Source organism: Saccoglossus kowalevskii, chromosome 3 (genome assembly GCF_978046115.1).
Source record: "Saccoglossus kowalevskii chromosome 3, keSacKowa6.1, whole genome shotgun sequence".
NCBI lineage: Eukaryota > Metazoa > Hemichordata > Enteropneusta > Harrimaniidae > Saccoglossus > Saccoglossus kowalevskii.
In genome coordinates, this window is record NC_140643.1 from 37,989,156 (window position 1) to 38,133,334 (window position 144,179).

The following is a 144,179-nucleotide window of genomic DNA, read 5'->3' on the forward strand; positions in this document are numbered from 1 at the left end:
CCAAGAGGCCAGTGAAATACGAATAGGGTTTTCAGTCATTATGCAGGATGTCGTGGACGTGGTTGATGGAGATATTGTTAAAGTGTATGCCACGGTAGAATACAACGACCAAGTGTGGAACGGCAACATACCGTTCACGTTTGTAGCAGAAAACTGGGTAAGAATAGACAATGTTTTGGTACATCAAAAACATAAAATGTTTTAATTGTTTCCGGGCTAATATAATATCATTAGTCATACTTCGTCTCTGTGTAGTGATGATATTAATGAATATTATTAAAATAAAACTATAAAACATATTATTGAAACATTGGATTCCATTTTTAGTGATATTTAGACAGGGAGATGTTTATTGTGGTTATATCTTGACTATATTCATTCGTCGCACTATACGCATTCTTTATAAAATAATTTGCATCGTGAGAACAAATTGATTTATTCAAATCTGATTTATGACGTCATATTTTAAATAATCGTTACTTTTGTCTGAACAGCTAAGCCAAGATCCCGTCTTGACCGTAGATGGCGCTACAGAGATAAACATGCTCTCCTCAGGGGTGTTTAACTTCAGCTTGGAATTAATGGACCCATCGAATGATATTCAAATTAAAGTGGTGACGCCATTCGATGTAACGTCGGCTTTTTCTGTCTGTACAGTTTTTGTTCGAGACAAAGGTGAGAGTCAACAAATATTTCTGAACTTTCGTTTGGTGTACCTGTCGTATCGACAGTGATAAATTTATAATATCAGTAATATTGCAATGGGCAATAATTTAAATATATACATGTATATCTTTGACAATTACCACAAAGAAAATGCGTCTCCATTTTTAGTCAATGAATATTATTCCTGCTATTACATAGGATCCAGTTTTACTTGTTTACCGGACGAGTTGCCGCAACTTATGCTCTCGAAGGAAGATGGTGCCGACACAAACGCCATGGCAACCTTAGATTATGGACGCATAGTAAACACAGGTACAAACATAATAAATCACATCTTTACTGACGTGTTTTACTACTGAACACCAGTTTAAAAAATATTCACTAATTTCATTTACAGAGTTAAACATTCATCCCCTCGGGAATTGCCTTGATTTAATTTTTCCGAATTTTTAACCACATAGTCTAAGATATAGAGACTGTGTTGTCGTCATGGTGTATACCACAGTACCCAATATCGCAACTGTTTATGTAACAGACACGACAAGAATTGACTACATTTTTAACACCAAAAATAGTACTTTTCTGTATTATGCCGTTTTTCTACTTTAGTTGGTAGTGAAACTCTTTATATGGCAGATGCAATGGGAAGGGATTATTTAAATGTAGTTTGTATTATTTCTGTCACCAGGGTCTCGTATCGATGGCACGACATCAGAAGACAATGTCATCACAGGTGAATTCGTTGTATTATTAACGAATAACACAGAAATCATAGAAGAAGAAAAATATTGGTTGGGAATTTCTTTACTCGTCGATGACGCAGAAATATACTCATCGCAGTTGGCAGTCACGGCCAAACCTTTGGCGCCTCCGGGAATGGTAAACGAATGACGTCATATAAATCGATCAATTACATTATGTAGATCATGCAGACAAATAATATGATATTAATGATAATGTGAACCCCCTTCTTGTTTACAACAGACGGAAGACCCTGTTATTGTGTTCTACGCCATAGATTACAATGATGTACTGATTGGTGGGTCAGTAGGATTCGTCATAAATATAACACTGGAAGAAAGGATAACAACAGCATTGGTAGTAGACATGTCTATGCCGTATAATAAGAACGCCGCTGTCTTCTCTATATGCAGTGCTAAAGTTGTCCACGTTGGTTTCAATATGCCGTGCGTTGGCGAGGCTATACTGGATTACTATCGCGAGGTAGTATTGCGTTTTTACGTTATCTCTAATTGTAAATAAGACACACTTACAGCTCACAGGATGTCCCTTCCGGGTTGATGCAATATCATTTCTGAATGGTCGACATTAAAACATTAAACTTTCAAACGTGTATCTATGTATCTTTGCATGATATATAGCTTTTTACATATAAATTAAATTATACATGTTTGTCCTATTTCACACATATATTTCAATTAAATTATGCTTGTAAATGATGTTCGAATCATGGGACAGCTTTACATTCGTGAGGTAGTGTTTGTTGGTTCAAATATTGTTTTTTTTTATATTGTACACAATCCTTTCGATTAGAACGAACTATAATTGAGTAACAATGTTTCATACTAGTATATACTGGTGTACATTTATTATAGGATGGGATTCATACTGACTACGTCCAGTTCAACTTTGGTCACATCACTAATACCGGACAACGTCACACTGATGACGACAACACTATAATGATCCACGTGACCGCTCAACTGATGGACGAGCACCCGGATGTAACATTGAACAGTACGTTCCTAGTCACATCCGGGGTCCGTTATGAAATGGCTGATAATGACGTTCTTTGGGTGGCACAGATTCCGGTACTTGTGACAGATCAGGCGCATGTTTATTCTCCTGACAAGGTACCTTGATACATTACACTTGGAAACATGAATCGTGCTATTATTATATTGTTATATATATATTTCAAGCCGTAACCAATGGCGACGAACCATGGACGGGTAACGCCGTATACAATACCTTATTTGAACTTACAAAGAAGTATTGCAAGAAGCCACAGACCACTAATTTCCATAGGCGACATATAGTGCTAGCTTTGGTCAAAAATCAAAATAAACCACAATTGGATACATCCATGTAAGAATAGAAGACTTTGGGGGGGAAACACAATCTTATGCATTATACTGGAACTAGAAACATAACGAAAACCCTAAAATAGTGGTCTTGTTCAAGAAACATTAAAAACAGTTTTAAAATAGAAATTTTATGCACATTAACCACTGACCGCTCTCACAACACACATTGAATTTCCTTAAACGAGGCTTTATAAAACCTGCTTAGTTTTGCGCATTACATTTTAATAATTGCGTCTCTAAATTACAGATGCCGTCGTTCGAAGTCAGGAATCGCGCCAATGACGACTACATCTACATGAACTCGGCTGCCTCATTTGACTTCGAAATGTTCATTCCACCTGGAACGACTTTCAAAAATATACATGCAAAAATATCGACCACTGTACTGTCTGGGAAGGCCGTGATGGGCATATGCCGGGTTGATAGGGTATTTCTTGGAGATAATTTTGCGTGCTCTGAGCTTAATGACTTCTCCATCATGTACGCGTCGTCAGAAAATGATGATATCATCGACCTGGTTACCATTTCCATAGAAACCTTTAGCAACCCAGAGTACGATGGTGATACAACCACAGGGGATAACATAGTTAGATTCGAGGTCCATGTAGTTATGGAAGAACACGTTAAAATAGAAGATGGTATGCCACTATGGATTGAGTTCAGTGTGGATATAAATGGGAATGCATTCTGGTCCAATCAAGTCTCTCTTATAGCGAATTTCAGCTTACCCGATTTCGATTCAGTAAGTATAAATGTAGCTTCTAATTAGAGAATATGGTACAGTAACAAAATAAAACATAACACTGGTGGAACTAGATATACATCAACGTCTTTCAATGAAGTTTTTCTCGTTATTAGACAAATTACATTATTTTACAATTTTTAGATGTTTTCCAACAACATTGCCATCAGGAACTAATTGGATATTTCCATTAGTTTATGTTTAAAAATTGTTTTCTTCTAACTTCTGAATAACACACCGTTTTGATTAACCATTACTCAACTCCCCTTAGGTCGAGTCCAAACCTCAGTACGATTTTTACCGAGAACCTGGTCGCACTCGGTCATTGAAGGTTGGCGAGGCGGCTCTCTATTATGTTGCAATTGGTACACCTGAACAGTCAGTTTCCAGTTACGAACTAGACGTCATGGTACCAAATAATACGTTGTCTGTTTGTCAAGCTCGTCTGGTGGAGGCTGGAAAAAACCTTCCTTGTTTAGATATCACTAAACGTGCCATCTACCTAGCTGATGAGAGCGACCCTTCACAGATTGACGAAGCTGTATTAGATCTAGGACCAATTCGAAATACAGGTAATATATAATTTTATGTGACCAGGTTAATGGTCTAGTAATCACCTATCTCATCTAAAGAGTATATCAACTTATCTGGCTGATGAGAGCGATTATAAAAGTGTTTGTACTATTATGAGTGTGTAGTGTAACATTATGGAGTGTAGACAAGTTAGAGTCATGGTATGTTTCAATGTGAAGCCTCTGTACCCCGATATCCATATACCAAATGCATTGGCAATATGACGTTTTTGTGTATTTATTAGGTAGCACAGTAGCCTCTAATGCCAGTGATAGCATCATACTAACCCAGGTTATTGTTCAGTTGCGTCAAGCTGCCATTCCTTCTGATGACGCTCTGCTACCCGCAGATCAACACTTCTCGGTTGGGGTGTCAACTAGTAGCCAGAGTTATTGGACGTCTGAAGATTATATTACAGTCGATGTAGACCCAGTATCACATAACTTTGTAAGACACTAATATATTTCTATGTTGCGTTCCAGACTTCATGTGCATGAAGGCATTATAAATTAGGCGGCATGTGTTATATGAACCTTGTGATAAACGCATTTATTTTTCCAACGATATTAGTCACACGTCGTCTAGTTTACTTATTTTTTGACCATTCGAGTTTAGGTAAGGCTATTCGTAGAGTGGATATGATATATTCGTATCTGTATTTGTAGGATGTGCTCCCGGACCTCATATTAGCAAAGTTGACAGAGGAATCCAGAGTCACTGCGGGAGGCGCCGCTGTGTTCTACGTCGACATTTACGTACCACCTGGTACAACTGGTGAATATACAATTGAGTTTCATGGTGACGTTGACGACCCTCATAGTACGCAGATATGTGATGTCCAGGTGGTGTCAGCAGGTTGGAACTTGCCCTGCGTGAATGGAAGTCATGTACAAACTCGTTTTGTCTCCTCCTTCGACGATGGTCATTTCGACGTTGCTGGTATTGAACCGTTTTCAATTACAAATGTTGCAGTAGGTGGCTCACTATTGGACGACGATAATAAGGTATATTTCTTGTTTATGTAAAAGATGTGTAAATTGTTTGTTAGTTTATATATCTCGAAGCCATTCCATAGTCAACCCACACATTAGCTCTACTATTTACCATGATAACACACCCTGAAGAAACAGCCCATAATTTTTCTTCCAAATCGACCGTAAGAATATTGCATCTTAGATTCCGGTATAATTCGGTTAAAGTATTTGTATCTGTCATGGATTTGATTTATTTGATTATTTCTACATATAATCCGAATTCATATTTTTCTGTCAATTATGTGCTTTCATCGTCAAGCTGAGAGTTCAAGTGGTAGTTCAGATAACAATAGACTTGGAACTTCATGATGTGAATGATACAACCACAGACGACAAAGAACTATCGGTTGGAGCTAGTGTATCTCTAAACAGTGACACTAACACATGGTTGTTACAAACACCGTTCACTGTATCCCAACATCTTATAGCAGATGAGGCAAGTCATCAACGTTCATACCATTTAATCGATGCAATTATAATTATATACTAATTAAACCAACAGCACCACAGTCTAAATGTTGATTCTTCTGTTTAGACCAGTGCAGAACCTCTCTTTACGCTGACACCACCATACGATGGCAACATCACCATGTCTGTAGGTTCAGAAGAAACATTCCTGGTGAACATCAGTATGCCACCAATGTCGACTGGCATGGTTATGAACATCAGTCTGCCATACGTCAATGATGAGGCTCGATTGACAATCACACGTACATCACTAGTTCACATCGGTAAAAATTTCGCTTGCAGTCAGTTTTGGGAATGGGAGCCTGTCTATACGTCAGACACTGGTACAACTCAGAACACTACAGCAAGCTATGATTTTGGTGTAATTTTCAATCACGGTAAGTGTTAAGCACATTTTGTACCACATGTGACAGTTGTATACATTTTACATGCATTTTTATTTTCATTCATAAAATCTGTGATCTGTAACATCATTCGTTTTAGCGAGTGATATTTGTTTTGAAAACATGTGCATACAATATCATCCATATAGTCTCGTCTTTATTTTTATCAAGACATATTATTAATGAAATGTATTGGGCATAAGTGTATCAGATTAGAAATACAAGTAACGATAATGTTAGCTAGTTGAAAACAAATCGTGGTGTTTTACGACCTTTTCCACATCAATACATTTATTTTTGTCAGGCATTTCCCATTATTACCAATTCAAAGAATACAACCAAGAGGATGACGAGCTTCACGTTGAATTAACCGTACAACTGACAGATCACATCGACAATGTCAACCAATCTATTGTTCCGATTGAAGTGACATTCAGTTACAGTCTCGGACGATACGTGACCCTTCATCGTGATATTCAGGTCGTCGTGTTTGGCGACGAACGCCCAGATCTAACATTCAACATCACGCTGGATTCAACTGAACCGGAGGAATTACAACAAGGGTAAGTACTTGTACTTGATATTTCAGCTTGGTTTGATTTTTGTCGCTTTATAGAATAACCTACAACAGATCATGTTATATATATATATATTTCTGATTTCTAATAAATAAAAAGTAAACAAATTATTTTTTTCCTGTATGTTGTCATCACTAACATTATTTATACTACTCTCTTTATTCGTACTCTTTCGCGCAGGGATACAATTGACGGTACAGTACACTTGATGCACTCATCTATCTCATCAGCGCATGCGCATAGTGTCCGGGTGAATTTAATGATTCCTAATTTTTTAACATTTGACGATATATTGGTACTAGAAGGACATTCACCAATCATAACCACGGGAACGTATGGTGTTCAATTCCACGTAAGCGTTTGATTGTCTTATAAAAATACTATTCAAGTTAAACTCAACGGTATATATGTAACGGAATAGCAATTGCTAATTACTGGTATTCTTATTTTGATGATATCAAATACATCGTACTCAATCTGCAAACCTACGCTTGATACAATCGTTGGATGATCATTCATAGCTTTCAGGACTTTTACGTAATTTTGTACAGAATTGACGCTATGAAAACTCGTCATACATTTGTCACCATCTTTTCGTTTTTCAAATTAAACTTCAAAGTCCGGACGATACTGGAAATAGTTTTTGAAGTGTGGAAGCCGAAAAATCAAGACACGAAAATATGTTTATGCAAACAAAAAGTTTCAAAAATTTGATTGTGGAAAATAACAATACATTAATATTTCATACAATCCATGTTATTTTTATAGATTGAACAAATGTTCTTCACGGATATCATATGCTTCCGATTCAATCTGACTATCGATCCATTGCGTACAATAGAGATTGGTTCTGATCTCATCAAGGCCACCATACCCGCGGACGTGATTTATTACCAACGGGATAACATAAACGAAAGTGGTACTGTCGTATTGGGAGATAATTACCATTCCCACATCGAAGTGCTCGATATCAGTTTTATCGTAGCTGGTAGGTTATGCTGTAGTTTAAGCATGTTTACTTTATAATATAGATTACGATTCAGAATACAGATGGGTAATATTTACTTTGCTAGCAGATTTTGGGGATATTTAATACATTCATTGACAAAGTTTTAGTGACACTATTGTATAACGTCTTACATGAATAATTATTTCATTTTAAGTTATCTATATTAGTATATAATTAATACTGTTCATTTTTTGTAGAGTGTATTGAAGCCATTGATACATCTATATTCGATCCATGTCAGTTTACTGCCAGTTCATTCTCTGTCTCCCACTTACCTTCGGAGTCTGCCATCAACAGTGGGCTTGGTTGGGGGCCAGCTGTCCGGGATATGGCTCCCTACAAAGGAAATGAATACATACAAGTAAGTCCCATGTTGTTGTTGTTGGCAGTGCCTTGTAATCCGCACACATTTTATGAGCAACATGAAGACAACCACGTACAATATTATTATATCTCCCTTTTAAATGTTAATTTAGTTGCATGTACTACAAACCCAGGCATACAGAGTGAGTTGGGAAATTTATACCGTATAAGTAGGACGGAGACTTGGATATTGCTGTAAAGGTGTAAGCAATTGATGATGGTCGAAATAACATCATTTGTCGTATAGTCTGGTACAATATTGGCTTTGAAGACAAATTCAAAGCGCGATGTATGTAGCAAAGGTAGCTGATTATGTAGTCTCATTAGGTTATGCTGGATATGATGATACCTTGTTTAAAATATATCCTCAAAAACCCGAAATATAGGTTGTCAAGCAGAAATGTTATTACACTGATAATATAATCTTCAATGTGGGAAAGTTTCTATCATTCAGGTTCTTATTATTAAAGTGAGTAGCATCGTATCAAACCACTAAGTATTTTTTACTATAACTTTGTGAAGAGTGTCTTGTGGAATAACATTCAGACAAGGCCAACAGAATGAATGAATATCAGGTGTACAGAATCTCCATAATGTGTTTATTTATTTTTTTCTTCGTCTGGTCTTTTCACAGTTGTCCTTTGGGGACAAATATCGCATTACCGGGGTAACCATCCAATACGGCGCTGAAGATGCGTACTATGTAACGAAGCATATACTGAAACATAGCAATGAAGGCGTGGTATGGACAGATTACCAAGAAAATGGTGTGGTGTTGGTAAGTAACGTAATTTGCAGGGGGGATTCGCACACAAGGCGGCCGTCCGATCGAGATGGAACGTTTCGAGGTTCATTGTCCATCGTTTCAAAGACCATCGTCAAAGCAACAACGTCCCTTTTACGAAAAAATAAAATCATGTCAACGATTTCTTCGCATAATAATCAAACAAAACTTAGAAACATGACGTGGATTTACACAGGCCCTAAAATGTTATCCATTGCATTGCAAAATAATTCAACCAACAACTAGTTTGGCGCTAAAAGTTATTTGCAGGAGGGTGATCTACGCCTGATTTTATTGCGTTCAAACTTGTCCCATTTCAAACTGCCCATGAAAACACACAGTGATTTCTCGAAATGTATATTAATTAGATAATTTTGCACTGGTGAAAGTCATTGAAAACATCATGCGCCATTTAAATACTAGTCTAAGAGTGAAATGTCATCGTTCATCAGAACGATAAAATCAGTCAATTTAGAATTACAATGTTGGTTATCAGAAAGCATTTTGGCACACTATTACTGAAAAGACGAGTTTTTCATTGCTCATGAATATTAATTCATGTAAATGACAAGATTATTTGAACCAATTGTGTCCTGTCCATGGTAGTTTGTCAATTTATTGGTTGCATTCACAAGTTACCGAACAGTTACCGTACTGCTTTCATCCTTGGGTACAGACTGCTAAATATTAGGATTTTATTTGTAGGAATTCGTTAATATATACAATGATTCATCCGATGTACCTTTTGTTGAGCATATTTTGAATGACCCAATCGAGTGTCGGTATATCAGGATATCACCAACCGAGTACATGCCGATGGCAAATCATATTTATGAATATCCGCTTATGAGATTTCAATTACACGGATGCCGTAAAACCAATGACGACACATATATGGGTAAGACATGTAATCAATTTCAATATCTTGTTCCATCATTAATCGATAACTAAAAAATTCAAATGAAAAATACATGTTTTTGTTTACTTCAATCATATTATTATAGTTATTAAGATCAATTAGTCAATTAAGATACTACATACAACTCAACAATAATAATTATCTATTTTTTCAGACGTATGTCAGACTACAAAACCACTACCAGGTAAGATCGACATGTATAGACCATTTGGAACAGAAAATGATAAACACGAATGTAATAAACTGAACAATCACTGTAATACGGTTAATCACAAATATAAAGTACGTCAACCACATACAGGATAACACCAAAAAATAATAATACAAATTGTCGTATTCCAAAATAGCACAGTATACGTTTAAAAATATAATAAATTATTTCTCACTCACATTAACAAAAATAGCAATATGGTCTCTTCATTAAAGAAAACCAGATTTCATAATCAAATAAATAGACTTATTACCAATAATACTTAATAAGTAAATTTGTTAATTTGGCGGACTTAGGGAAACTACTTTTACTTACGATTTTCCGTGGATTGTTTTTTTCTTGGGTGTATATTCATAAGATTCCTTAGTTGGTCACCGATTAGTGTATCGAACTAGTTCAAAATAAATGTAGCATATGTAGTCTTTCTTTTGATGTAAATTAATTGCACTCTGCAGCGCAAGCTGGATTAAGATGTAATGAAACAATACTCTCAGTTCATTTTGTAGGAACACGACTCTTGATTTCCATTTTTTCGCTATTCCAGTACAATGTATTTTTAAATAATGTCCTATATACCTTTTCGTAACTCTTGTTCTCATACTCAATTTATCGAAATTCTTTTACCTTTGACTTTATTTAGTGTGTTACCTTACATTAATTGCATAATTTATCAAGCCTAAACTCAAACGAAATTCGCGATACAGTGAAATTTCTCATAAATATAAATGTATGTATAAAGGAAAACCAATCGTGTCATGCCACTCCCCCTGGTAATGTATAAATGTATTGATTGCATTGCATACAGTCGTAAAACGTTGTGGAGGCCAAGGTCATATGGTAATGTGTAAAAAAAAAAAACATTATAAAGTATTTAATAAATACAATATGTTGAAATACAATATACAGTATATTCCACATCTTCATTTACAGATCTTGATCAATATGAACGTGGTTTCATTGTGGATCCGGTAGATGGCGCTGTGTTTGTCTGCATATTAGAATATATAGAGTAAGTATTTTCGCATTAAATTGATTGAACAGCTTTTGTGAATTATGTTAGTGAATGAGTTCTATTTCATGGTCGTCAAATTTGCCTACAACTTAACAGGTTAGATTTCTTATTCCGGTTTAAATATACTAAGTATGGACGTTGCATGCAAAACGTATACATTAAATATGTAGTCCCAGTTGTAGAAAAGTATAGTCACTGCTTAATTCTTATGTTGTGTTATTTCCAGTGGACCAATTAGATGTTCTTGTTCACGTGACAGAGGCGACACATGGCATGGTGAGTAGAAATAATTGAACACACACATTCAATATATTGATTTGATATAAAGTCGTTGGAAAAATACTACTTTTCAAGCGAATGAATGTTAAAATCAGCATTTAGTCAGTTTTGTAACTAATCGGTTGTTAGTTATGAACACATGTACCCAGGTATATACTATATTGGTGGAACTGAACTATTTAAAACTGAACTCAGACAAGACATAACTGTGTAACCCTTTTTCTTTCAATCAAAACTAGTAAAACCTACCATCCACGCATATAGGATAACCCACTATTCAATCAATATTCTTGTGAAATCCCGGGGCTCATGTATATAAATATAAATACATTACCGTATTCATATATACACGCTATTTCACCCCCAGAAACAGATTCTGGCCACAGAAAAGACCAGAAACAACAGAAGAGTTAGTCCATTAATTATTTTGATTGATAATTATCTCTCAGATCAATTTAAAGTAGCTCCGTCTTGTCCTAAATATTGCAGCCCTTCATATTATTAGGTTCAGCAAATATGTTCACGCCACGAAAGTATTGCACAAGCTACACGGATCGCCTGTTCATAAATACATTGAACTATTTTGGCAATATGTAAACCAACATGTATATTTCCAGCTCTGAATTTTCAAGTTCTTCTGGCTACCGTGCTACCTTTCCGTACCTACCTTATGATCTGTCATACTAATACTATACAGTGATTTTACTGATTAATTGTTCTGAAATTTGGGATTTAAGTTTGTTGGATGCTATTGAAAATTACCGCCAAGTTGCTCTAGAGAATCAGTGGTTTGTGAATCTGGTAAATTTCTGGCTAAAACTTATGAACTGTTAAGAACTGTTGTATTCTCACGGTTTTGGATACGTATGGTTTGTACAAAAACTCGTGGAGTAATATTTGCAACAAACCTAAATTGTGTATGTAGAAATATTATAAAAGCGTGTTGCAGTTGGAAAACATCTATTAATAAATTATCATCCCAAATTGATTCAAGCTATGGCATGTTTCCCTTGTTAATGTTTGCCACTAAAAGTGGGAAGACATCAAAGCATTGTCAGTGTCGCTAGATACTATAAAGAATGCAATGGTACAATACCAGTGCGCAAGACGAATACTTCTTTGCCCCGCCTATCGGGATTTGCGAGTACATTACTTACCACGTCAATATGTCAACCACCCAAATACCGATTAATGTATATTTATAATGCGCATGACAGATGCTAGTGTGCTAAAATGTACTTATAAGGCGTTACAGAAAAGAAAACTCAGTTTGTAATTTTAACTTTTAAATCTCTATTTTATTATATTCGCTTATTTGTATATTCAAATTGTATTATTTTTCTGTTGTATACTGTTTTGTATCACGAATGATGTTGAAGATACTGAAACTCGTCTTTATTCATAATTGTGAACTTTTTATATCATTGTTTTTATCATTCTACTTGTATTTTTTTGTAATAAATGTGACGTGTCTGTGAGAATGTAGTGGATATATGGCTCTATATGTATACACACCTATTAGTAATTTTATGTATTATAATATTTCCATCTCATGTATACCATCAATATTCAGATATTGACAATAACGTTGCCAACGTGATAGCCACAATACCATCCACCCGTGAATTGTACGGTATTGCACAGAACAAGAGAGCTGTGATGAGAAGCGATGACCTAGGATTAACCTGGAATACGGTCGTATTTGATAATTACCTAGAATATGAAACAGATGCCTTTATAGAAGTTGTAAAGGCTCGTAGTGTACCATTTGATTTCATCGAGGATGAACCTCATCCGTCTAGTGTATTGGAAGATGTATCAGGCGATGAATATTATCAATGGGGAGGTGAGTTTATCTGTGTGACAATCCGTCTCCGCCACGGTAAAAATTATTTTAATCACTTTTCCGAGTTGCACGAACTCAAACGGCATTGCATTCGTGCAATAGAGGGCGGCGTATGTATCGCTAAACAGATGAATATGTCAAACCAGGTATCGATTGTGAATAACAATACAAGTACAGGCACCATTTGAAATATATACCACTTAAAATTTTACCTGCAAATAAGTGAGAAATTGAACTAAAATTATTTTATATCGAAATGGCGAATCACCAAGGTTAGTCAAAATACCAGAGTCTCGATTTAGACCATATACATTATTTACGAAATTTTGCTATGCCTTTCTCGACCATCACCGGAGAGATGTTATGACATTATTGAATATTCAGATTTGCGTTAAACATCTGTTTCACTGTAATATACCATTTCATTTCAGCTGCCAAGCGGGGTATTTTTAAGAGACTGGGTCAAGTAGACACACAGGCCGCTGTCAACGACACTTCTTCGTTGACTTTTGGCTCTTGGATATTAGTTGGTGAATGGACCTATCCATCTTCGTGATTGTGTTTTATGGAAACGTTATTGTTGATATATGGAAACAAATCGAACTGTAATTGTTGGTAATATGTAATAGTATTTGCAATTTACAATCAATTGTATGGAATATATTGATGTCATTTAGCGAGATAATGTGGATATTTTTTATTATTCTACATTGCGATTCAGCCGTCCGTTAAACCCCATGTGGGCGCATTCAAATATAATTACGTCACTGAAAGGAACCCTTCACATAGGCACGAATCTCGTAAAATATGTTTCGCTGGACTTACGAGATAATATATATCAAACATAGCGACTACAAATAAAAAAAGATACGTCGACCGATATGTCACCGTACTGCCCTCGTTCTTACTTTGATGTATTCTCGTAATGAATTTGTAATTTGTATCATGTTGAGTTCAGCTTGAATAATTGTATAGTTAATATTAATTAAAATTATAACAAAGACAACTAGTTATTGTGTTCAAAGTACTTTTGATTGTAAATTGATTTCCAAGAACACTAAAATCTGCATATTGTTTATATATATTTTAAGATTGAATCTGACCTTAACATATGTGTAACTCAATATATATTCCCAGACGTATAATTTATTTCAATTTGAATAAATTAATTTATTATCAGCGTGCAACGGAGTTCATACCCAACATACATTGTGACACGTATTATAATGTATTAATATCATAGTATTTGTTTTCTGAACAAGGTTTATATTACTTGTGATTTGTGTTTGTGACGACAGTGGGCAACGATAATTGCCTGTATATAATTATTTCCACGTGTATAAATAAAAACGGTGTACATTTCACTTGTTAGAGTTGGTACACGTCTTTTTGTTCTAGAAAATGTGAACGGGATGGATGATCTTAGGCTATTTGTGTATTCCATTTTGACCTAGTTGTAACATGTAGCACATATAATTTGTTAAACAAATAATTAACACAGAATTTAAAAAAAAAACGTAAATATAGAGAATTGTTTATTTGGGGCATTGTATCGTGCTTATATGACAGCTTCTCTTTGGTGTATTTATAATATGTATAACTGTCTTACAATCAATTTAGTGCAAGACACAAAAATGATTTTGAACACGTGGTAATTTAACAATTATAGATATATTTCAATAGTATAACGGAAACAAGTCAATAATAGCTTAATGCATGGAGTGGAGGTCGGTATAATTCGATCCACAAATGATAAAATCAATACCTGTTTGAATCAAATAAACTATCGGCGTAATTGTTGCCACCGTATAATAGCATGTCACGTGATGTTTGTCCACTTGGATGACAAACTGACAAGAATATGTGCATTTGATATGACCATGGCAGCACAGAGAAACTACCTGTTATTGCTTATTGCTATTTGCCATTCTTATAATTCCGGTAAGTTTGTTAATATTGCAATTGTAGTATAATATAATACTAGTAAATAATGTCATGCGGTGGCGGGCTCTTGCCAGTTTTTCCTACTTATCTTAAACTAATGTCTTTAGATTCATTTTGCTACCGCCTAGTTGAAACATGTATCAATTGGGAGAAGGTCGTAATAGTTGGAATTATTTCATCTTTATTCTCCGCATCATTACAGCAGCGTTTCACTTTCCCAGCCTATGGATGTACATTTCGCCGCCCACGTGCTATTGCAGCGTGCGTAAAGTATATTCCGAGTTTAGAATGACATTTTCGATTCATTTAAAGGACTTGCCTCATCATGTGGGAGAATTTTTTTTCAAGGATGAGCACGTGTTTGATGTGGATTATAACTTACTAATTAGATCGACTTCATGACTGTATGCTTTGTGGTACATAAATCTGCCTACTGCTGATTTTATGTAATGTTATGAGTGTCAGTTACCCAGCAGTTTATTCAACGGACAACGCCACAGCCTTCTTCTCTTGTTTATTCTTACCGTACTTTATTCCAGTCATCGCTGTAAGCCAGGTACCAATTTGTCAGAAATACGTCAAAGCAGATGAGCGTACATTTTCAAAATGTTTGTAAGTATTCTCCAAACCTCATTCAACAAACTTATAATAAATAGAAGCTACTAATTAGTCCATCGATATGCTGATTAGCGATTTATATACACACTGTGTAATTCAGTAACAACATTAGAAATTATATTACAGTTTACAGTTATAAATAATGGAACGGTTGGATGAATTTATTGATATAGATTTATTGGATGTGATAAGCTAGTTCACATTGTCCTGTTTTCTTTTTGATTACTCGTTCTGAAAATGAAATATACATATAAAGTATTTTAATTATTGAACAGTGAACATAAACATGTATATGAACAACAGTAAAACACTTCGTGGTTTTGAGTTGTTAACGTGTGTAGTGATAAGAAATAATAAATAGTGCTAATAACACGGCACAATTATGTTCCGTATTTGATGAGTCGAACAAGGAATCGGATTTCACAGAAGAACTCTGGGAAATTGCACCACCGACCGTTCGATGTATGATAAATTTAAACACCCAACACAAAATAAATATAGTATATGTATCAAGTTACGTTGCATTTTATTTGTTTACATCAACTACAAATTAAGACTATTCATTTAATATGAATTAATTACATTTACTTTATTCGCAGATTGGAGGAGTACAATTGTTTCTATGGTTACTGTAACAGCAAAGACGAATGCGTCTGCAATGCATGCTGGGACAGTACTAATTGTACTCAACCAGGTACATTATACGTTGAACTATTTGTGTACATTTTGAATGATAAATCTATACCTTTCACTTAGTATTAGCAAAAATCAATTATTGCAGTAGATAGAATATGTTAAAAAGCATTAAATGACGATATCGATATTCTCTATCAAAGGGTGTCGATTTTCAATTTCCACATAAAATGGGTAAACACCTAACACAGCAAGCAATACTTCTACAGTCAGTAATTAGAGCCTTCGATATCGAAACTCGTAATCAATTAATTATAGATATCAGTATCCGCGCAAAATCTTCGTATGTTTCTAGACAAACAGCTTATCTACAAATGCTTTCAAATAGTCCCTATATAATATTTACATTATTGTAATTGTTCATTTACTGTTTTGTATATAGGCAACTCAAAAATGATTTTCAATTTGTAGATGCGAATTACACCAATGATTGAAATGAAATATGACAGATTAAGTTAAATATTAACTAACTGACAAAAGAATTGTATATAATAAGAAGCGTACCCAGTGGTACATTTACAGAATAAGATGCAAAAGCAAAACTTATAGAATGTTTTTACAGCTGCTGTTATTAAAACAGAGTTCATAGAATCGTTATACGAAGTAGAAATTATGCAGAATCATTATCATTCTACACCATTCCTGGTTGCTGACGTCACGAACTACGAACCTGCAGACAACTGTAAACAAGATGTGAAGATCCTGATAACAGACGAGACATTTGGAAGTCTGTTCGATCTAGATTCAACATCTGGCGCGATCAGCGTTAAAGATGGTTCTCTGTTGAACGCTGGTCAAGTTTACTTATCTCAGGTAATCGCTGTCTATGACGACGAAGAATTGGGGTTACGACATGTTCTTGATACATCCGATGTTAAAGTGAGTGTCGTGGCCGTAGAAGATAGCGATTCTCACCTTAACTATAAGCGAAGCAAAAGAGTAAGTTGAAAATCGAGTTTCATTTCCGTTTTCAATTAACGTAATTTGCACATTTTTGTATTATAGATTACAAAAATCAACGCAAAAACACAAACCTTGCAAAGGCAAGGCTATATAAACATTCATTACACAGAGAATATTAATAATAAATATAATATTATACGTGTGGTTCACTCCTGTACACGCACAAGTGTGAATAAATGATTACTTCTAAATTATGCAAGCCGGTCAACGCAAATTCACCTTCATTATGCAATACATTCGACACAAATTTGGCATTTGAGACATGGCATTCCGTTTTTAACAATATTTGTGATTCGCATGCCCTTTTTGTGTCGAGACATGTGACAAAATTAAGGCAACAAGAATCCGTGACACCTGGCGGCCATTCATTTTCTCGTGTGTGTATCAAATAAACAAGATGGAATTATGGCAAAACGTCAGGTTTCATCTTTGAAATTTACACTTAGACTATGAAAAATATCCATATTTAATGCTTCAAGTAATAAAGTCACATCGGTTTTTTTCCATTTTAAATTACCCCTACATCTGCCCTACATACTGTGGCCATTCATTATTTTATTCTCATTATCACAGTTAAACTTTCAAAATACGAGCTTAATGTATCAAATTGGAGTGAGGGCGTACTACGACAAATTGAAAATTGGAAGATTGGAGTCAAATTTCATTATTCCATCTGGGTCTTGTCCTATTTTCAAGATAAACAAAAAAAAAACCTTCGAGATTTGATACAAGTTAGCATTGCCATAACCGGCCCTTTGACATAGAAACATTCTCGGCGGGGGAACCGGACAGAGACCCAAGCCAGCTGAAAACTGAAAAAGTCTAATTGAATAAACGAATGATTTGGAGTCATCTTCATTGGGTGAACAGTTAGTAGAATGTCATTTAAGCCACACCTCTAATATTACGGCGTTTTCTATTGGCTGGAAGTTGAAATATGTCGACATGATTTGCACTGACACGGGACGAAACAGCGCATAGAACAATACGAAGCTCGCTCGTAATAGTCACGGTGGTTGGGGTTGGTGCATGCAGTATGCCGGCTAATATCAAGGTGCAGGAAGAAATACTGGAATTAGAACTACCGGTTAGAGCAGGTAGACTCAACGTTTTAATGAATGACCGGTTTCAAGAACGAAGCATGTGTCTGTCTGTATGTATTGGCAATAAACTGACAAGGTGACACGCCCTCTACTCCAATATGTTGTTGAAATGCTGTTGGTTGATCCCTAGCCCCACAATGTTTTGACTGCCGCCGGATATTTCGGTCCCTTTGCGTATACGTCGAAACTAGGTCGGGTCCTACCAATACACATTGAATATAGAAATTTTGATTTCAATATATCAATTTTCAATTTAGAATTGTGCGCTATACACTCGACAATGTTGAATTCATCACATATTGTGATATGTTCATATGGATTTTGTATTTCAATTCGACAGATGCGCATTTGAAAATCTGGGTAAAATTCAATTTCCGTTGTCGTTTTCAATATTGAGAAATGATTTTTTGGCATAATCATATTTACTTTATTTGCCATGTATTTTATATATTGAATGGTCGCCAGGTGTCACGGATTGACAAGGTTAGCTAAAACGGACATTATTCTTACAATTAAGGAAAGAGATAATCTTCGAAGATTGGCACATAGATTGTACTTAACCAATTTCTATAAAAGACAGACCAAACGAGAACTATTATAATGTGGTTCCTCACATTAATATCGCTAATAAATTGTCGTTATCAGCTTTTGGTGGTCGGGAATTCGGAATTGTAATGTACAATTAGATATATGATATACCATGGATGTAGTTCATATTGGCTACAATTGGGTTCTAAATAGTTTTCTCGATGAAAATAATGTGCATAATTTTTATGGATTTATTTTAGGCTGTTGAACAAATAGTGTTTGCAGAAAACGTATCCTTTGCGTTAGAAAGGATTGGGGAGGTGCCTGGAGAGATAGCAGATTTGAATATCGGCACAGCGGTGTCTCTGCGTCTTACTATTACGCTGCCATTGCAAGAAACCGATATAAGTGTAGAACTTTACACAACAGATGGAAACATAACTGCTGTTATTATTTGTACACCGCACATCGCGTTCGTGGGTGGCAATGTTATCATAGAAGGCGACGAACAACCGGTTATAGACTCCAGTACCGGGAACCCGTTACAGGTAAAGTTGGTTGTATGTATGTACTTGCAGTGAGGTAAATCTACATATACCATACACACAATTCATTCTACGAAAGATTCTACCATTTATTTATTTTGTTGTAGCCTGATACAGCTACCTTTCATCTTGAAAGAGTCACCAACACCGGAATTGATACAGTCAATATTAACTCAAGCCAAATCATAATTGAGTTTACGGCATTATTGGTGGACGATGCTAATGTGGAAGAAGGGGGCACTTATCGGATCAGCGCAGGAGCTGTTTATCACAACGAAACTAATATATGGGTTGGACAGGTTATTTTTACTACACACATGTCAACTATTTGGTTGGTAAGTAGAATAGTGAGCTCAATCTGTCATATTACCCACAAAACATTACTGTCCAACATCATTCCTGGTTTGAATGATAAAGGGAAACCGAGACTCGATCGTGCAAACTACAGCGTTACGAACGTCATGTGCGATTCACAGGTCATTCGTGTGATGGAAAGTGTTGAAAACAGTGTGTTTAATAGTCGAAAACACAAATAGCGAAATTAACCATCAGTTAATACCTCAGATGAACATTGGTACGACATTTGCACAGCTGTATTCGCCTATATCTACGCTTTCAGATGATGTATTTATGTTGATATAATCGCATGTTTGGTAACTTTCATAAAATGTCTGAATCATTGACTGATTTTCTTTTGTCAATACCTTAATTAGAGGAAATGTTACTAATAAATGCCTTTGTTTACCCGTAATAATTAACATTAAGTATTTAATAAGTGTTATTTATTGTAATTATTATTTTTTGTTTAGCCATATGAAGATGTTTCGTTTACCTTGGATATATTCGATGACACCTATTCTGCTGTATCTCTCGGTGGCTTTGTGAAGTATACATACACCATCCAAGTACCTGTCGGCACGTCGATTCCCTGTAACGTCTCGTTCTCTTCAAATCCCGATCTTGATGCAGGTCACGTGTCTGTGTGTGTGGTATATGTGGCATCAGTCGGCAGCAATTTACCATGCGTTGATGTTGCCAAGCAACCAGATATCGAGGAAGAGTAAGTATCTGATTTGCAGAATCGCGCGTGCTTAGTAGTAAATTGCATCAAATTGTCCCAGTTATATATATGATCGTTATTAGTTCATAGTTCGAATTGTCAAATAAGGTGAACCACAATTGTCGTTATTCGCAAACGAGTTTTGAATCGTGATTGCTCGAACCTATAATATTAAAGTGTAGTTTGCATTGATGATGAGTCCGGTGCGTAAACAATTGTTTGGGTGGTGTTGTTGTATTTGTGGATACGTAACTACAACGGTATTTCTACTTCAAATTAGATATATTTATCTCCACAACATAGCGTTCAGTTTCGTTGCATGTGTTCGTGTGTGTGTATTATTTGTACATTAAACGAAATGAAACTGCAAATATGATTTTATTGTAAGAAGTAATACATAAAGTTACTGATTTCTTATATACGGGAACGTAACATTTGTAGGAACAATGTTCAATTATGTCATTGTTAAGTCAAATCATGTTTATATGATTTGGTACTATATAACTACGTGTGTCATGACAATTGGCACACATAGTTCCCATGTGATTCACAAGACCTCGCTATGTTTTGGGATCGGAGGTCAAGGTATAACGTATGTGTTTTATGTGCAATAGCTAAAACTCACGTTTCCTGTACGACTGTGATGACCTGGTTGCAACTTTTAATGAAAAGTCAAAGTGATATTATAATAATAACCATAAAGCCCTCAGGCTGGTACATATATTCCTCTTACAGTCCCAATACTTATTTACTTATGAAGATCAAATTAAATAGTTAAATTCTTAGAAATGTAATGCTCTATATGGAGAAAGAATTATATGTTTGATTCAAAGTAACGACCACAGCACCAAATCGCCCACTCTGCCAGCAGGCATCCCCCAAATGAGAATCCTAATATAATAACCGAGCTTAATCCACACTCATGCATAGATTTACTGTTCAGATGTTAAGATGAAATGAAGAAAATCACAGTAAATAAGCAAGACCAATAACCATTACCTTTAAACGTGATCCACAAGTTCCTTATAAGATTTCAACACTTATATTACATATATACTGTTACCTTGACTAAGGTCAAGGTTGGAGTATATATGTGTATAAGAGCGAAAAGTGTCTGATATGAATATTGAAGGAATCTAGTTTCCTGACTGATTTTACAAATACAGCCGATATACAATAGTTGTTACATGTTTACTTTAATGCAGAGGACCGAATGGTATGATAAATAAAGTAGTGATGGATATGGGTTATATCTATAATGTTGGGATTAGAAATGAATCGTACAATACGTCACAGAATACGGTAAGTAATGCATCAGTAATTCTACGTTTGCTATATATGATTTAATATGTGCTGTATAATCGTTAGAAACACAAATCCACAGAATCAACACAATTTTGTTTTATATATATATTTGTTTCTTTAGCTTGTGTTTGATGTAATAGCTAAACTCTCTGCAAATGCTGACTTGACGATCGGGGACAATGTGCCGTTGATTTTGGTTGAAGTTAGGGGGTACGATGGAGAACAGCCCCCTGTCTTTAGCACGGCGTATATATCAAGTATAATCGCTTTGCCATTATCGCAAGATAGTACAGATACCGTTGGAGAGGTCGATCCAAATAACACAGTAAGTTGTTTGTTTATTTGTTTGTTTGTTATTGAAAGACTGTGGTTGTTTTATTGCATGACAAGACGTATTTCTTTCAGAAATATTACACAGACCTATATAGCTGTTCATTGGACGTGAATGCGCATGTTAGAGTTAAAATCCGGGTATTTAGTAGTGAAACCAAGGCAACCGATGCACGTGATACGTACACGGATCGCCACTGTCACATTTTTCTACGCCAGTCCTCGTCGTCTCATCTCCACTTTTAGCGGTTTTGATTTTGATTGGTAGGGAAGATTTCACACTGTCACAATGGAGATTAATATACTATGATGTCTGGTATCCCAAAATATACTACTGGCTTGTAGTTTGAAAACATTCATGCGAACAAATTCACACACCACATGAACAAAATCACATACACATGAATGTGTTGTTTGTTTGTTTTTAGTATTTTTTGTTTGTGCCAGGCGATTGCTCGGGTATTTTAATGTCACTGTTGTCTCTCCTGACCTTTTTTTTGTATGTGCAAATTGCAAGTGCTGACACATAGTGCATTTTGCCACAGAAGTAATTTGCATGTTTGGGACTACATGACAGGGTTGTGTGGCCATCTCTCTATCAAATGGCAATGGGCTATCCTGGCGCCAACCAGGTTCGGTCGAACACAAGCACCAGCAGACCTTAACCATGGTTCCCCCAAATTCACATTCGTGAGTGAATGAATCTCGGCCAGTGGAAAAGCCCTTCTCATTGAGCCTGTGCACACTCACCCAGGGTAGGGGTCGAACCTTTTGATGTCCAGCCTAAGGTAGGATTTGAACTTGGGTCTACCGGCCATGAGTATGATGCCACAACCAGTGGCTGGTGTTTTTTAGTAATAATCAAAACCTAACTACATTTTTAGACCTGGAGAGCGGAAGCCAGGAGTTATAGAAGGTCATATTTCGAACAGGTTTTTTTTTCTGCCGTGGAAAAATCTCAACTTGTATTTATTCACAGTTAAATGACATTGAAAAGCCTTATCAACGTCATTATGACGTATGTCTAATCGAATTGCATTTTTTTATTCTCCAGGCCGTTTTCATTCTATATAGTGTTGAGTCGACGACGTACACACGCCCAGGTGACAGAATGAACTTCCTGATAAACATAACGTTGCCGGAAGGCGTGGCTTCACTGTTCGTTAAAGTATTTCTACCATTCAACGATACAGCAAACTTGGCGATCACAAATTTCCAGATAATTCATGTCGGAGATAATATCGGTTGTTTTGATTCTATGTTGGAACCTCGTTTTATATCAACGGATAATAGTTCTCAGTATGATCAAGCCTCGATGGACTTCGGGATTATAGTTAATACAGGTACGATTACACTTTCAAGAAGGTAAGGTTATATGTTGTTTCGACATTTTCAAAACTTGTGAATAAATGAACTTGAGGTCTGAGTTCACGAACTAAGAGAAACGAGTTGTTGTCGTATTATTTAGCGTATGCAGTAATTTAATTATACCTATGAACATCTTTTAAACACGTGCTTGTATAAAAACATATCTAAGTTCAATGTCGACGTGTACTGATAGCACAATAAACCTCCTTCAAATGTGAAATCACAATTTAGCATACAAATTAACACCACCTGAGAACACCTTACAAGTGTATCATTAATGATGACAATTACTGTTGATGGCGCTGTTGATGTATATCTACAATATTAACACCATTTTTACAATGTACAACACAACGTTTCAACTTTTTAAATGCCAACACGCTGAAATTGATTTGATATATGACTAAGCACTTATACAACATTCACATCACATTTTTTTTATTCTTTCGACTCATTCAGTAAAAACCACATCTCTCAGTTTGGCTTTAAAATGAGCACAAATCCTTAAGAACATAATCCTTGGGGATTTGTTTTATCTCTTTTGATGCAAAGTTCTCATTACAATCTAGATATGTTCGAATTCATCAAAAACAGGTTAATGCAAATGACTCAAAATAAGAAAACACTGTTCACAAGAGAACTGATAGTCATGTGATCACACTGGACCTCCAACTTGTGGTAACGGCAAAATCATTTAAAACACCGTAGTCGTATACTTATATTATAATTATTTTGGCAGAGAGAAACAATGTCATGTTGATGAAAACATTCAGTATGTGATTACATATGCCAGCCTTCCATAGCAAATGAGCACTTCATAGAAAAACTGAAAATAAGGAAAGAAAATTGGTTATTTAACTTAGATATGTTAAATTGCTATTGTTCTCAAATATATCGCCTATAGTTATCACAATTGCATATGAACAGAATAACTTTTTTCGTTTATTGTTCTCAACTGTAAGTAGTTGACAATAAAAGCTATATATCACTTCATAATGTGCAGGGCATACACGCAGTAAAGGTGTATGGAAAGAAGATGACGATATGATCATTATAGACTTTGAAGTTCTGCTAACGGATGCTGCTGAGAACGAGGATGGATCGGCTCATTGGGTTAGCTGTGGCGCCAGTTATGCTAATCAGCTTTGGATTGGCCAACAAGAGATTGTCGTGTCGCGCGACAACTCAGAACGACCATATTTAGATTTTAATGTAACATCACAAGATGGACTATATAATCTCAATCAAGGGTACGTGTTTAACGATAACATTCTGCACTAAACTCTAAACTGTTTGAAATTGACAGTATCTAACACTTTCATACTGCTTGCCATTAGAAATAGCTAAAAATAAATCACCATAATTACTGTATTTAGTCTTTTTATTATGAACATTACCATTATTTCAATTTCCAGGGATACTGTCTCTTATAATATCAGCCTTTTTCACACACTGGAATCAACTGCAGAAGCATATAACGTCACAGTTTCTGTATTTCTACCACCTTATATTTCCTACCACCAAGGGATATGGTATGACGGCATTGAATCACTGATAATCACATACCAACCTAATGGCTTACAGTTGAAGGTATAACAAGCATGTATGCTGTGTGTATGTGCGGGTAAATCAATGGTACAATCAAAGATGATGTAACTGTGCCTGGATGGGCAGCATTCAACTGGGCCACTACTCAATGAATTAAAGAGCATAATTAGTTGTCATTTAATTTGTTTATTTCTATTTCCCATACATGCATAACATGTATTTGGGCAATACACAACCTTTTTGATGTTTTCTTTTAGTTGGCAAGACTATTTTTCACTGACACTGTACATTTTGGATTTGTCGTCATACTGGATCCAGACAATATGCTTGACACACTCGGTGAGTACATTGCCACCACTCCAGTAGAGCAGTTATATTATATGAAGCACAGAGTTGGGAACGTCAATACAGCTGGCTCGGTATTTTATGATCCTGGCTTGAAGAGTGTTACCTACGCTTTCAATGTCACAGGGCATCACAATGTATCAGGTAAATAAAGCATTGTATGTTCTTGTAAAATGAATGATAAATTTGAGTACATGTTTATTAATGTCCTGATTGTGAATGCATACAAATACTGTGGTTTCCATTGCAGATAATAACACATGTAAAATGGCGCTGGGGATGGAAGATGGATCCATTCTTGACTGTCAAATAACAGCATCCTTTGCACCTGATGAATATGCACCAGCACACTATGCCAGACTGAACAATGCAGATGGAGGTAATAGCATAATTTCTGAAATATCTAATTAAATTGATATGAATTAATATATATTCCAGTGTTCAAGAAACTCTCCAGTTTGATAAGGATGCTCATCGTAATGCTTATTCTACAGTTGAGAAAAAACACTGAGCAGAAATAATCATATACCTAATAATACTACCTAATAATTGTCCTTGCAAATTAAGACCAAGACTTAATAAGTCTAATTATATTCTTTTCGGTTTATTTATTGCACTTGCAACACTAGGAATGGGTACTTGCTTTTTATTGATTATTCAATTATGAAATTTATGAAATTCATTATTATGAAAATTATTCAAGGGATCAGCATAATCCATGTTTATGAAGGGAACATATTTTGTATGTGACTTTTAAAATTCTCGACCCTCTCTCTCTCTCTCCACTGTCATTTATTTCATTGATTTGTCACATTTACTAGAGAATTATTAGTAAATACTTTCTCTTTCAAAGCATGGAAATCACAAGCACGGGATGGAGATCAATATCGTTACCTGAAAATTGATCTGGAAGACATCTTTCAAATCACAGAAATTGCTACCCAAGGAGGATCTGGCATTGGTTTCAATAATGAATTTTACTCAGGTGAAATATCAAGTTTTAAACTGTTTTACAGTACAGACGATAATTTATACACCTCTGCCAAACCACTGGATGGATTATCCTCGATAGTAAGTGTATTGATCAAATCCCAATATATTTTACAAACTGTTCATATCGCGGACTGACTGTCAATTTGTTATGTAATATCAGTTTTGATATATATAAAACATCACACCTCATTTTGAATATTGTATATGTGGTAATTCTTAGACTAGTGTGAAGTATTCTTTTATATCTGCTGCTAAATCGCCTCTTTATACGATACAACTTGACATGTCTAATCTAAATCTTATTAATCTTATTAATACATAACGATGCAAACAAAGTAGTTGTTCTCCTGTACAATCCCTGAATGATTAACAGAAAACTGGTCCTGTAAACATATCCCAGGTTTTCAAATTTGGTAATAATAAAACTATTGAAGAACTTAGAATGCAACTAATCATGTCAGATTTGATAGTATGTCAACTAGTGTGTATTTCCTATCACTTTCTTTCTATTCTAGTTTTATCACGACTATGGTACAAGTGTTGATTCCATCACATATAATAAACTACTGGAGCCGATAACGGCCAGATATGTCGTGGTATCCATAATCAGTTTTGAATCTACATCGAGCACCTTACAGGCATATACCTCACTCCGTATTGAACTATATGGTTGTCCTGATAATACATCACAATATTTTGGTAGGTGTACACAAATTGTATATACCACACTTCATATCATATCATATCATATCATATCATATCATATCATATCATATCATATCATATCATATCATATCTTATCATATCATATCATATCATATCATATCATGTCATGTCATGTCATGTCATGCATGTCATATCATATATCATATCATATCATATCATATCATATCATATCATATCATATCATATCATATCATATCATATCATATCATCACAAAATATATTTTGGATATGAAACACAGTTTGTTTTGATTTGATCATTGATTAAGGCGCATTCAGATTGGCGATGTTTGATATAAAACATGAACAAATATAATTGCTAAGTACAAATTCGGTCATATTAAAATAAGTATTTTACACTATTTGGAATTGAATGTATATTATTTTATGTGATAAGAAGCAGATGTTATTCAAATAGTGTTTGTTTTAGTTAAGTGATGGGTAGGCTGGGTGATGCGTTACTGTGAAGTGGCTATTGTAGATATATGACGTATTGTTTTATGGAGAGTGTTGATGTGGTGGTGTAAGACTTAATGGACTCACTAGAATCAACTAAGAATTCTAACTTTGGGAGGGAATAACGATTATGGAAATGTGTACACACTAAACTATTAGACCAGTTGTACCGACATACCATGAATAGTGCACTTAGTTTTTAGAAGAACACGTAACAGAACGATGTATTTTGTAAACTTGTGCACTGCCACGGGAATATATGTGGCCTTTGCTTTACATTAAACATGACCAAATAAACTTTATTAAAAGTCTTCTTTCTGTCATAGTATGTACTGAATATTGTAGATTCAGTGATGATGGGGAGTGTGATGATGGGGGCGATGGACACATCACCTCTATATGCAACTTCGGCACCGACTGTACAGATTGTGGACTAAGAATGCTAACAGGTACTTGCTATTAACAGGCACTTCTCTGTACCCGTGTGTTTGTAGAATGTATAATATTTTGATATAGTCATCCCATTACAAATGGCAGGTGAACCCAGGCTTATGCGGTGCAATAGATCTATAGAATGGAAATGTAATTTACAACGAATGAGCCTATGCTGTTCCATGTTCTGTTTACCTAGTTTCCGAATGAGTCCTTGCAGCCATTGCGAATATCCCAGTCACCTAGAATAAAAACAAGATATAGTACACTGTCATCATCCACAAGCAGATATATGCGGCATATTTCCTATATCCTTAGATTATGTTGTTTTGTATTATATGAATAATGAGACGGGATAATTTATTCAGTGTTCGATTGAGACTATAGTTTTGATACTTATATGTATATGTTGACTAAAATTCGAAAGCATACGAGTACAACAATTTTACAATGTAGATTATATGACAACAATATTATAATATATTTGTTTAGAATTTTGTTCTGAAAAATGTAAATACAGCAACGACGGAGAGTGCGATGATGGAGGCCAGGACTACGTAACCAGTTTGTGCGTTCATGGCACAGATTGCCTAGACTGTGGATCAAGAAAACCAACCGGTATGACAAGTCACTGTTACATATGCATTCGTCCCTACTAAGACCTGGGTGAATGATAAATATGTAATTGCGGATAAATAAAATAGTTTGCATATGTATTACATAATGTGTTGAATTCGTGCAATGTGTTATAACTGTTATTATGTATGTATGATGTTTTCATTTTATCACAAATAAATAGTGTCAGTTAGATTGCACTGATATTAAGAATGCTACCAGGTATTTGGTTTATACGGTCATTCCTTGTACCTGTGACTGAAAGCGAATGAATGTAGAATGTACAATTTGTTGATACTTGTCAACTCAAAGGACAAAAAAGGCCGGTGACGACAAAATATCGCGTGGGATTAGATAAACATGGGAATATTTGATGAAGTAAGGGTATCTATCTCAACGCCGTGTTATCCAATGAACTATAAAACAGAAATTCAAGTTCAAAATCAAATCATTCGATTTTACCGGCAAACGTACTGTTCGCACTGATGCGATATATAGTAGACATACTGAATATTTGTAATTTGCAAAGTATATGATTATTTGTAATTTGAAAAATATATGGTTATTTGCAAAATAATGAGTATCTGCTACCTGTTATATTACCTGTTCACCAACGAGATTACAAATTTGCTATTTAGTTTGCAGTGATATCCTAGACACATGGAATACAAAAACGTTCTCATTTGGCCATATTATTGGGATTACATTTAATTGCAACAACCAGTATTAAAATGTTCTCAATGTTTCAGTCACAGTTCCTTACCATAACATTTAATTGGATGAATACAAATTCTACAGACAGTGTTTCATTTTATTTTATTACCACCGTATTAACAAACAGATTGTGGTATTCATACATCCACCTATATGCGTAATCGTCAACGTAATTTGAAGAATCGAAATCGACAGTTCGCAGTACTGAAATATCATTTCATATCATGAAGTTAAAAATCAGAAAATGTATGAGCGGCGATGCTGAGGACTTTTTGGTCGGTCTAATTACATAAACTTGTTTTTGTTTGGTTTTTGCTTTTTCGTCAGACACCAGCTGTGAGGATTCAATAGTAACAACCAGTCCAGAAGAGTATGATAGAGGGTTTGTTCTGGATGTAGATAACCGTACCCTGTATGTGTGTGATATTTCACGATATTATCAATTCGGGGACTTGTTACAAGGCACTGAAGACACATATAGAAAAATAATCAGGTACGATTCTTGACAATTATTATAGAGAGTGAAATTACAATAAATATTATTATTCACTTAGAAATTAGAAACAATGTATTATAAAAATCAAACTCCTGCTTTTAACAACTGTGATAGCAAGAGTTCTTGCTGTGAGTCAGTGGTGTTGATTTCATCGACAAGTCTACTATTTATACTTACAATGTTACAATACTGATAACTTACCGGAACAATCTAATTGACTGTCCGTTGTTGGAAAGGAGACATCTCCTGAGAATGGATGTAATCAATAACTTTTTAGTTGTTCTACTCACAGAAAAACCGGAATTTTTCAGAATATTTCCCAGAATATAATCTATTGGTCCCTGCCTCGCAGCCCCTTGAATTTTTGATGAATATAATCCGTTATCATGTTTATTTACAAAAAAGCCCGGCAAAACATGGGTCACAGTTTTTATAACTGAATACTTTTATTATATGATGTAGAGCAAAGCAATGGGAATGTTATTCTAGTATTGATGGGTCATCATGGAAAAGTAAGTCTTTCATAATATTTATATTATATATCCCCCCAAAAGTGTATGTTACAACTCATCATTTTCTAAAAATAGAATAGAACTGATACCTACCATGTGTACTCGATTGAAATTACATACGCTGATGTAAATCACTTTAGTGCGAGTTGTTGAACTTAAAATCCCACACTATTTGTTTGAAGGAGAACGTTTTTTCTGGGATATGAATGTGTATATTTATTTTATATTGTCGGGAGCTGTGGACCCCAAGTCATGTTCCTCTCCTCGGCATACGAACATACAAGTATCATTTTCACAATAAGCGGCAATACCCTTATTGGTAGCATTTTTCATATACCCAGCTTCATGTGACGGTCACCTGTTGCCTGTAAAATGTCAACCCTGGGTAGAAGCATATACGTACAAATCGGATACGATACCTAAGTATTTATGTATTATCTGGGAGTAAATATAACAATAATTCAAATAATACTGTGTTCAATATTAAAAACTATTTTCTTTCATTCAATATGATTTTTCAAATTAATTTCCTTTAGAGTTGAATGGGATGGTTCGAAATATACTAGGCTACCATAGAGAAACCCACTGCATATATGGGCTTTCCAATGAGAATGCTGATAGAATGCACTATATATCTAGTGAAGATGGCGGAGAAACATGGAGCCAGATATCCTCCTATGAATGGGAGATTATACAGACGGATTATTCTAACTTTGTGTCAGCAATAGAGGTGCCATACATCTCCACGAGTGGTTTTAATAAAGTTGATTCTGACATAATCCCTGATTTATTCCTATTAGATCGATGGGGAGGTGAGTATTAATTTTACTATGCAATGTTCGTATATTATCCTTGATTAGTTGCTTCAAGAAAATATTTGTTACTAGTATATTTCGTCATACGACATTTTTCGGTAATTTTACAATGAACCAATTTAATTGTGTTCATTACTAAGTGAGGTGTTGTCAACTGTGTCAATTTTAAGAAACATTTGTACAAGTTTTGTAAAGTCAGGTAAATTCTCGAACTTTAATGTAAAATATTTCATTTAAAAATCCCCTAAAATGTTTGGATGTAACATATTCCAGAGATGTGTTTACACGATTAGAAAAGGATGTGTGCGTGTGATGGGAAACATTACAATACATTAAATTAAATTTACGGAATGAATATCATGTTTAATACACCACGTATGATTTATCTTCACAAAAAAACACAACTTATAACATTGGAATATTCAACACTGTATTATACAACTTATCTCAATTGGGCAGAGATCAGATAATGACCATTACTGTTTTTATAAACTCGAAATATTCGAATAAAATTATATGATGTTATTGTGATATATTGCAGGGATGTCTAAGGTTTCATATGTCAACGACTATATATAAAGGGGCTTCGATGGAGTAAACAACGCCATTTTAACAAGTCTATTATGTAAAACTTGTAAATTTCATGGCTGAAAGATGCAAATACATTATGATTCGAGCCTCTCCCCATTTTCCATTTGTATAGTTACATTAACAGTGGTGACGTAATAATTTTCATTGTTTTTGTTTTTTCAGCCTCATTTAGTGGCATGCATTTCAATGAAAGCAACACTTGGATGCAAATACTCGAGTGGAACAGTTTAAGCTGCGCCTAACCCACGACACCACATGTACGACTGTACTTTACTGAGATAGTTTATGATCCACGTTATCTTCTCATTCTACGTCACAACACCACATGCACGTGTGTCATGTCTTCTTTAGACTGGGATATTTTATGCTGCACTAGATTTAAGTTATTATCTTATTCTTTGTCACGTTACGTCATATTTAGACTAGGACAGTTTATTCTGCAACAGTTTTACGCAAACTTGTTATTCCACGTTTGAACACAGTTGCATGAGATGTACGTTATGTCATCTTTGGACTGGAATGGTTTTGCAGCAACTGATTAATATTATCATGTGACATTATTTAACGTCTCAGCATCACGTGCAGGAGTGTCACGTTATGTCGTCTTATTCAGCGTCTATTGCCAACATACGCACGATTGCCAAGTAGGAATTTATTGCTGACTTAAAATTATATCAACAATTTGATAATTTCAATTATGTGTGTTTTGTCTTTATTTTTAGATATTGTATCTATTAGCTCTATGTATTGTACGCATTTTCTTTGAATGCCTTGTTCTAATAATTGCTCATTTTTCATCGATACATTTATGACCTCATGGTGTGAAACGTGGATTGGCCATTGTAAAGTATATGGCTTGATCACTTCTTACAGCGATTCTGGTTTTTGACCAATCTAGACTTGATTGGTGTATTTTTTTTTTGACACGACCACGATGTATATAAATTCAATTTCATACTAAATGTAATGCACACATTTTTTTTTGTCAAATCCATATTCCGATTGCGTGAACAAATTAGTTTTGCCACGTTCGAAAGAAGCATGGTAAAATATTTCTTTGAATCATAGACGACTGTCAATATTGGTATTTAAACGTGACGTCATACTACTAAGAGTATTTTGTGTCACGGTTTACAAAAAAACGGAGGTCAGAAACGGATCAGTCCACATTTTCTATCACTGACTAAAATTACCAAGTGTTACACATTTTACAATATTCTGTCAGTAATCTCACTGTGATTTTGCATTGTAATATTATTCGAAATAGTTATAATGTATATAAATAAAGAAATGAGTAGATATTAAATGCGTATCACTACATATATTGTGTTGACTGCCCGCGCCCTATGAAATAGTGAATCCCAGATAGCATGGCGACCAATAAAACTTCGACGCAAGTCTACCAAATCAAACTACAAGTTTTTGCCAAAGTTTGCAATCCCGTTTACTAACTAGCTGTTCGAAAAAGTCAAGAACTGCTGTAATTTGATTTATTTTGTCCATACTAATATGTTAAATTTTCGTATAAGAATGATACAGCTTGGTGTGTCTTTGGACGAGAAATGCAGACAATTGCCATGAACTAACGCTGGATCACTGCTTTGTATGTTTTGAAATGTTTGATGGATTTTGACTTAAACACGCAGTTGAATAACCTCCTTCCAAGGCGATGGAAACCAGCGAGTTGACGTAATACCTCGTAAATAAGGGGTATCTGTCGGCGTACCCCTGGTCAGGTGGCAGTGGCAGAACTCCTTCTGAACCCAATAAATGACATCATATTAAACTGCAAAACATCGTCGTCCAAATTAAAGAAATATATTATTTCCATTGGCAAATAGTAGTAGATAGAAGTAGTTGCATCCAAAAAGTTGGACATTACAAAACTAGACAACTGATACTTCACAGCGAGGTATGGAACAAGGTACAATGAGCTGAGAAATGTATACAACCATATAGAATTATTACTACAAAGAGGGGGGAAATTTGTTATAGTAAAATCAAAAGTCATCTCTCTTGTCATACAGTTTACTGGAAAGCGTCAAATTTGGTTCTGTGGTTTCTTTGAATTCAAGTTCAAATAGATAAAAAATATAATTATTGATGAAAGGATTATTATATTATTGTGAGAATTTCCAAATGTTTATAAGTTGTCTAGTATAGTTAAAAGTTTGTATAACTGAACCTGTTTAATTTTTCTTTTTTAGAGTAAACAATGGAAATGTTTTTTCTAGAACTAATATGTTGAGACTTCTGTACTTTTATCATGATTTAATATTTTTGTATTTGAAACAAGGATATTTCATTTCGATTTCGAAAGTTCCCTTTGTATTATGACTAGTATCTGAATATGGCATCAATTTTGGCTATTAATAATACCACGACATGTGGTCCCTAAGGTTGCCATGCCATATTTGGAAGGTTTCTTCACCATTGCTAGACACATGGAGCCGGCAACAGCAAGTGGTAGCGCTGTATACTGGCGAGCAGTGTTAAATTTGGTGACCAGTTTAGTACAATAGACAGAGTGGGTGTCGAGACTGAATATACATGATTCTGGTGTTTTATAATAAATGTTTTCTATTAATAATTGCACTTTAAAATAATATTCATAAGATATGTCTACATCATAACCTCATTGAAGTTATTAGAATATTGTGTATGCAGTGTGCATGCTTCAGGCCCTTTTTCCGGATTCCACAACATAGCGAGGTCAACTGAAGTTTACATTCAGCACCATCAACGAGGTTTGTCAATAAAATCTCATTGATGGTGCTGAACGTTGTGTTTATAGATGAAGCCAACACATAAGTGAAGCTACAAAATGTATACAACAGCTAACAAGCCACACCAACCCAGTGACAGCTGAGGATTTGTACACATGCACTCCCACCATGCCATACACTGTAATATGCAATTACAATTCTGGTTTCCCCATAACTTTGAATAATAAGTTAGAAACAAATTTTGAAATTTATAGAAACAGTTGCTTTTGAAACATGGCCCAAAAGACCTGATCCGTTTGGCAAGGCAAGATGAATGGCATTAATCCAATATGGTACGTAGATTAGTAAAAAAAGTATGTTGAGTTTCTATTTTAAAAGTGCCTTTTAGTTCTATTTGAGTTGTCCAACATTCAGTAATTGACAAAACAACATTGACATTCGATGATTTAATAAATATATCTATATTAATAAATTCGAATAAAAATATCTATAATCAAATAATTTAGAAATCCAACATATACATGTATATCATACTGTGATGAGCACTTGTCATATTAAAAACACCCCTAGTTTGTTTTAATTTCTTAACTTGCTGAAACATGAGCATTTGTGTAAGTGAATTTTGGGTTGTAGAAAGTTTGATAACAGTAATGCTATTCTCCCATACCAGTGAAGTAATAAGACTCATATCCAGGATTGTTTAAATGGTTTCAAATCCAGAATCTTTTAAAATGATACATGTCATCGTGGCATGTCATGTTCAATATGGGCGTGTTATTATAAACATTATTTTTATACAAAACTTGACTTCATACTGTACAGCACAGTGCACAGTGCTAGTTACAACCAGGCATTTTCCTGATTGAGAAATGTGAGCTATCGGTCTCATAAACTAAATACAAGAGTACACATCATATAGTGGGTTAATACTCCATATCTTGCATGATGTCAATTGGTAGGATGATCACATACACAATACTGTAATGGAACTTCTTTATCCTGACAAACTTCAAACCTCTGATATAAGCTCACATGCTTCACCTGTTGACATGGAAATCAAAACAATATGTTCAGACCCAATTATAGCAAACAAACATTAACAGATACTGAAGAATATTTGCATTCTAGTTTATACCAATCTCTATGGTAGATGTTTAACACATTGTCTATTGAAATAAAAGTGCAATATATGTACCACACAGCTGACAGATTTTACAAATGGGAAAAAACAAAGATTCATCAGGATTCTGACGTAATAATTAATTCCCAATTAGTGCAGCCCACAGTGTTGCAGTAAAGAAGTGAATCCTTATGATTCCAAGTGCATCACAATACTAATTTGAACACACACTCAATCACCAGCATTAAAAAAGAAATGGCATTTAAACATAAATTTATTATACATATCCTTCAAGTTGTGCAAATTCACATTGTTAAATAATCTCAAGACCCCAAATAAGCTTTATGAATGCTGTTGGAGTACAATTTTAACAACTTGTTGAGGGAAATACTGTAAATAGTAACATTTTGGCAGATACCAGTGTTCACAATTTCGTGATAAAGTGAAGACAAAACTGCACAAAAGTCACTGTGATTTGTAATCTTAAATATCCCTGAAAGAAGAGTCTGATATGTCCTGCCTGGACACTGGTCATAATTGGCATTTTTACACAGATTCCTATGTGAGATTATTTTTCCTATCTCAAAATTTTGCTTGCTGACATGGGATGAAAAATGTTAAACAAAAAAAAGTTATCTCCCACAATGCATTGCATATATGTGCAAAAATGTACAATTTAAATTAAGGTAGCATTACCTTAAATTTACCATGAACATACCTGTTTTATGTCAAACAAATCATCCACCACAGCCTGCCATGTGGTGAGCTTCTCTATAGTTTGAAAAGTAATTTGATATAACGTGGTCCATTCAGAATTTGATGAAGGATTCTCATTCATGAATATATGATTTATCTTTCTGAGATGCAGATCCAAGCATGAACTAATATTCTTCTTTTTTAGCTACAAATTATTCAGGAGTAAAAACAGTTAATTGACAAAAATAACATTCACAGATTATACATATTATTGATATATGTAGGTTTATATTGAGTATAATTTGGAAATTCAATATTTAACCTACATGTATACAAGTAAGTGGGTGCCACCTTTCAATGTTGCATGTGAGCCTGAGAGTAGCAATATTTAGTTAAACATACTCGTTCAAAGAATGACTGAAACGATAGTAAGTGGGTCTAATCTTTTAGTGTTGCAGGATAATATGTGAGCATGCACCTTTAACATATTGCAGTATAATATTTAGTGGTGCTCACATTTTAGTGTTGCATATTATGTGAGATTATCCCTTTTGTGTTCAGTGTTGCAGTATATTATGAGCCCACAGTTTAGCCTTACTTTTTAGTGTGTGGTGTTGCAGTATATTATCTGCAAAGCCTCCCTTTTTGTTTAGTGTAGCAGTATACTGTTACATGAGCCTTACCATTTTGTGTTCAGCATTGCAGTATATTACACTAGTCTCACAATTTTAGTGTTACAGTTGTATTGTAGTTTATTACAATAGCTCACCATTTTGTTGTTTTCTACCACACAAGTTCTACCTTTTAGTGTTGTGTTGCAGTAAATTGTATATTATCTGAGCCTCTCCCCTATGTGTTCATTGTTGCAGTATATTTACATGAGCTTACCTTTTTGTGTTTTAGTGTGTATATTATGTTCAGTTGTACAGTGGGCTTAGTCTTTTCCACGAAACGAAATGAAACCCTAACCCTAACCCGCATTTTTTTCATTGGCCTAATAATATCTGACAAAATTTTACACTGTGAAACACGAAATGAATAGTGCCATCAGTGTTCAACAATTCCAAAATGGCTGTCGCGCCATGTCAGCACAAATGAATCGAGCTGCAAAGTAGGCAGAAAAAAGGTGGAAACTAAATATTCGTGACAAATTTATTTCTGTCATGTTTCGTTTCGTTTCGTGGAAATGACTAAGTCTTACAGTATGCTATGACATGAGTCTCACCTGTTTGTGCTTAGCATTCACAAAATCCAATGCTAACTGAGCCATCCTAGTGTGTTTTTCTTGCCATTCAAAATCGCTCATTTTCTTAAAAAAATCAGAAAAAGTTAGCAAGTCTCCTGTGCACTGATGAAAGCAAAGATTGAAAGAAGACATCACAGAGATGACGAAAACATCTAAATAAGACAACAAAAAAGATAATTTGTGATATAGGCTGAAACTAAGGTCAATAACTTTTTCATTATTCCCAAAGGAAACAAGGTAGAAAGTGAGGTGCAAACTTTCTGGGTTGAAATTAAAATTAAACTTTGGTTAAGAAATGCATTTCAAAGTGTCCATCATCTTGTCTACAACAATTATTCTGATTGTCTTAGATGTTATGACATCAGAGGCCAGTAATGTCACAGGCAAGAAATATGATTGAAAACATTGATATTTATTGACAGTGAAAGTTCAGGGTTAACAAATAATTATTGAAAATATTAAAATATGCATATGAGCCTAAAATAGATTGAAATGCTGTACATATAAACAAAATCAAATGTTTTATCAAAGATTAATAATAACATGAACTCCAAATAAATGAAATATGCAAATAAAGTTATTAACTACAAACATTATATCAGATAGCATAGGCCATCTCACAAAGTTATTTTTTTTTTAACAGAAATATGGCCGTGTGAAAATGAGGATTCTGTAAACAATTTTAATTTTGCAGAATACAAATACTTGTGGGTCAAAAAAAGTATATGAAAATCAGATTTGCAAAAAGCACTATCAATAATTTGAAAAATTAACTGTGCATGTATGTAAAGCATATTTTCCTGATGATTGGTGATAGTAATAAGATAAACAAATTAATTATGCAAATGAGCTCATTAAGTATGCTGTTTGTTCACAATTATTGTAGTACATATATGCAAACTTACCTTCATTGTCCCACAAACACAACTCCAAGATGGAAGGCCAGCTTCCTCACATGTACGGTTTCTGTGACAAGAACACAAGACGCAATGAGTCAACTAGAAGTTTTTAGTATGTCTGATTAATTGCATTTATTGTATACTGAGTCATTAAAATATAACTTTTTTTTATCATCAACATACCAGTATCATTTAAGTGTATGTGCTACTCACTGAACACATACAGCAAAGTAAATGTATGTGATTTATTCTCTACTGGTTGTATAATCTCACACTCACTCATGTCATGTATATTGTAAATAGCCCTCTACTTTCTCTTAATTTTAATGTGTCTATTTCGTATAATAGGACTATGAAAATATTTTCCGATTTGATTTATGTTGTAAAGATGGTACCATATAGAATAATAATTTCACCTTGGAATAATATCAGTGAGTATGTTGATTGCTTGTGGAGCAACAGAGCCACTAACAGCTAGCGGGTACTGAATCAGCGACTTCATAGTCTTATGTAAATCAGATTGCACCTGTGGTATTAAAAAAAGAAATTATTGCTAATATTCAACAAAATATATTTACTAATATATGGTTGTATACATGGAGGAAAAATGCTTGTTTGAGTACATACTTGCTGACACAGTACTGTGAAAGCAGTTTAAAGAATTTTTTTTTATATATAACATAATGAGCATGTTTAGTCCCAGCCAAGCATGTTTAGTCCCAGCCAAGCATGTTCTCAGATGCCTGTACATAACATGTAAGTTACAGCTGAGATTGTATGGTTATGGAGAGGGTGACATATACCGGTATCTGGTTTTCTCATCCTATACAGGCACAGAACACTTACTGCAACTGTAAGTTTATATATTGAATTTCTAAATAATGTTGAAAGAAATTTCTACAGAATTTTATATCAAGAAATATAATGAATTAAACCAAAATCTGTAATTTATTTGTGGAATTGACAATTCAAATTTAAAAATCTCTATACAATTTTACTAGAAAAAAATAGTATCACAAACAATTTATTGATAAAACCAAATACCGTAGAAAATTTATAAAGATACACACGAACATACTACTAACAGGAAATTTATTTTAGTTTAATAAAAAAATAAAAACCAACTTGCACTCAGAGAAGAAATAGTTTAACTGACATGAACTTACAATATATCTCTCTTGATTAACAATAAGTACATCTACCATAGAAGGATTTTCATCTAGCAACTTATTTGGTAAAATAATTGAAAGAAACGGTAGTTGAGTCTCGTAATAACCACCAATATGCGATGGAAATGACTGGTACATTTTACCATGGTCACCTAAGATAAACTGAAAAAGAATAGATGAAATATACATTGCTAATACCTTTGAACACAAAACCCATTTTTGCTACATAAGTTAATTTTGAACCAAATCATTTCCATTGCTTAGGAAATTCATAAAAAATTTATAACAAAACATATTTTTACATACTACCGGTATGTGTTTTATTCTGTGAATGTGACAACAATAAACTTTGATGTTCAAATGAAGCAACATTTGATTAGTATCCTCCAAATTTGTAAACCTTGATTTCTCATAACACTATAATGCATTTACATGTGAATGTATGAGGTAAGCATGTATAGAAAATAGTGAGGTCATACCACTGTGAGGTTGTTATTTTCTGATAACACACTTCTAAGAAATTCTGCCAACTCTCTGTCAACTTGATTGATAGATTCATCTTCTGCTCTGAAAAACAGATTAACATATATCATGTAAGCATATATTAATCTATTCAGAATTATTAAAATTGCTGAAATGCTATTCAGCAGAGACTTATCAGAATTTAACATGGACTACAGCCATTTTCCGGTACGTACATGTGGCATTGGTATGTACATTTCTTTCTATGGCAGCTGATTTAGCAGAGACTAAACTGTGGTCAGATTCTAAGTCCATGAGTCCATTTAATAGGAACTACAACCTGTAACCAGCATTCAAATCTATGATAACCCATTATATCTGCGACCAGCATTCATGTCTATGGCAGTCAGGGAAGCCTATTTCTAACAGTTTACCTTATTTATACATACCTGTGGCCAGCATTCATGTCTATGGCAGTCAGGGAAGCCTATTTCTAACAGTTTACCTTATTTATACATACCTGTGGCCAGCATTCAAATCTATGGCAGCCCATTTAGCAGGGTGATCCTGTTGCAGAAACTCTTTAGTGAAATTTAATAAATAATCATGTAACATACCATTGCCATCACACAGACCACTCCATGTATTTACATCAATCTGATAAAATATTAAATGAAGAATCATCACTCAACTTAATAATTGTTAATACATGTATATGTAAAAAAAAAAACACAAAACCAATTATTTCACAGCTCAAATAAGAAGCCAATAAACATTTAGGATTAAATTCAATGAAAACCGAAGTTTAATCCATACTAGGGATAAATGTTGTAGTTATATATACTTCCACTGCCATTCTAGACACATAGTTTGTTGGGACACGTCTGATAGCCAGAAATGAAATAGACAAGAGAACTAGAATTATTAATTAATAGATTATTAGACCTAAAACATACCTGAGTGTTTTCTTTTTTTAACCAGCCATGTTGTGCATGAGGTAAAGTTGGTGGACGGTAATGACAATCCTATAACAGAAGATACAAGCACTTTAATAATGAAAACAAATAAATACAGAACTAGAATCTGCACAGAAAAATCTATCTGTACAAGTATATAATTATACAGAGACCTAAAAATAGCATATAGCGCCCCCTGGTGGCAAATAATGACAATTTATGAAATCATATAGAAACGTCCAACTAATCCAAATGTATCGTATATTACATACATTAACTTAACACATGCATCCACAAATGATATCATCAGTAAGGACTAATTAAGGACAGGCCGGTGCTTCCAGGATCAACTAGATTTATGGTTGATGGTTTATGATCTCTCATCCAATCATAGTCATGCATTTACAGTAGGAATGTCTCAAATTACTTTTTTGTGACAGCTTAAAAGGCAACACAATAATGCACATCTATATGCATCACAAACACTGTGGTTTAGAGCTCATTGAATCCCTTTCCCACCAAACACTGTTGCAGTCTCGAGCCCATTGAACCCTTTTCCCACCAAACACTGTTGTATCCTGGAGCCCATTGAACCCTTTCCCCACCAAACACTGTTGCAGTCTGGAGCCCATTGAATCCCTTTCCCACCAAACACTGTTGCAGTCTCGAGCCCATTGAACCCTTTTCCCACCAAACACTGTTGTATCCTGGAGCCCATTGAACCCTTTCCCCACCAAACACTGTTGCAGTCTGGAGCCGATTGAACCCTTTTCCCACCAAACACTGTTGCAGTCTCGAGCCCATTGAACCCTTTTCCCACCAAACACTGTTGTATCCTGGAGCCCATTGAACCCTTTCCCCACCAAACACTGTTGCAATCTGGAGCCGATTGAACCCATTTCCCACCAAACACTGTTGCAGTCTCGAGCCCATTGAACCCATTTCCAACCCAACACTGTTGCAGTCTGGAGCCCATTGAATCCCTTTCCCACAAAACACTGTTGCAGTCTGGAGCCCATTGAATCCTTTTCCCACCAAACACTGTTGCAGTCAAGAGCCCATTGAATCCCTTACCCACCAAACATTGTTGCAGTCTGGAGCCCATTGACTCCCTTTCCCACCAAACACTGTTGCAGTCTGGAGCCCATTGAATCCTTTTCCCACCAAACACTGTTGCAGTCTGGAGCCCATTGAACCCTTTGCCCACCAAACACTGTTGCAGTCTGGAGCCCATTAAACCCATTTCCAACCAAACACTATTGCAGTCTGGAGCCCATTGAATCCCTTTCCCACCAAACACTGTTGCAGTCTGGAGCCCATTGAATCCTTTTCCCACCAAACACTGATGCAATCTGGAGCCCATTGAACCCTTTTCCCACCAAACACTGTTGCAGTCTGGAGCACATTGAACCCTTTGCCCACCAAACATGGTTGCAGTCTGGAGCCCATTAAACCCATTTCCAACCAAACACTATTGCAGTCTGGAGCCCATTGAATCCCTTTCCCACCAAACACTGTTGCAGTCTGGAGCCCATTGAATCCTTTTCCCACCAAACACTGATGCAATCTGGAGCCCATTGAACCCTTTTCCCACCAAACACTGTTGCAGTCTGGAGCACATTGAACCCTTTGCCCACCAAACACTGTTGCATTCTGGAGCCCATTGAATCCCTTTCCCACCAAACACTGTTGCAGTCTGGAGCCCATTGATTCCTTTTCCCACCAAACACTGTTGCAATCTGGAGCCCATTGAACCCTTTTCCCACCAAACACTGTTGCAGTCTGGAGCACATTGAATCCCTTTCCCACCAAACACTATTGCAGTCTGGAGCCCATTGAATCCCTTTCCCACCAAACACTGTTGCATTCTGGAGCCCATTGAATCCCTTTCCCACCAAACACTGTTGCAGTCTGGAGCCCATTGATTCCTTTTCCCACCAAACACTGTTGCAATCTGGAGCCCATTGAACCCTTTTCCCACCAAACACTGTTGCAGTCTGGAGCACATTGAATCCCTTTCCCACCAAACACTATTGCAGTCTGGAGCCCATTGAATCCCTTTCCCACCAAACACTGTTGCAGTCTGGAGCCCATTGAATCCTTTTACCACCAAACATTGTTGCATTCTGGAGCCGATTGAACCCTTTGCCCACCAAACACGGTTGCAGTCTGGAGCCCACTGAATCCCTTTCCCACCAAACACCGTTGCAGTCTGAAGCCCATTGAATCCCTTTCCTACCAAACACTGTTGAAGTCTGGAGCCCATTGAACCCTTTGCCCACCAAACACTGTTGCAGTCTGGAGTCTTTTGGACCAAATAGCAATTACTTTTCATTGTTCTCAGTACTGAGAAAAGTTGACTTTGATGATGAAAGAATTAAAACTGACACCTGAATAGATAGCAGTATGCATTTATGCAGATGACTGAATTAACAGCCTTTTGGACGCATACATGCAAAGACAAATGGACGTACACACACATGAATAAGTCCCTGTTTTCAAACAGCGTCAGAACAGAAACTAATAAGTACCATTCCCAAAACTGTCATTCAGCAACTGAGCTTGTACCAACCTTGCACGGAGTCCTAGTACCCATCATCCCACTACTATTATCAATTCCATAAAATGTTAAATAACCATGGTAACCAGCATACTGCCATAGCCACTCTTTAATATCTTTAGCAAATCTGTAATTTTAATGCAACATTGCGAGTCAGTCGATTAGTAACAATACTTTCTGTGTTTTAAAATAAGTACCAAATGTATATGATACATGTGATGTACTGTGAATAAAAAAATTTATATTAAAAAGGGAATTCAAATCAAAGTTCAGAAAAAAATATTCATCAAAATTACTAGTAATTCAAAATTCAAAATAAATAAATAAATAAATAAATAAATAAATAAATAAATAAATAAATAAATAAATCAATCAATCAATCAATCAATCAATCAATCAATCAATCAATCAATTAATTAATTAATTAATTAATTAATTAATGTGATTGTAAATCTGTGGTTGCGTTGTCTTATAGAATGTATGTACCAATATTCCTTGAATTAAGGCAATTAGTTCTCGAGATATTAATTTAAAACTTTGTACAATATCACAGCTAGAGCATAGAAGTTTCAATGAAATGTCAATTAGTACATATTAATGGAAAAGCCGAAAATTTATTTAATTATTATGCAAATAAGGAAATCATTAATCATGCATTATAACCCAAAACCGATCAGGTCTGTACATTGTCCTAGAGCGCCTATGTACCAAGTTTCATTGAAATCTGACCAGCAGTTCTTGAAATATTGGTGGAAAAAGTCATACATATATACATACAGACATACAGACCGAATAACTACAAAAACTCCCTTTGTGTGCCTTGCACACTGGAGTAAAAAATTAATGAATTAAAACACCATTTTACAAAAAATTAACAAAGCTGCTTTTTTACTTACAGTTTAAAATTCTATTCCAGCAAAAAATTAATGTTGTCTTGACACTAGAGGGCAGTATCTTAAACTCACTATTATACCCCACTTTTTTCTTTATTAATTAGACAATGATTTTTCTTTTGAAACATTTTTTTTGTCATAAAGAACTTGAAATTCTCACAAAATGTAAGAGGTAACCCACTACACAGGAAACTTTTACTAAAGTGATGAGGGAGATAAAAGCAGAATTTATCCATAAAAATGTCTCTATTAAAGAGATGATAAACTTAACAACTGTTAACCCTGTTCACAAAACAAGTCTACATAAATTTTTCCGTCATTTTTTTAAATATTGACCCAGATCTGTAGTCAACAGAAAATTTTGTTCATTTGGTCTAAATACTATCAAAGAAAAAGAAGAAAAATTAACTAATATATAAATGTGCAAAAGGTTTAAATCTAAATCTTTTCTTTTTTGGTTTTATAGAATGTTACAAGCGCAACTATATGTAAACCTTTTTTCTGTCCTGTCACATTTATTTTACCTCAAAAATAATCTTATTTTTTAATCAAGTCATTACAAAGAATGCAAGTGCAAAAATAGTTATAAGAAAGAAAGAAAATAGTTATAAGAAAGAAAATAGTTATAAGAAAGCTCTAAGACATAAGGTACTAACATGAGTAAAATAATTCAATTACTATGTCTTACATTGACATCTTCACTTTATCTTCATCCACGTTGTCATAGTGTTCACCAGAAAAGAGCGGAGTCAGGTTTAATATGGTGGAACCAGATATAGCATTTAGTCGATTGAACAGAAATGCTTGATGTGAATTTTTGGAATTACTGGTACCTAAAGAAACAGACATATTAGAGGCAATGTTTACCAAGATGACACATTATTTATCATTTTCAAGAAGTTGAAAAGAGCATTTTTTTACCAAAATGATAATGAAAGGTTTTGTCACAAAAGCAGTCAGGCTAGATGTTTTCAATAAGAAGTCCGAAAAATCAAACTTTTTGTCATGAAATTAACAAATCAGAGTGAGAACCCCCCAAGGTACATTTGTATAAAACCCATATAGCTGATGGCTTTTAACCTTTTCATCACATCAGAATTTTGAGACAAAAATAGCTAAATTTTGAGTAAAAACTGCAAATTGATTCAAATTCTGTCTGTTGGCTCCAATAATAGGGCTTATTTCCAGAAATATTGAAGAATATGAAAAAAAAGTGAAGAAAAATTTGGGCGTGGTGGTGAAAAGGTTAAGGAAAAGTTAAAAATGTAAATTTTTCTAAATTCATCATTTTAATATTGATTTTCAATTTAGTTAAGCCATTGGGCTCTATATTTTAAAATTATCAAAAGTTATTTTTAAAACTGTCAGTCATAAGATTATTTTATGACGGTAATTTTAATTCTTATTATTTATAGTGAATACTTTTGTCACATGATATTTTTTGCTAAATGGTCAGCGTTAATTTAGCTTTTTAAATTTTAGTGAATATTTTGTGATATTTTTCTATGTGAAAAAAATACCTGTTGCCGAAAGAAAATTTCTATGATCAAAATAGTTTTATGATTCAGTATACAACAAATATGATTTGGGGTTCATATGCACTTCTACTGGAGGTGTTCTTCTACTGAATGAATACAATATACAAGATGAAGATGTTTTTTTGTGAGACAAGCATGTGTGGCAAGAGTTGTCAAGTCTGATTTTGTCTTGACTTTACCGTAACAATACGTTCTATTTCTCATTCTAGTACTAGCTTCTCAATTCAGACTTGTACTTTTTGATATTTTAAATAAAAGTTTTACATCTCATTATAACAAGTCCACTTTGAATGGAGTTGCATCTGCTAGTTATTGAGCCATCAGTTCAAATTTACAATTATATTTTTTTTTGAATGAATGAAACAGAAGTAGTATTGTGTTGCTGACTCAGCAACAATACAACATGGCCTTTTGATATTTTGCAGAAATGCAATAGTATCAACTGATATTGAAAAGAATACAATTTACAAAATAAATGTATTAAATACATTTTATTAATTAGTGTTTTACTGCGTATTTTTATGTATGAACAAGCTGAGATGTTTTCTGTTCAAAGGTTTGCGCTCTAATAGTCAATTGACAGACAAACTCTAACAACTTGCTTTTTCTGAAAGCTATCGTCTCTCTTAAATTGCCTTAAACTTTGTGAGAAAGTGATAAAAAGTCAATAATATCAATTTTACATATACACACATGCATTCAATGATTTTATTTCTCTTCTAACATAAACTAAGTAGAGTTTTACTTCAGACTGTTTTTATGAGAGTACATTGTTGGATAACCTAGCCTCAAATAAACAGTGGATTTGATAATGATATCCAATCCCACACATCTACACTACATAACATTAAACTTGAGAAGACCTTGACAATGATAGAGTAAAATAAATAACAGCAGTGAAAAGTCAAATGTATATTATTGTTTGTAGTCTCCGAACTTGAATGTGTCTCCTTAACCTTTGCTTTATGTATAAATCATAGAAGTAAATGTCACAATAAACCACTACCAGATGCATGAAATACCACAAAACACATCTACAACAGTTGTTCCTTTCATTCCTAGCATACTATTTGATTTCATGGTCATGAAAATAACTATCAGTCATTAGCTTAAAAAGCATAGGGCAATTTAAAGAAAACACACCAACAAATCTGGCAATTCCCACAGGGAGGAGATCCATTTCCAGTAATGTACATCACAAATAAACTTGATCAATTCTCTCAGCAAAAAAACACAATCACTAGAAACCCCGGGAAGAAAAACGATTGTAGATACACATCTTCAATACTCCAAGGCATGTAACAGGATGACTTGCATCTATATATTTCCGTTTATATCAATAGGCTAATATCTAAGCAGTTAAATAGTACTAACCTATAAGTGGGTCACGATACAGCTGTTTCAAAAGTTTCATTGTCAGAGGTAACCCACATTTCCTGTGAGCATGTGCTCTTGATAAGGAATCCAATGTTACCACAAGGATTGACTGTGGCTTCCAGTCAGGCTCTTGTTTCTTGATCTTTAAAAACTTGGACAACTGCTTTTGGTTGAGTTTTTTATCGGCTAAGAACTGTGTATGGTAATTATGCATATCTTGATTCCTAAAAGAGGATTATAATTTATAATTTTTATTCTGTATGAAAACAATAGATTTTGAATTTCACCCTGATACACTGGAACATCATTTAGTTTATTTACAAATAAACTAGTAAATATTGATTGTCAAATATATTCTAATGAATATAGTCATAGACTATAAAGAAATTCTCTCAAACATCATATTCCCAAAAGAAACCAGTAATTCATTATTTAATGAAAAGTAGTGATAAAAATACAATTAATCTATTACGCAATTTTATTCACAATTCTTTCATTTTAAGAAATGATCATTCTCTTGATTTGTAATACTGACTTTCTCTCTTTGACTATTAGATTCATTTTATATAGATATTGCTATTAACTGATAGTAAATATTATTTCTAAGGATGCAATAATGATATTATTATTATCATCATTATTAGACAGATTCATTTTCAAATAAATTAGACAGAAAGTAAGTAAGGAAATTGATTCTGATGCTCACTGGACATCAGCAATTTGCTGGTATTGTTTTTTTAATGTCCTAAATGTTTTCAATCATCTCGGACAAAGGGCCTAAGTGTATCTTGTTTAATTTACTGTTTTACAACCAAAAATATGGCAAATTATTTTAAATGTCCCATGACGCTTGTTGCCATTTTGAGACATTAGAATCTCATAGACCATAAATTTATTCACATAGTACAACTATACACATACATCACATGATTGTTTTCCTCCAATGTCCCGGTAAGGATAAGGCAGAATAATTAATATTTCAAGACTAATATTAGTAGGATAAAGATTATACTCGCATATAGTTGGAAATTATTTTGAATGAACTACACAATTTTTAATTAACCCTTTGAGAGTAACAAAATAAAATATGCTACAAATGTCCCCGAAAGATCAAAAACATTATTATAAAAAATTTTGAAAAAATAGGCAAAATGTTGCAGCAAAGTGTTGGCTGGAAACAATATGGGGCTTAGAGAGTTAACATTACATCTGAACTTTGTTCATATACCCTGGAGTATTTGTTGAAAACTAAGTCTTCTGAGTCATTGCCAGCTAGCAGCTGTTTGGCTTCACTTCCAAATATAAAAGGCCTATTCATTTTATTTTTGAGGGTCAGAAGTTCAAAATCTTACTAAGTGTTCAAAGCTCTAACTGGATTCAACTTTGGCAAAATCTATGATGCACAAACCATTCCAACTAAGGCTATGCAGTTTTTATTTTATTGCAGAAAAAAACAACTTTGTCCCCATTATTAATAAATAATTAAAAATTTGTTTAATATATACATGTAAGTTAGGAAATTCATAAAACAAAATTTATAAACTATGCCTTTAATATTTATTATTATTATTTGTATCATTGTTATTATTATTATAAAAACACATACATACAAATACCGCTGTTCATGTATATGAATTCAAAAAAAGGTAGTGTATGAAATTTTATGAGGGTGGTTATACTTCATTCAATTCGGCACAACAAGATGATGCCATATTATTTTTGAAATAGTATATCCCATTATCAAGTTAGGGCACTAATTTGGAAACCTTTGATAACTAGGTCATATATTTGTGTAGTGTAGAATTAAAATTTTAAGAAAAATTTTTTTATTTTAAAACTTTGTTACTGTACATTGAATTGCCATAATGCCACAATAATCGATTCACATGCCAAATAAGGAATAAAGTTAAATCCTGTGGCAAAATTTGCAAATTTGAACAACAAAGATGATGTTGATGAGAGTCTGGGTTATCTGACACAAACATTTAAAGAAAAAAATCTTGAGAGAAAATAATAAAACAAAATTGTGAGTGGAAGAACATGAAAAATGTTTAATACAGCATCTCTTCAGAGCCAGGCTGGGCACATAAACCCATATACCGGTAGATACTGTACTATTCAAGACAGCATCTCTTCAGAGCCATGCAAGGCACATAAACCCATATACCGGTAGATACTGTGCTATTCAATACAGGGACTCTTCAGAGCCAGGCTGGGCACATAAACCCATATACCGGTAGATACTGTGCTATTCAATACAGCATCTCTTCAGAGCCAGGCTGGGCACATAAACTCATATACCGGTAGATACTGTGCTATACAATACAGCATCTCTTCAGAGCCAGGCTGGGCACATAAACCCATATACCGGTAGATACTATGCTATTCAATACACGGACTCTTCAGAGCCATGCAGGGCACATAAACCCATATACCGGTAGATACTGTGCTATTCAATACAGCATCTTTTCAGAGCCAGGCTGGGCACATAAACTCATATACCGGTAGATACTGTGCTATTCAATACAGCATCTCTTCAGAGCCAGGCTGGGCACATAAACCCATATACCGGTAGATACTGTGCTATTCAATACAGCATCTCTTCAGAGCCAGGCTGGGCACATAAACTCATATACCGGTAGATACTATGCTATTCAATACAGCATCTCTTCAGAGCCAGGCTGGGCACATAAACCCATATACCGGTAGATACTGTGCTATTCAATACAGCATCTCTTCAGAGCCAGGCTGGGCACATAAACCCATATACCGGTAGATACTGTGCTATTCAATACAGCATCTCTTCAGAGCCAGGCTGGGCACATAAACCCATATACCGGTAGATACTGTGCTATTCAACACAGGGACTCTTCAGAGCCAGGCTGGGCACATAAACCCATATATCGGTAGATACTGTGCTATTCAATACAGCATCTCTTCAGAGCCAGGCTGGGCACATAAACCCATATACCGGTAGATACTATGCTATTCAATACAGGGACTCTTCAGAGCCATGCAGGGCACATAAACCCATATACCGGTAGATACTATGCTATTCAATACAGCATCTCTTCAGAGCCATGCAGGGCACATAAACCCATATACCGGTAGATACTGTGCTATTCAATACAGGGACTCTTCAGAGCCAGGCTGGGCACATAAACCCATATACCGGTAGATACTGTGCTATTCAATACAGCATCTTTTCAGAGCCAGGCTGGGCACATAAACTCATATACTGGTAGATACTGTGCTATTCAATACAGCATCTTTTCAGAGCCAGGCTGGGCACATAAACCCATATACCGGTAGATACTGTGCTATTCAATACAGCTTCTCTTCAGAGCCAGGCTGGGCACATAAACCCATATACCGGTAGATACTATGCTATTCAATACAGCTTCTCTTCAGAGCCAGGCTGGGCACATAAACCCATATACCGGTAGATACTATGCTATTCAATACAGCATCTTTTCAGAGCCAGGCTGGGCACATAAACCCATATACCGGTAGATACTGTGCTATTCAATACAGGGACTCTTCAGAGCCATGCAGGGCACATAAACCCATATACCGGTAGATACTGTGCTATTCAATACAGGGACTCTTCAGAGCCAGGCTGGGCACATAAACCCATATACCGGTAGATACTGTGCTATTCAATACAGCATCTCTTCAGAGCCAGGCTGGGCACATAAACCCATATACCGGTAGATACTATGCTATTCAATACAGCATCTTTTCAGAGCCAGGCTGGGCACATAAACCCATATACCGATAGATACTGTGCTATTCAACACAGGGACTCTTCAGAGCCAGGCTGGGCACATAAACCCATATACCGGTAGATACTGTACTATTCAATACAGCTTCTCTTCAGAGCCAGGCTGCGCACATAAACCCATATACCGGTAGATACTATGCTATTCAATACAGCTTCTCTTCAGAGCCAGGCTGGGCACATAAACCCATATACCGGTAGATACTATGCTATTCAATACAGCATCTCTTCAGAGCCAGGCTGGGCACATAAACCCATATACCGGTAGATACTGTGCTATTCAATACAGCATCTCTTCAGAGCCAGGCTGGGCACATAAACCCATATACCGGTAGATACTGTGCTATTCAATACAGCTTCTCTTCAGAGCCAGGCTGGGCACATAAACCCATATACCGGTAGATACTGTGCTATTCAATACAGCATCTCTTCAGAGCCAGGCTAGGCATATCATTCATAGTACTAATTTGATGGTGTAAGAGGCTCTATATTTGATATCAACGTAACCTGATATCCGTCCCAATTACAGCACACACTCACACTGATGTGTTTCTGCAGACTGTATACACAGGCATTCTCTCTGGTTTGTTATTTTGCTGAGGCTGCTCAGATTTTTATAAGGACACTGGATTGCACATGACAGTTTTGAGAGGATATTTATAATGTATATTGTGAGTTTAACTACATTCACAAACAATTCAAGTTCAAATTTAAAGTCATTCATATTTCAAATAATGATTGAAATATAGCAAGTAACACATTTTTTGTACGTCAGAATTTTAAGAAAATGAAATTAATTTTTAATGAAAAATAAAAATGAAAGCACATTTATAGATCATTGACCGAATAAAATGCATGTTTGCAATGATTCTGGAAAAAAAAGATGGACCAGATTTTGTTGTTATCAACACTTAATACTGTAAATGCATTAATTATTCACTGGTTTTTAATTTCACTATTTTCGCTAATAAGTAAAATCCGTTAAATTAAATCTATGAGAACATGTAAAATAACAAAAGAACTTGTTCTTTCCTTGACAAATTCTTGAAATTAAAAACACAGTGAATCAATCTGTTTAAAATAAGATCCATTAATAACAAAAGTAATAAAAAATAAAATAAAAATAAATGTACATGTATAGCCAAAATAATTAAAGCCCGTACACTACATCAGATTTTAATCAGATTGACAGTGAATATGCTCAAAACATCAAAATAGTGAAATTAAATGTCAATGAAAATAAATGGTTTTACAGTACCATGAGGATATGCTGGTAACAGTTCACATTCAGTTTCCAATGTCTGACAGTTATTTTAAAGATGACTGAGTTGGAAATACATGTAGTCTAATAGTTCATGATTTGGTTAACCTTTTAAAATCCTACTATTTTTCACACCAACATTTTGTAGAATTTTCCACATTAATTTAGAATCAAATACACATAAATTCCCATCAGCTTTATGTCTTGATCATTTTGTTTTTGAAAATGTAAGGACAAAAATAAGTTTTGTAAAAAGTGAAAATTTTTTAATACTTTAGTGTTCAAAGTACTAAATTTAATATACAGAATGAATATGAAAATTCTAATCCAATTTGCCATTATCAAATATTTGGTATTATTTCATTTATCTGTTGTTGGTAAGAATGTATTTATTCTAAATTTTTCAATGGTAAGAACATAATCTACTGGTGAGAATTTATTTAATATTAATATTAATTAATATGATTTTTGATTGGCAACAACCCATCTTGCAAGCTGCTAATGAAGTGGATCCTACTGAAACAGATACATGCTTTACAGACAGAGATTATGGTATGAGATCTGTAAGTATGTGACACTATAAGGCCTTTATGTTGATTATTTATGCAAGAAATGTTGGTGTATTTACTCAGCAGATGGACACATGTCTCCCAGGTTAGAATGCACTTAACAGTCAGATGATACATAGCACAATAATTAAACAGTTTGCTGTTTAGTAACTTATAATGTAACTGTATCCAGGCAAACATAGTTTAACAATTTTACAAAAGTCATCCTTGACACGTGTTGGGAGGTTTTGAAACTGCTCTAATATTCATCTCATTCAGATGTCACTCATGGACAATATTTAAATCATGTCCTGACTGTTTCAAGGAACCCATGACTGCCCACACACACTATAATTAAGGCCTCACCCTATTTTTCACAACATATTAAAGATCCAGACATAGATTCAGTAACACTATCAATTATAAAATTATGAGAATTTTGATGAAGACATGTACAAAATTGTACAAGAGTTGATACAAACCCCTAAATATGAAAATTTGTCTAATTTTATTTATGTTTTCTGACTTTATATTTGTGTTCAAATGGAAAATAAGTACATGTATATTTATTTGCTTCAAAATTAATATAATGTGAATGTTACAAATATGTGTATAAAGAGTATATATAACTACTACAGAATTAACTTAACATTTGTTATTAAAGTGAACCATTTTTTTTTTTCATTTTAATCTCTCTAAATTTTATAATGAATTTTTTTAAACTCAATAAAATTAAATATTAAGGGAACGTGTAAATGGCAAAAGTCTAATTACCCGTGAAAGCTGTGTTACTATGAAATATACAAGGGACTTGTGACCTTTGTAGACACCCTCTTGCAACACCGATGGTGATTGTCACCAGTCTGAGTTTAGTACGTGATGCAATGATTGACAGGTTCATTAATATTCCACTAATCAGCGTTAACTCATCAAAATTGGAATTAATTCGTCTCAATAGAAAGTCAAAACTGAAATTTCTTATATTCAGTGAGATTTTTTCATGATGGATTGCAAGACAGCTCTGCAGGTGCACTGAAGATACTAGGTTATATATCACTTTGAGAATATCGCAACAAGAGGACGTTGATGCGTTGAGTGTTGGTCTATCAAATGACTGCCTGTACTAAATTTCCTGACATGCATGCGTCTTCTGGTCAGCTTCTACGATTATACGATTTTTGGTATTTTTGACCCACATGCAAATGCATTCTTGTATTCTCGGTGATACAACAGATGTTGAACGTGTTTTTTGTTGCCGTGCTAGCGATCGTTTGCCTACGATTCACGGCCATGGAAGAATGTATCCTGCTCCCTCAATCAAATCCTGTGACGTCATTGAAATGCTCATTAATATTAATAGCAAGGGAACCCTTGTAAGGGTCACAAGTCTATTGTTTATTTCGTGGTAACCCTGCTTTCATCATTTATACACTCTCATATTTTATTTTATTAAAAAAAAATACCAACAAAATAAACAAGAGACTGTATGCAAGTCTAATGAGAAGTCTGTAGAGCAGACATACAGACAGTATAAAATCACAGGCTCCAATATATACATTTAACTGACAGGCCATAACTAATTGTACTGGTTTCACGTTATAATAACATAACTTAGAGGTAAAAATAAAGCCGTAATGAATACATACCTGTTATCTTTGCATACAATATCAGCATATGTTGATTTCATCGGAATGGTCGCAGGTCCCTGTATATACTGCCATTTGGGCACATCAACATACTGACCATTAGACAGTGGATATTCAGATTCCGTTCTTTCTTTGAAGTTAACACGAAACACACCGGGACAAGACACGTAGATTGTACTACAAACAAAGTAATAATGAGAAAGAATTGTAAACACAACATGACAAAATATAATAAAGTGTTTATAACTGCAATGGTTCTTGTACTTACACATACATGTAGTCACTACTGTTTTCTGTAAACCCACTGTATTTATGCTAATTATGTATTTATGCTAATTATAAACCGATGATACTTGTATTCATATGTAGACAGTAAACCCACATTGTATTAGTACAAATAACGATACAAAACTTGTCAAAATGTACTTTAATCATGGCCACATATCACATTTCATGAAATATCACTTTTTGCTATAACCCAATGTGAAATTATTTACGAGGCGACAATAAAGTTATTATTATTATTATTATTATTATCATCCACCTTATACTGTATTTGCTCTATTAGAGGCACATCTCTGATAGAAGTACATGTAAATAATCACTTGCATTAATTGTATACTGGATCATTTAAATATTACTTTATTTGGCAATTTACACTACCCCACTCCTAAATCTTGTTATCATGTTTTATAACAATATAGAACCTGTTATTATTGTTGCATTCACATCATGTCTTCATTGCATCAAGGCCATACATGTTTTGTATTCGTGAAGTGCTTTTATCAATACACAATGTTAAAATGCACAATGAAAACATACGTGATACAAGCATAATAGTAAAGCTATGTATGAGCAACAAGTTGGTCACAAACACTGCACTGTACACAATTAGAACCATGGTTCAATTCATACAATTTCACTGAAGGCGATCCCATGAACCAATGCACGATCTTGTTAATATTCACTATTCCACTATTTGATTGGGTACATCAAGAAGGTGGATCCATCTATCAGCCACAACAACTCAAATCAAACACGACATAGCTTAATTATAATAATTAAGATATACATGCAATTACGCATTTGTTTTCCCATGAACCGCATTACAACAAGTGAATTAGTGTTCTATTTACCATGAAAAAGCATTTGAGTATGCGATGTTGTGTTTATCAACAGTGAATAATGTTCCAGTGAGAACTGTGGTGAGGTGACAGCCAAATTAATGATTCTTGGCTGGCAAAGATGATTGAAAACCAATCTGTAAGGGGCTAACATATAAGTAAACAAACTAGGACAATGACCCGCAAATAATAAGTGTTCTCAGCAGAAATTAAATATGTGGGGCAGAATACATGTAGTTTTGTCAGTTTAAAAGATCAGTCAGTACCCATCCATAGTGTCTTCACAATGCTTGTTCATGAATATTTTTTTTTGTAAAATGACTTATTTAATGTCAATAGGGTTATTACAGTTCAGTTTGGGCGTAACTTTACTTCTATAAAGCTGAATACATACCAGCTGGCGTTGCTTTTCATAGAAACTTATAATATTTAAAATGAACACATTTATCATTTTGTCAACAATAATTCAACTTATTCTTTGTAGTATTTACTTAATATGAAAACATATTTAGGCAGATTATTTAATTTAGATATAAGGCGGTTTTGAATATAAAGCTAACTTATAAGCCAGCATAAAACTATGGCAAATATGTTATACGGACCAGACTGGATATTGAATTTTCATTATACATAGATCTGTAAGTTAATGTCTTCCATTACATTTTTGTGAGACATTTTGTCTTATGAGAGTAAAAAACAATATTGGACAAAATATAAACCACAAGACAGAAGTCTCATGTCTGGTAAGAATATTTATAATCTATAGAAAAGTTGTACCTCAGTAACCAGCAGAAATAAGTAAACGCAAGGTCTCTGTGGATCGAGGACTTCAACAAACATCTGCTTTTATGCTTGTTTCCAAGCTGTAATTCTTACATCATATAGAATAGTTTTGTTTTTATAGATGGGTCTATTATTTACAGCGAGTCATAATTTCTTGACACAATCTTTCACAACTTAAGTTGTTTTAAACGCAAGTCACGATTCTCTCAGTTAAGTCATTTGTTGGCAGTAGACAAAGACTATAATACTTTGCACCTATTTCTACAAAGGAGGTCTCTATGTAGCTGGAGATCCTTGACAATAGTAAACCGCTTAGTCACGTTTGACTGCACATCAAATGATGGGGAGCACTATACCCACTTAAAATGGTATCCTACCACAGAACACCCATTACACCTAGTTGTACTTTCAGATATACCAGCAGGGAACAAGGAGTTCAATATGCAGACCCCCTAATTTAGTATTACACAATTATTTAATGTATATATACATATGATATGACAGTTGAATTTAATGTTGTATACAATTGTATTGTAGGGAATGAATTAGTATAATACTACAGTAAGTTGAAACTGTTTTTAGACAACAATTTACATTCAACAACTAAACTGCCGCCACATCACCCACCACCTCCACAGAAGTATTGGCACAAATATCACATATAAATTGCTAAAAATATAAAATATCTCATACCAGACCGGTATTTTTCATTAATTCAATTTTTTTTCAATGATCAAAATGAGAAAAATATTTTAAAATAATAAAAAAGAAAATGATGTTATGAAATATATAATCAAAGAAAGCTTAGAAAGAACTCCCATGTGCTGAGAGTATTGGAGACACATTAAATATAATTCGAAATTACTTAGCTGAAAACTAATTATGCAAATCAGAAAATTAATATGACCAGATTTGAGTGTAAAACTAATGAGGTCTGCGCAATGTAACAGAAAATCTATGTCTCCAAGTTTAATTGAAATGTGATTAGAACCAAAAAATTATGAATTATTATGCTTATTAGGGAATTAATATGAACAGATTTTTACCCAAAACTAATTAGGTTTGTACATTGTCCTAGAGCATCTTTATACTAAGTTTCATTGAAATGGAATAATTAGTACCGTGAAAACTCCAAAATTTCGACCCCTCTAAAAATTCGAACGCCTATTTATTTGCCGGTTTCTGTGTTTTATTTACCTACAAATTTTCGACTCCACTAAAAATTGCCGACTCATTCTTATTCGAAAATTGCGACCAGTTTTAGTTTTCCCCCAAACGAAAAAAAAAAAAACGATGTGAGCGTTCAAACGGGACCTTCCTCGAAGGCATGAATCCGGGTTTCTGATTGACTGAGAGATTTTTATTTTATTGGTAACGAAAATATATTCTAAATAAACGAAGTTTCAAATAAAAACGAACACAAAAATCTCGGCATGCTGCGTTTCTGAATTGTTGATTATTACTGTACTCAGTAGTGATTATAGTAATGTACACAAAATAAATTTGTTGAATGGTTATGAAATAGAAATAAAAGTCAACTTAGTTTCATCGTAAGCGAATGATTCCGGTCTCGTATAAACGTTTGATGCTGTAGGATATCCGCCATGTTCTCTTAGGTCAAATAGGTCAAATCGCTAATTAACCAATCAAAAAGCTGGATGATGCCAACGTGTTCAAATTACCATAGCTTATTTAAATATGTTAATGTTATTGAACGCAATGCGGAAGAAATTGGTGTTGTAGTACGATATTTTGGCTTGGATTTTGATGCGAAAACGGCATGATTTTTTTTAAATAAAAAAATTAGTTGTTTTTAAAAAATAAACTGGTCATCTGAAGAATAATTTAACATTGTTCACAGTGATAACAGCTCATTCTCGAAAGGAAGCTTACCCGCTCACGCTAGTCACGATAAAAATCATACACGTGTACTCTTGAATAGACAAACGTCAATGACTACAGTAAAACTTAGACTCTATTTTAGCCGGCAGGATTGATTGAAATGTCCGAAAAATGATGCCAAAATACACCTTAAAAGTCCCATTTTATTTTCTTAAATCCCATTTTATTTTTTAATCCAAGGGCGAATTTACGGCAGAATTTGGTCCCTCAAATAAGGGACACGTGAGCTTTGATTCTAACCGGATACATTGCACTGGGTCGGGGAGATAGTTTGCTAAACTTCCATGCATCTTTTGTCCAATGGGTACCTGTACTTCGAACATTCGCAAGTTTTTCTAGGTAGTGCGAGACAGCTTTGTCTTTTGACCTATTAGTTTTGTGCTGACCTCTTCTCCGCGTCTTGATGTTTTGTTTTGCTTGTCATAATACTCACTGATTGATGACTTTGTTTAGATTTTGAGTTACAACTCGGCCACGACCTTTGCTTTTACCGTGAAACATGAAGAAGTTTACGTCAATTGACGGACATTGCATTTTTTAAAAACTAATGAAGCACACTGTCTATCATCCCCATTTTTTCATTTGCTGATTTCTATTCTGAAAAATTCGACCGTCCGAAAATGCACCTTAATTTTGACTATAAACACACGTCACATATCGAACACCAATTATTTAAAACCGGTCAAAATTTTGGAGTTTTTACGGTACTTTAGATATCAGTGTGAAAGCTTAAAATTGGTTAATTATGCAAATTAGGTAATTAATATGTACAGATTTTAACCCACAATTATTCAGGTCTGTCTATTGTCCTACAGCATCCATGTACATTCATTGATATGTGATGTATAGTACCTGAGATATCAGTGTGAAAGTTGGTTAATTATGCAAATTAGGTGATTAATATGCACAAATATTTACCGGAAACTAATTGGGTCTGCATAATTCTAGATTCATTGAAATGTGATGATTAGTACTTTAGATATCAGTAGAAAAGCTGAAAATTAATTATGCAAATTAGGTAATTAATATGCACAATTATTTACCCTAAAACTAATCAGGTCTCTGCATAGTCCTAAAGGATCTATGTACCAAGTTTCATTGAAATGCGATGATTAGTACTTGAGATACCTGTGAAAAAAGCTGAAAATTAACTAATTATGCAAATTAGGTGATTAATATGCACAAATATTTATCGAAAACAATCAATCTCTGCATAGTCCTTAAGTATGTAAGTACCAAGTTTCATTGAAATGTAATGCTAACTACTTATATCAAATGCTGAAAATTAATTAATTATGCAAATTAGGTAATTAATATGTACTGATATTACCTTAAAAACTATCAGGTCTGTGCAGTGTCGTATGACATCTATGTACCAAGTTTCATTGAAATGTGATGATTAGTACTTGAGATATCAGTGGAAAAACCGAAAATTGACTAATCATTATGCAAATTAGGTAATTAGTATCCACAGATTATTACCAAAAACTAATCAAAACCTAGCATTAGTTCAGAGCATCTATGTACCAAGTGTCATCAAAATCCAATGAGTGGTTGTTTAGATATCAGTGGAACAGTCATGGAACCACTAAAAAATAGCTAATTATCATGCAAATTAGGTAATTAATATGCACGGATTTTTACCAAAAATTAATCAAATCTGCGCATATGTTCAGAGCATCTATGTACCAAGTTTCATCAAAATCCAATGAGTGGTTCTTTAGATATCAGTGGAACAGTCATAGAACAGCTAAAAATTAGCTAATTATCATGCAAATTAGGTAATTAACGAGCATGGATTTTTACCAAAACCTAATCAAATCTGCGCATTGGCCCAGAGCATCTATGCACCAAGTTTCATCAAAAACCGATGTATGGTTCTTGAGATAGCAGTGGAACAGTCGGACACACATACACACACACACACATACACACATACACACATACACACATACACACATACACACATACACACATACACACACACATACAGACACACTAACTGCAAAGACTCCCATTTTGTGCTTCGCACATGGGAGTCAAAAATGTTATACAGATCCACCCACGGCTACCTACAAAACAATCAGCCTGGTGTTTAAAGCTGTCTGAAATGTAATGCTTCAGCAAGTTTTAAAAAGAAATTGTTCACGGACAGCTGACCATATGCCCATACATGTGTGACAGCACTGTAGTTCAGGTAATTAAATCAAGCACTAAATAGTGACGGGACATACATGTATATAAGAAATGCAGTTTTAAATACAGACTATCAATTAAACTTTTATCACGTAAACCTCTTACTTAAAGTTGTAGAATATATCTGATTGAAAAACAAGATCTATCTTAACGATACACTATCTAATACCGGTATGTACTACGTTACATTGTTAAATCTAATCTCCAACAAGATTTACTTACATGCAAGGCTAATGGGACTGTTGCTTGGTTCAACTACAATCTCTCCTCCTTGAGGGCACCTTTGTGGATTTTATTAAGTAAGTGAAAATATAAAGCTGCATATTTGAAATTACCAAGCTTTCTTAAAAGCTTGTTGTCATGCAGCATGATGGCTTTTCTGACTCAGGCTTAATCTGATGTGAGATGTTAATGGGTCCATGCCAGACATGATACTTTAATGTGAATTTTTATCTTGGCCAGGAATTACTTTAAAAAATAATTTTTGTGTATGCAGACCATTCATAATTCTTTTCACAAATTCTAATTCACAAAAGAAGGACTGCAAAAAAAACAAGCTCTGCAACATGTATACAGCTAGATATTTAAAAATAGCATATTTTCATCAAAAATGACACTAAAATTAGAGAAAAATCTGTCTAAAGTCCACTAAAGGTTTCTACATATAAAGTAGCAATAGACCTAGCGATTTAAAAGACGAAGCCAAAAACAGCATAATTAAAGATTTTAAGATATCTTCACAAAATGAACAAATCTGAAAAAAGTCCACCCAAGGTGAACATATACAAGGAATATATACAAAGCATTAAATGGGTGACAAGAAAGCAATGTAATGCTGTCGACTTGTGGACAGTAGAGCTGAAAATTTTTGTTTTAAAAGTATCGTAATACATAATTATGTATTTGTGATTGTCGAAGTGGTTCCAGGTTTGGACATCGAGTATCGCCTAAGATTGAAATATTTATTATCCCAAATTGTTAACGTTTTTGACACTTTCTGGCAAAACTATTACTATTTTTGCTATTTTTTGTCAAATCTTACTACCACATATTTTGTGAAATTAGCGTAAGTGGACAGATACCTAGATATGCTGGTCTTCATAGCTAGGACTAGCATGTGAAGTATCCATGATCTGAAATTTTGCAAATACGGAAAATAATTGATATTTCACTGTTAATCAGAACAGAACCAATTCTGTAGGAACCGCTGCGCATTAAAACACTTGTGAGTTAACAAATGACACTCAAACACACACATCAAATGAGAAGCATTGAAATCTGAAAGTTCATCACATATATCCAGTGATTGGTGTAAATTCAAATATTTCACATACTAGTAATAGTCCCAAGACCCCACCCAGTACAACTATAGGAATGAAATCACAATGCGATTTTCATGTCTTTTACATATAAATATTGAATGCTATTTATCAGTAACCGACTGAATACATCTACAGTAATTTGATGTGTGTTAATACAAAAAATCAACTTAGCTAATAATATAATAATAATAATAATTTTTAATAATTACCAATTTTTGTACCAATGACATTAAGGTTCAGTGATTAATTCACAATCATGGTCATTTATAATGTCTAAAGTTGATAAGTTGGATGTTTAAACTTAATATATTTATTAATGCTTCAAGCCAAAATTTTCAAGGCAATATTTTGGTAGAACATTTTTTGGAGGGCTTAATTTTTTACTAAATGAATATATTCTATCATTCACAAGTCAACATTTTTGAAAAACTATTGAAATAATTATGTTGGTTTAAGTTTGTGAAAGTTGACATAAGTAGATTTTAGAGTTCAAGAGTTAATTCTGTTAAAAGCATTCCAACTGTTTTGATGTCATTTGATGATGTATTGATGTACCTAAGTGATATGTAATATGATCAGCTTCAATCAAACTAGTTGTACCATTGTCTTGTCTTAACATGTCAAGTATCATGATTTAGATAAAACTAGACAAATTGTAGTTTAGTTTTCCATGTAATGTAGAAATTCTGGTACCTACAACATGTAAGCTAACAGCAAACCAGTAAAAGGAAAAGGAGAAAAATCTGCAAATTGAATTTTGCTAATGTCAACTTTTGGAACCATCTACAAAAATTATTTTGTACAGTCTGATCCGCCCCACATAAAATATTAACTAAAACAATTAAAAAAATTATAAATCTTTTGATCAAATACTATAAGCAATATCTGAAACTGTCCAAAATTATGATGAAAATTAGTCAAAATTTTACAAAATGTAAATATATTCACGGAAATTTGGACAGAAAAAATACTCAAAGGGTTAACTTTTTGATCAGAAGATTTTAATTAATTAATTGCTTCAATCATTAATTACAGTAATTCCTTCATTTCAAAAGTAGCATTGATTTTTTGTGATTGTTCTAAAGCGCCACAGTATTTATATTTTTTATTTATTTCTTGCCCCCTCTGTCGGAATTCAAATGACCTACCCCTTAAATTACTTGGGTCTTAAAAGACAATGACCTTAAGCCCTGCAATGCTTGTGCTTGTCTATTTCAATGGAATAATTGGGATCATTGCAAAGAGATGCCAGGATGATGAAGTGGTGAGTTGAAATCAATCCCCTATACAAATCTTACAAGTCACTAACAATGTTATCAGAAACCCATATATCTTACCCATTACTCCTATCAAAGTGAGTGAAAGTCTCGCTTAGACTACAATTCCATTTAACATCACGAGTACATATACTGACGGGTGCATCGACGACTGGTAGAACACACTCTGAATCGCTGGGTGTTCCAATCACAGAGGTGAAAAGTGCACTTTCCATTTCTTTTAGACGTTTAAAACGATCTGTAACTGTTCCAATTCTTTTACTGACCTCCTTCAATACATGCCAAGTACCGTTATTTCCAGCCAGTAGCACTGTGGATAATAAACACAGAATTCTGTTTAGATTTCACAGGGCATACACAGTAAAGATCGAATAGCAACTGTAAATGCCAATTTTTCTGTTACTGATCATAAAAGTGAAACAATTAATTTATTAACACGTTCATGAACAAGGAGCATAACTCTATCCATATTTTTTTTCCATATTTTTTTAATCATCTGAGCATAAACTTATTCTGTTTTTTTTTTAACTATCAAAAGATTTTTTTGAATATTACATTTGTATTTGTAAAATAATATAACTGGTATCAGTTAAACACTGCTACTGATGTAAACATTAGGACAAACAACAACATTTGTGTTTCCCGGGAACAAACTAAAGAAAGACATTGTGTTGGAGTTTATTTTATTTTATTTTATTTTTTCTGGTGCTATAACATAATCATCATTCTAACAAAAGATATTAAAAATGGCCATTAAATTTGTTTCTTTCGGGGAAGGGGGTAATTTTCAAAAATAAAATGTTCATATTTTGAACAATTGAGTAGGTAACTCCCATATTATACAGATTTTTTCCTTGGTTTCGGAAACTTACATATAATATCAGATGCAAACTGGTAAAACAATACTTTGTATTTACAATCAAATTTGATGAAAGATTGTGAAAACTCTTTTAATTCCTTCAACAAGTCGTACTAAAAGCTTCTACATGTATTTTAGTTTACATATATAAACATATCACACAACAAGTGACAGTGAAACCATTCATGTTTGTATTTAATGGAGAAGACTACACAAACACCATAATGCTCCTAGATGAAAGAGCTCCACAAATTTAGGAGAATACAATGTAAGTTGTTGTTTTTTTATCAGTTTAAATTTGTTTAGATATATTCAACTTGTCATCAGAATTATGTAGAACATCATCTTTATTATCCAGCACAGAATTATGGGTAATGAATGACATCATACTGTTATGAAAAATTGAGGAAATGATTTCAGAGCATGGTCATTCTTAGAACCAAATTCTATGTTCGTAACTTGAACAATTCTGCATCTCCAAAGTAACCTTCACTTCAAAGTAATATAATTTGAGTAGTATAAGTATTACATTCAATACACTTCGGTGTAGATCGTTAAAGTCTTAATACAAAACTGGCTGTACCGGTACTCACTCATGTCTGTTAATGTCAACTCAAACGATTAATAAAGTTGCTAAATGCTTGAAACTGAATTTTAACAATTCGCATATTGTTATTAATATGTATTTTCCATAATTTGTTGACTTAATTTCTCATTGGCTATATGTCTTGCACATTTTTGTAAAAATATGGATTTATTTTGTGAAAGTTGAGACTTTGAATTTCAAAGGCATGTGTTCCATGTTTATATAAAATGACCAGTATAATATTTTTTAATCACAAAGGGATAATATCTAGTGTTAAGCATTTGAAAATATACTGGTATATAACAATATCACACATTATTTGAATTATTCTCACTGCACACAAGGGATGGTAGTTAATTTGTTAGTCAATAAAATATGTCATTTGTGTGGGGTAATGTGAACGCATTTAGTATTCACAGGTTTTTAATTCTACTATTTTCTTTGCTGATTAGTAAAATCTGCTTAATTAACACTATATGTAAACATGTAAAATCAAAAAAAGCTTACGAAGTGTTCCCATGTTCTGAAAGTATTTGAGGCATATTAAAAAATTAATTCTAAATTTAATACTAGCCCTTCAAACAAGAAGCTTGTCTGCTACATGAGATGCCCAACATGAAAACAATGTATTGAAGTTTATAATATTCACAGAAAGAAAATAAATTTGATTGTAGGACATTTGCTTTGCAGGCTAATTTATTCGGCAGCACCTATACCACAAGTTCAATTTAAATCTGAATTTTTTAGATATCGAAATTTTGCTAATAATAATTAGATAATCAATGAATATACATGGTATTCAACATTAAACTAATCACATCTGTGGATTACACCAGACCTATGTACTAAATTTCAATGAAATGTAATAATTATGCATATTGTGCAAATTATGAAATTAGTGTGCTTGAATTTCAATCCAAAACTAATCAGGACGTTAGCAATGTCCCCATGCACTTATAAGGCTTGAAATGAAATAACTGTTTTTTGAGATATAGGTGGAAAATTGGTTAATTACTATGCAAATTCTTATGAATATATTTAAACCCAAAACTAACTAGGTCATAGGTCATCCTATTGTCTCAGAGTATACTATGTACCAAGATTTATTGACATAAGAGGATTAGTATGAGATATTGATGAAAAAACAAAAATATTACTGATTATTATGTGAATCAGATAATTAGTATACACAGATTTTAACGTAAAAACTAATAAGGTCTGTACAATGTCATTCAAATGTGATTAGAACTTGAGATATCAATGGAAAAGCCGAAAAGTATGCAAATAATAATTATGCCTGGATTTAACCTAAAACTAATCAGGTCTGTGAATTGTCCTAGAACATCTATGTACTAAGTTTCATTGAAATGTAATGATTATATCAGTGGAAAAGCTTGAAATTGACTTAAATGTGTTTTCGCACACAGGAGTCAATAACAATAGATAGCTGAATAGAACCCAGAGAAATTGCTCAAAATCATCAAAACAGTGAAAATAAAGTGTTACAGCAGTGCAAAACAGTTTAATTTAGTTATAATCTTTGTATTTCCCCTAATTTAATTATAATTGGGACTTTTAGCTAAATAACGATTCTGCTAATCCTCGCACTGAGCCAAATTCACTAAAAAAACATAAAATGGCATGTAGTTGTTTTATATTGTTTAACAAGTAAAAAACGATTCTTATTTGAAAAACTGTTCCACACACAACGCCGCGGCAACGCAGACTCATGTCAACACAGTTGAATCCAAATCTACCAACTGTGTTCAGTATTTAAATCAGTTCAGTACGCATGTAAACAAAAATGGAAAAAAACTCTGATATGAATTTATTTTTGGAAAACAAAGATATTTTACCTGAATCTTGGAGCTTATCAAGGATGCCGTACTTATCATACTGACTGTCTACATGTGCAGACATATTCGACATCTCAACAAAACTTTCCCTGGTTCCGCTGAATAATTCGCCGTGGTTTTCCCATCTAACTACTTCTGCTGGATCCATGGCAACTTCTGTACTTCCAGATTCCGTGTTGTAAATTTTTACAAACAGTATAATCTGAAGCGACAACACGATCGAAATCAAGACGACAAAACTGCGACATCTTGCTTTGCGAATGAACATTATCGGACAAACCCCGGAACGACCTGAACGAAGAAAGTCAGTCAACACTCAGAGGTCAGGGGATGGTTTGGTTCTGTTGGTCTCTACAACAGTGGGGATCCAATTTAGAGAGCCAATTAAAACGCATTCGACCTTCGCGGCGCGATTCCATAACGGAATGAGAACTATATGTACTAGTATATCGATCACATAGTGTGACCAGAATGTTCACTTCCCCAAAAATACCAAGCAATGTTAACCGATAGAGGGCGACATCTGTGTTTATTGTGATGCCTGTTTACCGCTACACACAGGCAACTAAAAGTTGGAAATATCAATACCGGATAATATAATTTGTTTCATATTTTCACCGCTGTGTTATACACCACTCCAAAAATATACAAACCATAATATACAGTATATGTTTGTATCCTTGGATGTCTACTAAATGTGGTATTGAACAAAAACACTAAACAGCTTACTAGTACATCATCAAGATTATTAATTCTGAAAACTTCTTCTTTCCAAACATTTTCTACATTTACATTCTATGTTGAATAAAGGATATTGGATAATGGCCCACATATTTGATAAATCCTTGGTTGAATTGATCACGGGGACACAGTCAAATCCGGCGAACAAAGAACAAGAAAGAAGTGAACTTTATATCGAATAAAAAAATGTTACATTTACATAAATAAATTACTCTAGTCTGGTTGGTTGTCTGAGCTCTAGTGGCCGGCAGTGTACACCAAATGAAAATGACGGCCGGCAACCAAGAGGGATATGAACCACGGCAGCTATTTTTACAAGTATATGTAAATATATATTTTCATTGGAGCAAATAAACAAAGAATTATAAGCAGCTGAACTTCGAACTTGAAAAATATGTTACCGTCACTTGGAGATTGTAATACAGTATCATTCACATGACAATTGCAACAATCAAAATAAAATAAATGAAATGTGGGCGTAGTACATTTGCATAAAATTTGAATAAATAAATAAATAAATAAATAAATAAATAAATAAATAAATAAATAAATAAATAAATAAATAAATAAGGATGCTAAATGAGAATGACATATAGTATTAGTGATCTCAAAACGGTGAAATGTACACTTCTTTTCTTTTCTTTTTTTCTTTTGATTTTGACATAAAGCTCAATTTTGACTAAAATATACACCTTTCCATGCAGTCTACTGCTTAGTATGAAATTCGGCATATCATTTGTTTTTAAATGTCCCCCGAATGATCGCATGAAAAATCAAATTTGTGCAATAAGATTACTTTGAGCTGTGTAATCGTGTGTAATGAGCTGGCCGCTAATCCTGTTAACTTGAAACTCAGACTAGTAATACAACTAGTCTGAGCTTGAAACCATCTAACATTAGAAACCACAGTGATCTAATATCACACTGATCTTATATAACACACTCCTCATCTAGTGTGATATAGATTACAAAGTTGACATCGAATCTGTATCACATTAAGTTATGATGCATAACTTGATCGCCTTGGTTTAAATGAACTGTTTTGAGTTTGCTACTTACACTATTGATACACTCAGGCTCGATTTTCAATATACTGTATGAATTTACCAATGCGTGTCGGAACGGCCCACCTATTTTCACTTTAAAGTTAGAATATAGAGCATAGAAGATGGAAATTAGGTCATACTTTCAATATACTAAGTCAAGTTCCCACTTAAATAAATTCCAACCATTACATGGTATGAAATGAGGAGAAAATATAGTAGATGACGGTAAATTACAAAAATGTACCATCGTTACAAACAACGACATTCCACCTAAGCTTGACGTGAGACTGATTTCAAATTCCCGATCAGAACAAAATCGTACCAATGTTGAGCTAGTAGAAATCACAGCAACAACTTACAGTATAAATAAAACTGAGAAAGAAATAATACGTAACACGTACTGTATAACTGAAATAACATAAAATTTAAAGCGGTCATTTTGAAAAATATATTTGTCATGATAATTCATCGGTTGATGGTTGAAGTTAGGCATAAATTCCAATATATTATAAAAAACACCGGCTATTCTGTGACGTGAAACATCGTAAAACTTCTGCGTGTGAAAGTCCCGCGTATGCGCATGCTCAACGCCCTAAAATGACTTCCGGTTTGTTTGTTCTTTGAAATAATGAGTGAGAACATTGAAACTTGACTTCTTCTGACTTGTTCCCGCATTATTTTGACGAAGTATTTATACATATTGAGAGATATTAGTCCATTAAATCATCGTGGAGTCCACATAGTACGCATATCTGTACGAATGGTTGTTTTAAATTGCCTGGTTGTCGGTAAACCGCAGAAGGTAAGGTCAATTTACAATAACATTTACAGAATATTTTGATTTTTGTGGCGCTGCTGTTTCGGGACCGTCAACTGACTATTAACTGACCCCTTATCTCACCTTTTCTTCACCTTATTTTGTCAACGTGGCCATGTATACTAGTAAACCACGCGTATATTCACTGTAAGCTTGGTGTGTTTTTATTGACGTCCAATATCAACAAGTCTATTGGAGGAGGTCAAATCACTGTCACGTGAGCGGACAATCATAATTAGATCAATACTTATTTATCATGTAGTTATATCATGGTTTCTGTTTTCGATATTTTTTAATGCAGTAATGATACATAAAGTGTTCAAACTTCCTCTTAGCATTTTGTACTTAAATTGTACTTAATTTTGTAAAAAAAAAAAAAAAAACACATACAAAACATAATTAGATAGATATAAGCATTATTAACTGTGTAGTAGGTAATTTTACTTAAACCAGAGGTACATTACTTGGGGTTTGCAATGCGCATAGTACTGTATGGTGACATCATGTCAAGATCCCATTCAAGTCTCATCTCGTAGATAGCGAGACTGATGCTACGACCTTTGTAAAAATCAATAAAACATTTATTGCCATATTCATAGTGAAAAAATGTAATACATCGAAAATGTACAGAAAATATAGTTATCGTATTCCGTCATATCGTGAGCAGCTATTTTGATCCACCTGGGCATCTCAGTATTCTAGTTACCTCGGGCATGCGCATTCGCATTTTTCTGAGTTGGAACGCATACGCAAGAGCAAGATTGAAACGGGATCTTGGTATCATGTCATCGTAGTTGCAAACCCCAAGTAATGTACCTCTGCTTAAACTTAATAAAATTTTAATTTAGTGTTTAAACAATCGACCTGATGGTCGAAATAACTACGCCGTTCTACAAGAACATTGTGGTAGCCAAGTCGTACCAACGCAAACCCGTAAGGCAGAATGTGGTTAACACAAAAAAAAAAGTAATTTGGTTCTGGCTGTTGTGAAATGTGAAATTAATCTATCAGATTTGTTCATTTCCTGCCGATATCATCAATTCTCTATTTTTGGAAAATATTTTTGTAATTTTTGGTAAAAAATAATATTTTCAAATTTTCGTTGAACACTAACAACTTGATTGTTTTGACATTTGAGGTGTACATTATTTTTGGGAATAATTTGTTTTTCGACTTGGCTACCACAATGTTCTTGTAGGACAGTATCGTAGTCATCATTGATTTAAAATTATTTTTTGTGATATTATCTATGTTAATACATGAGACATGTTTAGAGAAATTACACAATTTAAATAACAGTTTTGAAAGAAAGCTCAAATTTTATGTTATGTTACACTAAGAGTTTGTACTGTACACATAAACATAACAATGGTTTACTCTTCACAAGACTGTCTCCCAAAAATTTATTTATGCTTCAAAGCTATTCATCTATGTAACAGTGTGCTCTGGTATATAGCTTTTTGCCACCCACCTCTAGCAGTCACTAAATAAATTAATTTTAAGGGGTCACACAAAATGACTCATATTTGCATGTTTACACAATTATTTTTTCAGACATGTTGACTAGTTGTCAAAGATTGATGTATCGCCGGCTAGTGTTTTATATTTCACTTGGTAGCGTTTATATGACTGTGGTAATTTCACAAGGTAAGCAAGTAGTTTATATTTCACCTCTTGGGGTTTATGAATTACAAGAATGAGTGAAACAGCTGCAAAAAAAAAAAGCAAATCACTTTCCACCCACATTCCTCCCACTCACTGTCAGTTATTGTTCTTCCAGTCACCGTTTCATTTGGCAATGATTATATTTTCTTTATACGTGTAGCTCTTTAAGGTTGTTCAAGCTGACTATATGTCATGTTTGTGATACTTTTATTATTATTGACTCGTACCATTAGGATAGATACCAAAAGTTAAAAAAATAAGGAATAATTTGAACATCAGTCAAAGCATGTCAGAGATATGTCAGAGATATGGCTTTAGAATCGCATTCATTAATACAAAATGGCCACCAATCATCCATTTTGAATCTGATCTTAAAAACAAAATGATGTGCATCAGCGACCCATAATGTCCAATGTATTTACCAAGTTTGAACAAAATCAATCTATAAATGAGCGAGATCCAGTTCCGGAATTCCAGAAATGCTTGATTTTTAATAATTTTTTTAGCACAAAAATGGCCACTATTCGGTTATTTTGAATCGAACCATCAAACCAATATATCTGATATCTATGAGATGATGTATAGTGTATAAATAATATTAAAAATTTGGACCATAGCCACTAGAACCACATTCATTTAAATGAAATCTTAACTTAAAAACAAAATGATGTTCATCAAGGTCCCATAATGTCCAATGTATGTACTGAGTTTGAACAAAATCCATCTGTAAACAACCGAGAAATGATTTTGATGATTTTTCATTACAAAAATGGCCGCCATTCAGCCATCTTGAATCAGATCATTAAACAAATTGATGTGCATATGTATATTCTTATTTATGATGTATGTGTGAAGTTTGAATGTAGTCAGTCTAGACATGTCATGCACGCATGGATGCATAGAGGTCAATCCATAAATCTCTGTTTTTGGATTGCATGATGCATCTGAAGAGGGACTAATAAAATCTTATATGTAACCAAACATAAAGTATACTTGTCTATAGTTATAGTCATCTAACCCCCCCCCCCGACATGTTATTTATTCATCCTTCCTTGAAACATCGCCAGTTTACTGTATGTAATGACATTTTCATTCGCTTAAACAACCCTTTTATTCATTTCCTGTTGAAACAGTGTATAAAACATTGCTGTTGTGTTTCAATTGACACAGAGACTTTTGTACAGGACATAAACACTGTTATTGATTGTTGTTGTTTTTATGGTGCATTGAATCATAAATAGAACATGGTACATATAATGTTGCTGGTTTTAAGACCTATACAATTCTCGGTTATTTTTAACACAGCAACAGTGTCAAAATATGGTTTGCAATGTGTCAGTTGCCTAGAGGAAGTCCCCATGCAATCACAGTATTTTCATATTAGTTGCTTCAGAGTCTTCTATTACTGTGTGTTTTAAACTATATTCACATTGTTTAGTAATGTATACTACTGCGTAGTTCCTGTGTAACATACCAGACCATTGTAACATTTTATTTTATTGAAAAACATTTTTATTTGCCATTTTAAATGCAGACTTTTATTATCCCTTGTTTCGCGAACCCGCTGAATGAACAGGAGCTGAAAGTGAAATAAAGATAAAATTTTATTTCAGCGTAATTTCTCGCGCCCACCGACTTGTGAGTGCAAAAAATTGCTAAAAAAATTATTTTTATCTTCATTTTTTTTTCGTCCGCCGCCTGACAGTGAATCTTGGGTATTGGCCTCTCTGCATGCTGGTTGACACTACTAGGCGAGCATGGCGGCGGCGTGGTTTGTGGAATCCCTCATTATGCTGAAAATTGTGCCACAATTGGCGACAATACAATTTTATTTCATTCTTTGAGAATCACACAAATCTAATGAAAAAAAAGATTTAATTTTATTTTTTTTCAAAAGAATTTACTTATAAAAACTTGAGAAACAAGGAATAAAAAAAGTCTGGCCTAATCAAATTGGAGGAATTGTAATGTGAATATTATTCACTAAGTTATTAGAATAATTTTTCGTATTTCTGAGCCCAAAATTCATATAGAATATAGGTAACCCTAAAAAGCAAATTTGTTATCGCGAAATGTTGATTTCATTTCATTTGAATTCAAAATGCTTAAATTTAAAAGAAAATTTTTTTCTCAGATTGGCAAATTCCACTAAGAAAAAAATTTACTTGTACATGTAGTTACCAGTTTTTGGTTGTGCAGTGCCTGGTTACACAGTGTATGTCTATATATAGTACCAGGTTACATTAGTGTAGTACCAGCTGAGTACCTGTTTGATTCCAAAGTAGTACAAATTCACTACGTTCACTTACCCACCATAGACTCCGGTCAGTCAAAATGACTATTTTGAACTGTAGGCATTAATCAGCGTTTCTGCCGGTGACGGAGAGATAGAATCTAGGTCAGGGGAAGCCCCATGACCTCAAGATTCTTTTACCCCTTACGTCACGAACCCACGTGACCGAGGCCACATGGCAACGCCATAGGTAGCCGTCCATCACTCTTCACCTCGTCGGGGAATGATTCTGAGCGGCTCTGCCTGGCTTTGTTGCTTTTTCCTGTCCGGGTTTCTAGCGTGGGTCGTCGCCGCAGCCACGGCATCCGACATTCTAGCTGGTAGGATAAGTTTTTCTTGTCTTTTTACCCTCGTGTCGTTTTCCCCTTTGTGTGTTATGCTTTTCCACAACAAAGAAATCAAACCCGGCGCCTCTACGTAGTCACATGTTGATTTCATGGCGGCACCTTTTACACCTATAATTCTTTTCCCTCATGCATGTCGTCTTTTATTTTTAATGTATTTAGAAATGGACAGATGCACTGGCAACGCCAGAGGCTCATCGCCGGTATTGTCTCCTCAGTTTTTTAGGCGGATTTGTACTCAGTGTACGCAGGTATTGCAGGAATGGAACCCGCATTCAAAGTGTTATCGTTGTTTCACGTGCGCTCGGGGTTCGGGTGTCTGCCCAGAGAATTTGTGTAATCACTGGGGTTCGGAAGCCTGGGAATCGTTCCAGCAGCATGTCAAAATAGCCGAGACTGACTGTGTCGCTCATTCGCGAAAAGGTCGCGCGGCAAGTGCTACCGGCATGGGTATGAGTGAGTTGTGCGTTGTCATGAATGACAAGTCCTCGCGCTCGGTTACCAGTTCTCATACCGGGATACCAAGCAAAGGGCCCGATAGTGGGGGTGCCGATTTTTGTCGGCCTCCCCCCGCTGATCGGAGGGCATCTACAGTCTGTTTTCAGGCAGTGGGTTTCCCAACTTTACCGGCAACAGCGAGGCTGTGCCCCTGGAGGTCTTTCCTCCTATGGGGCCCGCGCTGGGTGCTGTTGTGGACCCATCCTCGCACCGTTCCGGTTATGCTGCTGAAATGAGGGCATTGGTCGAAGGACTGTCAGGGCAAATTGCGTCCTTGACAGGCTGAGTAGATCACCTGCAGGCGGAGCGAGCTGTCTCCACTGCGGCCTCTCAGCCGGCAAGTAGGAAGAAACACAGAAAGCACCGTTTGCATTCTAAACAGTCTCTTCCAGGGAACCCCGCGTTCCCAGCCATGACAGCACCCCCACCCCCACCCCCGCTGATTCGGGGGAGGCCGAGGCTCAGGCTAGTGGCAACAGGTCTCCTCGTGAACCTCAGACACGTAACACCAACAGGGACGTTGGTAGCCAGGACTCCGTTTTTGGGGCAGGGCGTTCGGGTCAGAACATACTGGTTAATTTACCCTCAAGTCCAAGTTCCGCTGTGGGTTTCGACTCCCTTCTCGCCTACCCACAGGCGTTCCCAGAGGGAACCGACCCTGTCATGAGATGCACTCTTGAACATGCTCTCGCCCACATATTTAGGCTGAGGGATTGCAGTTCACTCGCGTCGGACACAGTGGGTACCTCGGGCGGCCCCTCAGAGTCCACATTGCGTAATGACTCAGTGAGCCACGCCGTTAGGGTGATGCGGAATATTATCAGTCCAGGTGACGCTATGTATATTCCCCCACCCTCGATCCTTAAGCAGCCGTTTACGATCGCTTCTACGCTGATGGGATCACAGGCGCCGGGATCCAGATCGACCCCATCTGCACGTCTCTCCTGGTCCAGCCGAGCGCTGAGCGTGGGGGACGGTGCGCAGACTGTGTTTAGGGGCGGTCGTTGGTCAGCCGTGGAGGAGGTAACGCTGAAAGCCCCGGGCTGGGGGATGGCCGCGTTCCATGGTCATTCTCATCGACCCATTCTGAGACTATCCAACATGCCCTGAGAGCGAAGTTGCGACCAATCAATTTCCTTGAATTTGTGGACGCCACACTGGAGCGCATTCTTGTGCGTGCCCAGGACTCTGAGACCTCAGATGCAGAACGCACTCGCCTCCTAGAGCAGGCGACACAGTTAATGGTAGGCCACCGTACGGCTATGTGCGATATCCTCCAGTGTCATACGGCTCTCTTGGCCTGGGCTACTACTGTGCAGCGAGACGCGGTTTTAGACGCGTGTGTTTTCGTCGGCGAACTGAGTCAGGGGGTACGCCACTGCCTCAGTTACGCAGACTGGAGATCCTCCACCCTCTTTAATGGGGAGATAGCGGGGGCAGTCGCAGAGCTTCAGGGTGTAACAAACCAAATGGTCCAAGTCGAATCCGCTAGCCAGTTGGCCGCTGCCAAGGGTAAACGGAGGGCGCCCCAAGCACAGAAAGCACAACGCCCTAGGACTAGCTCCGCTAAACAGAGTCAGCCAGGAGGCAAGCGCTCGTACCCATCCGTGGGAGGGAAGGGTAACGGCGCGCCCCCAGGAAAGAGAGGACCAGGTGGTGGCTTCTCCTCCTCCTCGGGTGGTCATCATCCCCGGCAGCGGGGTAAGCATGTTTGACGCTTACCTCGGGGGGGGGGGGAGATGGGCCTGCGTTCGGCAAGAGATCAGGCTACAGCTTAGTAACCCCAGAGATCTACGGTGAGGCTCACCTCACGGTAGAGGAGACCCCCCCCCTCTTGCAACCGCCGAACCCATGGCCACAGATCCCTGTCGCACGCCGATTCCGCCGGTGCATTCCGGCTTGGAGGCAGCGGGTAACCGATCCCTGGACGCTCCAGGTGGTCGCACGCGGTTACAGAATACCACTGACATCTCCTCCGCCCCTGTCAGTGTCCCTCCCCCCGTTGGGGGCACTGCCAGGGGACCCCCGCAAGAAGGAAGCAATCAGACAGGAAGTAGACAGTTTGCTAAGAAAGGGCGCCATACACAGAATAGTTCAGCTGGCACTAAGTCCAGGCTTCTACTCAAATGTATTCGTAGTACCAAAATCTACAGGCGGCTGGTGTCCGGTTCTGGACCTAAGCAGACTAAACCAGTATGTGCTTATCGATCGGTTCCGCATGGAGACACCATCCAGTGTCCTACTCTCCATCCACCGACTCGACTGGCTAGCCTCTTTAGACTTGTGCGACGCTTACCTGCACATACCGATGCACCCAGCGAGTTGCCCTCTCCTTCGATTCGCTTATCTGGGCCAAGTATTCGAATTTTGGGTGCTTCCCTTCGGGTTATCCACAGCGCCCTACGTATTCACCAGAGTGATGAATCAGGTAGTGCTGCTGCTCTACCAAATGTCAGTACACATCAATCCGTACCTAGACGACTGGTTGATACACAACCCAGACAAGGGGTTTTTAGCCAGACATGTAAGGCTTACACAGGATTTACTTCACCAGTTGGGCTTTTTAGTAAATCACAAAAAGTCCCATCCCGACCCGACGCAACAGTTGGTGTTTCTGGGCATGGAGTTCGACACCGAAGTAAGCCTGGTTCGCTCATCTCAAGCGCGTTGCCTAGCGCTAAGCAATCTAGCAGAATGCCTAGTCAGCGTACCTTCAGTGTCTCTCCGAGAACTAATGCGGCTCATCAGAATGATGACCTCTGTTCGAAGGGTAGTTCCCCAGGCCGCACTACGCAGCCGCCCGGTCCAACGCTTGTTATTGGAATACCGAGCTCACCTACGGGAACTAAACAGACGGGTATCGATCCCGGACCAAGTAAAGGAAACCCTGTCCTGGTGGTCGTCACTGACCAACCTCAGACAGGGGGTCCCCTTGAACCCACTCGTCACAACCATGACTCTGGTAACAGACGCCTCCCTCCAAGGTTGGGGAGCGCATCTATTGGACAAACAAGCCCAAGGAATATGGCCCCCGCAATGGGTTTGGGACCACCATATCAACTGGCTCGAGCTGAAAGCAGTGCACCTAGCACTTTCACACTTTCGACCTGAAGTTCGAGACCACAGTGTCCTGCTCCGCACAGACAACACAGCGGTGGTCTCCTACATCAACAAGGAGGGGGGGACACGTTCCCCATCGCTGTCGGTCCTAGCAGAGCAAATTCTCCTTTGGTGCCTGGAATACAATGTGGAGCTAACCGCACGCCACCTTCCAGGGGTGAGAAACGATCTGGCAGACGCCCTTTTGAGGCGCCGCCGGAGTGGCTGATCCCCCAGTGGGTAGCCTCCAGGCTGTTTCGACTGTGGGACGGTCCAAAGATAGACCTGTTCGCCGCACCCCAGAACGCCAAGCTCCCGACGTACGTAACACTCCTGCCGACACCAGGAGCATGGGCCGTGGATGCCTTATCGATCCCCTGGTCCCACATGGATGCGTACGCCTTTCCTCCCTTCCCGCTAATCCACCGGGTACTGGAGAAACTTCGACAAGAGCCCACCTGCATATTAACTCTGGTGGCGCCCAATTGGCCGACCAAGGCCTGGTTTCCGCTACTGCTGGAAATGATAGTAGAAACACCGGTAGTACTGCCGGACATACCGGACTTGCTGTCCCAGCCGGATGGCACACTCGCGCAGACGAAAGGTCTATCTAAGCGGGCTGCCAACGTCCTGGCCAGCACGAACAGGGATTCCACCAACGCTGCCTACGACTCGAAGTGGCAAGCATACACCGGTTGGTGTAGTGGAAGGGAGATTGATCCATGCCATCCAGCAGACTTCTTTGTGCACTTGTTTGACGAAGTGGGTCTGTCCTACGCAGCAATCGTTGGCTACAGGTCAGCCTTGTCCCCTGCCATAGAAAACTCTTTGGGGTCAAGTTTAGCCGATTGTCCCATTATTAGGAGACTGTTTACTGCTTTCCATAATCAGAGGCCCAGAGCCCGTTCAAGGGAACCGCCTGATTGGGACCTGTTGGTTGTTTTATCAGCCCTAAGCAGACCTCCCTTTGAGCCCCTCATTTCAGCACCACTCAAGTTTTTGACGTGGAAAACAGTCTTCCTACTGGCCCTCGCCTCAGGTAGGCGCCGGTCAGAGCTAGGTGCACTGTCCTTTGCGGACGGTTGTGCCGCCTTTATGGACGATCAAGTTGTACTAAAGACACGTATCGGGTTTCTCGCCAAGAACCAAATCCCAGGACCCGATCCTCAACCGATCGTCATCCCCCGGCTGTCCAATATGGTTGGTCCGGAGGATCAGGAGGAATTACTTCTCTGCCCGGTCCGAGTGCTGAGTTGCTACGAGAACCGTACCAGGTTTTCCAGACAGGGAACCAAACACATGATTTTGTGTTACGGCCCTGGCAAACAAGATAAGCCGGCTTCCCCGACTTCCATCTCCAGGTGGATTACTGCGACTGTACTGGAGGTCTATAGAACACTATCCTCCTCAACACAGACCTTGCAGAGACACCAAGTACGAGCACATGAGGTCCGTGCGATTGCTAACTTACTAGCGCTAGCGTCAGGCGCCCCCCTCGAACACATTTTGAGGGCAGGCTTCTGGAGAACACAGAACGTCTTCATCAACTACTACCTAAGAGACACCCAATCTATTGAGCAGGGTCTCTTCAGGTTAGGCCCCGTCGTAACGGGTCAGGCTTTTTTTGCTGACCCAGCCCGTACGACTGCAGGGGCCCCTGCGCATAGGCGATAAGTCAGTCTCGGCATTCTTGTGGGCAGATTGTCTGTACCACTAGCACTCCCTGGCAGCTCCCAGGTTTCGCTTCTTTCGACCTACGCCCTCATGCGAACTGTTTCGGTCCTACTTCAAACTTACCACCCCGAATTCGGCTTGGGTCTAGTTTTCTCGGGCGCACCGAACCCTGTCACCACAGCTGTGAGCAGCATTGGTTTCTTGCTTCGGGGACAGCACAGGCAAGGTAAGACACTACCCTTCTTGGGTTTTAACTTAGGTTTTTTGAGTTTGTTTTCATCCCGGACTGGGAAAAGACTTTAATCATTCTTTTTTTCTGTTTGCTCGGAAAAACCCGCCACCTATCGGTGTCTGACTTTGCCTACAGTTCAAAATAGTCATTTTGACTGACCGGAGTCTATGGTGGGTAATTGAACGTAGTGAATTTAGACTAGGGTTCTCCGAACCCGCCTATTCACATAGTTCATACCCACCATAGACTCTGGGTCCCCCAACCTCCCCACTCTTTCCGTCGCGTTGGTCTAAGTCCTCGAGGCGGAGAGAAAGGAACTAGAGTGATGGACGACTACCTATGGCGTTGCCATGTGGCCTCGGTCACGTGGGTTCATGACGTAAGGGGTAAAAGAATCTTGAGGTCATGGGGCTTCCCCTGACCTAGATTCTATCTCTCTGTCACCGGCAGAATCGCTGATTAATGCCTACAGTTCAAAATAGTCATTTTGACTGACCGGAGTCTATGGTGGGTATGAACTATGTGAATAGGCGGGTTCGGAGAACCCTCGCCTAAGTTTATGCCAGTGTAGTACCAGTTTATGCCAGTGTAGTACCAGTTTATGCCAGTGTAGTACCAGTTTATGCCAGTGTAGTACCAGTTTATGCCAGTATAGTACCAGTTTATGCCAGTGTACATGTAGTGCCACTGTGGTACCAATTTATGCCAGTGTAGTACCAGTTTATGCCAGTATAGTACCAGTTTATGCCAGTGTACAATCAGTGCCACTGTGGTACTATGGTACCAGTTAATGCCAATGTAGTACTAGTTTATGCCAGTATAGTACTAGTTTATGCCAGTGTAGTACTAGTTTATGCCAATGTACATGTAGTGCCACTGTGGTACTAGTTTACGCCAGTGTAGTACTAGTTCATGCCAGTGTACATGTAGTGCCACTGTGGTACTAGTTTATGCCAGTGTACATGTAGTGCCACTGTGGTACCAGTAATTATGCCAGTGTACATGTAGTGCCACTGTGGTACCAGTTAATGCCAGTGTCGTACTAGTTTATGCCAATGTACATGAAGTGCCACTGTGGTACCAGTTTACGCCAGTGTAGTACCAGTTTCCATTGTTGTATGTCATTCTAGTACCAGTTCAATTTTTCCTGTTTGATAAGTTTTCTATGCAGGCATAAAAATTTATAAAATTCTCCAAATGTGATCAGAGCTTCTCTCAATACCATGCTGCATTATTTGTCTAAATGAAATACCAGCATTCTAATTCACCAGATTCACCGCTGTATGCATTGAAATTAAAGAACACATTTTTTTATTGTAGACTTGAATGAAGACTGTTGTGAAAAGGGTGGACCCTGTCTGAGGCCTTGTCGCAACGAAGGTATATGTCATCAAAGTGTGTGCCTATGTCAAGCTAACTACTACGGGAGAGTTTGCCAGTTCGGTAAGATAACATTTACATTTCGGCACATCTGCTCATTATCATAGCAATAGTAGTAAATTTTAGCCAGCTTCTGAAGTGAATTCTGGTAATTATCATTAACCATGGTGCATATCACTCCCATAGTACCGTTTTATCGCTGCAATATGAGAATTTCAGAATGGATAACAATTCTATAATGATAATAAATGCAAGTGAAAGTTTATTTTGATAAAATATCACTAAGAAGGGTCATTTCTGAAGAAGGGTAATTTTAAAAGCTATGGGCTACCATAACTGTCAACCTATTTAGCATATTATTTGTGAATGCTCTGTTATTTTGACACTCAGTGTTGGTCACTTATTAGTAGAATTAGTTGATACTCATGGATTGTATTATCATCTTGCTTGTGTTCCATGGATAATATTAGCCCATTACATTGCTCATATCAGCCAGCTCTACAAATATCAGGTGATAACCTTGTTATATTTTAATAAATAGCTATTTAAAAATATATTTTGATGGGAAATAGACTAGACTAGCTCTGCATGAGCTAATTTCGGTTTCCCAGCCATAGATTAATATTATTATTATTTATCAATATTTATTGGTTATTATTTATTGCTGTATTGTTATTTTTTTATGTAATCTATGGCAAATAAACATTATTATTATTATTTATTATTATATTGGTACAACTACCAAAAATATCTCACTATTACAGTATTTTTGGAAATGCTATAAAAAATTTTTAGTATGATTGTGTACAGAATGAATTAGCATGTTAAAGATTTGTATTGTACTCAAGCGTCTTAACGCCCAGGGTACTTAGCTCCAGAAATATGGGGTACACCCCTTTGAAAAATTGTGCAAATTACAATTTCAGTTCATCATGTGCTTGATTAGGGAGAATATATCATCTCATTGGAGCAAATACGATTGTGAAATTAGTTGAGTCATTATTGGTTTCCACAACACCATTACATGAAGAAACAGAAATGGTCACAAAAAATATGCACATTTTATTACAATATTGATTACCTACTATCAGAATTTATTATGTAAAATTTATTAGTGTTTGTGAGAAAACAGTCAAAATCAAAGTCTTTATCATTTGATTGTACGCATATTGTAATGCAGAGCAATTTCTGCCATGATGATTTGACCTGCAACAATGTTCTTTGACCAGATAGGTCAAATCTGTTACAATGTATTAACCAATCAGAATGCAGTGTTGTATCAAAAACAATTCTCCAGAATTTCCAAAGATGAATTATTGGAATTGTTATGACAAAAAAATGTCATGTTTTTTTTTAAAAAAATTAACAATTAGCAATTATAGTAATTAGCTACTTTTGAAAAGTAAACTGAATATGGCATGAAGTATTTACTGTCTTTCAAAGTTAACCGATCATTGTCAAAGTGTAGTTTACACACACTTGCTGTGGAATACAAATTCTTACCATATTCACCGCGGTCGATATCCAAGCTGTATAATATAAATTTGATTACAAGTATTCAGAAAAGACGAACAATGCTCAAAGACCAAGTATTTTAGCTAGACAGTCAAATTTGAAGCATTTTGGAAGGAATGGGTGTTTAGCAGAATGTTAGCTAGAGAATGCTGATGTGGTCACTGTTTGTCAGCTTCATCACTTTGCTGTTGAATCTGGTGTTGGTGATTTGCATTTAACCCAAGAATTGAACCATGTATAGCATGGATATTGGTACACTGTACGTTTATGCTTGTCTAATATACCCAACATTTCAACCAATCGGAGAAAGCTTTGATGTACTGTTAAAAATATTTGCTTGAAAATATGAGAAATACATTAATTTGTGTGAATGTTGTTTAGTGTGTGGCTTAAGTCTACCAACAACTGAAAGGAAGCTACATTTTCAAGAAATATGTCAAATGAAAATATTGGCCATTGATAATTGTGATTTCATCTTTGCACTGTATTAATATTGGTATTGTGATCTATTATAACAGTACGAGAGAAGCCAGTATCCTGTAAAAGGCCATGTCAGAATGGAGGTACTTGCATTGATAGACGGTGTGTGTGTGCTGATAAATACTATGGCACTGCTTGTCAGTTCAGTAAGTTGGCTAGAATATATTGTGATCACATTTTTTCACACATTATTCCTACTTTCGGTTTGGTGTAATTCTTGAAGTAAAATTGAATGTGTATATACAAAAATCTGGATGATTGAGGTCCATGTATGGTAATATATCATTTTCTCCCATGTGTTATAGTTTAACCTTTATCCTGCCAGTTCCGTGTCCTTTTACATTGACTTGAACGCATTATTTATTTTTTTTAATCTTGCATGTTTTGCTACAGTAGCAGAAGATAAAACTCCAAGGGGATGTATAAATCTGTGTCAGAATGGAGGTATTTGTAACACATTAACTGGTTTTTGTATCTGCTCAGATGACTATGAAGGAAATTCATGTGAAAACAGTAGTAAGTTACAATCACCGTTTCTATTACAAGTCCTACTGGTGTTGCTTATATATTCACTATTATTCATAAAACAACCCATCAAATAATTTTTTTTTTTTTTTCTGTTTAAAGATTACAGACAGTATGATTTTTCTCACTGAATTCTAGCAAGAATCTTACAATTTTCTGACTGGAATTTTGCTGACAATAAATTATGAAAAGATTCTAGCAAGTATCTGTTATTTTTTTCACAAGATTCTTGTTCACAGGGAACCAGAAATTAAAAAAATGTGTTTCCTTGTTGCTAGATTCTTGCTTACATTAATTATGATAGATTTTAATCATAATCTTAATCTTTTTCAACATTACCAACACAACCTATGTTTCTACTTTCAGTAGCTTTTTATGGCATGCAAAAATCATTTTTGTTTATGAGCTTTTCCATCCCCTCAGGGGGGATGTGGGAGTGTTATTTGAATAAATATGGTAACAATTATAGTGCAAAACTTGTTATTTTTTGTTTATTTATTTTATGAAAGAAGAAAAAATTGACATTCAAAGGGTCAAATGATATTTTTTCATTCATTACAGAAATGTCCACTTTAAATTTGATTCCCAACAGTATGTGTAGGTTCAGTACAGATTGTAATGGTAATGGTATTTGTCTGGATGATGGGCACTGTGGCTGTAATGTTGGTTATCATGGTGACCGTTGCCAATTTGGAAATGGTAAGATTGAAGTAAATCATGTAAAGTTGAGATGTCAATTCTGTACATATCAAAATTGTGATATCTACATGATAGAAATAAATGAGATGTAGTGTTCAGTCAGTAAGCTTTGAGTGTTTAAATATCGAAATATAGATTCATGTATTCAGTCAATGAGCCATTGATGTTCATACATACCATAAATTCTGATAAATATCCAGGCAGTAAATTAAAAACACATATACCTACTGTATTTGTTTGATACACAATCTTTTCAAAACCTTGCCCATTCGCGATGCTTCATCAAGTGGGCAATTTTTTGGTTGCAAAGAATGCTGTCAAATTATTTATAAGTCACACAAAATGTCTAGTGTAGATCATAGTTGCAGGTATTCTAATTTAACATTCATTTTTATAAACAATCCAATTTATGTTTTTCGTATTCGTTGACACATCATATATAAACACCTAGTATACATATCCAGTCAGTAAAGTTCAGAACACACATATCATATACAAGCAACCTTGTGGTCGAAAGAGCTACGCTGTAATTGTTATTACTGTGAGTTGGCAATATAGGGTGGAGTGATGTTGTTGGCACCATAAAAGAAACTGGTCACTGCATTATTACCAGTTTGAAGAAATGGAGATTGTGGAGTATGATATGCCCAGTCTGGAAAAGATTTTTAAAACTCAGAATAGAGATTGACCTTGACCTCAACTTCAACATAGTTGTCTAATAACAGCAAACACACATATCATATGGTATATAAACACCTATACAAGTTTGAGAAAGATTTTTCCCTCGCTCATCTACAAATAATTTTAATATTATAGGACTTGAAGAAGACAATGACAACAAAAGCACTGCGATGTCACACCATCCAAGTGAATATGTTGTTTATTTTGTTGGCTGTATTATTGTTGTTGTGATACTCGCTGTTGTACTGGTTGTGCGGGCTTCCATCAGGCGGCAACGAATGAGATGCCAAAATCAAACTGTTGCAACACTAGGTATGTCTCTGTAGTTACCAACAGAAATGACCATTTTGGCCAAACTTTTGCCATTACACTTCATGCTTACACGTAAAGCATCAATATTACTTTTCTGTTTAATCTTTTTAAATATGAGTAACTTCAATAATAATTTGTTTTCTGCCTTGACTGATTAATGGTCCAGTGTTAGATACAGTATGTGTATTCTCTCGTAAATAGTTTATTGGTTCATTCCAATCCAAGTTGGCCTCTTGACGGCCATTTCTGGAAGATTTAAATTTAGAACACTGATTTGCAGGGATCTTCCAATGACAATGTTAAGTCATTTCAAATTTTGCACTACTGAGAATTTTACTACATTTGTGCAATGTTTTATGAGGAAGAACTTTGCATTATATATAATGGAAATCTATTATCGTACTGGAAACTCCCTCATTCTGTATAATTGCTATAGGTGATACAAAAATGTAAATAATAATAATAATATTTATTAAGCCTTTGGAACGGCAACAAGAGCAAACAAGTACTGTATCTGAAATTTATTAAGAACATAGCTTAAATCTGCACATCTTAAATCCTCTAATACAGCAGTGCCTGCAACATTTCTATTGACTTTTGAAAAGAAATTTGCCAAATTGGTATTGGCTCTTTAACCATACACCACACCCATAGCTAATAGATGCTCAGACTAGTAATACAACAGACTGGCAACGCCTATTGTTTCAGGTGTTAATTGGCTAAATTGTATATACTATGCGTGCCATGCTCGGTAGTATTGACATAGACACCGTCAAAGTTTACCAAACACCGGATATTCTGCACACATTGTGCTTCGTTAATTTTGTCGCAATCGACTTCATAGTACGTGTTATACGTGTTCTTAACTATCGTCCTCAGATTCGCTAAATTCTTCTGTAAATGTAATTTTTGATTTTTCAGTGTGGTCATGGAGGTAGTAAGAATTACCTATGTCTCGCGATTTATCACGATAGTTGATTGGAATATGAATAGATCTCGCGTTATTTTGTGATAATCTTGTTGCTCTGCAATGTTTACTCGGTACGATAAGAACTGATAACCTAAACAAACGTGGCACGCATTACTTCAAAAGAAAACGCCGCGTTGCTCGTCTGTTGTATTACTAGTCTGAGATAGATGGCATTATTATACTATGCCACAATACATCACCATATTCAAACCTATTATGTTGATTTATAATTGATTTACAATACACTATTAGTTTCATCCTTTCTTATACATTTCAGTGAACTGTGAATGGTCTTTAAGATTTTTAGAAATAATAACGCCTAAATATTTATATGTGTTGGTTTCTTCTAATAAAAAATTTCCAAAGTGTGTATGTGTGTATGTGTGTCCCACTGTTCCACTGCTATCTCGAGAACCATACATCAGTTTTTGATGAAACTTGGTGCATAGATGCTTTGGGCCAATGTGCAGATTTGATTAGGTTTTGGTAAAAATCCATGCTCGTTAATTACCTAATTTGCATGATAATTAGCTAATTTTTAGCTGTTTTTTGACTGTTCCAGTGATATCGAAAGAACCACTCATTGGATTTTGATGAAACTTGATACATAGATGCTCTGAACATATGCGCAGATTTGATTAGTTTTTGGTAAAAATTCGTGCATATTAATTACCTAATTTGCATGATAATTTGCTATTTTATAGTGGTTCCATGACTGTTCCACTGATATCTAAACAACCACTCATTGGATTTTGATGAAACTTGGTACATAGATGCTCTGAACTAATGCTAGGTTTTGATTAGTTTTTTGTAATAATCTGTGGATACTAATTACCTAATTTGCATAATGATTAGTCAATTTTTGTTTTTTCCACTGATATCTCAAGTACTAATCATTACATTTCAATGAAACTTGGTACATAGATGTCACATGACACTGCACAGACCTGATAGTTTTTATGGTAATATCAGTACATATAATTACCTAATTTGCATAATTAATTAATTTTCAGCTTTTGATATAAGTAGTGAGCATTACATTTCAATGAAACTTGGTACTTACATACTCAAGGACTATGCAGAGATTGATTGTTTCGGATAAATATTTGTGCATATTAATCACCTAATTTGCATAATTAGTTAATTTTCAGCTTTTCCACAGGTATCTCAAGTACTAATCATCGCATTTCAATGAAACCTGGTACATATATCCTTTAGAACTATGCAGAGACCTGATTAAATTTACGGTAAATAATTGTGCATATTAATTACCTAATTTGCATAATTAATTTTCAGCTTTTCTACTGATATCTAAAGTACTAATCATCACATTTCAATGAATCTAGAATTATGCAGAGACCCAATTAGTTTTCGGTAAATATTTGTGCATATTAATCACCTAATTTGCATGATTAACCAATTTCCAACTTTCACACTGATATCTCAGGTATTAATCATCACATATCAATGAATGTTTGTACATGGATGCTGTAGGACAATAGACAGACCTGAATAATTGTGGGTTAAAATCTGTACATATTAATTACCTAATTTGCATAATTAACCAATTTTAAGCTTTCACACTGATATCTAAAGTACTAATTATTCCATTTCAATGAAACTTAGTACAAAGATGCTCAAGGACAATGTACAAACCTAATTAGTTTGGGGTAAAAATCTGTTCATATTAATTCCCTAATTAGTGTAATAATTCATAATTTTTTGGTTCTAATCACATTTCAATCAAACTTGGTACATAGATTTTCTGTTACATTGCGCAGACCTCATTAATTTTACACTAAAATCTGTTCATATTAATTTTCTGATTTGCATAATTAGTTTTCAGCTAAGTAATTCCGAATTATATTTAATGTGTTACAATACTCTCAGCATATGGGAGTTCTTTCTAAGCTTTCTTTGATTTGCAATGAGAACATCATCATCTGCCCAGAAAAGTCTGGTGGTTACTTGTTCTCCAACTTTCACCCCAATGTCAGAATCATGCAGAATTTTGGCAAATTCATTGATATATATTGAAAATAATAAGGGACTTAGTACACATCCTTGGTTAACCCCTTCAGTTGTTTCAAAGTAGTCTGTTTCTATTTCATTAAAATTCATTCTATTTCAATATCGTCAATGATTTATGGTGTGACACAATACCTTTGTCCTCACTGCCTATCCTTCCAAAAACCATCCTGAATATCACATTGTATATTATCCGTTTATGGCATCCATTATTGTTTTTATAAAGGAATTCTTTTTAAAAACCATAATACTTTTATACTTGGTACCTATGTTTCTTGGATGAACCTTTTGAGTGAACATTTCTTGATAATATCAATATCTTCAATTCTCTATTTTTAATGAATTTTTTTGTCAAAAATGTCATTTTGAAAATGTCTGCTCTGATTTGTTTAATGCTCTGTATATATATATATATATATATATATATATATATATATATATATATATATATATACCATGAGTGAACCTCTATTAGAGTTGAATCTTTAGTGAAGATATTATTTTAGCAAATATTTTTTGTTTAAATGCTATTTTTGACTTCTTCTTGAAAACTGCTGTGCTAAATGCTTTGATACTTTGTGTATGTGTTCCTTTGGTGGTCCCTTATTAGTCCCCGTTTGGACGAAGTCCGAAAACGGGGACTTGTAATTCGGTCTCCCTCCGTCCGTGCGTCTGTGCATCCGTGTGTACGTCCGGAGTCATATCTCAGAATCCCTTGGACCGATTCCGTTCATTCTTTGCATGTGGTAGTACTTTATGTGGGACATATGCACATGCAGTGGTTTAGCGATTCGATTCAAAATGGCCGACTGGCAGCCATCTTGTTTTTTGAAAATGTTGTATTTTGGACATGCTTTGTCAGTTTTCATTCAAACTTGGTACATAGATTATACATGTTAGGATACATGTCCATGGCGATTTATTTCACAATTGGATCAAAGATGGCCGACTTGCAGCCATCTTGTTTTTTGAAAATGTTGTATTTTGGACATGCTTTGTCAGTTTTCATTCAAATTTAGTACATAGATCATACATGTTAGGATACATGTCCCCAACCGTTCGTGAGTTCCTGAGTCTGTCCGTCCGTCTGACCGTGTGTCCGTCCGTCAGTGCGTCAGTCTGTCCAGAGTCATATTTCAGAATCCTGTGGACCAATTCTGTTCATTCTTTGCATGTGCCTAGTATCTTGTGTGGGACATATGCACATGCAGTGGTTTAGCGATTCGATTCAAAATGGCCGACTGGCAGCCATCTTGTTTTTTGAAAATGTTGTATTTTGGACATGCGCTGTCAGTTGTCATTCAAACTTGGTACATAGATTATACATGTTAGGTTACATGTCAATGGCGATTTATTTCGCAATTGGATCAAAGATGGTCGACTGGCAGGCATCTTGTTTTTTGTTTTTTTATGCAGTATCTTGGACGTGCTCTGTCAGTTTTCATTCAAATTTGGCACATACATGTACTTTATACATGTTAGGATGCATGTCCATTACAATTTGTTTCAAAATCTGGTCAAAGATGGTCGATTGACAGCCATCTGACTTTTTGGCCTTACTACTATATACAATTTATGTACCATTTTCATTCTTATTTGGCACATACATCATACATATCAGTGTGTTTCATAATCAGATCAAAGATGGCAGAATAACGGCTGTTTTTATTTTTGGCCATATTACTACTACATGGAACACGTGTTTTGATGTAAATATACAATCTGTTGTATACGCCACTTGGAACTCAAGTTTCAAGGACACGCTCGCAACAACCCCTCCGCTTTAATATGACGAGCACAAAGAGAACTTTCAAAAATTTAACGGGGACTGTGTCATTTTCAATGACTTGTTAGATTTGATTATTTCATCACAATATCTTCAATTCTGTAATTTTAGCAAATATTTGTGTCATTTTTGGTCAAAAATGCTACTCTACTTCTCCCTGATAACTGCTGATTCAATTGATTTGATGCATAGTAGATATGTTCATGTCCCTTGAATGGACGGATCTCTTTTAGATGAGTTCATTTCATGATATTAGGGGAAATCTTTACTAATACCGAGACATATCTTGTAACTAGAATTGATGAATCTAAAACTTGTGTACTATTGAACGTATCCTTATCCAGTGATAAGATCTGAGTACAGATATAAATCTTAGTTTTTTTTAAAAATTGCCCAGTGACCTCTTTTTTTAGCTCCGCTGTCGACTTTGTCGAGCGGAGCTTATCATATGAGTGATTGTCCATCGTTGTCAATGTTTTACTTTTTCGACTTCTTCTTGAAAACTACTAAACTTGGTATATATGTACCTTCGGTAGACCTCTCTCAGATTTGTTCATTTTGTAATGATATCTTTAATTCTCTCATTTTGGTGAATATTTTTGTCATTTTTGGTAAAAAGTGATATTTTCGACTTCTTGTTGAAAACCGCAAGTTCAATTGCTTTGATATTACATATATAGGTACTACATGTGGACCTCTCTCAGATTTGTTCATTTCATAGTGATATCTTCAATTCTCTAATTTTGGTGAATATTTTTGTAATTTTTGGTAAAAAGTGATATTTTCAACTTCTTGTTGAAAATCGCAAGTCCAATTGCTTTGATATTACATATATAGGTACTACATGTGGACCTCTCTCAGATTTGTTTATTTTGTAATGATATCTTTAATTTTCTAATTTTGGTGAATATTTTTGTCATTTTTGGTAAAAAGTGATATTTTCGACTTCTTGTTAAAAACCTCAAGTCCAATTGCTTTGATATTACATATGTAGGTACTACATGTGGACCTTTCTCAGATTTGTTCATTTCATAGTGATATCTTCAATTCTCTAATTTTGGTGAATATTTTTGTAATTTTTGGTAAAAGTGATATTTTCAACTTCTTGTTGAAAACCGCAAGTCCAATTGCTTTGATATTACATATATAGGTACTACATGTGGACCTCTCTCAGATTTGTTCATTTTGTAATGATATCTTTAATTTTCTAATTTTGGTGAATATTTTTGTCATTTTTGGTAAAAAGTGATATTTACGACTTCTTGTTAAAAACCTCAAGTCCAATTGCTTTGATATTACATATGTAGGTACTACATGTGGACCTTTCTCAGATTTGTTCATTTCATAGTGATATCTTCAATTCTCTAATTTTGGTGAATATTTTTGTAATTTTTGGTAAAAGTGATATTTTCAACTTCTTGTTGAAAACCGCAAGTCCAATTGCTTTGATATTACATATATAGGTACTACATGTGGACCTCTCTCAGATTTGTTCATTTTGTAATGATATCTTTAATTTTCTAATTTTGGTGAATATTTTTGTCATTTTTGGTAAAAAGTGATATTTTCGACTTCTTGTTAAAAACCTCAAGTCCAATTGCTTTGATATTACATATGTAGGTACTACATGTGGACCTCTCTCAGATTTGTTCATTTCATGATGATATCTTTAATTCTCTAATTTTGATGAATATTTTTGTAATTTTTGGTAAAAAGTGATATTTTCGACTTCTTCTTGAAAACCGCAAGTCCAATTACGGTACTTTGATATATTATACATATAGGTACTACATGTGGACCTCTCTCAGATTTGTTCATTTTCTAATGATATCTTCTGTTCTTTAATTGCCATGTGCATTGCTAACAGCGGAGCTATCTCAGCCGACAGGCTGCTTGTTTAATTATTTTTTGCATCCTAATGGCATTAACCAGTAATAATGAAAGCATGAAGCAGATAACATGTATTAATCTTTGATTCGGTCCAAACCTCCGTAATTATTGTACATAAATAAATAAAGGGTTAATAATTGTTCAATTCCAGTGAATTGAAGCGTGCAGCTTCATAATTACATTATATACATTTTACAAATTTCAGATAACACAATTCGTTCCTTCATCACTGCATCCATACATGGCAGTCCACCTGATGAGATACGATCGGTGTCAACTGACCCACCACCAGCTTACCACACAGTGCAGGAATCACTACTACAAGAGTTACCTCCTAGCTATGAAGAAGCTCTCAAACTACGACAACAACCTTTGATACCCTCAGATGATATGCAAACAGAATTTAACAGTGAACCAGTGTAGTTTTGCATCCTGGGTAATTATATTTTATGTACAATGTGGGCATATGTCAATTGACTGAACCTGATTGTATGGTAATTAAGTAACGTAAGATTCTTGAATTTTGTTGAATATGTGAGGGCTTTAAGACAATGGGTTCACAGTTACACATGTATCTGTGTTGAATGCATTGTAGTGTAGATTTCATGTTACTTAACAAATATGATCATAATTGAACAAAGTATGAAACAAAATACATAATAATCCAGGCGAGACTTTTATAGTATCGTACAGTCGGTTTGTCTTATTGTGAAAATTGGAACAAAATTTTAACACTGAACAAGTCAACAGTTTATGGGAACGTTACAGATTACCCAGACACTTTTTGATGTGCATGTCAAAAACATACACCACAATGTATACCTTTGAGAAGGATTACATGTACATTTTGTTATTCAGTATTAATTAAGTAAAACCAATTCTTTTAATTGGTGCCTCTATTTAAAATCACACAGCTTGTGGTTACTGATTCTCATTTTGTGTCTTGATGGCTGACAACAGAATGTTACTTGAATGTATTCAGTAATTTGGTTAGCTGTGCTGGTTACATGGTTACTTGCCCACCGTTTCCTATTTGCATTATTCAGGTAGATGCACATAGGCAAATGGCTATGACAATGTATATATTTTCTAAAAGCTTCAGTACTGTCGCCATGATAACCATCTGTCATGTTATTCAGGGACATGATTATTTGTATGTATTTCAATTTTTTTTTTGTGCAAGATTTAAGTTTGTGTAAATAAAAATATTTTTCTATATATTTTTACTTCCAAAATGGGCTGATATGATATAAAAAATAACTGTTCTTAAAAAAAAATAATCTACATATCTATACTTCTACGGTATATGAATGTTTGTCATGTATATACATAGGAAAATAGAACACGTCTTAAGAAATATAGTTGCAAGTGAAATTTTATGGACACAATTTGCTATGAATGATAGGTTTCTATGACAAAACATTTTATTACCGGTACATTACAATTGAACTGTGATGAAATGTTACCTGATCAGAAGCATCAGACACAAGACAAGATCAGATGACTGCTATGTTTGATTAATTTCTAAATCATTTGTTGATCATCTTGAGTGGACAGTAATGGTTTCCACAGACAATTTACTTGCAACTGCGGTGGATTCAGACAACTTTCACAGTATTAATTTGAAACTTCTCATACTAAAATATCTGTAGGCATGAATACATTTATCCGACCATTGACTGAAAATTTAATTTGTTGAAATGTGTCAATTAATTGAAAAATTATTTATTACATTGTTAAGAGTTAGTTAATTTTATTAAATGTTGGTGCAGAGACCCAAAAATCATTAATTTACATGATCATTATGCACAAATTAGCTCCAAAAGGATGTTTAGCATTTGTAATTTATCGAAGTTAAAGCAACTAATAAAGATTTGCATAAGCATTGAAAAGTAGGCCTCCTCCAACAAAATGTATCACTGAAAAAATGAATAGATATTCTACATGAAAGGTCAATGCTTATCTCTGAACTGAATAGTTTGGACTGTTGCTCTGTGCCACCATTACAACCACTAAGCAGGCAAATATCTACCCGGTAATAACAAATATGAACAAGTGTGACGTTCTATTAAAGACAGTGGATGTACTGTGTGGGCATATAAATGTTCATGATAATGAGTTCAAATTTAAACTTTTGTATGCACTGCTTCGCTATTTACATGTTATTTGTTTACTTATGTTTTTAAGAATGTAAATTATTGTAACTTCGATTCAATTTATTCAATGTAATTTGTAAAATAAATACTTTTTAATTTCCTAACATATTTTGTGTATGTATGATATGTGTATTATCCCACTGAATTATAGTGATCAAATTATTGATACAATATCATTGGCATATGTACAGCATTGTTTGCTCTGCTGTCATCATAGATGTCAGAGTGGGGCTGTTCATATAGGTCATCCATTAACAATTGCATTTACAACTTCTTTCAGAAAACTACTAGCTCAATTGCTTTGATACTTGGTGTATAGGTTAGGATAGGTGGGTACCTTAGGTGATATCTTTGGTTCTTTAATTTTGGTGAATATTTTTGGTAACTTCTTGAAAACTTGTCATTTGTTCATAGATACCCATTAGAATACCCTATACAAATGCCTAGCTCTGAATACTGGATACCAATTAGTGCAACCTATACCAATTCCTAGCTCTGAATACCGGATACCCATTAGTGTACCTTATACCAATGCCTAGCTCTGAATACTGAATACCAATTAATGCAACCTATACCAATGCCTAGCTCTGAATACCGGATACCCATTAGTTTACCCTATACCAATGCCTAGCTCTGAATACCGGATACCCATTAGTGTACCCTAAACCAATGCCTAGCTCTGAATACTGGATACCCATTAGTGCAACCTATACCAATGCCTAGCTCTGAATACCGGATACCCATTAGTTTACCCTATACCAATGCCTAGCTCTGAATACTGGATACCCATTAGTGCAACCTAAACCAATGCCTCGCTCTGAATACTGGATACCCATTAGTGCAACCTATACCAATGCCTAGCTCTGAATACTGGATACCCATTAGTGTACCCTATACCAATGCCTAGCTCTGAATATTGGATACCCATTAGTGCAACCTATACCAATGCCTTGCTCTCAATACTGGATACCCATTAGTGCAACCTATACCAATGCATTGCTCTGAATACTGGATACCCATTAGTGTACCCTAAACCAATGCCTAGCTCTGAATACTGGATACCCATTAGTGCAACCTAAACCAATGCCTAGCTCTGAATACTGGATACCCATTAGTGCAACCTATACCGATGCCTAGCTCTGAATACTGGATACCCATTAGTGCAACCTAAACCAATGCCTAGCTCTGAATACTGGATACCCATTAGTGCAACCTATACCAATGCCTAGCTCTGAATATTGGATACCCATTAGTGCAACCTATACCAATGCATTGCTCTGAATACTGGATACCCATTAGTGTACCCTAAACCAATGCCTAGCTCTGAATACTGGATACCCATTAGTGCAACCTAAACCAATGCCTAGCTCTGAATACTGGATACCCATTAGTGCAACCTATACCAATGCCTAGCTCTGAATACTGGATACCCATTAGTGCAACCTATACCAATGCATTGCTCTGAATACTGGATACCCATTAATGTACCCTAAACCAATGCCTAGCACTGAATAATGGATACCCATTAGTGCAACCTATACCAATGCCTCGCTCTGAATACTGGATACCCATTAGTGCACCCTATACCAATGCATTGCTCTGAATACTGGATACCCATTAGTGCAACCTATACCAATGCCTAGCTCTGAATACTGGATACCCATTAGTGCACCCTATACCAATGCCTAGCTCTGAATACCGGATACCCATTAGTGTACCCTAAACCAATGCCTAGCTCTGAATACTGGATACCCATTAGTGCAACCTATACCAATGCCTAGCTCTGAATACCGGATACCCATTAGTTTACCCTATACCAATGCCTAGCTCTGAATACTGGATACCCATTAGTGCAACCTAAATCAATGCCTCGCTCTGAATACTGGATACCCATTAGTGCAACCTATACCAATGCCTAGCTCTGAATACTGGATACCCATTAGCGCAACCTATACCAATGCCTAGCTCTCAATACTGGATACCCATTAGTGCAACCTATACCAATGCATTGCTCTGAATACTGGATACCCATTAGTGTACCCTAAACCAATGCCTAGCTCTGAATACTGGATACCCATTAGTGCAACCTAAACCAATGCCTAGCTCTGAATACTGGATACCCATTAGTGCAACCTATACCAATGCCTAGCTCTGAATACTGGATACCCATTAGTGCAACCTATACCAATGCATTGCTCTGAATACTGGATACCCATTAATGTACCCTAAACCAATGCCTAGCACTGAATAATGGATACCCATTAGTGCAACCTATACCAATGCCTCGCTCTGAATACTGGATACCCATTAGTGCACCCTATACCAATGCATTGCTCTGAATACTGGATACCCATTAGTGCAACCTATACCAATGCCTAGCTCTGAATACTGGATACCCATTAGTGCACCCTATACCAATGCATTGCTCTGAATACTGGATACCCATTAGTGCAACCTATACCAATGCCTAGCTCTAAATACTGGATGCCCATTAGTGCAACCTATGCCAATGCATGGCTCTGAATACTGGATACCCAATAGTGCAACCTATGCCAATGCATTGCTCTGAATAGTGGATACCCATTAGTGCAACCTATACCAATGCCTAGCTCTGAATACTGGATACCCATTAGTGCAACCTATACCAATGCATTGCTCTGAATACTGGATACCCATTAGTGCAACCTATACCAATGCCTAGCTCTGAATACTGGATACCCATTAGTGCAACCTATACCAATGCCTAACTCTGAATAATGGATACCCATTAGTGCACCCTATACCAATGCATTGCTCTGAATACTGGATACCCATTAGTGCAACCTATACCAATGCCTAGCTCTGAATACTGGATACCCATTAGTGCAACCTATACCAATGCATTGCTCTGAATACTGGATACCCATTAGTGCAACCTATACCAATGCCTAGCTCTGAATACTGGATACCCATTAGTGCACCCTATACCAATGCCTCGCTCTGAATACTGGATACTCATTAGTGCAACCTATACCAATGCCTAGCCCTGAATACTGGATACCCATTAGTGCAACCTATACCAATGCATAGCTTTGAATACTGGATACCCATTAGTTTACCCTATACCAATGCATAGCTCTGAATACTGGATACCCATTAGTGTACCCTATACCAATGCCTAGCTCTGAATACTGGATACGCATTAGTGCAACTTATACCAATGCCTCGCTCTGAATACTGGATACCCATTAGTGTAACCTAAACTAATGCCTAGCTCTGAATACTGGATACCCATTAGTGCAACCTATACCAATGCCTAGCTCTGAATACTGGATACCTATTAGTGCAAACTATACCAATGCCTAGCTCTGAATACTGGATACCCATTAGTGTACCCTATACCAATGACTAGCTCTGAATACTGGATACCCATTAGTGCAACCTATACCAATGCCTAGCTCTGAATACTGGATACCCATTAGTGCAACCTATACCAATGCCTTGGTCTGAATACTGGATACCCATTAGTGCAACCTATACCAATGCCTAGCTCTCAATACTGGATACCCATTAGTGCAACTTATACCAATGCTTAGCTCTGAATACTGGATACCTATTAGTACAACCTAAACCAATGCCTAGCTCTGAATACTGGATACCCATTAGTGCAACCTATACCAATGCCTAGCTCTGAATACTGGATAGCCATTAGTGCAACCTATACCAATGCCTAGCTCTGAATACTGGATAACCATTAGTGCAACCTATACCAATGCATTGCTCTGAATACTGGATACCCATTAGTGTACCCTAAACCAATGCCTAGCACTGAATAATGGATACCCATTAGTGCAACCTATACCAATGCATTGCTCTTAATACTGGATACCCATTAGTGTACCCTAAACCAATGCCTAGCTCTGAATAATGGATACCCATTAGTACAACCTATAAAAATAGTGCACCCTATACCAATGCATTGCTCTGAATACTGGATACCCATTAGTGCAACCTATACAAATGCCTAGCTCTGAATACTGGATACCCATTAGTGCAACCTATACCAATGCATTGCTCTGAATACTGGATACCCATTAGTGCAACCTATACCAATGCCTAGCTCTGAATACTGGATACCCATTAGTGCAACCTACACCAATGCCTAGCTCTGAATACTGGATACCGATTAGTGCAACCTATACCAATGCCTAGCTTTGAATACTGGATACCCATTCGTGCAACCTAAACCAATGCCTAGCACTGAATACTGGATACCCATTAGTGCAACCTAAACCAATGCCTCGCTCTGAATACTGGATACCCATTAGTGCAACCTATACCAATGCCTAGCTCTGAATACTGGATACCCATTAGTGCAACCTATACCAATGCCTAGCTCTCAATACTGGATACCCATTAGTGCAACCTATACCAATGCATTGCTCTGAATACTGGATACCCATTAGTGTACCCTAAACCAATGCCTAGCTCTGAATACTGGATACCCATTAGTGCAACCTAAACCAATGCCTAGCTCTGAATACTGGATACCCATTAGTGCAACCTATACCAATGCCTAGCTCTGAAAACTGGATACCCATTAGTGCAACCTATACCAATGCATTGCTCTGAATACTGGATACCCATTAATGTACCCTAAACCAATGCCTAGCACTGAATAATGGATACCCATTAGTGCAACCTATACCAATGCATTGCTCTGAATACTGGATACCCATTAATGTACCCTAAACCAATGCCTAGCACTGAATAATGGATACCCATTAGTGCAAGCTATACCAATGCCTCGCTCTGAATACTGGATACCCATTAGTGCACCCTATACCAATGCATTGCTCTGAATACTGGATACCCATTAGTGCAACCTATACCAATGCCTAGCTCTGAATACTGGATACCCATTAGTGCACCCTATACCAATGCCTAGCTCTGAATACCGTATACCCATTAGTGTACCCTAAACCAATGCCTAGCTCTGAATACTGGATACCCATTAGTGCAACCTATACCAATGCCTAGCTCTGAATACCGGATACCCATTAGTTTACCCTATACCAATGCCTAGCTCTGAATACTGGGTACCCATTAGTGCAACCTAAACCAATGCCTCGCTCTGATTACTGGATACCCATTAGTGCAACCTATACCAATGCCTAGCTCTGAATACTGGATACCCATTACTGAAACCTATACCAATGCCTAGCTCTCAATACTGGATACCCATTACTGCAACCTATACCAATGCATTGCTCTGAATACTGGATACCCATTAGTGTACCCTAAACCAATGCCTAGCTCTGAATACTGGATACCCATTAGTGCAACCTAAACCAATGCCTAGCTCTGAATACTGGATACCCATTAGTGCAACCTATACCAATGCCTAGCTCTGAATACTGGATACCCATTAGTGCAACCTATACCAATGCATTGCTCTGAATACTGGATACCCATTAATGTACCCTAAACCAATGCCTAGCACTGAATAATGGATACCCATTAGTGCAACCAATACCAATGCCTCGCTCTGAATACTGGATACCCATTAGTGCACCCTATACCAATGCATTGTTCTGAATACTGGATACCCATTAGTGCAACCTATACCAATGCCTAGCTCTAAATACTGGATGCCCATTAGTGCAACCTATGCCAATGCATTGCTCTGAATACTGGATTCCCAATAGTGCAACCTATGCCAATGCATTGCTCTGAATACTGGATACCCATTAGTGCAACCTATACCAATGCCTAGCTCTGAATACTGGATACCCATTAGTGCAACCTATACCAATGCATTGCTCTGAATACTGGATACCCATTAGTGCAACCTATACCAATGCATTGCTCTGAATACTGGATACCCATTAGTGCAACCTATACCAATGCCTTGCTCTGAATACTGGATACCCATTAGTGCAACCTATACCAATGCCTAACTCTGAATAATGGATACCCATTAGTGCACCCTATACCAATGCATTACTCTGAATACTGGATACCCATTAGTGCAACCTATACCAATGCCTAGCTCTGAATACTGGATACCCATTAGTGCAACCTATACCAATGCATTGCTCTGAATACTGGATACCCATTAGTGCAACCTATACCAATGCCTAGCTCTGAATACTGGATACCCATTAGTGCACCCTATACCAATGCCTCGCTCTGAATACTGGATACTCATTAGTGCAACCTATACCAATGCCTAGCCCTGAATACTGGATACCCATTAGTGCAACCTATACCAATGCGTAGCTTTGAATACTGGATACCCATTAGTTTACCCTATACCAATGCCTAGCTCTGAATACTGGATACCCATTAGTGTACCCTATACCAATGCCTAGCTCTGAATACTGGATACTCATTAGTGCAACCTATACCAATGCCTAGCTCTGAATACTGGATACCCATTAGTGCAACCTATACCAATGCCTAGCTCTGAATACTGGATACCCATTAGTGCAACCTATACCAATGCCTAGCTCTCAATACTGGATACCCATTAGTGCAACTTATACCAATGCTTAGCTCTGAATACTGGATACCCATTAGTGTACCCTATACCAATGCCTAGCTCTGAATACTGGATACCTATTAGTACAACCTAAACCAATGCCTAGCTCTGAATACTGGATACCCATTAGTGCACACCTATACCAATGCCTAGCTCTGAATTCTGGATACCCATTAGTGCAACCTAAACCAATGCCTCGCTCTGAATACTGGATAGCCATTAGTGCAACCTATACCAATGCCTCGCTCTGAATACTGGATACCCATTAGTGCAACCTATACCAATGCATTGCTCTGAATACTGGATACCCATTAGTGTACCCTAAACCAATGCCTAGCACTGAATAATGGATACCCATTAGTGCAACCTATACCAATGCATTGCTCTTAATACTGGATACCCATTAGTGTACCCTAAACCAATGCCTAGATCTGAATAATGCATACCCATTAGGGCAACCTATACCAATAGTGCACCCTATACCAATGCATTGCTCTGAATACTGGATACCCATTAGTGCAACCTATACCAATGCCTAGCTCTGAATACTGGATACCCATTAGTGCAACCTATATCAATGCATTGCTCTGAATACTGGATACCCATTAGTGCAACCTATACCAATGCCTAGCCCTGAATACTGGATACCCATTAGTGCAACCTATACCAATGCCTAGCTCTGAATACTGGATACCGATTAGTGCAACCTATACCAATGCCTAGCTTTGAATACTGGATACCCATTAGTGCAACCTAAACCAATGCCTAGCTTTGAATACTGGATACCCATTAGTGCAACCTATACCAATGCCTAGCTCTGAATACTTGATACCCATTAGTGCAACCTATACCATTGCCTTGCTCTGAATACTGGATACCCATTAGTGCAACCTATACCAATGCCTTGCTCTGAATACTGGATACCCATTAGTGCAACCTAAGCCAATGCCTAGCTCTGAATACTGGATACCCATTAGTTTACCCTATACCAATGCCTAGCTCTGAATACTGGATACCCATTAGTGCAACCTATACCAATGCCTAGCTCTGAATACTGGATACCCATTAGTGCAACCTATACCAATGCCTAGCTTTGAATACCGGATACCCATTAGTGCAACCTAAACCAATGCCTAGCTCTGAATACTGGATACCCATTAGTGCAACTTATACCAATGCCTAGCCCTGAATACTGGATACCCATTAGTGCAACCTATACCAATGCCTAGCTTTGAATACTGGATACCCATTAGTTTACCATATACCAATGCCTAGCTCTGAATACTGGAGAACTATTAGTGCAACCTATACCAATGCCTAGCTCTGAATACTGGATACCCATTAGTAGAACCTATACCAATGCCTAGCTCTGAATACTGGATACCCATTAGTGCAACCTATACCAATCCCTCGCTCTGAATACTGGATACCCATTAGTGCAACCTATACCAATGCCTAGCTCTGAATACTGGATACCCATTAGTGTACCCTATACCAATGCCTAGCTCTGAATACTGGATACCCATTAATGTACCCTATACCAATGCCTAGCTCTGAATACTGGATACTCATTAGTGCAACCTATACCAATGCTTCGCTCTGAATACTGGATACCCATTAGTGTACTCTAAACTAATGCCTAGCTCTGAATACTGGATACCCATTAGTGCAACCTATACCAATGCCTAGCTCTGAATACTGGATACCCATTAGTGCAACCTATACCAATGCCTAGCTCTGAATACTGGATACGCATTAGTGCAACTTAAACCAATGGCTAGCTCTGAATACTTGATACCCATTAGTGCAACATATACCAATGCCTAGATCTGGATACTGGATACCCATTAGTGCAACTTAAACCAATGCCTAGCTCTGAATACTGGATACCCATTAATGCAACCTTTACCAATGCCTAGCTCTGAATACTGGATACCCATTAGTGCAACCTATACCAATGCCTAGCTCTGAATTCTGGATACCCATTAGTGCAACCTATACCAATGCCTCGCTCTGAATACTGGATACCCATTAGTGCAACCTATACCAATGCCTAACTCTGAGCACTGGATACCGATTAGTGCAACCTAAACCAATGCCTAGCTCTGAATACTGGGTACCCATTAGTGCAACCTATACCAATATCTAGCTTTGAATACTGGATACCCATTAGTGCAAGCTAAACCAATGCCTAGCTCTGAATTCTGGATACCCATTAGTGTACCCTATACCAATTCCTAGCTCTGAATACTGGATACCCATTAGTGCAACCTATACCAATGCCTAGCTCTGAATACTGGATACCCATTAGTGCAACCTATACCAATGCCTAGCTCTGAATACTGGATACCCATTTGTGCAACCTAAACCAATGCTTAGCTCTGAATAGTGGATACCAATTAGTGCAACCTATACCAATGCCTAGCTCTGACTACTGGATACCCATTAGTGCAACCTATACCAATGCCTAGCTCTGAATACTGGATACCCATTAGTGTACCCTATACCAATGCCTAGCTCTGAATACTGGATACCCATTAGTGCAACCTATACCAATGCCTAGCTCTGAATACTGGATACCCATTAGTGTACCCTATACCAATGCCTAGCTCTGAATACTGGATACCCATTAGTTTACCCTATACCAATGCTTAGCTCTGAATACTGGATACCCATTAGTATACCCTATACCAATGCCTAGCTCTGAATACTGGATACCCATTAGTGCAACCTAAACCAATGCCTAGCTCTGAATACTGGATACCCATTAGTGCAACCTATGCCAATGCATTGTTCTCAATACTGGATACCCATTAGTGTACCCTATACCAATGCCGAGCTCTGAATACTGGATACCCATTAGTGTAACCTATACCAATGCCTAGCCCTGAATACTGGATACCCATTAGTGCAACCTATACCAATGCCTAGCTTTGAATACTGGATACCCATTAGTTTAACATATACCAATGCCTAGCTCTGAATACTGGAGACCCATTAGTGCAACCTATACCAATGCCTAGCTCTGAATACTGGATACCCATTAGTAGAACCTATACCAATGCCTAGCTCTGAATACTGGATACTCATTAGTGCAACCTATACCAATGCTTCGCTCTGAATACTGGATACCCATTAGTGTACCCTAAACTAATGCCTATCTCTGAATACTGGATACCCATTAGTGCAACCTATACCAATGCCTAGCTCTGAATACTGGATACCCATTAGTGCAACCTATACCGATGCCTAGCTCTGGATACTGAATACCATTAGCGCAACCTAAACGAATACCTAGCTCTGAATACTAGATACGCATTAGTGCAACATATACCAATGCCTAGCTCTGGATACTGGATACCCATTAGTGAAATCTATACCAATACCTAGCTCTGAATTCTGGATACCCATTAGTGCAACCTATACCAATGCCTCGCTCTGAATACTGGATACCCATTAGTGCAACCTATACCAATGCCTAACTCTGAATACTGGATACCGATTAGTGCAACCTAAACCAATGCCTAGCTCTGAATACTGGGTACCCATTACTGCAACTTATACCAATGCCTAGCTCTGAATACTGGATACCCATTAGTGCAACCTATACCGATGCCTAGCTCAGAATACTGAATATCCATTAGTGCAACCTAAACCATTGTCTAGCTCTGAATACTGAATACCTATTAGTATACCCTATACCAATGCCTAGCTCTGAATACTGGACACCCGTTAGTGCAACATATACCAATGCCTAGCTCTGAATACTGGATACCCATTAGTGCAACCTAAACCAATGCCTATCTCTGAATAGTGGATACCCATCAGTGCAACCTATACCAATGCCTAGCTCTGAATACTGGATACCCATTAGTGCAACCTAAACCAATGCCTAGCTCTGAATAGAGGATACCAATTAGTGCAACCTATACCAATGCCTAGCTCTGAATACTGGATACCCATTAGTGCAACCTATACCAATGCCTAACTCTGAATACTGGATACCCATTAGTGCAACCTATACCAATGCCTAACTCTGAATACTGGATACCCATTAGTGCAACCTAAACCAATGCCTAGCTCTGAATACTGGGTACCCATTAGTGCAACCTATACCAATATCTAGCTTTGAATAATGGATACCCATTAGTGCAAGCTAAACCAATGCCTATCTCTGAATACTGGATACCCATTAGTGTACCCTATACCAATGCCTAGCTCTGAATACTGGATACCCATTAGTGTAACCTAAACCAATGCTTAGCTCTGAATAATGGATACCAATTAGTGCAACCTATACCAATGCCTAGCTCTGACTACTGGATACCCATTAGTGCAACCTATACCAATGCCTAGCTCTGAATACTGGATACCCATTAGTGTACCCTATACCAATGCCTAGCTCTGAATACTGGATACCCATTAGTGCAACCTATACCAATGCCTAGCTCTGAATACTGGATACCCATTAGTGTACCCTTTACCAATGCCTATCTCTGAATACTGGATACCAATTAGTGTACCCTATACCAATGCTTAGCTCTGAATACTGGATATCCATTAGTATACCCTATACCAATGCCTAGCTCTGAATACTGGATACCCATTAGTGTACCCTATACCAATGCCTAGCTCTGAATACTGGATACCCATTAGTGCAACCTATACCGATGCCTAGCTCTGGATACTGAATACCCATTAGTGCAACCTAAACGAATACCTAGCTCTGAATACTGGATACCCATTAGTGCAACCTAAACGAATACCTAGCTCTGAATACTGGATTCCCATTAGTGCAACCTAAACCAATGGCTAGTTCTGAATACTTGATACCCATTAGTGCAACATATACCAATGCCTAGCTCTGGATACTGGATACCCATTAGTGCAATCTATACCAATGCCTAGCTCTGAATTCTGAATACCCATTAGTGCAACCTATACCAATGCCTCGCTCTGAATACTGGATACCATTAGTGCAACCGATACCAATGCCTAACTCTGAATACTGGATACCCATTAGTGCAACCTATACCAATGCCTAACTCTGAATACTGGATACCGATTAGTGCAACCTAAACCAATGCCTAGCTCTGAATACTGGATACCCATTACTGCAACTTATAGCAATGCCTAGCTCAGAATACTGAATACCCATTAGTGCAACCTAAACCAATGCCTAGCTCTGAATACTGGATACCATTAGTGCAACCTTAACCAATGCCTAGCTCTGAATACTGGATACCCGTTAGTGCAACCTATACCAATGCCTAGCTCTGAATACTGGATACCCATTAGTGCAACCTAAACCAATGCCTAGCTCTGAATAGTGGATACCCATTAGTACAACCTATACCAATGCCTAGCTCTGAATACTGGATACCCATTAGTGCAACCTAAACCAATGCCTAGCTCTGAATAGAGGATACCAATTAGTGCAACCTATACCAATGACTACCTCTGAATACTGGATACCCATTAGTGCAACCTATACCAATGCCTAACTCTGAATACTGGATACCCATTAGTGCAACCTATACCAATGCCTAACTCTGAATACTGGATACCCATTAGTGCAACCTAAACCAATGCCTAGCTCTGAATACTGGGTACCCATTAGTGCAACCTATACCAATATCTAGCTTTGAATAATGGATACCCATTAGTGCAAGCTAAACTAATGCCTAGCTCTGAATACTGGATACCCATTAGTGTACCCTATACCAATGCCTAGCTCTGAATACTGGATACCCATTAGTGCAATCTAAACCAATGCTTAGCTCTGAATACTGGATACCCATTAGTGCAACCTAAACCAATGCCTAGCACTGAATATTGGATACCCATTAGTGCAACCTATACCAATGCCTAGCTCTGAATACTGGATACCCATTAGTGCACCCTATACCAATGCTTAGCTCTGAATACTGGATACCCACTAGTGTACCCTATACCAATGCCTAGCTCTGAATACTGGATACACATTAGTGCAACCTAAACCAATGCCTAGCTCTGAATACTGGATACCCATTAGTGCACCCAATACCAATGCCTAGCTCTGAATACTGGATAATCATTAGTGCAACCTATACCAATGCCTAGCTCTGAATACTGGATACCCATTAGTGCAACCTATACCAATGCATTGCTCTGAATACTGGATACCCATTAGTGCAATCTATACCAATGCATTGCTCTGAAAAATGGATATCCATTAGTGCAACCTATACTAATGCCTAGCTCTGAATACTGGATACCCATAAGTGCAACCTATACCAATGCATTGCTCTGAATACTGGATACCCATTAGTGTACCCTAAACCAATGCCTAGCTCTGAATATTGGATACCTATTAGTGCAACCTATACCAATGCCTAGCTCTGAATACTGGATACCCATTAGTGCAACCTATACCAATGCATTGCTCTGAATACTGGATACCCATTAGTGTACCCTAAACCAATGCCTAGCTCTGAATACTGGATACCCATTAGTGCAACCTATACCAATGCATTGCTCTGAATACTGGATACCCATTAGTGTACCCTAAACCAATGCCTAGCTCTGAATAATGGATATACATTAGTGCAACCTATACCAAAGCATTGCTCTTAATGCTGGATACCCATTAGTGTACCCTAAACCAATGCCTAGCTCTGAATAATGGATACCCATTAGTGCAACCTATACCAATACCTAACTCTGAATAATGGATACCATTAGTGCAACCTATACCAATGCTTAGCTCTGAATACTGGATACCCATTAGTGCAATCTATACCAATGCATTGCTCTGAATACTGGATACCCATTAGTGCAACCTATACCAATGCCTTGCTCTGAATACTGGATACCCATTAGTATAACCTAAGCCAATGCCTAGCTCTGAATACTGGATACCCATTAGTTTACCCTATACCAATGCCTAGCTCTGAATACTGGATACCCATTAGTGCAACCTATACCAATGCCTAGCTCTAAATACTGGATACCCATTAGTGCAACCTATACCAATGCCTAGCGTTGAATACTGGATACCCATTAGTGCAACCTAAACCAATGCCTAGCTCTGAATACTGGATACCCATTAGTTTTCCCTATACCAATGCCTAGCTCTGAATACTGGATACCCATTAGTGCAACCTATACCAATTCCTAGCCCTGAATACTGGATACCGATTAGTGCAACCTATATCTATGCCTAGCTTTGAATACTGGATACCCATTAGTTTACCCTATACCAATGTTTAGCTGTGAATACTGGATACCCATTAGTGCAACCTATACCAATACCTAGCTCTGAATACTGGATACCCATTAGTGGAACGTGGAACCTATACCAATGCCTAGCTCTGAATACTGGATACCCATTAGTGCAACCTATACCAATGCCTAGCTCTGAATACTGGATACCCATTAGTGTACCCTATACCAATGCCTAGCTCTGAATACTGGATACCCATTAGTTTACCCTATACCAATGCCTAGTTCTGAATACTGGATACTCATTAGTGCAACCCATACCAATGCCTCGCTCTGAATACTGGATACCCATTAGTGTACCCTAAACTAATGCCTAGCTCTGAATACTGGATACCCATTAGTGCAACCTATACCAATGCCTAGCTCTGAATACTGGATACCCATTTGAGCAATCTATACCAATGCCTAGCTCTGAATACTGGATACCCATTAGTGTACCCTATACCAATGGCTAGCTCTGAATACTGGATACCCATTAGTGCAACCTATACCAATGCCTTGCTCTGAATACTGGATACCTATTAGTGTACCCTATACCAATGCCTAGCTCTGATTACTGGATACGCGTTAGTGTACCCTATACCAATGCCAAGCTCTGAATACTGGATACCCATTAGTGTACCCTATACCAATGCCTAGCGTTGAATACTGGATACCCATTAGTGCAACCTAAACCAATGCCTAGCTCTGAATACTGGATACCCATTAGTTTATCCTATACCAATGCCTAGCTCTGAATACTGGATACCCATTAGTGCAACCTATACCAATGCCTAGCGTTGAATACTGGATACCCATTAGTGCAACCTAAACCAATGCCTAGCTCTGAATACTGGATACCCATTAGTTTTCCCTATACCAATGCCTAGCTCTGAATACTGGATACCAATTAGTGCAACCTATACCAATTCCTCACCCTGAATACTGGATACCCATTAGTGCAACCTATATCTATGCCTAACTTTGAATACTGGATACCCATTAGTTTACCCTATACCAATGTTTAGCTGTGAATACTGGATACCCATTAGTGCAACCTATACCAATGCCTAGCTCTGAATACTGGATACCCATTAGTGGAACGTGGAACCTATACCAATGCCTAGCTCTGAATACTGGATACCCATTAGTGCAACCTATACCAATGCCTAGCTCTGAATACTGGATACCCATTAGTGTACCCTATACCAATGCCTAGCTCTGAATACTGGATACCCATTAGTTTACCCTATACCAATGCCTAGCTCTGAATACTGGATACTCATTAGTGCAACCCATACCGATGCCTCGCTCTGAATACTGGATACCCATTAGTGTACCCTAAACTAATGCCTAGCTCTGAATACTGGATACCCATTAGTGCAACCTATACCAATGCCTAGCTCTGAATACTGGATACCCATTTGAGCAATCTATACCAATGCCTAGCTCTGAATACTGGATACCCATTAGTGTACCCTATACCAATGGCTAGCTCTGAATACTGGATACCCATTAGTGCAACCTATACCAATGCCTAGCTCTGAATACTGGATACCTATTAGTGTACCCTATACCAATGCCTAGCTCTGATTACTGGATACCCGTTAGTGTACCCTATACCAATGCCAAGCTCTGAATACTGGATACCCATTAGTGTACCCTATATCAATGCCTAGCTCTGAATACTGGATACCCATTAGTGCAACCTATACCAATCCCTCGCTCTGAATACTGGATACCCATTAGTGCAACCTAAACCAATGGCTAGCTCTGAATACTTGAAACCCATTAGTGCAACCTATACCAATGCCTAGCTCTGAATACTGGATACCCATTAGTGTACCCTATACCAATGACTAGCTCTGAATACTGGATACCCATTAGTGCAACCTATACCAATGACTAGCTCTGAATACTGGATACCCATTAGTGTACCCTATACCAATGACTAGCTCTGAATACTGGATACCCATTAGTGCAACCTATATCAATGCCAAGCTCTGAATACTGGATACCCATTAGTGTACCCTATACCAATGGCTAGCTCTGAATACTGGATACCCATTAGTGCAACCTATACCAATGCCTAGCTCTGAATACTGGATACCCATTAGTGTACCCTATACCAATGACTAGCTCTGAATACTGGATACCCATTAGTGTACCCTATACCAATGACTAGCTCTGAATACTGGATAACCATTAGTGCAACCTATACCAATGCCTCTCTCTGAATACTGGATACCCATTAGTGCAACCTAAACCAATGGCTAGCTCTGAATACTTGATACCCATTAGTGCAACCTATACCAATGCCTAGCTCTGAATACTGGATACCCATTAGTGTAACCTATACAAATGACTAGCTCTGAATACTGGATACCCATTAGTGTACCCTATACCAATGCATTGCTCTGAATACTGGATACCCATTAGTGCAACCTAAACCAATGCCTAGCTCTGAATACTTGATACCCATTAGTGCAACCTATACCAATTCCTAGCTCTGAATACTGTATACCCATTAGTGTACCCTATACCAATGACTAGCTCTGAATACTGGATACCCATTAGTACAACCTATACCAATGCCTAGCTTTGAAAACTGTATACCCATTAGTGCAACCTATACCAATGCCTAGCTCTGAATACTGGATACCCATTAGTGTACCCTATACCAATGCCTAGCTCTGAATACTGGATACCCATTAGTGTACCCTATACCAATGCCTAGCTCTGAATACTTTATACCCATCAGTGTACCCTATACCAATGCCTTGCTCTGAACACTGGATACCCATTAGTGCAACCTATACCAATGCCTCGCTCTGAATACTGGATACCCATTAGTGCAACCTAAACCAATGCCTAGCTCTGAATACTGGATACCCATTAGTGCAACCTATACAAATGCCTAGCTCTGAATACTGGATACCCATTAGTGTACCCTATACCAATGCCTAGCTCTGAATACTGGATACCCATTAGTGCAACCTATAACAATGCCTAGCTCTGAATATTGGATACCCATTAGTGCAACCTATACCAATGCCTAGCTCTGAATACTGGATACCCATTAGTGCAACCTATACCAATGCATTGCTCTGAATACTGGATACCCAATAGTGTACCCTAAACCAATGCCTAGTTCTGAATACTGGATACCCATTAGTGCAACCTATACCAATGCATTGCTCTGAATACTGGATACCCATTAGTGTACCCTAAACCAATACCTAGCACTGAATAATGGATACCCATTAGTGCAACCTATACCAATGCATTGCTCTTAATACTGGATACCCATTAGTGTACCCTAAACCAATGCCTAGCTCTGAATAATGGATACACATTAGTGCAACCTATACCAATGCCTAACTCTGAATAATGGATACCCATTAGTGCACCCTATACCAATGCAATGCTCTGAATACTGGATACCCATCAGTGCAACCTATACCAATGCCTAGCTCTGAATACTGGATACCCATTAGTGCAACCTATACCAATGCCTTGCTCTGAATACTGGATACCCATTAGTGCAACCTAAGCCAATGCCTAGCTCTGAATACTGGATACCCATTAGTTTACCCTATACCAATGCCTAGCTCTGAATACTGGATACCCATTAGTGCAACCTATACCAATGCTTAGCTCTGAATACTGGATACCCATTAGTGCAACCTATACCAATGCCTAGCTTTGAATACTGGATACCCATTAGTGTAACCTAAACCAATGCCTAGCTCTGAATACTGGATACCCATTAGTTTACCCTATACCAATGCCTAGCTCCGAATACTGGATACCCATTAGTGCAACCTATACCAATGCATTGCTCTGAATACTGGATACCCATTAGTGCAACCTATACCAATGCCTAGCCCTGAATACTGGATACCAATTAGTGCAACCTATACCAATGCCTAGCCCTGAATACTGGATACCAATTAGTGCAACCTATACCAATGCCTACCTTTGAATACTGGATACCCATTAGTGCAACCTAAACCAATGCCTAGCTCTGAATACTTGATACCCATTAGTGCAACCTATACCAATGCCTAGCTCTGAATACTGGATACCCATGAGTGTACCCTATACCAATGACTAGCTCTGAATACTGGATACCCATTAGTACAACCTATACCAATGCCTAGCTCTGAAAACTGGATACCCATTAGTGCAACCTATACCAATGCCTAGCTCTGAATACTGGATACCCATTAGTGTACCCTATACCAATGCCTAGCTCTGAATACTGGATACCCATTAGTGTACCCTATACCAATGCCTAGCTCTGAATACTTTATACCCATCAGTGTACCCTATACCAATGCCTTGCTCTGAATACTGGATACCCATTAGTGCAACCTATACCAATGCCTCGCTCTGAATACTGGATACCCATTAGTGCAACCTAAACGAATGCCTACCTCTGAATACTGGATACCCATTAGTGCAACCTATACAAATGCCTAGCTCTGAATACTGGATACCCATTAGTGTACCCTATACCAATGCCTAGCTCTGAATACTGGATACCCATTAGTGCAACCTATAACAATGCCTAGCTCTGAATATTGGATACCCATTAGTGCAACCTATACCAATGCCTAGCTCTGAATACTGGATACCCATTAGTGCACCCTATACCAATGCTTAGCTCTGAATACTGGATACCCACTAGTGTACCCTATACCAATGCCTAGCTCTGAATACTGGATACACATTAGTGCAACCTAAACCAATGCCTAGCTCTGAATACTGGATACCCATTAGTGCACCCAATACCAATGCCTAGCTCTGAATACTGGATAATCATTAGTGCAACCTATACCAATGCCTAGCTCTGAATACTGGATACCCATTAGTGCAACCTATACCAATGCATTGCTCTGAATACTGGATACCCATTAGTGCAATCTATACCAATGCATTGCTCTGAAAAATGGATATCCATTAGTGCAACCTATACTAATGCCTAGCTCTGAATACTGGATACCCATAAGTGCAACCTATACCAATGCATTGCTCTGAATACTGGATACCCATTAGTGTACCCTAAACCAATGCCTAGCTCTGAATATTGGATACCTATTAGTGCAACCTATACCAATGCCTAGCTCTGAATACTGGATACCCATTAGTGCAACCTATACCAATGCATTGCTCTGAATACTGGATACCCATTAGTGTACCCTAAACCAATGCCTAGCTCTGAATACTGGATACCCATTAGTGCAACCTATACCAATGCATTGCTCTGAATACTGGATACCCATTAGTGTACCCTAAACCAATGCCTAGCTCTGAATAATGGATATACATTAGTGCAACCTATACCAATGCATTGCTTTTAATGCTGGATACACATTAGTGTACCCTAAACCAATGCCTAGCTCTGAATAATGGATACCCATTAGTGCAACCTATACCAATACCTAACTCTGAATAATGGATACCATTAGTGCAACCTATACCAATGCTTAGCTCTGAATACTGGATACCCATTAGTGCAATCTATACCAATGCATTGCTCTGAATACTGGATACCCATTAGTGCAACCTATACCAATGCCTTGCTCTGAATACTGGATACCCATTAGTATAACCTAAGCCAATGCCTAGCTCTGAATACTGGATACCCATTAGTTTACCCTATACCAATGCCTAGCTCTGAATACTGGATACCCATTAGTGCAACCTATACCAATGCCTAGCTCTAAATACTGGATACCCATTAGTGCAACCTATACCAATGCCTAGCGTTGAATACTGGATACCCATTAGTGCAACCTAAACCAATGCCTAGCTCTGAATACTGGATACCCATTAGTTTTCCCTATACCAATGCCTAGCTCTGAATACTGGATACCCATTAGTGCAACCTATACCAATTCCTAGCCCTGAATACTGGATACCCATTAGTGCAACCTATATCTATGCCTAGCTTTGAATACTGGATACCCATTAGTTTACCCTATACCAATGTTTAGCTGTGAATACTGGATACCCATTAGTGCAACCTATACCAATGCCTAGCTCTGAATACTGGATACCCATTAGTGGAACGTGGAACCTATACCAATGCCTAGCTCTGAATACTGGATACCCATTAGTGCAACCTATACCAATGCCTAGCTCTGAATACTGGATACCCATTAGTGTACCCTATACCAATGCCTAGCTCTGAATACTGGATACCCATTAGTTTACCCTATACCAATGCCTAGTTCTGAATACTGGATACTCATTAGTGCAACCCATACCAATGCCTCGCTCTGAATACTGGATACCCATTAGTGTACCCTAAACTAATGCCTAGCTCTGAATACTGGATACCCATTAGTGCAACCTATACCAATGCCTAGCTCTGAATACTGGATACCCATTTGAGCAATCTATACCAATGCCTAGCTCTGAATACTGGATACCCATTAGTGTACCCTATACCAATGGCTAGCTCTGAATACTGGATACCCATTAGTGCAACCTATACCAATGCCTTGCTCTGAATACTGGATACCTATTAGTGTACCCTATACCAATGCCTAGCTCTGATTACTGGATACGCGTTAGTGTACCCTATACCAATGCCAAGCTCTGACTACTGGATACCCATTAGTGTACCCTATACCAATGCCTAGCGTTGAATACTGGATACCCATTAGTGCAACCTAAACCAATGCCTAGCTCTGAATACTGGATACCCATTAGTTTATCCTATACCAATGCCTAGCTCTGAATACTTGAAACCCATTAGTGCAACCTATATCAATGCCTAGCTCTGAATACTGGATACCCATTAGTGCAACCTATACCAATCCCTCGCTCTGAATACTGGATACCCATTAGTGCAACCTAAACCAATGGCTAGCTCTGAATACTTGAAACCCATTAGTGCAACCTATACCAATGCCTAGCTCTGAATACTGGATACCCATTAGTGTACCCTATACCAATGACTAGCTCTGAATACTGGATACCCATTAGTGCAACCTATACCAATGCCTAGCTCTGAATACTGGATACCCATTAGTGTACCCTATACCAATGACTAGCTCTGAATACTGGATACGCATTAGTGCAACCTATATCAATGCCAAGCTCTGAATACTGGATACCCATTAGTGTACCCTATACCAATGGCTAGCTCTGAATACTGGATACCCATTAGTGCAACCTATACCAATGCCTAGCTCTGAATACTGGATACCCATTAGTGTACCCTATACCAATGACTAGCTCAGAATACTGGATACCCATTAGTGTACCCTATACCAATGACTAGCTCTGAATACTGGATACCCATTAGTGCAACCTATACCAATGCCTCTCTCTGAATACTGGATACCCATTAGTGCAACCTAAACCAATGGCTAGCACTGAATACTTGATACCCATTAGTGCAACCTATACCAATGCCTAGCTCTGAATACTGGATACCCATTAGTGTAACCTATACAAATGACTAGCTCTGAATACTGGATACCCATTAGTGTACCCTATACCAATGCATTGCTCTGAATACTGGATACCCATTAGTGCAACCTAAACCAATGCCTAGCTCTGAATACTTGATACCCATTAGTGCAACCTATACCAATTCCTAGCTCTGAATACTGTATACCCATTAGTGTACCCTATACCAATGACTAGCTCTGAATACTCGATACCCAATAGTACAACCTATACCAATGCCTAGCTCTGAAAACTGGATACCCATTAGTGCAACCTATACCAATGCCTAGCTCTGAATACTGGATACCCATTAGTGTACCCTATACCAATGCCTAGCTCTGAATACTGGATACCCATTAGTGTACCCTATACCAATGCCTAGCTCTGAATACTTTATACCCATCAGTGTACCCTATACCAATGCCTTGCTCTGAACACTGGATACCCATTAGTGCAACCTATACCAATGCCTCGCTCTGAATACTGGATACCCATTAGTGCAACCTAAACCAATGCCTAGCTCTGAATACTGGATACCCATTAGTGCAACCTATACAAATGCCTAGCTCTGAATACTGGATACCCATTAGTGTACCCTATACCAATGCCTAGCTCTGAATGCTGGATACCCATTAGTGCAACCTATAACAATGCCTAGCTCTGAATATTGGATACCCATTAGTGCAACATATACCAATGCCTAGCTCTGAATACTGGATACCCATTAGTGCAACCTATACCAATGCATTGCTCTGAATACTGGATACCCAATAGTGTACCCTAAACCAATGCCTAGTTCTGAATACTGGATACCCATTAGTGCAACCTATACCAATGCATTGCTCTGAATACTGGATACCCATTAGTGTACCCTAAACCAATACCTAGCACTGAATAATGGATACCCATTAGTGCAACCTATACCAATGCATTGCTCTTAATACTGGATACCCATTAGTGTACCCTAAACCAATGCCTAGCTCTGAATAATGGATACACATTAGTGCAACCTATACCAATGCCTAACTCTGAATAATGGATACCCATTAGTGCACCCTATACCAATGCAATGCTCTGAATACTGGATACCCATCAGTGCAACCTATACCAATGCCTAGCTCTGAATACTGGATACCCATTAGTGCAACCTATACCAATGCCTTGCTCTGAATACTGGATACCCATTAGTGCAACCTAAGCCAATGCCTAGCTCTGAATACTGGATACCCATTAGTTTACCCTATACCAATGCCTAGCTCTGAATACTGGATACCCATTAGTGCAACCTATACCAATGCTTAGCTCTGAATACTGGATACCCATTAGTGCAACCTATACCAATGCCTAGCTTTGAATACTGGATACCCATTAGTGTAACCTAAACCAATGCCTAGTTCTGAATACTGGATACCCATTAGTTTACCCTATACCAATGCCTAGCTCTGAATACTGGATACCCATTAGTGCAACCTATACCAATGCATTGCTCTGAATACTGGATACCCAATAGTGCAACCTATACCAATGCCTAGCCCTGAATACTGGATACCAATTAGTGCAACCTATACCAATGCCTAGCCCTGAATACTGGATACCAATTAGTGCAACCTATACCAATGCCTAGCTTTGAATACTGGATACCCATTAGTGCAACCTAAACCAATGCCTAGCTCTGAATACTTGATACCCATTAGTGCAACCTATACCAATGCCTAGCTCTGAATACTGGATACCCATGAGTGTACCCTATACCAATGACTAGCTCTGAATACTGGATACCCATTAGTACAACCTATACCAATGCCTAGCTCTGAAAACTGGATACCCATTAGTGCAACCTATACCAATGCCTAGCTCTGAATACTGGATTCCCATTAGTGTACCCTATACCAACGCCTAGCTCTGAATACTGGATACCCATTAGTGTACCCTATACCAATGCCTAGCTCTGAATACTTTATACCCATCAGTGTACCCTATACCAATGCCTTGCTCTGAATACTGGATACCCATTAGTGCAACCTATACCAATGCCTCGCTCTGAATACTGGATACCCATTAGTGCAACCTAAACGAATGCCTAGCTCTGAATACTGGATACCCATTAGTGCAACCTATACAAATGCCTAGCTCTGAATACTGGATACCCATTAGTGTACCCTATACCAATGCCTAGCTCTGAATACTGGATACCCATTAGTGCAACCTATAACAATGCCTAGCTCTGAATATTGTATACCCATTAGTGCAACCTATACAAATGCCTAGCTCTGAATACTGGATACCCATTAGTGCAACCTATACCAATGCATTGCTCTGAATACTGGATACCCATTAATGTACCCTAAACCAATGCCTAGTTCTGAATACTGGATACCCATTAGTGCAACCTATACCAATGCATTGCTCTGAATACTGGATACCCATTAGTGTACCCTAAACCAATGCCTAGCACTGAATAATGGATACCCATTAGTGCAACCTATACCAATGCATTGCTCTTAATACTGGATACCCATTAGTGTACCCTAAACCAATGCCTAGCTCTGAATAATGGATACCCATTAGTGCAACCTATACCAATGCAATGCTCTGAATACTGGATACCCATCAGTGCAACCTATACCAATGCCTAGCTCTGAATACTGGATACCCATTAGTGCAACCTATACCAATGCCTTGCTCTGAATACTGGATACCCATTAGTGCAACCTAAGCCAATGCCTAGCTCTGAATACTGGATACCCATTAGTTTAGCCTATACCAATGCCTAGCTCTGAATACTGGATACCCATTAGTGCAACCTATACCAATGCTTAGCTCTGAATACTGGATACCCATTAGTGCAACCTATACCAATGCCTAGCTTTGAATACTGGATACCCATTAGTGTAACCTAAACCAATGCCTAGCTCTGAATACTGGATACCCATTAGTTTACCCTATACCAATGCCTAGCTCTGAATACTGGATACCCATTAGTGCAACCTATACCAATGCATTGCTCTGAATACTGGATACCCATTAGTGCAACCTATACCAATGCCTAGCCCTGAATACTGGATACCAATTAGTGCAACCTATACCAATGCCTAGCTTTGAATACTGGATACCCATTACTTTACCGTATACCAATGCCTAGCTCTGAATACTGGATACCCATTAGTGCAAGCTATACCAATGCCTAGCTCTGAATACTGGATACCCATTAGTAGAACCTATACCAATGACTAGCTCTGAATTCTGGATACCCATTAGTGCAACCTATACCAATCCCTCACTCTGAATACTGGATACCCATTAGTACAACCTATACCAATGCCTAGCTCTGAATACTGGATACCCATTAGTGTACCCTATACCAATGCCTAGCACTGAATACTGGATACCCATTAATGTACCCTATACCAATGCCTAGCTCTGAATACTGGATACTCATTAGTGCAATCTATACCAATGCTTCGCTCTGAATACTGGATACCCATTAGTGTACTTTAAACCAAAGGCCTAGCTCTGAATACTGGATACCCATTAGTGCAACCTATACCAATGCCTAGCTCTGGATACTGGATACCCATTAGTGTACCCTATACCAATGCCTAGCTCTGAATACTGGATACCCATTAATGTACCCTATACCAATGCCTAGCTCTGAATACTGGATACTCATTAGTGCAACCTATACCAATGCTTCGCTCTGAATACTGGATACCCATTAGTGTACTCTAAACTAATGCCTAGCTCTGAATGCTGGATACCCATTAGTGCAACCTATACCAATGCCGAGCTCTGAATACTGGATACCCATTAGTGCAACCTATACCAATGCCTAGCTCTGAATACTGGATACGCATTAGTGCAACTTAAACCAATGGCTAGCTCTGAATACTTGATACCCATTAGTGCAACATATACCAATGCCTAGCTCTGGATACTGGATACTCATTAGTGCAACTTAAACCAATGCCTAGCTCTGAATACTGGATACCCATTAGTGCAACCTATACCAATGCCTAGCTCTGAATTCTGGATACCGATTAGTGCAACCTATACCAATGCCTCGCTCTGAATACTGGATACCCATTAGTGCAACCTATACCAATGCCTAGCTCTGGATACTGGATACCCATTAGTGTACCCTATACCAATGCCTAGCTCTGAATACTGGATACCCATTAGTGTACCCTATACCAATGCCTAGCTCTGAATACTGGATACCCATTAGTGTACCCTATACCAATGCCTAGCTCTGAATACTTTATACCCATCAGTGTACCCTATACCAATGCCTTGCTCTGAACACTGGATACCCATTAGTGCAACCTATACCAATGCCTCGCTCTGAATACTGGATACCCATTAGTGCAACCTAAACCAATGCCTAGCTCTGAATACTGGATACCCATTAGTACAACCTATACAAATGCCTAGCTCTGAATACTGGATACCCATTAGAGTACCCTATACCAATGCCTAGCTCTGAATGCTGGATACCCATTAGTGCAACCTATAACAATGCCTAGCTCTGAATATTGGATACCCATTAGTGCAACATATACCAATGCCTAGCTCTGAATACTGGATACCCATTAGTGCAACCTATACCAATGCATTGCTCTGAATACTGGATACCCAATAGTGTACCCTAAACCAATGCCTAGTTCTGAATACTGGATACCCATTAGTGCAACCTATACCAATGCATTGCTCTGAATACTGGATACCCATTAGTGTACCCTAAACCAATACCTAGCACTGAATAATGGATACCCATTAGTGCAACCTATACCAATGCATTGCTCTTAATACTGGATACCCATTAGTGTACCCTAAACCAATGCCTAGCTCTGAATAATGGATACACATTAGTGCAACCTATACCAATGCCTAACTCTGAATAATGGATACCCATTAGTGCACCCTATACCAATGCAATGCTCTGAATACTGGATACCCATCAGTGCAACCTATACCAATGCCTAGCTCTGAATACTGGATACCCATTAGTGCAACCTATACCAATGCCTTGCTCTGAATACTGGATACCCATTAGTGCAACCTAAGCCAATGCCTAGCTCTGAATACTGGATACCCATTAGTGCAACCTAAGCCAATGCCTAGCTCTGAATACTGGATACCCATTAGTTTACCCTATACCAATGCCTAGCTCTGAATACTGGATACCCATTAGTGCAACCTATACCAATGCATTGCTCTGAATACTGGATACCCAATAGTGCAACCTATACCAATGCCTAGCCCTGAATACTGGATACCAATTAGTGCAACCTATACCAATGCCTAGCCCTGAATACTGGATACCAATTAGTGCAACCTATACCAATGCCTAGCTTTGAATACTGGATACCCATTAGTGCAACCTAAACCAATGCCTAGCTCTGAATACTTGATACCCATTAGTGCAACCTATACCAATGCCTAGCTCTGAATACTGGATACCCATGAGTGTACCCTATACCAATGACTAGCTCTGAATACTGGATACCCATTAGTACAACCTATACCAATGCCTAGCTCTGAAAACTGGATACCCATTAGTGCAACCTATACCAATGCCTAGCTCTGAATACTGGATTCCCATTAGTGTACCCTATACCAATGCCTAGCTCTGAATACTGGATACCCATTAGTGTACCCTATACCAATGCCTAGCTCTGAATACTTTATACCCATCAGTGTACCCTATACCAATGCCTTGCTCTGAATACTGGATACCCATTAGTGCAACCTATACCAATGCCTCGCTCTGAATACTGGATACCCATTAGTGCAACCTAAACGAATGCCTAGCTCTGAATACTGGATACCCATTAGTGCAACCTATACAAATGCCTAGCTCTGAATACTGGATACCCATTAGTGTACCCTATACCAATGCCTAGCTCTGAATACTGGATACCCATTAGTGCAACCTATAACAATGCCTAGCTCTGAATATTGTATACCCATTAGTGCAACCTATACAAATGCCTAGCTCTGAATACTGGATACCCATTAGTGCAACCTATACCAATGCATTGCTCTGAATACTGGATACCCATTAATGTACCCTAAACCAATGCCTAGTTCTGAATACTGGATACCCATTAGTGCAACCTATACCAATGCATTGCTCTGAATACTGGATACCCATTAGTGTACCCTAAACCAATGCCTAGCACTGAATAATGGATACCCATTAGTGCAACCTATACCAATGCATTGCTCTTAATACTGGATACCCATTAGTGTACCCTAAACCAATGCCTAGCTCTGAATAATGGATACCCATTAGTGCTACCTATACCAATCCCTAACTCTGAATAATGGATACCCATTAGTGCACCCTATACCAATGCAATGCTCTGAATACTGGATACCCATCAGTGCAACCTATACCAATGCCTAGCTCTGAATACTGGATACCCATTAGTGCAACCTATACCAATGCCTTGCTCTGAATACTGGATACCCATTAGTGCAACCTAAGCCAATGCCTAGCTCTGAATACTGGATACCCATTAGTTTAGCCTATACCAATGCCTAGCTCTGAATACTGGATACCCATTAGTGCAACCTATACCAATGCTTAGCTCTGAATACTGGATACCCATTAGTGCAACCTATACCAATGCCTAGCTTTGAATACTGGATACCCATTAGTGTAACCTAAACCAATGCCTAGCTCTGAATACTGGATACCCATTAGTTTACCCTATACCAATGCCTAGCTCTGAATACTGGATACCCATTAGTGCAACCTATACCAATGCATTGCTCTGAATACTGGATACCCATTAGTGCAACCTATACCAATGCCTAGCCCTGAATACTGGATACCAATTAGTGCAAGCTATACCAATGCCTAGCTCTGAATACTGGATACCCATTAGTAGAACCTATACCAATGACTAGCTCTGAATTCTGGATACCCATTAGTGCAACCTATACCAATCCCTCACTCTGAATACTGGATACCCATTAGTACAACCTATACCAATGCCTAGCTCTGAATACTGGATACCCATTAGTGTACCCTATACCAATGCCTAGCTCTGAATACTGGATACTCATTAGTGCAATCTATACCAATGCTTCGCTCTGAATACTGGATACCCATTAGTGTACTTTAAACCAAAGGCCTAGCTCTGAATACTGGATACCCATTAGTGCAACCTATACCAATGCCTAGCTCTGGATACTGGATACCCATTAGTGTACCCTATACCAATGCCTAGCTCTGAATACTGGATACCCATTAATGTACCCTATACCAATGCCTAGCTCTGAATACTGGATACTCATTAGTGCAACCTATACCAATGCTTCGCTCTGAATACTGGATACCCATTAGTGTACTCTAAACTAATGCCTAGCTCTGAATGCTGGATACCCATTAGTGCAACCTATACCAATGCCGAGCTCTGAATACTGGATACCCATTAGTGCAACCTATACCAATGCCTAGCTCTGAATACTGGATACGCATTAGTGCAACTTAAACCAATGGCTAGCTCTGAATACTTGATACCCATTAGTGCAACATATACCAATGCCTAGCTCTGGATACTGGATACCCATTAGTGCAACTTAAACCAATGCCTAGCTCTGAATACTGGATACCCATTAGTGTACTCTAAACTAATGCCTAGCTCTGAATACTGGATACCCATTAGTGCAACCTATACCAATGCCTAGCTCTGAATTCTGGATACCGATTAGTGCAACCTATACCAATGCCTCGCTCTGAATACTGGATACCCATTAGTGCAACCTATACCAATGCCTAACTCTGAATACTGGATACCGATTAGTGCAACCTAAACAAATGCCTAGCTCTGAATACTGGGTACCCATTAGTGCAACCTATACCAATATCTAGCTTTGAATACTGGATACCCATTAGTGCAAGCTAAACCAATGCCTAGCTCTGAATACTGGATACCCATTTGTGCAACCTAAACCAATGCTTAGCTCTGAATAGTGGATACCAATTAGTGCAACCTATACCAATGCCTAGCTCTGACTACTGGATACCCATTAGTGCAACCTATACCACTGCCTAGCTCTGAATACTGGATACCCATTAGTGTACCCTATACCAATGCCTAGCTCTGAATACTGGATACCCATTAGTGCAACCTATACCAATGCCTAGCTCTGAATACTGGACACCCATTAGTGTACCCTATACCAATGCCTAGCTCTGAATACTGGATACCCATTAGTGTACCCTATACCAATGCTTAGCTCTGAATACTGGATACCCATTAGTATACCCTATACCAATGCCTAGCTCTGAATACTGGATACCCATTAGTGCAACCTAAACCAATGCCTAGCTCTGAATACTGGATACCCATTAGTGCAACCTATGCCAATGCATTGCTCTCAATACTGGATACCCATTAGTGTACCCTATACCAATGCCTTGCTCTGATTACTGGATACCCATTAGTGCACCCAATACCAATGCCTAGCTCTGAATACTGGATACACATTAGTTTTCCCTATACCAATGCCGAGCTCTGAATACTGGATACCCATTAGTGCAACCTATACCAATGCCTAGCCCTGAATACTGGATACCCATTAGTGCAACCTATACCAATGCCTAGCTTTGAATACTGGATACCCATTAGTTTACCATATACCAATGCCTAGCTCTGAATACTGGAGACCCATTAGTGCAACCTATACCAATCCCTCACTCTGAATACTGGATACACATTAGTACAACCTATACCAATGCCTAGCTCTGAATACTGGATACCCATTAGTGTACCCTATACCAATGCCTAGCACTGAATACTGGATACCCATTAATGTACCCTATACCAATGCCTAGCTCTGAATACTGGATACTCATTAGTGCAATCTATACCAATGCTTCGCTCTGAATACTGGATACCCATTAGTGTACTTTAAACCAAAGGCCTAGCTCTGAATACTGGATACCCATTAGTGCAACCTATACCAATGCCTTGCTCTGAATACTGGATACCCATTAGTGCAACCTAAGCCAATGCCTAGCTCTGAATACTGGATACCCATTAGTTTAGCCTATACCAATGCCTAGCTCTGAATACTGGATACCCATTAGTGCAACCTATACCAATGCTTAGCTCTGAATACTGGATACCCATTAGTGCAACCTATACCAATGCCTAGCTTTGAATACTGGATACCCATTAGTGTAACCTAAACCAATGCCTAGCTCTGAATACTGGATACCCATTAGTTTACCCTATACCAATGCCTAGCTCTGAATACTGGATACCCATTAGTGCAACCTATACCAATGCATTGCTCTGAATACTGGATACCCATTAGTGCAACCTATACCAATGCCTAGCCCTGAATACTGGATACCAATTAGTGCAACCTATACCAATGCCTAGCTTTGAATACTGGATACCCATTACTTTACCGTATACCAATGCCTAGCTCTGAATACTGGATACCCATTAGTGCAAGCTATACCAATGCCTAGCTCTGAATACTGGATACCCATTAGTAGAACCTATACCAATGACTAGCTCTGAATTCTGGATACCCATTAGTGCAACCTATACCAATCCCTCACTCTGAATACTGGATACCCATTAGTACAACCTATACCAATGCCTAGCTCTGAATACTGGATACCCATTAGTGTACCCTATACCAATGCCTAGCACTGAATACTGGATACCCATTAATGTACCCTATACCAATGCCTAGCTCTGAATACTGGATACTCATTAGTGCAATCTATACCAATGCTTCGCTCTGAATACTGGATACCCATTAGTGTACTTTAAACCAAAGGCCTAGCTCTGAATACTGGATACCCATTAGTGCAACCTATACCAATGCCTAGCTCTGGATACTGGATACCCATTAGTGTACCCTATACCAATGCCTAGCTCTGAATACTGGATACCCATTAATGTACCCTATACCAATGCCTAGCTCTGAATACTGGATACTCATTAGTGCAACCTATACCAATGCTTCGCTCTGAATACTGGATACCCATTAGTGTACTCTAAACTAATGCCTAGCTCTGAATGCTGGATACCCATTAGTGCAACCTATACCAATGCCGAGCTCTGAATACTGGATACCCATTAGTGCAACCTATACCAATGCCTAGCTCTGAATACTGGATACGCATTAGTGCAACTTAAACCAATGGCTAGCTCTGAATACTTGATACCCATTAGTGCAACATATACCAATGCCTAGCTCTGGATACTGGATACCCATTAGTGCAACTTAAACCAATGCCTAGCTCTGAATACTGGATACCCATTAGTGTACTCTAAACTAATGCCTAGCTCTGAATACTGGATACCCATTAGTGCAACCTATACCAATGCCTAGCTCTGAATTCTGGATACCGATTAGTGCAACCTATACCAATGCCTCGCTCTGAATACTGGATACCCATTAGTGCAACCTATACCAATGCCTAACTCTGAATACTGGATACCGATTAGTGCAACCTAAACAAATGCCTAGCTCTGAATACTGGGTACCCATTAGTGCAACCTATACCAATATCTAGCTTTGAATACTGGATACCCATTAGTGCAAGCTAAACCAATGCCTAGCTCTGAATACTGGATACCCATTTGTGCAACCTAAACCAATGCTTAGCTCTGAATAGTGGATACCAATTAGTGCAACCTATACCAATGCCTAGCTCTGACTACTGGATACCCATTAGTGCAACCTATACCAATGCCTAGCTCTGAATACTGGATACCCATTAGTGTACCCTATACCAATGCCTAGCTCTGAATACTGGATACCCATTAGTGCAACCTATACCAATGCCTAGCTCTGAATACTGGACACCCATTAGTGTACCCTATACCAATGCCTAGCTCTGAATACTGGATACCCATTAGTGTACCCTATACCAATGCTTAGCTCTGAATACTGGATACCCATTAGTATACCCTATACCAATGCCTAGCTCTGAATACTGGATACCCATTAGTGCAACCTAAACCCATGCCTAGCTCTGAATACTGGATACCCATTAGTGCAACCTATGCCAATGCATTGCTCTCAATACTGGATACCCATTAGTGTACCCTATACCAATGCCTTGCTCTGATTACTGGATACCCATTAGTGCACCCAATACCAATGCCTAGCTCTGAATACTTGATACCCATTAGTTTTCCCTATACCAATGCCGAGCTCTGAATACTGGATACCCATTAGTGCAACCTATACCAATGCCTAGCCCTGAATACTGGATACCCATTAGTGCAACCTATACCAATGCCTAGCTCTGAATACTGGATACCCATTAGTGTACCCTATACCAATGCCTAGCACTGAATACTGGATACCCATTAATGTACCCTATACCAATGCCTAGCTCTGAATACTGGATACTTATTAGTGCAATCTATACCAATGCTTCGCTCTGAATACTGGATACCCATTAGTGTACTTTAAACCAAAGGCCTAGCTCTGAATACTGGATACCCATTAGTGCAACCTATACCAATGCCTAGCTCTGGATACTGGATACCCATTAGTGCAATCTATACCAATGCTTCGCTCTGAATACTGGATACCCATTAGTGTACTTTAAACCAAAGGCCTAGCTCTGAATACTGGATACCCATTAGTGCAACCTATACCAATGCCTAGCTCTGAATACTGGACACCCATTAGTGTACCCTATACCAATGCCTAGCTCTGAATACTGGATACCCATTAGTGTACCCTATACCAATGCTTAGCTCTGAATACTGGATACCCATTAGTATACCCTATACCAATGCCTAGCTCTGAATACTGGATACCCATTAGTGCAACCTAAACCAATGCCTAGCTCTGAATACTGGATACCCATTAGTGAAACCTATGCCAATGCATTGCTCTCAATACTGGATACCCATTAGTGTACCCTATACCAATGCCTTGCTCTGATTACTGGATACCCATTAGTGCACCCAATACCAATGCCTAGCTCTGAATACTGGATACCCATTAGTTTTCCCTATACCAATGCCGAGCTCTGAATACTGGATACCCATTAGTGCAACCTATACCAATGCCTAGCCCTGAATACTGGATACCCATTAGTGCAACCTATACCAATGCCTAGCTTTGAATACTGGATACCCATTAGTTTACCATATACCAATGCCTAGCTCTGAATACTGGAGACCCATTAGTGCAACCTATACCAATCCCTCACTCTGAATACTGGATACCCATTAGTACAACCTATACCAATGCCTAGCTCTGAATACTGGATACCCATTAGTGTACCCTATACCAATGCCTAGCACTGAATACTGGATACCCATTAATGTACCCTATACCAATGCCTAGCTCTGAATACTGGATACTCATTAGTGCAATCTATACCAATGCTTCGCTCTGAATACTGGATACCCATTAGTGTACTTTAAACCAAAGGCCTAGCTCTGAATACTGGATACCCATTAGTGCAACCTATACCAATGCCTAGCTCTGGATACTGGATACCCATTAGTGTACCCTATACCAATGCCTAGCTCTGAATACTGGATACCCATTAATGTACCCTATACCAATGCCTAGCTCTGAATACTGGATACTCATTAGTGCAACCTATACCAATGCTTCGCTCTGAATACTGGATACCCATTAGTGTACTCTAAACTAATGCCTAGCTCTGAATGCTGGATACCCATTAGTGCAACCTATACCAATGCCGAGCTCTGAATACTGGATACCCATTAGTGCAACCTATACCAATGCCTAGCTCTGAATACTGGATACGCATTAGTGCAACTTAAACCAATGGCTAGCTCTGAATACTTGATACCCATTAGTGCAACATATACCAATGCCTAGCTCTGGATACTGGATACCCATTAGTGCAACTTAAACCAATGCCTAGCTCTGAATACTGGATACCCATTAGTGTACTCTAAACTAATGCCTAGCTCTGAATACTGGATACCCATTAGTGCAACCTATACCAATGCCTAGCTCTGAATTCTGGATACCGATTAGTGCAACCTATACCAATGCCTCGCTCTGAATACTGGATACCCATTAGTGCAACCTATACCAATGCCTAACTCTGAATACTGGATACAGATTAGTGCAACCTAAACAAATGCCTAGCTCTGAATACTGGGTACCCATTAGTGCAACCTATACCAATATCTAGCTTTGAATACTGGATACCCATTAGTGCAAGCTAAACCAATGCCTAGCTCTGAATACTGGATACCCATTTGTGCAACCTAAACAAATGCTTAGCTCTGAATAGTGGATACCAATTAGTGCAACCTATACCAATGCCTAGCTCTGACTACTGGATACCCATTAGTGCAACCTATACCAATGCCTAGCTCTGAATACTGGATACCCATTAGTGTACCCTATACCAATGCCTAGCTCTGAATACTGGATACCCATTAGTGCAACCTATACCAATGCCTAGCTCTGAATACTGGATACCCATTAGTGTACCCTATACCAATGCCTAGCTCTGAATACTGGATACCCATTAGTGTACCCTATACCAATGCTTAGCTCTGAATACTGGATACCCATTAGTATACCCTATACCAATGCCTAGCTCTGAATACTGGATACCCATTAGTGCAACCTAAACCAATGCCTAGCTCTGAATACTGGATACCCTTTAGTGCAACCTATGCCAATGCATTGCTCTCAATACTGGATACCCATTAGTGTACCCTATACCAATGCCTTGCTCTGATTACTGGATACCCATTAGTGCACCCAATACCAATGCCTAGCTCTGAATACTGGATACCCATTAGTTTTCCCTATACCAATGCCGAGCTCTGAATACTGGATACCCATTAGTGCAACCTATACCAATGCCTAGCCCTGAATACTGGATACCCATTAGTGCAACCTATACCAATGCCTAGCTTTGAATACTGGATACCCATTAGTTTACCATATACCAATGCCTAGCTCTGAATACTGGAGACCCATTAGTGCAACCTATACCACTGCCTAGCTCTGAATACTGGATACCCATTAGTAGAACCTATACCAATGCCTAGCTCTGAATACTGGATACTCATTAGTGCAACCTATACCAATGCTTCGCTCTGAATACTGGATACCCATTAGTGTACCCTAAACTAATGCCTAGCTCTGAATACTGGATACCCATTAGTGCAACCTATACCGATGCCTTGCTCTGGATACTGAATACCATTAGTGCAACATATACCAATGCCTAGCTCTGGATACTGGATACCCATTAGTGCAATCTATACCAATGCCTAGCTCTGAATTCTGGATACCCATTAGTGCAACCTATACCAATGCCTCGCTCTGAATACTGGATACCCATTAGTGCAACCTATACCAATGCCTAACTCTGAATACTGGATACCGATTAGTGCAACCTAAACCAATGCCTAGCTCTGAATACTGGGTACCCATTACTGCAACTTATACCAATGCCTAGCTCTGAATACTGGATACCCATTAGTGCAACCTATACCGATGCCTAGCTCAGAATACTGAATACCCATTAGTGCAACCTAAACCATTGCCTAGCTCTGAATACTGGATACCTATTAGTATACCCTATACCAATGCCTAGCTCGGAATACTGGATACCCATTAGTGCAACCTTTACCAATGCCTAGCTCTGAATACTGGATACCCGTTAGTGCAACCTATACCAATGCCTAGCTCTGAATACTGGATACCCATTAGTGCAACCTAAACCAATGCCTAGCTCTGAATAGAGGATACCCATTAGTGCAACCTATACCAATGCCTAGCTCTGAATACTGGATACCCATTAGTGCAACCTAAACCAATGCCTAGCTCTGAATAGAGGATACCAATTAGTGCAACCTATACCAATGCCTAGCTCTGAATACTGGATACCCATTAGTGCAACCTATACCAATGCCTAACTCTGAATACTGGATACCCATTAGTGCAACCTATACCAATGCCTAACTCTGAATACTGGATACCCATTAGTGCAACCTAAACCAATGCCTAGCTCTGAATACTGGGTACCCATTAGTGCAACCTATACCAATATCTAGCTTTGAATAATGGATACCCATTAGTGCAAGCTAAACCAATGCCTAGCTCTGAATACTGGATACCCATTAGTGTACCCTATACCAATGCCTAGCTCTGAATACTGGATACCCATTAGTGCAACCTAAACCAATGCTTAGCTCTGAATACTGGATACCCATTAGTGCAACCTATACCAATGCCTAACTCTGAATACTGGATACCCATTAGTGCAACCTATACCAATGCCTAACTCTGAATACTGGATACCCATTAGTGCAACCTAAACCAATGCCTAGCTCTGAATACTGGGTACCCATTAGTGCAACCTATACCAATATCTAGCTTTGAATAATGGATACCCATTAGTGCAAGCTAAACCAATGCCTAGCTCTGAATACTGGATACCCATTAGTGTACCCTATACCAATGCCTAGCTCTGAATACTGGATACCCATTAGTGCAACCTAAACCAATGCTTAGCTCTGAATAATGGATACCAATTAGTGCAACCTATACCAATGCCTAGCTCTGACTACTGGATACCCATTAGTGCAACCTATACCAATGCCTAGCTCTGAATACTGGATACCCATTAGTGTACCCTATACCAATGCCTAGCTCTGAATACTGGATACCCATTAGTGCAACCTATACCAATGCCTAGCTCTGAATACTGGATACCCATTAGTGTACTCTATACCAATGCTTAGCTCTGAATACTGGATACCCATTAGTATACCCTATACCAATGCCTAGCTCTGAATACTGGATACCCATTAGTGCAACCTAAACCAATGCCTAGCTCTGAATACTGGATACCCATTAGTGCAACCTATGCCAATGTATTGCTCTCAATACTGGATACCCATTAGTGTACCCTATACCAATGCCTTGCTCTGAATACTGGATACCCATTAGTGCACCCAATACCAATGCCTAGCTCTGAATACTGGATACCCATTAGTTTTCCCTATACCAATGCCTAGCTCTGAATACTGGATACCCATTAGTGCAACCTATACCAATGCCTAGCCCTGAATACTGGATACCCATTAGTGCAACCTATACCAATGCCTAGCTTTGAATACTGGATACCCATTAGTTTACCATATACCAATGCCTAGCTCTGAATACTGGAGACCCATTAGTGCAACCTATACCAATGCCTAGCTCTGAATACTGGATACCCATTAGTAGAACCTATACCAATGCCTAGCTCTAAATACTGGATACTCATTAGTGTACCCTATACCAATGCTTAGCTCTGAATACTGGATACCCATTAGTATACCCTATACCAATGCCTAGCTCTGAATACTGGATACCCATTAGTGCAACCTAAACCAATGCCTAGCTCTGAATACTGGATACCCTTTAGTGCAACCTATGCCAATGCATTGCTCTCAATACTGGATACCCATTAGTGTACCCTATACCAATGCCTTGCTCTGATTACTGGATACCCATTAGTGCACCCAATACCAATGCCTAGCTCTGAATACTGGATACCCATTAGTTTTCCCTATACCAATGCCGAGCTCTGAATACTGGATACCCATTAGTGCAACCTATACCAATGCCTAGCCCTGAATACTGGATACCCATTAGTGCAACCTATACCAATGCCTAGCTTTGAATACTGGATACCCATTAGTTTACCATATACCAATGCCTAGCTCTGAATACTGGAGACCCATTAGTGCAACCTATACCACTGCCTAGCTCTGAATACTGGATACCCATTAGTAGAACCTATACCAATGCCTAGCTCTGAATACTGGATACTCATTAGTGCAACCTGTACCAATGCTTCGCTCTGAATACTGGATACCCATTAGTGTACCCTAAACTAATGCCTAGCTCTGAATACTGGATACCCATTAGTGCAACCTATACCGATGCCTTGCTCTGGATACTGAATACCATTAGTGCAACATATACCAATGCCTAGCTCTGGATACTGGATACCCATTAGTGCAATCTATACCAATGCCTAGCTCTGAATTCTGGATACCCATTAGTGCAACCTATACCAATGCCTCGCTCTGAATACTGGATACCCATTAGTGCAACCTATACCAATGCCTAACTCTGAATACTGGATACCGATTAGTGCAACCTAAACCAATGCCTAGCTCTGAATACTGGGTACCCATTACTGCAACTTATACCAATGCCTAGCTCTGAATACTGGATACCCATTAGTGCAACCTATACCGATGCCTAGCTCAGAATACTGAATACCCATTAGTGCAACCTAAACCATTGCCTAGCTCTGAATACTGGATACCTATTAGTATACCCTATACCAATGCCTAGCTCGGAATACTGGATACCCATTAGTGCAACCTTTACCAATGCCTAGCTCTGAATACTGGATACCCGTTAGTGCAACCTATACCAATGCCTAGCTCTGAATACTGGATACCCATTAGTGCAACCTAAACCAATGCCTAGCTCTGAATAGAGGATACCCATTAGTGCAACCTATACCAATGCCTAGCTCTGAATACTGGATACCCATTAGTGCAACCTAAACCAATGCCTAGCTCTGAATAGAGGATACCAATTAGTGCAACCTATACCAATGCCTAGCTCTGAATACTGGATACCCATTAGTGCAACCTATACCAATGCCTAACTCTGAATACTGGATACCCATTAGTGCAACCTATACCAATGCCTAACTCTGAATACTGGATACCCATTAGTGCAACCTAAACCAATGCCTAGCTCTGAATACTGGGTACCCATTAGTGCAACCTATACCAATATCTAGCTTTGAATAATGGATACCCATTAGTGCAAGCTAAACCAATGCCTAGCTCTGAATACTGGATACCCATTAGTGTACCCTATACCAATGCCTAGCTCTGAATACTGGATACCCATTAGTGCAACCTAAACCAATGCTTAGCTCTGAATACTGGATACCCATTAGTGCAACCTATACCAATGCCTAACTCTGAATACTGGATACCCATTAGTGCAACCTATACCAATGCCTAACTCTGAATACTGGATACCCATTAGTGCAACCTAAACCAATGCCTAGCTCTGAATACTGGGTACCCATTAGTGCAACCTATACCAATATCTAGCTTTGAATAATGGATACCCATTAGTGCAAGCTAAACCAATGCCTAGCTCTGAATACTGGATACCCATTAGTGTACCCTATACCAATGCCTAGCTCTGAATACTGGATACCCATTAGTGCAACCTAAACCAATGCTTAGCTCTGAATAATGGATACCAATTAGTGCAACCTATACCAATGCCTAGCTCTGACTACTGGATACCCATTAGTGCAACCTATACCAATGCCTAGCTCTGAATACTGGATACCCATTAGTGTACCCTATACCAATGCCTAGCTCTGAATACTGGATACCCATTAGTGCAACCTATACCAATGCCTAGCTCTGAATACTGGATACCCATTAGTGTACTCTATACCAATGCTTAGCTCTGAATACTGGATACCCATTAGTATACCCTATACCAATGCCTAGCTCTGAATACTGGATACCCATTAGTGCAACCTAAACCAATGCCTAGCTCTGAATACTGGATACCCATTAGTGCAACCTATGCCAATGTATTGCTCTCAATACTGGATACCCATTAGTGTACCCTATACCAATGCCTTGCTCTGAATACTGGATACCCATTAGTGCACCCAATACCAATGCCTAGCTCTGAATACTGGATACCCATTAGTTTTCCCTATACCAATGCCTAGCTCTGAATACTGGATACCCATTAGTGCAACCTATACCAATGCCTAGCCCTGAATACTGGATACCCATTAGTGCAACCTATACCAATGCCTAGCTTTGAATACTGGATACCCATTAGTTTACCAAATACCAATGCCTAGCTCTGAATACTGGAGACCCATTAGTGCAACCTATACCAATGCCTAGCTCTGAATACTGGATACCCATTAGTAGAACCTATACCAATGCCTAGCTCTAAATACTGGATACTCATTAGTGCAACCTATACCAATGCCTCGTTCTGAATACTGGATACCATTAGTGCAACCGATACCAATGCCTAACTCTGAATACTGGATACCCATTAGTGCAACCTATACCAATGCCTAACTCTGAATACTGGATACCCATTAGTGCAACCTATACCAATGCCTAACTCTGAATACTGGATACCCATTAGTGCAACCTAAACCAATGCCTAGCTCTGAATAATGGATACCAATTAGTGCAACCTATACCAATGCCTAGCTCTGACTACTGGATACCCATTAGTGCAACCTATACCAATGCCTAGCTCTGAATAGAGGATACCAATTAGTGCAACCTATACCAATGCCTAGCTCTGAATACTGGATACCCATTAGTGCAACCTATACCAATGCCTAACTCTGAATACTGGATACCCATTAGTGCAACCTATACCAATGCCTAACTCTGAATACTGGATACCCATTAGTGCAACCTAAACCAATGCCTAGCTCTGAATACTGGGTACCCATTAGTGCAACCTATACCAATATCTAGCTTTGAATAATGGATACCCATTAGTGCAAGCTAAACCAATGCCTAGCTCTGAATACTGGATACCCATTAGTGTACCCTATACCAATGCCTAGCTCTGAATACTGGATACCCATTAGTGCAACCTAAACCAATGCTTAGCTCTGAATAATGGATACCAATTAGTGCAACCTATACCAATGCCTAGCTCTGACTACTGGATACCCATTAGTGCAACCTATACCAATGCCTAGCTCTGAATACTGGATACCCATTAGTGTACCCTATACCAATGCCTAGCTCTGAATACTGGATACCCATTAGTGCAACCTATACCAATGCCTAGCTCTGAATACTGGATACCCATTAGTGTACTCTATACCAATGCTTAGCTCTGAATACTGGATACCCATTAGTATACCCTATACCAATGCCTAGCTCTGAATACTGGATACCCATTAGTGCAACCTAAACCAATGCCTAGCTCTGAATACTGGATACCCATTAGTGCAACCTATGCCAATGTATTGCTCTCAATACTGGATACCCATTAGTGTACCCTATACCAATGCCTTGCTCTGAATACTGGATACCCATTAGTGCACCCAATACCAATGCCTAGCTCTGAATACTGGATACCCATTAGTTTTCCCTATACCAATGCCTAGCTCTGAATACTGGATACCCATTAGTGCAACCTATACCAATGCCTAGCCCTGAATACTGGATACCCATTAGTGCAACCTGTACCAATGCCTAGCTTTGAATACTGGATACCCATTAGTTTACCATATACCAATGCCTAGCTCTGAATACTGGAGACCCATTAGTGCAACCTATACCAATGCCTAGCTCTGAATACTGGATACCCATTAGTAGAACCTAAACCAATGCCTAGCTCTGAATACTGGGTACCCATTAGTGCAACCTATACCAATATCTAGCTTTGAATAATGGATACCCATTAGTGCAAGCTAAACCAATGCCTAGCTCTGAATACTGGATACCCATTAGTGTACCCTATACCAATGCCTAGCTCTGAATACTGGATACCCATTAGTGCAACCTAAACCAATGCTTAGCTCTGAATAATGGATACCAATTAGTGCAACCTATACCAATGCCTAGCTCTGACTACTGGATACCCATTAGTGCAACCTATACCAATGCCTAGCTCTGAATACTGGATACCCATTAGTGTACACTATACCAATGCCTAGCTCTGAATACTGGATACCCATTAGTGCAACCTATACCAATGCCTAGCTCTGAATACTGGATACCCATTAGTGTACTCTATACCAATGCTTAGCTCTGAATACTGGATACCCATTAGTATACCCTATACCAATGCCTAGCTCTGAATACTGGATACCCATTAGTGCAACCTAAACCAATGCCTAGCTCTGAATACTGGATACCCATTAGTGCAACCTATGCCAATGTATTGCTCTCAATACTGGATACCCATTAGTGTACCCTATACCAATGCCTTGCTCTGAATACTGGATACCCATTAGTGCACCCAATACCAATGCCTAGCTCTGAATACTGGATACCCATTAGTTTTCCCTATACCAATGCCTAGCTCTGAATACTGGATACCCATTAGTGCAACCTATACCAATGCCTAGCCCTGAATACTGGATACCCATTAGTGCAACCTGTACCAATGCCTAGCTTTGAATACTGGATACCCATTAGTTTACCATATACCAATGCCTAGCTCTGAATACTGGAGACCCATTAGTGCAACCTATACCAATGCCTAGCTCTGAATACTGGATACCCATTAGTAGAACCTATACCAATGCCTAGCTCTGAATACTGGATACTCATTAGTGCAACCTATACCAATGCCTCGTTCTGAATACTGGATACCATTAGTGCAACCGATACCAATGCCTAACTCTGAATACTGGATACCCATTAGTGCAACCTATACCAATGCCTAACTCTGAATACTGGATACCGATTAGTGCAACCTAAACCAATGCCTAGCTCTGAATACTGGATACCTATTAGTATACCCTATACCAATGCCTAGCTCGGAATACTGGATACCCATTAGTGCAACCTTTACCAATGCCTAGCTCTGAATACTGGATACCCGTTAGTGCAACCTATACCAATGCCTAGCTCTGAATACTGGATACCCATTAGTGCAACCTAAACCAATGCCTAGCTCTGAATAGTGGATACCCATTAGTGCAACCTATACCAATGCCTAGCTCTGAATACTGGATACCCATTAGTGCAACCTAAACCAATGCCTAGCTCTGAATAGAGAATACCAATTAGTGCAACCTATACCAATGCCTAGCTCTGAATACTGGATACCCATTAGTGCAACCTATACCAATGCCTAACTCTGAATACTGGATACCCATTAGTGCAACCTATACCAATGCCTAACTCTGAATACTGGATACCCATTAGTGCAACCTAAACCAATGCCTAGCTCTGAATACTGGGTACCCATTAGTGCAACCTATACCAATATATAGCTTTGAATAATGGATACCCATTAGTGCAAGCTAAACCAATGCCTAGCTCTGAATACTGGATACCCATTAGTGTACCCTATACCAATGCCTAGCTCTGAATACTGGATACCCATTAGTGCAACCTAAACCAATGCTTAGCTCTGAATACTGGATACCCATTAGTGCAACCTAAACCAATGCCTAGCTCTGAATATTGGATACCCATTAGTGCAACCTAAACCAATGCCTAGCTCTGAATACTGGATACCCATTAGTGCAACCTAAACCAATGCTTAGCTCTGAATAGTGGATACCAATTAGTGCAACCTATACCAATGCCTAGCTCTGACTACTGGATACCCATTAGTGCAACCTATACCAATGCCTAGCTCTGAATACTGGATACCCATTAGTGTACCCTATACCAATGCCTAGCTCTGAATACTGGATACCCATTAGTGCAACCTATACCAATGTTTAGCTCTGAATACTGGATACCCATTAGTGTACGCTATACCAATGCCTAGCTCTGAATACTGGATACCCATTAGTGTACCCTATACCAATGCTTAGCTCTGAATACTGGATACCCATTAGTATACCCTATACCAATGCCTAGCTCTGAATACTGGATACCCATTAGTGCAACCTAAACCAATGCCTAGCTCTGAATACTGGATACCCATTAGTGCAACCTATGCAAATGCATTGCTCTCAATACTGGATACCCATTAGTGTACCCTATACCAATGCCTTGCTCTGATTACTGGATACCCATTAGTGCACCCAATACCAATGCCTAGCTCTGAATACTGGATACCCATTAGTTTTCCCTATACCAATGCCGAGCTCTGAATACTGGATACCCATTAGTACAACCTATACCAATGCCTAGCCCAGAATACTGGATACCCATTAGTGCAACCTATACCAATGCCTAGCTTTGAATACTGGATACCCATTGGTTTACCATATACCAATGCCTAGCTCTGAATACTGGAGACCCATTAGTGCAACCTATACCACTGCCTAGCTCTGAATACTGGATACCCATTAGTAGAACCTATACCAATGCCTAGCTCTGAATACTGGATACTCATTAGTGCAACCTATACCAATGCTTCGCTCTGAATACTGGATACCCATTAGTGTACCCTAAACTAATGCATAGCTCTGAATACTGGATACCCATTAGTGCAACCTATACCAATGCCTAGCTCTCAATACTGGATACCCATTAGTGCAACCTATACCGATGCCTAGCTCTGGATACTGAATACCATTAGTGCAACATATACCAATGCCTAGCACTGAATACTGGATACCCATAAGTGCAACATATACCAATGCCTAGCTCTGGATACTGGATACCCATTGGTGCAATCTATACCAATGCCTAGCTCTGAATTCTGGATACCCATTAGTGCAACCTATACCAATGCCTCGCTCTGAATACTGGATACCCATTAGTGCAACCTATACCAATGCCTAACTCTGAATACTGGATACCGATTAGTGCAACCTAAACCAATGCCTAGCTCTGAATACTGGGTACCCATTACTGCAACTTATACCAATGCCTAGCTCTGAATACTGGATACCCATTAGTGCAACCTATACCGATGCCTAGCTCAGAATACTGAATACCCATTAGTGCAACCTAAACCATTGCCTAGCTCTGAATACTGGATACCTATTAGTATACCCTATACCAATGCCTAGCTCTGAATACTGGATACCCGTTAGTGCAACATATACCAATGCCTAGCTCTGAATACTGGATACCCATTAGTGCAACCTAAACCAATGCCTAGCTCTGAATAGTGGATACCCATTAGTGCAACCTATACCAATGCCTAGCTCTGAATACTAGATACCCATTAGTGCAACCTAAACCAATGCCTAGCTCTGAATAGAGGATACCAATTAGTGCAACCTATACCAATGCCTAGCTCTGAATACTGGATACCCATTAGTGCAACCTATACCAATGCCTAACTCTGAATACTGGATACCCATTAGTGCAACCTATACCAATGCCTAACTCTGAATACTGGATACCCATTAGTGCAACCTATACCAATGCCTAGCTCTGAATACTGGGTACCCATTAGTGCAACCTATACCAATATCTAGCTTTGAATAATGGATACCCATTAGTGCAAGCTAAACCAATGCCTAGCTCTGAATACTGGATACCCATTAGTGCAACCTAAACCAATGCCTAGCTCTGAATAGAGAATACCAATTAGTGCAACCTATACCAATGCCTAGCTCTGAATACTGGATACCCATTAGTGCAACCTATACCAATGCCTAACTCTGAATACTGGATACCCATTAGTGCAACCTATACCAATGCCTAACTCAGAATACTGGATACCCATTAGTGCAACCTAAACCAATGCCTAGCTCTGAATACTGGGTACCCATTAGTGCAACCTATACCAATATCTAGCTTTGAATAATGGATACCCATTAGTGCAAGCTAAACCAATGCCTAGCTCTGAATAGTGGATACCCATTAGTGTACCCTATACCAATGCCTAGCTCTGAATACTGGATACCCATTAGTGCCACCTAAACCAATGCTTAGCTCTGAATACTGGATACCCATTAGTGCAACCTAAACCAATGCCTAGCTCTGAATATTATATACCCATTAGTGCAACCTATACCAATGCCTAGCTCTGAATATTGGATACCCATTAGTGCAACCTAAACCAATGCCTAGCTCTGAATACTGGATACCCATTAGTGCAACCTAAACCAATGCTTAGCTCTGAATACTGGATACCCATTAGTGCAACCTATACCAATGCCTAGCTCTGAATACTGGATACCCATTAGTGTACCCTATACCAATGCCTAGCTCTGAATACTGGATACCCATTAGTGCAACCTATACCAATGTTTAGCTCTGAATACTGGATACCCATTAGTGTACGCTATACCAATGCCTAGCTCTGAATACTGGATACCCATTAGTGTACCCTATACCAATGCTTAGCTCTGAATACTGGATACCCATTAGTATACCCTATTCCAATGCCTAGCTCTGAATACTGGATACCCATTAGTGCAACCTAAACCAATGCCTAGCTCTGAATACTGGATACCCATTAGTGCAACCTATGCCAATGCATTGCTCTCAATACTGGATACCCATTAGTGTACCCTATACCAATGCCTTGCTCTGATTACTGGATACCCATTAGTGCACCCAATACCAATGCCTAGCTCTGAATACTGGATACCCATTAGTTTTCCCTATACCAATGCCGAGCTCTGAATACTGGATACCCATTAGTGCAACCTATACCAATGCCTAGCCCAGAATACTGGATACCCATTAGTGCAACCTATACCAATGCCTAGCTTTGAATACTGGATACCCATTGGTTTACCATATACCAATGCCTAGCTCTGAATACTGGAGACCCATTAGTGCAACCTATACCATTGCCTAGCTCTGAATACTGGATACCCATTAGTGTACCCTAAACTAATGCCTAGCTCTGAATACTGGATACCCATTAGTGCAACCTATACCAATGCCTAGCTCTGAATACTGGATACTCATTAGTGCAACCTATACCAATGCTTCGCTCTGAATACTGGATACCCATTAGTGTACCCTAAACTAATGCCTAGCTCTGAATACTGGATACCCATTAGTGCAACCTATACCAATGCCTAGCTCTGAATACTGGATACCCATTAGTGCAACCTATACCGATGCCTAGCTCTGGATACTGAATACCATTAGTGCAACATATACCAATGCCTAGCACTGAATACTGGATACCCATTAGTGCAACATATACCAATGCCTAGCTCTGGATACTGGATACCCATTAGTGCAATCTATACCAATGCCTAGCTCTGAATTCTGGATACCCATTAGTGCAACCTATACCAATGCCTCGCTCTGAATACTGGATACCCATTAGTGCAACCTATACCAATGCCTAACTCTGAATACTGGATACCGATTAGTGCAACCTAAACCAATGCCTAGCTCTGAGTACTGGGTACCCATTACTGCAACTTATACCAATGCCTAGCTCTGAATACTGGATACCCATTAGTGCAACCTATACCGATGCCTAGCTCAGAATACTGAATACCCATTAGTGCAACCTAAACCATTGCCTAGCTCTGAATACTGGATACCTATTAGTATACCCTATACCAATGCCTAGCTCTGAATACTGGATACCCGTTAGTGCAACCTATACCAATGCCTAGCTCTGAATACTGGATACCCATTAGTGCAACCTAAACCAATGCCTAGCTCTGAATAGTGGATACCCATTAGTGCAACCTATACCAATGCCTAGCTCTGAATACTGGATACCCATTAGTGCAACCTAAACCAATGCCTAGCTCTGAATAGAGGATACCAATTAGTGCAACCTATACCAATGCCTAGCTCTGAATACTGGATACCCATTAGTGCAACCTATACCAATGCCTAACTCTGAATACTGGATACCCATTAGTGCAACCTATACCAATGCCTAACTCTGAATACTGGATACCCATTAGTGCAACCTAAGCCAATGCCTAGCTCTGAATACTGGGTACCCATTAGTGCAACCTATGCCAATATCTAGCTTTGAATAATGGATACCCATTAGTGCAAGCTAAACCAATGCCTAGCTCTGAATACTGGATACCCATTAGTGTACCCTATACCAATGCTTAGCTCTGAATACTGGATACCCATTAGTGCAACCTAAACCAATGCTTAGCTCTGAATAATGGATACCAATTAGTGCAACCTATACCAATGCCTAGCTCTGACTACTGGATACCCATTAGTGCAACCTATACCAATGCCTAGCTCTGAATACTGGATACCCATTAGTGTACCCTATACCAATGCCTAGCTCTGAATACTGGATACCCATTAGTGCAACCTATACCAATGCCTAGCTCTGAATACTGGATACCCATTAGTGTACCCTATACCAATGCCTAGCTCTGAATACTGGATACCCATTAGTGTACCCTATACCAATGCTTAGCTCTGAATACTGGATACCCATTAGTGCAACCTAAACCAATGCCTAGCTCTGAATAGTGGATACCCATTAGTGCAACCTATACCAATGCCTAGCTCTGAATACTGGATACCCATTAGTGCAACCTAAACCAATGCCTAGCTGTGAATAGAGGATACCAATTAGTGCAACCTATACCAATGCCTAGCTCTGAATACTGGATACCCATTAGTGCAACCTATACCAATGCCTAACTCTGAATACTGGATACCCATTAGTGCAACCTATACCAATGCCTAGCTCTGAATACTGGATACCCATTAGTGCAACCTAAACCAATGCCTAGCTCTGAATACTGGATACCCATTAGTGCAACCTATGCCAATGCATTGCTCTCAATACTGGATACCTATTAGTGTACCCTATACCAATGCCTTGCTCTGAATACTGGATACCCATTAGTGCACCCAATACCAATGCCTAGCTCTGAATACTGGATACCCATTAGTTTTCCCTATACCAATGCCTAGCTCTGAATACTGGATACCCATTAGTGCAACCTATACCAATGCCTAGCCCTGAATACTGGATACCCATTAGTGCAACCTATACCAATGCCTAGCTTTGAATACTAGATACCCATTAGTTTACCATATACCAATGCCTAGCTCTGAATACTGGAGACCCATTAGTGCAACCTATACCAATGCCTAGCTCTGAATACTGGATACCCATTAGTAGAACCTATACCAATGCCTAGCTCTGAATACTGGATACTCATTAGTGCAACCTATACCAATGCCTCGTTCTGAATACTGGATACCATTAGTGCAACCGATACCAATGCCTAACTCTGAATACTGGATACCCATTAGTGCAACCTATACCAATGCCTAACTCTGAATACTGGATACCGATTAGTGCAACTTAAACCAATGCCAAGCTCTGAATACTGGATACCTATTAGTATACCCTATACCAATGCCTAGCTCTGAATACTGGATACCCATTAGTGCAACCTTTACCAATGCCTAGCTCTGAATACTGGATACCCGTTAGTGCAACCTATACCAATGCCTAGCTCTGAATACTGGATACCCATTAGTGCAACCTAAACCAATGCCTAGCTCTGAATAGTGGATACCCATTAGTGCAACCTATACCAATGCCTAGCTCTGAATACTGGATACCCATTAGTGCAACCTAAACCAATGCCTAGCTCTGAATAGAGGATACCAATTAGTGCAACCTATACCAATGCCTAGCTCTGAATACTGGATACCCATTAGTGCAACCTATACCAATGCCTAACTCTGAATACTGGATACCCATTAGTGCAACCTATACCAATGCCTAACTCTGAATACTGGATACCCATTAGTGCAACCTAAACCAATGCCTAGCTCTGAATACTGGGTACCCATTAGTGCAACCTATACCAATATCCAGCTTTGAATAATGGATACCCATTAGTGCAAGCTAAACCAATGCCTAGCTCTGAATACTGGATACCCATTAGTGTACCCTATACCAATGCCTAGCTCTGAATACTGGATACCCATTAGTGCAACCTAAACCAAAGCTTAGCTCTGAATACTGGATACCCATTAGTGCAACCTAAACCAATGCCTAGCTCTGAATACTGGATACCCATTAGTGCAACCTATGCCAATGCATTGCTCTCAATACTGGATACCCATTAGTGTACCCTATACCAATGCCTTGCTCTGATTACTGGATACCCATTAGTGCACCCAATACCAATGCCTAGCTCTGAATACTGGATACCCATTAGTTTTCCCTATACCAATGCCGAGCTCTGAATACTGGATACCCATTAGTGCAACCTATACCAATGCCTAGCCCTGAATACTGGATACCCATTAGTGCAACCTATACCAATGCCTAGCTTTGAATACTGGATACCCATTGGTTTACCATATACCAACGCCTAGCTCTGAATACTGGAGACCCATTAGTGCAACCTATACCACTGCCTAGCTCTGAATACTGGATACCCATTAGTAGAACCTATACCAATGCCTAGCTCTGAATACTGGATACTCATTAGTGCAACCTATACCAATGCTTCGCTCTGAATACTGGATACCCATTAGTGTACCCTAAACTAATGCCTAGCTCTGAATACTGGATACCCATTAGTGCAACCTATACCAATGCCTAGCTCTGAATACTGGATACCCATTAGTGCAACCTATACCGATGCCTAGCTCTGGATACTGAATACCATTAGTGCAACATATACCAATGCCTAGCACTGAATACTGGATACCCATTAGTGCAACATATACCAATGCCTAGCTCTGGATACTGGATACCCATTAGTGCAATCTATACCAATGCCTAGCTCTGAATTCTGGATACCCATTAGTGCAACCTATACCAATGCCTCGCTCTGAATACTGGATACCCATTAGTGCAACCTATACCAATGCCTAACTCTGAATACTGGATACCGATTAGTGCAACCTAAACCAATGCCTAGCTCTGAATACTGGGTACCCATTACTGCAACTTATACCAATGCCTAGCTCTGAATACTGGATACCCATTAGTTTACCATATACCAATGCCTAGCTCTGAATACTGGAGACCCATTAG

The 144,179-nt window shown here is 37.8% G+C and overlaps 3 protein-coding genes across 4 annotated transcripts in view; 2 read left to right on the plus strand and 1 right to left on the minus strand.

The window, feature by feature from the left end:
- The window catches only part of LOC102801823 (uncharacterized), a 17,963-nt gene extending 3,624 nt beyond the window's left edge, over window positions 1–14,339 (plus strand). The window contains exons 5-27 of the mRNA XM_085497492.1: window positions 1–157; window positions 495–675; window positions 865–978; window positions 1,355–1,545; window positions 1,651–1,890; window positions 2,283–2,540; window positions 3,022–3,516; window positions 3,788–4,088; window positions 4,334–4,536; window positions 4,755–5,093; window positions 5,383–5,559; window positions 5,659–5,968; window positions 6,279–6,537; window positions 6,733–6,904; window positions 7,321–7,540; window positions 7,759–7,922; window positions 8,559–8,702; window positions 9,414–9,606; window positions 9,782–9,811; window positions 10,769–10,847; window positions 11,077–11,126; window positions 12,703–12,975; window positions 13,407–14,339. The exon at window positions 1–157 is cut by the window's left edge and continues 59 nt beyond it. Of these exons, the coding sequence (XP_085353618.1) occupies window positions 1–157; window positions 495–675; window positions 865–978; window positions 1,355–1,545; window positions 1,651–1,890; window positions 2,283–2,540; window positions 3,022–3,516; window positions 3,788–4,088; window positions 4,334–4,536; window positions 4,755–5,093; window positions 5,383–5,559; window positions 5,659–5,968; window positions 6,279–6,537; window positions 6,733–6,904; window positions 7,321–7,540; window positions 7,759–7,922; window positions 8,559–8,702; window positions 9,414–9,606; window positions 9,782–9,811; window positions 10,769–10,847; window positions 11,077–11,126; window positions 12,703–12,975; window positions 13,407–13,531 (4,675 nt within the window). The 3' untranslated portion in view covers window positions 13,532–14,339. The remainder of the gene's footprint in view (window positions 158–494; window positions 676–864; window positions 979–1,354; window positions 1,546–1,650; window positions 1,891–2,282; window positions 2,541–3,021; window positions 3,517–3,787; window positions 4,089–4,333; window positions 4,537–4,754; window positions 5,094–5,382; window positions 5,560–5,658; window positions 5,969–6,278; window positions 6,538–6,732; window positions 6,905–7,320; window positions 7,541–7,758; window positions 7,923–8,558; window positions 8,703–9,413; window positions 9,607–9,781; window positions 9,812–10,768; window positions 10,848–11,076; window positions 11,127–12,702; window positions 12,976–13,406) is intronic.
- A 20,490-nt stretch (window positions 14,340–34,829) lies between these two features.
- Window positions 34,830–66,927, minus strand: LOC102801711 (uncharacterized). The gene is made up of 15 exons (XM_085497163.1): window positions 66,456–66,927; window positions 63,215–63,464; window positions 54,551–54,727; window positions 47,312–47,538; window positions 45,088–45,232; window positions 43,519–43,633; window positions 40,947–41,015; window positions 40,511–40,647; window positions 40,008–40,095; window positions 39,526–39,690; window positions 38,776–38,885; window positions 38,366–38,426; window positions 37,440–37,523; window positions 36,237–36,419; window positions 34,830–35,439 (listed from the first exon to the last, which is right to left on the minus strand). Exons 1-15 carry the CDS (start codon window positions 66,721–66,723, stop codon window positions 35,347–35,349), a joined length of 2,172 nt encoding a protein of 723 aa, XP_085353289.1. The 5' UTR covers window positions 66,724–66,927; the 3' UTR covers window positions 34,830–35,346.
- A 1,908-nt stretch (window positions 66,928–68,835) lies between these two features.
- LOC100373212 (uncharacterized) lies at window positions 68,836–93,390 on the plus strand. Of its 2 annotated transcripts, none has more exons than XM_002734213.4 (8): window positions 68,836–69,044; window positions 70,614–70,706; window positions 80,185–80,307; window positions 82,278–82,385; window positions 82,633–82,755; window positions 83,326–83,463; window positions 84,280–84,456; window positions 91,336–93,390. In XM_002734213.4, exons 2-8 carry the CDS (start codon window positions 70,616–70,618, stop codon window positions 91,551–91,553), a joined length of 978 nt encoding a protein of 325 aa, XP_002734259.1. In that variant the 5' UTR covers window positions 68,836–69,044; window positions 70,614–70,615; the 3' UTR covers window positions 91,554–93,390. The 2 variants fall into 2 exon arrangements, with proteins under 2 accessions (XP_002734259.1, XP_085353290.1); XM_085497164.1 differs by having other exon boundaries at window positions 82,636–82,755.
- The last annotated feature ends 50,789 nt before the right edge of the window (window positions 93,391–144,179 follow it).

Coding starts and splice junctions, on each gene's coding strand:
- LOC102801711 (XM_085497163.1), bottom strand. CDS start 66,723: ATGTTCATTCGCAAAGCAAGATGTCGCAGTTTTGTCGTCTTGATTTCG. Junction 43,634..45,087: donor GATAAAGTGAAGATGTCAAT/GTAAGACATAGT, acceptor TTAAAATTACAG/ATTTGCTAAAGATATTAAAG. Junction 40,648..40,946: donor TAAAAAAAGAAAACACTCAG/GTATGTTTTAGG, acceptor ATATTTTATCAG/ATTGATGTAAATACATGGAG.
- LOC100373212 (XM_002734213.4), top strand. CDS start 70,616: ATGTTGACTAGTTGTCAAAGATTGATGTATCGCCGGCTAGTGTTTTAT. Junction 83,464..84,279: donor CCGTTGCCAATTTGGAAATG/GTAAGATTGAAG, acceptor TTAATATTATAG/GACTTGAAGAAGACAATGAC. Junction 84,457..91,335: donor TCAAACTGTTGCAACACTAG/GTATGTCTCTGT, acceptor TACAAATTTCAG/ATAACACAATTCGTTCCTTC.